At 41.0% G+C, this 144,179-nt stretch overlaps 7 protein-coding genes across 15 annotated transcripts in view; 2 read left to right on the top strand and 5 right to left on the bottom strand.

The window, feature by feature from the left end:
• Positions 1-66,170, bottom strand: part of ece2a (endothelin converting enzyme 2a) — a 74,026-nt gene extending 7,856 nt beyond the window's left edge. Inside the window, exons 1-3 of the mRNA XM_044219364.1 lie at positions 65,888-66,170; positions 64,347-64,509; positions 27,299-27,582 (exon numbers count right to left, since the gene is read on the bottom strand). Coding sequence (XP_044075299.1) covers positions 27,299-27,582; positions 64,347-64,506 — 444 coding nt within the window. The 5' untranslated portion in view covers positions 64,507-64,509; positions 65,888-66,170. The remainder of the gene's footprint in view (positions 1-27,298; positions 27,583-64,346; positions 64,510-65,887) is intronic.
• A 7,483-nt stretch (positions 66,171-73,653) lies between these two features.
• map6d1 (MAP6 domain containing 1) lies at positions 73,654-80,502 on the top strand. The gene is made up of 3 exons (XM_044219143.1): positions 73,654-74,747; positions 75,749-76,037; positions 79,819-80,502. The coding sequence occupies exons 1-3, from the start codon at positions 74,212-74,214 to the stop codon at positions 79,894-79,896; spliced, it is 903 nt and encodes a 300-aa protein (XP_044075078.1). The 5' UTR covers positions 73,654-74,211; the 3' UTR covers positions 79,897-80,502.
• Positions 80,503-81,855: 1,353 nt separating this feature from the next.
• Positions 81,856-106,308, bottom strand: yeats2 (YEATS domain containing 2). 4 transcript variants are annotated; one of them, XM_044219139.1, is made up of 30 exons: positions 106,102-106,307; positions 105,523-105,628; positions 105,303-105,400; positions 105,044-105,136; positions 104,728-104,961; positions 104,483-104,601; positions 102,997-103,158; positions 101,508-101,619; positions 101,183-101,227; positions 100,932-101,100; positions 99,500-99,742; positions 98,287-98,454; positions 97,156-97,247; positions 96,218-96,403; positions 95,850-96,078; positions 95,311-95,469; positions 94,633-94,751; positions 92,039-92,185; positions 91,022-91,216; positions 89,489-89,861; positions 89,220-89,354; positions 88,611-88,733; positions 88,083-88,233; positions 87,637-87,713; positions 87,446-87,525; positions 85,976-86,180; positions 85,155-85,390; positions 84,949-85,023; positions 84,635-84,708; positions 81,856-83,312 (listed from the first exon to the last, which is right to left on the bottom strand). In XM_044219139.1, exons 2-30 carry the CDS (start codon positions 105,620-105,622, stop codon positions 83,204-83,206), a joined length of 4,308 nt encoding a protein of 1,435 aa, XP_044075074.1. In that variant the 5' UTR covers positions 105,623-105,628; positions 106,102-106,307; the 3' UTR covers positions 81,856-83,203. The 4 variants fall into 4 exon arrangements, with proteins under 4 accessions (XP_044075074.1, XP_044075076.1, XP_044075075.1 ...); XM_044219141.1 differs by having other exon boundaries at positions 88,611-88,730; XM_044219140.1 differs by lacking the exon at positions 106,102-106,307 and adding an exon at positions 105,954-106,083.
• A 2,835-nt stretch (positions 106,309-109,143) lies between these two features.
• klhl24a (kelch-like family member 24a) lies at positions 109,144-129,908 on the bottom strand. Of its 4 annotated transcripts, XM_044218669.1 has the most exons (9): positions 128,738-128,754; positions 128,385-128,420; positions 126,648-126,766; positions 125,708-126,552; positions 123,568-123,752; positions 119,743-119,861; positions 114,506-114,694; positions 112,587-112,775; positions 109,144-112,463 (listed from the first exon to the last, which is right to left on the bottom strand). In XM_044218669.1, exons 3-9 carry the CDS (start codon positions 126,720-126,722, stop codon positions 112,263-112,265), a joined length of 1,803 nt encoding a protein of 600 aa, XP_044074604.1. In that variant the 5' UTR covers positions 126,723-126,766; positions 128,385-128,420; positions 128,738-128,754; the 3' UTR covers positions 109,144-112,262. The 4 variants fall into 4 exon arrangements, with proteins under 4 accessions (XP_044074604.1, XP_044074606.1, XP_044074605.1 ...); XM_044218671.1 differs by lacking the exons at positions 128,385-128,420; positions 128,738-128,754 and adding an exon at positions 129,769-129,908; XM_044218670.1 differs by lacking the exons at positions 128,385-128,420; positions 128,738-128,754 and adding an exon at positions 129,683-129,707.
• Positions 129,909-130,133: 225 nt separating this feature from the next.
• On the bottom strand, positions 130,134-133,369 carry LOC122886455 (probable G-protein coupled receptor 148). Its single transcript, XM_044218675.1, has 2 exons — positions 132,811-133,369; positions 130,134-132,044 (listed from the first exon to the last, which is right to left on the bottom strand). The coding sequence occupies exons 1-2, from the start codon at positions 132,847-132,849 to the stop codon at positions 131,010-131,012; spliced, it is 1,074 nt and encodes a 357-aa protein (XP_044074610.1). The 5' UTR covers positions 132,850-133,369; the 3' UTR covers positions 130,134-131,009.
• Positions 133,370-133,521: 152 nt separating this feature from the next.
• mterf4 (mitochondrial transcription termination factor 4) lies at positions 133,522-143,762 on the bottom strand. The gene is made up of 4 exons (XM_044218676.1): positions 143,602-143,762; positions 142,840-143,278; positions 142,505-142,689; positions 133,522-134,029 (listed from the first exon to the last, which is right to left on the bottom strand). Exons 1-4 carry the CDS (start codon positions 143,626-143,628, stop codon positions 133,616-133,618), a joined length of 1,065 nt encoding a protein of 354 aa, XP_044074611.1. The 5' UTR covers positions 143,629-143,762; the 3' UTR covers positions 133,522-133,615.
• On the top strand, positions 137,830-140,269 carry LOC122886453 (mucin-2-like). Of its 3 annotated transcripts, none has more exons than XM_044218674.1 (5): positions 137,830-138,161; positions 138,417-138,557; positions 138,657-138,775; positions 139,213-139,419; positions 139,636-140,269. In XM_044218674.1, the coding sequence occupies exons 1-5, from the start codon at positions 137,879-137,881 to the stop codon at positions 140,038-140,040; spliced, it is 1,155 nt and encodes a 384-aa protein (XP_044074609.1). In that variant the 5' UTR covers positions 137,830-137,878; the 3' UTR covers positions 140,041-140,269. The 3 variants fall into 3 exon arrangements, with proteins under 3 accessions (XP_044074609.1, XP_044074608.1, XP_044074607.1); XM_044218673.1 differs by having other exon boundaries at positions 139,213-139,457; positions 139,653-140,269; XM_044218672.1 differs by having other exon boundaries at positions 139,213-139,545.
• Positions 143,763-144,179: the final 417 nt, after the last annotated feature.

Raw genomic sequence — 144,179 nt, 5'->3', positions numbered from 1 at the left:
GGGAAAATCCAAAACACTATGGCTTGTCTACTAAAAAGTCAGTTATTGTTTTTTCTGAACCAATGATGGAGGCTTTAGTATGTGGGATTAATGAGAGGCGAGCAGAGGTGGATCCTCCATGTACATTTGCGTGTGTGTGCACCCACCACACTGTGGGTGAGGCAGGGCTGATCAGTGGGTAGAGACAACAACAGAGTGCTATCTCCGGTCAGCAGACTTGTACGAACAACAGCCTACTGTCTCCTTTAGAGATACTGTACACCCACCCTCACACACACATGCATGCATGAACGAACACACAGTTAAACTAGGGCGGAGAGAAAAGCAGGGAGGAGGTGTGCTTTTTTATTTAGGTCATATTTCATTTCATATTTTATAAATTCCCTCCCATCTTTTCTGTGGTTGTTTACTGGTCTCATGTAGCTCTGCAGACCCCCTCCCTGTAGCCCCCCGCCCCCCGAAAGAATGTGCATTTGAAATCAACCGCCTCTCTTCCTTTCCATATCACCTCACCCGTAGCCTGCAGCCAGGCATGTGGATGGCAAAAACGTGTAAATTTCTCCTAACAAAGCAGATCTGCTCTTCTGCTCTTCCCTCCAGGGGCGCAACAGCCCACTTGGTTTCCCCTGTTTTATCTTTCCCTTTCTCTTCTTCTTTCTCCAAGCTCCTGCCTTTAGAGCCAAATGTGCTATAAGGCACCATCTGCCCTGAAGAAGCTTGATTTTGTACAAGTATAAATTTGCCTGAGCGAGTGGGCTGCACAAGCAAAGTGTCTTCCTTAGGAACATGTTTCAAAAGGAAAATCTGAAATTGCTCCACATGCACAAGAACAAAATAACACAATAAACATGCATAATTCTGATAACACATTAATTTATTCAGACCCGTATTCCCACTGGAAGACTTACAGTACTTGGCACAGTGATGGATGACAACAATGACAATGAAAACGTGAGTGTTGGATGCCCTCTTCCCACCATCCAACTCCCTGCCTCCTCCATTTTGCCCACCCACCTTTCCTCCCCCAAATTTCCTCTCCACTGCCCTCCTGTCCTCCCCTCTTCTCTCCTCACCCAGCTCACACCCCATGTCCTCCACCCACCCACTGCATGGATAAATTATACATCAGAGACCTTCTCTCCTTTTCTCCTCTCTCCCTCAACATCTATCCACCCTTGCCCTGCTAGAACAAAAAAAATGGCTTGTTTGTGCTTGAGTGAACATATAGAAAAAGCTGTCACTGTTTCAAAATGGAGATTTCTAGCCTCTAAACCTTCTTGAATACCTGTTCTGATGTGAATCTGAGTGGAGGTTGTGTGGGCTTGTGGAGACTCGGGCTACCGTAGGAAGACAACAACAACATCCTGCCTTTCAAGTAGGCGCATCCCTCCCTCACACCTCGCGTTGTCATGGAGACAAGAGTTTAGCGCTGGTCACAGTAATGTATGTAGGTCAGAACGGGACACCTCTCAAAACAAAAACACCAGGCAGCAACAGTGAAACTTATGCCTTCGTTAGACAAGGAGAATGCCAGAAAGTTCGGATAACGAGCAACGCTGATGTGAGAAAACAGCTCAAACAACACAAAACTACACTGAATGTTTACAGTGGAAATAAACATCAACATTTCACTGGGATTTGAGGCTTTTTCTGTCTGCCGACAAGCGTGATTGTGTGTCAGAAAAGTCTTTTTCAGCAGCCTAATTACTGGGTTGACTTTAGGTGAATGCAGTAGTTCAATAAAGACAAGGAAGTACTATTTTTTGACAATAAACGTAGCTCTGAACTGGGTCACTGCTGATGCGTTCACAAAGCGCTTATTCAACATGAAGAAAACTGAAAGCCTTGCCGTGGTCATTTCCCTTAAAATGAGGGAAATTTTCAAAGGCGTGCCGATGCTGTAAGATGTAATGTCAGTGTTAGTGTGTGTGATGTGTGTCAGCGTGAGTGCGTGGACGCCTGTCTAATCGGTCAGCATCTTCGCATTCAGCTGCCACATTCTCCCCTCATGGCAATCCGGCACGCTGAGCTAAAATTAAAACCTCCCTTTCTTCCCTTTTCATCAAAAATAACCGTCTCTGGCTTTTATCTCTCATTTCTTCTTCATCTCTCCCACTGCCTCCTCACCCTTTCTGCCTTCCCTTTCCATTGGGGACCAGAGAGAGGTTTGCTTTAATTACTGAACTACTTTTCACACCGTCGGAGAAAGACAGAAACACACTTCAGACACCCACACCCGCCCACTGTCATGCTCCCAGCATCCTTGCACTGCCTTTCAAGCCTATACTCCCAGCGTGTGTGTGAGAGAGAGAGAGAGAGCATTTGCTTGTGTTTTATTTTGTAAAAACTTGCCTCATCCATGGTCACTACTTTATTGCAGTGACAGATACAAAGCAGCATTTCACTATGGTCAAATATGCTAAACTAATTATGCAATGTTTGCTATTCTTAGTGCAGTATGATGAAAAAAAGAATGCAGACTTTGTGAAAAACTTTGTACTGGATGGGGAAGGCACAGAGTCAGCGAATGTGTAATTAATAAACTCATCTGCCTTTCAGAACAGTTCAAAACATCGTAAAACTCAGAGGAATATGAGCCGCAGAGAAACTGGAGCAAAACGTGAGTGGCTAGTACATTGACATGTTTGGCTTAGAAGCAGGAGGAGTAAAAGGAGGGAGGGTTTTCCCCTCTTTATGGCTCACTCCCTTTTGCTCCCTCTGTTTTCTCAGTCTCTAAATCTGACGCTACCTTTTAAAGCCCAGGACACTTATTACACTTATCAAGTTCTCGCTTGCACTTATATGTAATTATCCATTAAGTTCTTGCGGGTAGACTTGCATCAGCAGTGGGTGGGTAATTAGTTTATTGTAGCCATTCTCTATTTGGCAACACTTGCAGCTCACAACTTACATCGCAGCTAATGCTTTACTACTTTATATGATTTGTTTTTAGCCATAAACTGCGACTGCATATTTAACTGCTTGGACAGAAATAAAAAGGTCAATCAACGAGAGACAGATACTGTGGATGGATCAAGAGCCAAAATAGAAACAACTACTTCAATGGAGTCTTAACATTCAAAATGTCTTTTTCTCCTTTTTAATGATGAGCCAGAGATAAAGAGTTTGGCAGCAGCTGGAGAAGGAGGACACAATGAGAGAAGCAGAGAAGGAGGGAGGCAGAAAGGGAAGTAAAATGGGCCAGTGTGTCTGGCTGCTGAAGGGGTCTCCCTCAGGATGGGAAAAGGGGACAGGACAGCCTGGTGGAGGTTCCAGCAGCACACTAACATAGTCCGGTCCATTCACTAGGCCAGTAGCACGGGGAAGCCACTAAAACTGAAACTAACAAAAATGTTACATGACACAAAATTGGCACCTGAACCACCTCGATACTTCAAAGGCAGCTCTGAGAAATGTATTCTGGATTGTTGGCTCTGTTACTCTCACTTCATTGCTCTCTCTTTTTAAACTACATAACTTGTCAATAAACATTAGAAGACATGTCTGACCCTCATTGTAGTATTGATTACAGTGGCACCCAGCGTTTCCTTTAAAGCTGTCACTTTTTATTTGAAAATTCAAACCGAACGTGGGAAAAAGTAAATATTTGATCTGCAATCATCTCTTTGAATTCCAAATTCTCAGTGTATAAGCCCAACAGGCCGTGCCTTGTACTCCAGCACGGGGCATTCCTTAAATGCAGTTTCTGTCTGTTTGCTGACTTTGTAAAACACAACTACCGTGTAGCGTTAGCTTTAACAGAACATGATCAGACTGGATTTTGCCAGGCAAAATGTACTGCTGTGCTGAGGCAAAAAGCAGGCAGGGCAGGAAAATAGTGTAGCCAGGTTTGTAAGCATAAACTGCGGGAGCTAGCATGGATAGCATTCGACACATTGAACACTGTTTTACTTCAGCTTCTTATCAAACCCTTTACTGTCATTACCATTGGAATTCTACATGAAGGGAATGAGGTAAGGTAAATTTGTGGCCGGCAGTGAATAAGTTGCCAGCACATATTTTAGGATAGACTATGTGGGTTGCGTTCAAATTAAATTCAAACAAATTATGTATTGTTTGAATTTGTACCAACAGACACAGGAACGAGTTCCTGGGCCTCTGGGAAAGTTCTTGGGGTGAAGACGTAAATGATTACTAAGAATCCTTGAGAGTTGCATTAAAATGATGTGTTTCAGTTTCTCATTTCTATTGGCCACTTATGTTCTAGTTGGTAAGAAATAACATGTATCAGCCATTGTTGCTGGCCCAGCACTCAGGCCCAGAAGTCCAAAAAGACTCTTCCACAGGTCTCAACCCACTGGAGACCTCCCAGTGACTCATCCTACAACAAAGCAGAAGTGGGTCTCCTTTGCTTTTCCTCGCTGGCCTTGCTAATAATAAAAAAAAAAATCTTTTGATCCAGCTTGGCATTATGAAGAGGCCCATTTACTCATGAGTGCAGCAAGTTAATTGTCTTTACCTTTCTCGGTTTCACTCTGAGGAGGGGAGAGAGGAGGAGGAAGAGCAAAGGTTCACTCCGACCCAACGAGCCTGCTGAGGGAAACCAATATATTTAAAGGTGGTGCTTGTCGGAGAAACAACAGTAACAGGTCCATTTATCATGTTATCAGGCTAGAGGACACTCATACATTTACTATGTCCTTTACTGGTTCACATACAGTACTGGTTTCTTTTTAAGCTCCACAGAGCACAACATGAATCCTAAAAGAAAATACAATAGAGAGGACGTTCCCTAGTGTTTCTCTGGCGTCAGTTTGTTTGCTGTGTGCAAGTTGTGCTGAAAACAGTAATGCTAATTTAGTGAGTGACTGTAGAGAGAATCAGAGGTAGAAAACACCGCACAGGACCGCTGCAGATGTAGGCAGGCCAGTTTCCATAACAACCTAAAAATAAAAAAAAGATATATAAAAACCCAAACAACTTCAGCTAATTTATTCCTGAAGTTTGGGTGCAAGAAAGCAGATCTGCTCATCTATTTGTGTTATTGCAATACATAACATATAACTGCAGATCTAAGTTGATTGTTCCTAAAGCAAAACTTGATGCTAATTCTTGTCACTTTACCTCCTACATGGTCTCACAGTTACTGTACTTGAATTTGTTGCTGCCACATCAGTGCTGTTTAAGGAAAGAGCCTGTCAACAGTTCCTCCATTCAGAAGTAATGTAACATTAGCTGTATAAACCACTACATTATTTGAGACAATAAAACATGAATCCCCAATGAGGATCAAAGCTAAATTTCCTGTATATAAATTTAAGAATTAGGACCAAGGAGATTTACAAACAAACATTTGCCCACATCACATTTGTTACTGAGGCCAGTTATGCCATCAGGGTAATTTCTTAGTGCTTGAGCCTCGAGGAAAGGCTAGTAACAGTATTTGTCAATGCCGCAATGCAGCAGCTGTGTACTGTATGTTGGTGTAACAAGACAGAAGGAACAATTAGCGTCAAAGGCTGACGACTGCAAGCTTTTCATTGGTCAGCATGGAGTCCCTTCTGGACTTATGGTCACTGACATACTGTATAAATTAAACCACATGACAGGGGTCAGTCACTCTTGCATGGACTACGTGCTAGGGATGACTATTTTTCATAGGTTGACAGATGTTTAAAGGAACAAAGGACTTAAGGAATTAAAAATCGAACGGGGGCACTGCTGGCCTCAAAGTAAGAGAAGAAGGTAGCCGGTTCGATCCCCATATTGGCAGGATAAATCTGGGTGGGGAGGGCAGGAGTGCTTGCCCCTTCCTCTTTACCACCACTGAGGTGCCCTCAAGCAGGGTCCTTAACCCAGGGTCCTTGATTTTAATTCTGCATGCAAATGATTGCCTGGAAGGGGGAGGAAATAGACTCAAAACCTTAACACTATAGTAGCAGTAATATAAAATATACATGGTTTGCATCAAATGAACTAAGACAACCACAGTCACAGATTTGATCTCTCAGTTAAGGAAAAGTGTGCATTAAACTGTTGATATTTCGAGACTTGAAAGAATATGTCCCCGACCTCCTGGCCTGTACAAGAGTCTAGGATAAGGTGTGTTCAAATCCTAGAACTGCCTCCTATCTGGGCAACACTTCAATTATTTTTCAGCTCTGTCCAGATGTGCAATAAGACAGCACATCTTCTTCTTCTTTCCAGTTATACTGCCAAAAGTATAAAGCAGCTCTTGCTCTTCACACAAAACCACGCTGAGACTCATTAAACACTAGATCATAAAACTGCTCTTTAACTGTGCCTCTACTGTCTCATTATACAGCAAGTGTTAGAGCCTTCACAGCCAGGCAGTCAGAGCTGCAGACTCGGGGGAACAAGTGATGGGTTCGAGCCCAGTGTAGTGTGACTGTACTGTATGTGAGGTTGGGAGAGGAGGAACTGGATCCACATTAAAGCAGTGATGGCTACAGAGAGAGAGGGGGGCAGAAAATGGTGGTCGAAGTTGTGAAAGGTAAAGAAGAAAAAAAAGAGGGAGTAGGAGCAGGTGTGGGAGCCTATGCATGTCATTCCTTTTCCCTGATTTTTAAAATTGCTTAAAATAAGAGTTTGACATTTTGGGAAATGCGCTTATTTGCTTTCTTGCCGAGATACCACTCACATATCTGGTGTGTATTTTGTTGGAAATCAGAAACAAGAAACTGCTGAGATGTGACCTAAATTTATATTCTGCTTTCATCGTCACATCTCATTTTAGATTTTAACACTAAAAAAAGCGCTGCTGACTGCTTACTATCACCAGTGTGTTCACTGCAGTTATCGTAGAAAAGGTTTCAGTCATAGTCATCTGGACACTGTTTTCAGAATCAAGACGTATCGGCTCCCATCCGGAGGTCATTCCACAATTGAGAATGACTTCCGGATGGGAGCCGATACGTCTTGATTCTGAAAACAGTGTCCAGATCACTATGACTGAAACCTTTTCTACGATAGAACACTCCTGGACGAATGAGGGACCGTCTTCACTTCAGTTATTTCATCCTCAGTTTTCAATAAAGATCAAGATTCAGTCACAGGTCTGACTCAGGTTCATTTAGGGATACAACAGTGTTGAGGGGAAACCCTGAGCACCCCAGCTTTTGCCCAAGTGGTACTTGAGACTGAAGTTGCATCTGAGGCCTAAATACAGATGTTTGGATTTAGGCAAAAATTCCCACAGCATGGCTTTAACTATGTATCACGGTCATGACTTGTTTATTGTTGCATTATCAAACAATAAATCATTTATTTTCTGTCTTTCACTCCTTTTTCAAATGTGTTACGTGTCTCTCTCCACAGCTATGCTATTGTAACAGCCAGATCAGTATTCTACATTTTGATAACTTATGTAACTTTGCAAACTCTCAGTCCTCTCTTGAGCAAAACAAGAACAAACTGTGATATGCCTCTAGCAATTGGAGACTTTTCTTTCAGTCACTTCTTGACTTCTGAACAGCTGAACAGGGACATCAATATGATCATGATGATGCTAATGTTGACATCCCTGTGTGGCATAATGCTAAAATCCAGGAAATACTCATCAGAGGATGTAAATCTATGCTGCTCAGTATGATGTTATCGCAGAGTAAATGTTTTATCTATCTAAAGCAAGTTTCAAGTCTGTACTGTAAGTTAATTATGGCTTTACTCAAGTGAATGGAAACCATTGGCTGCCTGGAAGGGAGGAAAAACAATAAATAAGTCATGGTTCAGTTTAGGTAATGGTTAGTAGTGATGAACAGTGCATCATTTATAGTTAATAGGCTAAAACAAACATCAGTTTCTTCAGGATGACATCAAATTTAATTTACAATCAGCTGATGTAAGTAGCATGTTGTCAAATATGCCTTTAGTATTGTTGACTACATATTTTCACAGTTGCACGTTATCCTGATTTCTATGGACAGTAATGACAAACAACATCAAGAGTGCTTTTCCCAGAGCTAATCCCAAAGGGGACTGAACAAATCCCTTTGCATCTTGCCACCGGCATCAAAGCTGGAGAGAGTAACACTGCACATCAAAGCCTGAACTAGCCCTAAAAAAAAATAAAAAATCATCATCAGCTGACAAGCTGAGTGCCTAAAAATGCCTCGAAAAATAAAATCCACCTCATTCCTTTTTACTGTTTCTGGCCCAGCCAGTGAATAACCACAACAAACAAACAATCAAATGCTCACTGCTGTGAGCTGCTTTGTCCAACCTTAAAATGTCACATCCAATTCAGCAGACACTCAATAGTGTCCTGACTCATGCAAAGTACTAGTGAACTGTTGCTATTATTTGGGAGCTATTTTTGTGGCAGCAGTCGATCCTGCGGGCAGAATATGCAGCTAGTAGAATGCTACAGCAGCGTCTAATCACGTGCCCCAAACCAGGTCGGCTAGAGCATTAGAGAGTGGGCTGAAGCTTGCCCACTTAGGTCCCGTCACATCCTCCATCCTCTAATATAAAGTACTGCTTTACTGGGAAAGCGAAGATGAAACTTTTCATGCTGTGCAAGCTTTACTGCTATGTCGTTTGCAGGATCTTTGTGCAGTTCAGTCTGAATGAAGGAATATGCAGCTGACTCACTGGTGTGTATAATTTTGCATGATAGTACATTTCAATTGCATTAAATTTGGTAGTAGCAGGATGATACCACCTCAGCAGCAGGCGTAACACGGTCGCTCCATCACTCTGTCGCACCTTCTGTTTGTTTGTGCTCTGCTTATCTGTCACTCTTTTTTTCAGTCCCTCTGTCTGTCTCTCCATCTCTCTCCATCTGATCAAGGACTGGATGAGCGCTTGGATTCAAAAAGCTGTGACTGTTTTGTGAAAATTCAACGTGCCCCCAGGCTGTTGTTTTTCATAATTAAGTACTGGAGCAACAATCTGGCTCCAAACAAAACCCACAACAGACAGGGACGCTCACACTGTTCCAAAATATTCCTCACTTTCATATCCATACTGTACAGGTCAGAACAAACTGACCACATACAGTAGTCCCAAAGAGTTTTAAGCAAGTGGAAATGTTCTGAACATGTAACACAGCAAAACATACCCCTCCCTCCCTCCGTCCCTTTACACGTGAGTAGTTTTGTCTTCTGAATGCTCTGCTGTTATCTTTTTCTTCCCGTCTATTTCTAAATTTGAAGCGACATAAAAGCCGAGTCCATTTTTTGCCGTTTCTGTATAATTGCATCATTTGGAAAGTGGTACAGTTATTTCAAGCTCTCGGATATCTCTCTGTACACAATGCAGAGGCTCAGGGGGACATAAAATTGAGGATTTCTTAGGATGGGGGAAAGAGAGAAGGGGGAGAAAAGGAAAATATCACAGATTATACATGGACACCTATATTCTGCAAGAGGCTCAGCATATAAATTGAGAGATTTGATGTTTCGGACAAAGGTCAGGCAAACAAAACAGACACAGTTTTTATCCTTAAAAACACAGTATTAATCGAGATTTAGGAATCTTCTGATGTGTTCAGCAGCCTGATTTGAAGCTAAAACCTCAACATGTTAAGATTTATTCATCCAAACCCTTTTAATATATGGAGGCTGATAAGATTTGGATGTTTAAAATTTATTTAAATTGCATAAATGTATACATTGCAGGCATGCAATATCAACATATTACACAGACTTTAATTAAAGAATTTCTCAGTGGGTTTAAAATGCACGTTTAAAAGTTAAAATTTAGATTTTGGTGAACAGAAGACGGACAAAACAAACTTTCCCTTTTCGAATACCTCTCGCCTGGCGATGGCAGGATGGGATGCACTGCACTGTCACCTAGTTTCCATGGTAACCTGTTGCTATGGAAACAGGCCCTGGAACAGACTCAGGAGTCGGGCGGTGGCGATTTTGTAGCCGGAGAAGCAGAGGAAGGTGAGGATAGAAGGGAGAGAAGCAAAAAAAAAAAAGAAGAAAAAAATAACGGGGAGAGGAGAAACCATCAAGAGAAGGATAGAAAGAAAAGTGGAGGGGCTCAAATTCGGTACAAGATTACGCCTCAAGTACTATCCAAGCATGAACACAACTCACTTGTCACCACAACTTCAGGGCACAATTCACTCTAAACTACATCATCTGACCAGGGCTGGCTAGTTTATTAGTGTATTAAGTGTGGGATTATTTTGGGAGTGAAGTGTTTGATATTGAACATGATCCCACATTGGAGAAAAGGAGGGAGCCTCCTCATTGACATTCATCTCACACGTCTGTTTGCTATGTACAGCAAACATTACATAACTACTGTGATGGCTGATGTCTGGCACTACAGCCAAACATGGATTTACACTCTCTCTCTGCATGTTCTACTCTTCCTATCTTTGTGAGGACCAATTTGAGTTTTAGACATTCAGAACGAGGACATTTTGCCCTCTTCTCACTTATTTGTGAAGATATACAAGTGACTAGGTGAGATTTAAAATTACTTCAGGTTAAGCGTTCGTAGTGCTTGTAGTGCTGATGATTTGAGGTCAACAGAGGGAATAAAAGCGAGAGTCCTCATAAGAAAAGGACAAGAGTTTGTGTGCATGTGTGTGTGTGCTTGCGTGCATGTTTTGATGTGTGAATCAAGTGTCAATTCACTGTAGCAGGTTATATAAATCCCCTGTTCAAGATAACAGCCAATGGTCATTTAACAAACACACAACACACACTCTCACAAATAATATATAAGAGAAGAGAGGAAAGTGGCAAACAAATGACAAGGAGTCAGCGCTGCTGTGTGTGTAAATCCAAGCCTAACACACTCATTTGCAAATTCTCGCATAAAAGGCAGTTTCCCAGAAATTACAACCCGACCAGCCTTTGGACAACATTTGATTTCCCGTAACGTCTTCTTGCGCACACACCACCCCCTCCTCGTCTCTATCTAACTCTCTAATCTCTCCCTGGCTGAAGCTGGACTGCAGCCTGCTGGGTTAGTCTATTCAACTGCTGTCACATAGAGAGCCTTGGAGCATGTTGTGTACTAGTCAGTGACAGACAATATGGGCAGCAAATGGCAGGGAGCACCATAGGACAGATGGATGCACGCACACACACACACACACACACACATTCAGATGCACACTTATTCACGCAGTCTGAGGCTTATTCATTCAATCGCTCTGACAAACTGCACCAGAGAGTTCAGTCGGACTTTCTACATTGCGGCTGTTACACAAACACGAGTGCGTGGAATATAAACAAAGCTGATAGCAAACATGTGCAAACAGGAAGTGAGTTATTAACTTTATACACATAAACAAAAAGCATGCAACGCCCCCAAAAATGTTTTTGTTGCCTTCATCATGACGTTGTTACGACTCAGGAGACTTTTAATACATTTACAGTTAGAGTACGTACGTCCATGTGTTTGTACCATGAGCATAAATCCACATTCAGGGGTTGGGGTTTGATGGCTGAATCTGAATCCACTATTGAATCTGAATTCCTTTGAATCCCTTGTCTAATCTTTTCAGATTTAATATTTGTAAGTAACTACAGTTATGAAAAGCTAAAATTAAAGGATTGTATTTAGATCCGTTATCACCTAATTGAAGTTTACAACCTGAAGATACAACTTGAGAATCAGACATTAAAGGAAAAGTTTGACGTCTTGGGAAATCTTGGGGGGGGGGGGTTATGTAGTGGACTATTTCTATTTTGGGACCAGTAACTTCCTGGAGTCTCCTCTGGTTGCCAGGCAATGGGTCCCGACCAAAAATGTCAGGCACATAGCCCCCGCTGCTCTTACAGAACCAAACAAGACAAAACATGTTCATCAATGAGCTTTAGAGGTGCTGGTAGGCAGATTTTATTACCTTTGTGGAGAGCCAGGCTAGCTGCCCCCCCTGTTTCCAGTCTTGCTAAGTTAACTGGCTGCTGGCTGTAGCTTCCCATTTACCGTACAGACATGAGGGCAGTATCACTCTACTCAACTATCTGCAAGAAAGCGATTGATTTAGAGCTAATAAAGTTGATAAGCTTAAAATATTAATGTAACATGCATATATGTTTAACTGTGAGATTCTCCTGAATTTATGTGATGCGATTAGTGAGATCGTTTCACTATAAAGACTCAAAACTCGGCTTGCAGAGAGCAAATTAATTACACAACAACTACTAACTTTAATTAGCTACACTAGATATGATATATCGCTGCAGATGATGTTTGTCATTTTAACTGGCAAAAACAACGATCAGCGTGATCATACCTCAACGTTTTCTATATTGTTCTTTGCTGATAGAAAAGAACAAGGAGATAAAAGGTTCGTTAGCATCTTGATTTGTTAGCATCAGTGCTTAGCGAATCCAAGTATTTTGCCAACTGGGAACCAGATCTAAAATGGAAGCGCCTATCGGAACCCAACCCTATCCACAAGTACAAAAATAGGAAACGTCCCATAGATGAACAGTTTATAGTCTGATTAAATTCTGTTCTTATATTTTACAATTACATGTTTCAGTCACACCTTACAATTAAGATGCACGTTTCACCAGACTGGGAATACATGTTTTATATCAAAGCATCCCATGATAACCATTGACAGCAGGAAAGGAACAGAGTTTAAACAGGTAGCAAAAAAAGAAAGATCAGGCCACATCTGATGGACATCTGATGGAGAGGAAGAGAAATGAGGCAAACGGTCCTCTATGAATTGTTACAGTTGCCTCAGGCATTACTATCACTGTGGAAGACTGGACAAAAGGTTTGCAATGACTTCAGTCTCACGATACTGACGGAGGCGATTTAATTAACTGATTTGGAGCATTACACAACTTCACTTCTGTCCAATGAAACAACCCACAACTACCCCTCGAAACTGCATCCAAACTCTTGAGTAATTCTGAACATCTCGGTGATCCGTTTGTAGCAAACTGACATTTATATCTACCTACCTAGCTATTCATATGTAAGCAACAATATGTAGATCTATGTTTGTGATGTGATGACAGTGTGACTTTACATTTTTTATCTACATCTACAGTCATATATAGTGGCAAGTTATTTTTTAAGCAAAAAGTTTTCTTCATAAATTTGTGATACGTCCATAAATGTGATGTCATTTTATGAGGTAGAAACCTAAGTCAATCATCTGTAAGAGGAGACAATCAGAACATGAAGTAACTTTTAGAGTTAATGAGGCCTTGAAATACAATGAAGTAATTTAAAATATGAAATTTAACACTTATTACCCAGGTACATTTAATAGCAAATACAGTTACATCACATTTTATTTGCTAAGATTTGTTTAAATGAAGGCTATTTTGAGTAATGGCAGACATTAGGACATTTCTCGGACTTGATTTACGCATTTCTTCATCGCTTCACTCTGTTGGCTCACAGCAACCAAAATGACATTTTTTTCACATATACAATGTGTGTGTGTGTGCAGTGCAGTGTATGCCAAAAGCTTGTTGACAGCTGCTGGCAGCTTCTGTGTTGCGGATGCATAAGTCACTGTCACAGCATCATGTTTCTTCCAGCATGGGAGGTGTCAGTTAAATAAATGTATAATTATCTGGAGGTTGTCAAGAAGCAGTTTAGTACGATGCTGCGCTGCCTGACTCAAAGAGAACGAGCTTCCCAGATCTCTGTCTTTTCAGTGTAAAAGAATTGCGAGGACACAGAGTTACATCTGTGTCATCTGTGTTCCGAAACACATTTATTTATGTCTGTGTGTCATTGTGCATGATTTATGTGTGTCCTTGCAAGTATGTGTGTGTGTGTATGTGTGTATGTATGTATGTATGTATGTATATATATATATATGTGTGTGTGTGTGTGTATGTATGTATGTATGTATGTATGTCTTTAGCAGTAGCATCCAGCTGTTCAGCAGTGGGATCCCTGCACATCTGGCAGTGTGCTTTGGCCTGAACTTGAGAGGGTTATCTACCATACAGCAATGATACAGCAATGGGGGAAGGGACAAATAGAAGGAAGAAGATGAGATAAGATTAAAGACAAAGGGGAGGTGACAGAAGGCTTGAGAAGATGAAAAGATGATGGATTTAGCCTCATAAAATGAGATGAAAATAAGCAGATATTCAATGAGACACTTTGGGATGAGTTTGAGAGAGACGAGGAAAGAAGGTGAATACACTTCTGCTCCTTTAAAATCAAGCCACTGGTTTCCTGCAGTCTTGTCATTTTCATTTTATTCCAATAGAAAGAGAGAAACAAACTTGATGCGGTGAGGCAAACCATGTGGTGGCCTTAAATGAGTTGACACACTATCATCTTAAAGCTCTTGACACTATTTAGAAGGTCAGGGTTTAGGTCAGATTAGTGAGGCCAGAAGATCAGAAATCACACAACTCTCTGCAAGTTCTGTCTACACATGTACGTGACACAAAAACACAGCAAAAGCTTCCTGTCTGTCTACAGTAGATACAGCAAATGTGAAAATAACATGATCATGTGTGACATTCAGCCTCGTAAAAAAAGGCTTGGAAAAATCCTGTTTGGTGCTGATCAGGTAGCGTACAGTGAGGTTTTAGAGCTTTTTCACTAAAAACAGCTGCCTGCTGTGGCCAAAAACAACATTATGAGGGTGAGCCAGACAGCTAAAGAATGAGCTGAGACTCGCTACAAACTCTGTAAAGCAGAGGGGAGGTGCAGATTCAGGAGATGATTCTTTGTAAGTTCATCACTAGGAGCGACCTTCACATTGTCACATTGTTTTCATGTTGTCGTTTGATACATTGTATAAAAATATCGATTACAGCCGCTTTAAAGGTACATACTGTATATTGTGCTTTAAAGTCCCCTTCCACTCAAAAATGTGTTTTGCTTATTGTTATTTCACCTGGATGTTTGAGCTTCACTGTGCAGAATGATGTATGTGCAGAGTTTGACACTAGAAGGCTGTCTTCACGTTCATCTGCTGAAGGAGGATAGTTTCTGTGCTCACCTTAAATCTGAATTTAACACATGTATGTATGACATCACAACTAGTTTGGAAACCAATCATGGTTCAATATGCAAGTTACACAACTGTGATGTAGAAACTTGAAACCTGAAGTGCACATAAACTGGGCATCTTGGAGACATCTTGTGTCCAGCAGTTAAACTTTTGAAATGAACAATATTTGTATATTCATAGATTCTGGATTTTGCAATGAGGGAGAAAGAATTAATGTGACTAACTTTAAAACATTTTAACAAGGTAATTGAACTTTCTGACACAAATTATTATTGCAAGCAGAGTATTCTTATATGTCTTAATGACTTGGGGAAACACATTTTAAACAGAAAGTCTACGTTACAACTGAGTTTGAAAGATGTAGGCATTTACTAGGCAGGGATGGAAAAGTTGCCATCCTGTTGTACTATGGGAAGTGTAGGATTCAGCTGTTTTGGAGCTTGAATTATATTAGGGATTAAAAGGATATTTTGGCCTCAATTGTGACCATTATTTGTCTTTCTCTATTATCTGTTTCTCTTTTTTTCTTATTCACTTCATGAACATGATATACTAAAATTGTTCCAGTGTTTGTTTAAATATCCAAAAGATCTTCTAGAACACCTAATGAAATCCTGGAACCCTTGAGCAAAATCTGAATCAAAATGAACTCCACCTCCACAACCACACAAAAACCTACAGGAATTTTATCTATGTTGAGAAAAACAACACACTTGTATAACTATAATCTTTACAAAGTCATATAAAAGTAGTGGGACATCTAACAACATAGAGCTCAGATTCTGCAGGAGCTTGAGCCAAGATTCTACTTCAGAAAAAGCGGAGCTTCGTGAGGACTCCACAGCTGACAATTGATGAGTTACATGATCTGTTTGTACCTGCAGGATACAGATCTATTTCTGGCGAGAGGGTCAAGCCTCAAGAGTCCAAATCAGTGCTCTCTCCCTGCTTCATCCAATCCTCTAAGCAGCACATAGCTGTTACCTTAGCTGTCTGCTCTGGTCCATTAGCTCAAAAGAGAAGAGGTCATTTTGGTCACTTGAGATGGAACCAGCATTATTTTGTCTGGACCTCTGCCAGCAGAGAAAAATCTGTTTCTTGTGAGTCTTCTGTGTGTCCACTGTGGGACTGGAGTGCGGGAAGATAGAAGATCACAAGGCTCAGCAACTGATCCCGGGCCAGCTTTTGGTGGACAGTGAAAGGTTCGGGCAGAGGAGAAACAGAAAAATAGAGAATGCAGTAGAGGAGAGAAAGTGACCCAACTGTAGGCTTGATTGATTTGCTGTGTGGAGGAAGGCCGTTTTCACAGTTGGCTGGGTCCTATCTATCCAGAAACACCTCAGATACACACACACGAATGCTTGCTCCTGCAAACACATGCATGAACACATGCCAATTCACTGGCACACAAACAAACAGAGGCTTTCTCTTACATGCACAATGATGCCTCTCACATATCGGATTCCCCAGATATCCAAACACACATAATGTACAGAAAGAAAGAAAAACAGGTCGGTGGTCGACCCTGTTATGTAAGAGCAATGTTTTCCTTCACATTGGATGAGAGTGTTTTCCCTGACCTCCCCTACACGCTGCCTATACCATCCTCTCCAGAGTAATAGCACTCTCATGAACATAAACCTGCATGTTTGCTCGAGTTCTTGATCTTTTAATGTGCATTGCCTACCAGCACCCATAAAGTGTAATTAGAGACAAATGTGATGATGACGGGGGTGTCAACTGGAATGAATGCAAAATGGACTCGACCTCCTAAACTCTCCTCAACTGGAATGATAACTTTCAACAGGAGAACGGACAGACAGAAAAACACAAAGCATTTCAGTCGGGCCCCGTTTTCCTCCCTCTCTCCCTCCTCCTGACTCTGAAAGGCCTTAATAAGAGAAAAGTGTCTGTATCGATTCTCCTGCATTCTAACACTCACTATGATCGAAGAACAAAAGAGAGGAAACATAGGTACAGAGGCAGAAAGGGAGAGGGAGAGTGCATCCTATCGAAGAAGCTTCCAGACACTGCAGCCAACTAAGGAACAGTACACCCTGTATAAATAATACAAAATAACACATTTAAAGGTTTACAGTGTGGGCAGTATTTGTTGAAGTGCTGTAAAATAGAAACAGAAATGTAAATAGAAATGTGTATGGCTTTCTGCGATTGCATAGATACTAATTTGTGCATGTTCACAGTATGTGTGCCACTGTTTTTAATACTTCTTAAACTCAGGAATAATAATGACGAGGAAATACTGTAAAAGGGCCAAAAAAGCAACAAAGATGCAGTACTTTGTAACACTTAAAACAACTGTTTTTACTGTTTTAACACTACAATAATTAGTACATTTGGGAAGCATGTTAAAATTTTTGTTAAAACAAATTTCAACATTTTGGGAAATATGCTTATTTGCATTCTAGGGGAGAGTTAGATGAGAAGATCTATACCACCCTCAAATCTGTCTGTGAATAATAAGGCTAAAGCAAGCAGCCGGTTAGCTTAGCTTAGCACAAAGACTGGACACAGGGGGAAACAGCGAGCCTGGTTCTGTCCAAAGGAAACAAAATCCGACTACCAGCACCTCCAAGGCTCACTGATTAATACGTTCTCGAAGTGTAAAAACGAGGCAAGGCAACTAGTGGAGACTCCAGGAAGTTACTGGTCACTGCCATGTATTCTGATCAAAGAAATTGACAAAGATCGCCAATGAACAAATAGCTGAAACATCCAAGTAGAGGTAGTAAGAACACAAACTTGACCAAAAAGAAAAAAAAGACTAAGCCTTATCATTGACAATACCAGGATGACTATGTCTTATATGAAAAAGTAGGTTGTAACAGTAACTACTTTTATATAATCAATAATGTCAAATAACATCCAGTTTTCACACATTTAGAACATGATGTATGGTGTTGATGAAGGTGTACTTATCTGACAGGGCTGTTGGGGTACGTCCGACAAAAGATGTTGGGAACCACTGTAGTGTACGGACGAACAGTGATAACATATGATAGGCTCAAGATTATAAAAACATCCTTGCACATGCAGTCACACACACACACACACACACACACACACACTCCTGGGAGATTTGTGCAGTCTGCTAACCTTGTTCAAGGGGTGTACTCCACTCCACTTCACTGCGGCCTACATTGATTTTCCACACAACCACTCTAAATATGGATTTCCCCCCTTTTCACTCCCTACCAGGTTGAACTTACCTATGTCACCTGGATAAACAAATGCACAGTCCTATTAACAGCAACAATTAGCAGAAAGATAAACTAAAAATATAAATTGACAGTAAAAACACAACAATACACCTTCGTAATGATTTATTTCCATGTGTATGGGTTTTTCTTTTCAGGTTTTCTGACCACACCTCTGCCGAGCCACAATTTCTCTCCCTCATTATCCTCCCTCCTGTCCCTCGTCTCTAGTCTTCCTCATCCCTCTCTCCTATATTCTCTTATTCCAATTAATGATCTTCCTCCTTTAGGCATCCGTTGTCTCCATAGGAACAGTGCTCTGTAGTCGATACCAGTCGCCTAGGCAACGGTGAGCTGGGCAGGACATTCTGTGTGAGTGAGTGTGTGTGTGTGTGTGTGTGTGTGTGTGTGAATGCTCGTGCACATGTCACATGTTTACATGATTTGGGATTGCCCCGTTGCAGGGGCTCATGTATGTTCTTATGTGCTTTTATGACTTTCTGTCATAAAAACAAAGTTTTAAAGTTTTCTTTACTTCATGTGTGTGTTTAAAATATATTTAATTTCATATTGTAGGGAAATCTTACCTTTAATTTCATTTTCCTCACTTTCCTCTTCAATTCTGCTAGTGTGTATCGTGTTGTTGGTGTCTAATTCTCCTCCCCCTCTCTTCTATTTACACTTACACATATTCTCTCTCTCTTTCTGCTTATTTCTTGCGCACACACACACACACACACACACACACACACACACACCACTAAAGGGCAATCCCTGTCGATTATAATCTCTAATCTCTAATGTTCTGTGTACAGATTTTACTGTACATGCTGTGAAAAGAGGGAAAAAAATCTGGCCGCAAAATTTTTCACAACAGTAACACTGCAATCAGTTGCACAGATGACATGACAAAGAACGACGGGATTGAGACAAATACTGTGTGTGTGTGTGTGTGAATGCATCAAGTGTGTATTAATGCATGAGATGTGTGCATAAAAGCATGCAGTCACATTTATGAGATTTAGCAATGCATCTGCCAACCCATGTCAGGACATGTTATATCCATGTGGACAGTCCTGTAAACTTGAAACTGTCTTTGTGTGTGTGAGGTTGAGTGAGTGAGGGCGAGGGAGAGTATGTGTGTAAAAGGGAACAGAGGTATTGCATCTGGCTCCGGGGGCTTCCTTATTAACAGCTGGGACAAACCTTAATGCTGGATTAACAAAAGTAAGACGGATAAAAAGAGCGAGCATGAGGTGAACAGTGCAGAGAAGACTTGGGATGAAACTGGGACAGAAGATCCTGAAAGCACATGTGCATTTGTGTTTGTCTCAAATCCACTTTCCCTCACTAAATTCATCATTAACAAGAGGAAATTTTCTTTATTCACAAATGCCTTTTAAAAACAGACATCATTTCACACAGGCTGAAAACAAAAAAAGAAGTAGACTGGCTGAAGCTAATGACTTAAATTTTCAGATACCACTGGAGGAACACCAACATACTGTGATATTAAATATCTATACACTAAATGTTGTATAAAATAAATATATTATACAGTGCATGTATGTGTTTTGGTGGTGGTGATGGTGTGTGTGTGTGGGGCAGGTCATCTGCTAGTGTGAGTGGCAAGTGTATGTGTGACTGAGCACGTGCAGAGGATCATGCCTGAGCGGTGTGAAAATCTTTGGAGAGCTGGGAGGCCTCGGCTCAGCAGTCCATCCTCTGACACACAGACACACACATACACATATACAAACTCATACACAAACACACCAAAGCACACGAGAACACATATATACAAATCTGCAGTTTGGGATGCACATGCATATTCATACACCAATACAACAGCATATATTTGCATGTATGTGGGAGGAAAGGGCTCACAAGGCTTGCAGATAAACACAAACACACAAGCAATGACGTAAAATATATACTTCAGCTGCTATAAACATTAATTGGGTTTGAAAGTTTACTGACTCCATCACTTTAGCTGCTGGGACTAACAACGTCTTCCTTCCTAAACATTTATAGACTTACTGAATCCCAAATAAATTTTTATCCACTAAGACAAAAACTGAGAGAGGTGCGGGAGAGCTGAACGGGTGCTCAGAGGGAGAGACATCACATGAGGCAAAGATACTAAATTAGGTGAAAGGCAATTAAAGTAAAAATCGTGTCAAAATTCACACTCCTTCATAACTCAGTGTCTGTACATCCATGGGCAAAATGCAAACAGGAAGTGCTAATAGTTCAGCATACTTTTAATGGTGCCAATTTGCCAAAATGTAAACAAATATAGGCTACAAAATCAGGGCTCAAGTTGCAGCCCACAGCTAACTAACTGACACCATGGCAACATTATACTTTACATCTCCCAAAGCATCATCCTCAAATCGAAGTAAGACAAAGAATAAAAAATTATTTTAGAAACATGTCGCATTATATAGTTGTCCACCAGAGAGCACTGACAAGTTTATTTTTAACTGTTCAAGTTTGTTTTTTATTAGTTTTTATTGTATTAGTCGTAATTCTAACCAAATCCGTAACATTGTTTTTCTAAACGTGTGTTTATGTAAAAAACGCTTATCAGCTGATGTATCCTTAAATGACTTTTTAAACTTTCTTTTTCGTAATGAATTCCCAGTGTCATTGGTTTCAAGTCAATGTGTTGTTCACCTGTGCCTATTTGCTTATTTTGAGGCTCAGCGGTGCCTGCCTTCACCACGATGGCTGAGGTGGTACACGTTGTGGTATGTTTGAACAGAGCTGGTTGCACAGTAAAATTTTGGTATTAAACTAGCTCATTTTGGCGTTGCTACCCATGCCCGTGCCACAAGCCTGCACTTTTGTGGCCACATTTGCAAATAAAGAGACCACAGCTTTTTAAAATTTCTGTTTATGGCAATCAAAAACTGTTGCAAATTATTATCTTTTACATATAACACCCTTTATTTTACTGTTGACAATTTCTGTGACAACGCTTACACTACATAGGTAAGGATCAGAGGACCATTTCAAATATAACAAGGATCAAATCAATGTTTCTAAGAAATTTCAAAACTTTATGTCCATGTTTTATATAGCAAAATAAATACATACAATCATAAAAGTCACACATTAATAGGACTTGGAGCCCAATATTTGCAAGGATGCTAAAATCAGAATTTGGCAGAAACTCCCAAGTCTAGATTGGACTGAGTCTATGTTAAAAATGTCAGAACTTAAGTAGAAGCCTACAAATTGCACTTCATTTTCCAGTCTCTTTTTAAGCTTCACCTTTTACAAGAACAGGGAAAGGGGTGAGACAGAAAAACGAGAGATGGAGAGAGACAATAAAGTGGATTGGTGTAATCCACTTTATCCTGGCACAAAAGGTTCAAATAGCAATGAAAACATGCTGATATCAAGATGCAGACACACACACACACACACACACATATATACACACACACACACACGTGTTCAATGTTATTTTAGCACTACAAGTATATATTTCACAAACTAAGAAATAAGACTAGAGCTTATGTGTGTGTGTGTGTGTGCGTGCGTGCATGACTTGCTATGCCATCTATGTGTGTATGCTGTGTGTGTCCTAAGATGAATGTTCCCCTGGGGCCGTCTTCCCGGCAGGCGCCCAAGCTTCCCAGTAATAGAGCAGGGGAGAACTCTCCACAGCAGGAGCCAGGGACAACCAATCATTGTCAATGAACGTCTCTCATTCTCTGCATTAAACCAGCTCAGGATGATATCATGACATGAGCCTCTCCACCATGATGGGTGCATAATAACAATGGAGCAGCCACTGCTGCAGTTTGGCTGCATGCGGTGGGTAACATAGGTATCCCGTGAATTATGCAACATTACCAAGAAGGAAAAGGAGAGGAGAAGGTCTCCTGCCACACTCAGTATCAGCTATCATAGGGAAACTTACAGAAGGAAAAAGAGGGAGAAGACATGACATAAGCTTAAGTAGAGCCTTGAAGCTCTTCAAATTCACTAAAGGTGGCTATAGACTGTGTGATAACAACAACTTTACAAGTTTGTTGCATGTCAAACTGTGTGAGATGGGCCTAATAAAGTCTCGGTCACAATCTGTGTCAAATGTTTTTAAACAAAAAATAAATAACTGACAAAGTAGTGCAAATTGGATACAAAGGTTTAAAAAGGAAAAAAATAGAGCAATGTATTGATGTAGGTCAATAAAATTGTAAAATGATTTGTATTCAAATGTTAAAATTTATATTTTCAATTTTAAGTCCTAAAATGCCAACTGTTTACTCTCACTGTACTTTTGTTCTTGGTCTTCTAGGGGATTTTTGCATGATGCAAAAACTGTCCCAAAAACTCACACTTTATTTGAAAAGCAGCAGATTTAGGTATGTAGTCCTAGTTAAAGTTACATAAAAATGATGCCGTATTCTGAAAATATGTGAATAGACCTCTCTCACTGGAAGTTTGACATGTCAAACACACGTGTAACTAATAAAAGAAATGGAGCCACCATTAATGTTAGTAGTTAGACCTGTTCTTTTCCTGCAATGACAAGTCAAAATGTTTTGTGGGAGCTTTACCAGCAGCGCATGTTGACACATCATGTAGTCCTGTTATGCTGAAAGTTGTATCCTTTAAGCCAAGAGCAAACTACATGATTTAAAGCCTGACTACAACCCTGAATTGGTCGTGACAAATGATTTTCAAGACCCTGAAGAGTCTGAATTGTAACACAGCAGGTCACCATGAACGTTTACAGAGAAAAATTTACATTTCTGAGAATAAAAAAGTGGTCTGCACAAAACACAGTTTTAAATTCTCAGATTTAAAGTTGTTCATTCATCTGTTGCACACAACAATGACTTGGCTTTAACTTAGATTCTCTCACCGATATACTGACACTATGCAGAATTACCAAACTTGTAAACTTGACTAAAACTCTAGACCTTACATTATCAACAACCTCCACTTCAGTGCCATTGAGCAAAAAAAATAAAAATAAAACCAGACCAACTCCAGGGACACTATTTTTCAGCTGACTGTACTTTGACCGCCCAGTGAAGGAGGAAAACAGAGAGAATCTCCACGTACATCAATAAAGTATCATGTTAAACCACAGATTTATATTTACTGCTTTAAACAGGACTGAAAGGTTAGCAATTACAAGTGTTAGTCTTAGATGATATCCAACGAAAGAGTCTCCATAGCAACAGTAACAGTGGTTCACAGAGCATGTCAAGCTGTGAAATAAATTTCACACCTCAGTGCACCATGGCCTCTACTGTGAGATTTTGTTTGTGTGTGTGTGTCTGTGTGTGCATGTTAACAACAAAAATAAAACTGTATTTGTTGTTACACCTATTGTGCCATGATTCTATGTACAGTGTGTCCTTGATAGAGAACAGCGATGACTGTGTGAAGATGTTTTTGGAGTTCAGATTTTTGCTGCATTTGATCTGTTTGTTCAGTGCAGGTTTGTGCATTTGTACCTTGTTATCTCAACATACTGAATGTAATTGCATGGTTTGTTATCATGCTGGCATGAAATAAGGTCTTTTGATGGAAAGTGGCATTGATACCAGTATATTTCTTAGTTTTTTACCTCAACACAATTGCTTTTGTTAGGAAACACTCTCAAAGCAGATTTTAGATTAAAGTGTGGTCCATTCTTTTCCCTCCACTCCCTGTTTCTCCTTTTCCTTTGCTGCCTTCTTCCCATCAGTCTCACACTGGCGCACTGCTCATTAGCTTTCTGTCAGTCTTGGTTTCTGTCCCCCCCCCCTTTTCTATTTCTCCTGTGCTGTCATGCAATTTCCTCCTTTTCACACTCTCCTCTTTCTCCCCTTCACTTCAATCCCTCCTTCTTCGTGTGTGAATTCAGCAAAAGATTCTTCAGGGATCTCCTCCCTTTTCATCACTCAGGCCATTTTCCTGTTTCTTCAGAGCTCTTTCTTTCTTTCTTTCTTTCTTTCTTTCTTTCCTTCCTTCTCGCGTTTCTTTCTCTCTCTGTCCCCCTTATTCTTTCGTTGTTTTTTGTAAGAAATTAAAGTAGGTTCTAAACCCACCTCCCACATTCCTGCAAAACACAAAGATATATACACGCACATAAACTGGAATCGTGACTGCTGTACCCATACAAGCCACAGTGAGAGAGCAAAAATATACCAGCGCAGAGGACTATTGACTTTTCCGTGATTACACACACACACACCATTATTTTCACACATAAAAATGCACAACACTCAAAATGCAGCAGAAAGACAACATGAACACAATCACACATTACCGTCTCCACACAGCCCTGAGCATAGAGCAGGTGAGAGAAACAAAAGTGGAAATGAGGGGAAAAACAGAGTGAGAGGCAGAAGTGAGAAGAAGAGATGGTGTGAAGAGAAGCAGGTGATGACGAGTGAGATGGAACTCGACTCTCTTACTGTAATGGCTTTTAAACAGGGTCTGCTTCGTGAGTTCAGCTTCACTTCTTTTGAAAGGAAGTCAAATCCTCCCATCTGTCCCCCAAACACACTCGCTGATCCTTCTTTAATACTTCCTTCTGCTACTTTTGTGTGTGTGTATGTGTGTGTGTACTGCTATAGTCAAACGCTGTCCTTAAAAACTTGGCCCATATACAGCACAGTATGTGCATTTGTTTACTTCTTGAGACAAGCTTGTCCCTGGTTAAGCTCATAGCATTACAATCTGAGCTCACTTGGGGTGAAGATTCTTTAAATACTTCAGTCTGATAACATCTTTCAGGCATCATCTTCTCTCAAGGATGACCATTTGTTGGAATGATAAATGCATCATGCAAATGTATTTTACCCAGTGACTGCACAAAGCTGTATCAATTAGGGCTATCATTTTCTCAAAAAATCAAGTTCAGACTAATTCGAACTAGCACGTAATTCGGGCTGCAACTGAGCACAAATCGAAAAGCTCTGGAATGTCCGGCCACTTTAAGGGGTGGAATTGACCTCTCATTCAGTTAATACTAAAACTTTATAGCTATAAATATAGTACTGATTGTGTTATTTCGCCATGCAGTAATACAAACTAACAGCAAAGAAAGAAGGACACAGCTTGGCTGCAGTGAGTGCAAGCACATAAGGGAGTGGAATGACAATAATGTTCGACAAATAAAGTACGTTTACACATAAGTGGAGTTATGTTTACATTCAGCATTTCTCAAGAAAACTGATGAACGTGACATTTGCAAAGCTGATTCTTTAAACATTTTTAATCATGCATTGTTTGCTTGCTTAAAGTCTTCTTCCTTGCCTTTGTGTGCACATTACTACGTTTATTTCCACGTTACCACCACCAACTGGCCATCAGAGTGAAAGCAGCAGCAGGATGTAAATGCTGTGAATGCTCACGCACGTGCTTATCTAAATTGTCATAATTTTCTATCAATCAGATAATTGACTAATCTTTTCAGCACTAATTCACTACACTACTTAATGCCAAATTATAAGCATAAACACTATGCTGGTAGCCTACTGACTGCAACATTTTCAGTGGAATATTCAACTGAAAAGCACCATAATATTTTCATTTATGTAAAATTTTAAAATATCTGGTTAAAAGCATTAAACAGTTTTCAGTTTAAATTTGCATTAATATTAGTTGCACTTAGTCCTTACCACCTGCTTCCATTAAAATGATTCACACAATCTGACCTTTTCCACTCTTGCATTTACTGTAATTATATATTCAGTCTGTGTATTGAGCCTAAACTATACCTGTAATTACATACTAAACTTTGAATTATAACTGATTTAGCAGTGCTCCAAATGTGACAGTGAGTACATCATGAATAATTCTTCTCCATTCAGAGCTCGGAAGTCACCTCCTTCAGTTGATAGTAGTGTTCTCTCGTCTTAGTGTGTCAAGGTTAAGCATGGCTAATGGCCAAAACACTGTTATTGACACAGTGGTGGTTAGTGCTGCAGCCAGCAGCTGAAGGGCACTCGACGTCATGTAAGTCAACTGATGTGCTGTGGAAATGGAGTGGAAATGTAAAGTGCCACTATTACCGATTTCACTGTCAGAGAGAAGTAATTTACAGATAAACTCAGAGCATTCAAATCATCATACAGTAGGCGTATAAGGACTCTCGTGGCTTGTACAACACTGACAGGTAGAGGACAGATCAGAACAACTGGACCAGTCTACAGTATATATTTCAACTAGGCTTTTTGTTTTGTCTGTCATGCAAGAAAATAACAATCTTTTCCAGAAGAAAAACATCTTCCAACTCCTGTAGTATATAAGTGAATCATGTTATGGAAGCTGCTGAATCTTACTTGTTAGGAGTTAAACGTTTAGTTTTTAAGCAGAGATTGTCCCAAATTCTGTTTAGAATAAACTACTCTATGTCTGGAGGATATGGTAACAGATATGAACAGGTTTGAAACATATTGGAGGCAGTGCTTTAGCAAATAAAAGGTGTTTTAACTACTTATTCTCAACTATAGACATTGGAACCTGAACAAAATTGTGTCAAATTAACTGCAGGTTCTTTAGGAATTGGGTCTTCTTTTCTTAGGGTCCGAACTGGCTCAGACCCATCCATCTAAACCAAATCACAGACCTGAGTCTGAGAGCTAATGGGCTTGTGTGGGATATTCACAGGCCATGAGATCAGTACCAGGTGCAGTGGCAGCAAAGAAAAATGAGTCACATGGAGCCATTTTGGCCTGTTGTTTCAGTGGTTTGAGGCTCGGTATCATTGCTCTTGAATGTTTAGTTAAAATTTTTGTGCTTTCTAATGCACATCTGAATGCCGCTCTGTACTCGGCTTGGGGGAGGGGGGGAGAAAGCCTGCATGTCTGACTGGGCCACTTGTAGGCCACAGTGTTCATTTACAGATTTTGTACTCTGCTTTGTTCACACTGATTCTAAAATTCTGCGACACAGCTGAGCTGTAAGGTGCCATTTTTAGCATTGAAAGTTGATCTACTTACATTACCGTAATAATGGTATTTGAAGGTTGAACAGTTGAGGTTTGGCATCTTTGTTTCAGTACGCAAACACACAGACGCACAACAAACCGGAGACACAAGTGTGCTTATGCAAAAAGATCCCGGTGTCTGGAGCAAGTATTTCCAATTAAACTCAAGATCTCAATTCAAGAAATATTCCACCCTTGTGAGGATTCATAGATTTTTAACAATACCTCTGTGAGTGCCTTGTGAATGAAACAGGCGGTCTGAGGGGACACCTCCCACGGTGTCTTCTCTTCCACCATGATGGAGTCCAGCGTGGCCTTCTCTAGGATGACATCGAAGGACGCATCAGGGAAGGAGAGCTGGCTCACGTCCATCTGATGCCAGGTCATACTCGGACAGTCGCTGTACCTGGCACTCATTGAACTGATGCACACTGAGGAGTAGTCTATGTTGGTGATGGAGTGGTACCCGGCACTGTACATGTCGCCACTCATACTGCTGTTTCCACAACCTGAAGAAAAATAGAGGAGAGAGAAAGAACCTGAGACATGTTGGGAGAGGAAAGAAGGTTGTGAAAGGAGGAGGGGGGAGATGAGGAAATAGGAGTGGAAGAACTGAGAGGGGGAGACTGAAACCAATATGTCTCTGATGACTCAAATCCCCAATACGTTTTTCAGTATGAGTAAACAATGGTGTAATCAATATAGCAACAACAGCAAGTTCCTATCATGACAACAAGGCTGCTATGACTGGGACCACCTCTCCTGTGATTGATGAGACACACACACACACACACACACACACACACACACACACACACACACTCACAGTCTCTATTTGATCAAGCTGCTGTTTTGAGCAGCGAGCAGAGATGGAAACCTCCCACTTCAGAGGACCATATGGGGCATATATAAAGTGTGTTCAGGGGAGCAGCCTATTCTGACATGACCTCAGACTGCACAAAATCCATCACAAACAACAAGGCTTCAACTTGTATCTCGTCAACGGGTGACAGATGGATGAAAGCCAAGGAGGGAAATAAAAAGAGGACAAAAGAAAAGTTAAGCCTCTCGTGTGGCAAGACAAGATGAAAATAACATACTGAATGCAGCATCTCACCTTTTGGATCAGATGACTCATAGATCATGTAGATGGAGGAGGGGGAGTGGGTGGAGGAGACAGGCAAAAGAAAAAAGGGGAGGGAAGCAGTAGGAGGAGGGCATGGGGGAGATATATACACTATCTTCATGCACATATTCTGTTTCAGCAAAAGGTGACGTTCATGTGTGTTAACCCCTGGAAACGATTATATTAACGTGTACTTATTAATCTACACAATCTGTTTGTGTGTACGTGTACATCTGTGTTTAAGGGTATCTGCCTGGGAAGGAGGGAGAGTGTGTGATAGGTGGGGCTGTGTCTTCCGGGCAGCACGTTGGCATTGACACCTCTGTTGCAAACGTGTGGCTGGCGCTTGTTATCGCCTTACTGCTTTTACTAATTACCAGCCTCCGAAAAGTGCCATGTGTGTGTGCGAGCGCTTAAGACTGATTCAGCTAGCAGCCTCACACACTAAACAACACATTTGTAACCTATTTAGGTGTGTGTGTGTGTGTGTGTGTGTGTGTGTGTGTGTGTGTGTGTGTGTAGTACATGTAGAAACCTTATGTTGTACACTCATAGCATTCATTCACACATATGGACATACATGGACAACTGAAAGGCAGCAGATGCGAGAAGTGACAAGGAGAGAAGCAGCATACATTAAAACATTGTACAGCAGGAGAACCCTGTGCCAAATACACTCCACCAGTGATAGTGTGTTAGCTGCTTATGCAGGCAAATGTTTGTGTGTGTGTGTGTGTGTGTGTGTGTGTGTGTGTGTTCTGACAGACATCAGAGCGCTGGAACCGTGCCGTCCCCTGATGGCTCTCCCTGTGACTTTGGCTTCAAAACAAGGGAGGAAATATGTCAGCGCTGCTTGTCACACTCAAATAGTTGAACGCTTTCTTTATGGATGGCTGGAATATGAGAGAATATGTCAGGGTTGAATTACATGGGCTCAACAGGTTATTTTAGATAACTTTAATCTTACTTTACTTGTGCCAAAAGCAAGCAACAGCTTTGGAAAATACATGTTGCATGGAGGAGATGCAACCTGACAAACAAGATATGACTTGACTAGTCAAGATCCTAGTCAAGTCCTAGTCAAGATATGACTAGGACACTGAAGATTCTTTCCATTGCGAAACAGGTCAGAAAAACCATAAAAAATGGTGGTATCATCCTTTATGGAAACAAGTACGAGCATTTCATCTACTATTCAGTTTATGGTGAAAATGAGGGTCTGTGGCCTCGTTTCATGCCCAGATTTGGCGCTCTCAGAGCGGGTTAAATCACTCCTGCACTCCCCTTTCAAATCCCCAAGCATGCCAGACATTGTTTCCAAAGGGTTCCCCCCGCTGACAAAGCTATGTGTGTGTGTGTGTGTGTGTGTGTATGTGTTATCTTTTTCCATGCACTCAGCCCTGAGGAAGGGGTGTCACATGACAGCTCATTCCTGGGGGTTGTCACGACAATTATAGTTGCCAGGCTGTCATCAAGGACACTACTCTCATTTTTGGTCTGTGACATCAGCCAGACACACACACACACACACACACACACACACACACACACACACACACACACACACACGCGCTCACTAACTTACCTGCACACACACACACACACACTGTCAAAGACGAGATCTGACAGGGTGTACTGCAGTCTGTGTGCGTGTGTGGGGAGATCCTAGAGTGTATGTATCATGTGTATTTATGTGACAAAGGTTTATTCAGGATACCAGGCCAGACCAGGCCAGTCTGGAGCCTGGAGTCTGTTTTTCCTCCAGCTGGAAGCAAGGAAGCTTAAAACCTCCTGATAGCCAGAGAGCACATCCTAACTGGATTATCCAGAGCAGCAGAGGGGGAGACTAAAGTTAGAGGTGTCATATCACCTTGTTCTGCTGGCTGTGTGTGTTCATGTGTGTGTGATGGAAAATTTGAGTCCTGGTCTTAAAAGGTATCATACCCCACTTAACAAATCGGCAAAAACAAACTGTGTCGAACACCCGTTATCCGCTTGTGATATGTGCAAACTGTGAGTTCAAGCGTTTGTTAGTCATGTTTGCCTCTCTGTGTCCATTTATGCAGGGAATTCTGCACAAACAAGCCTTTTTAAAATAGGAGAAGAATTAAACCAGCTGCTAGCGCAGAGAGGAATGTTGGTCAAACATGTAGGCGGTTCCTTCCTGCATGCTCAAAGATGCTCAGTCCAACAATGGTATTAGGTTGCATGACTGACCTGACAAACACTTTGATATTCAAGAAAAAGCTTGACATGTGACTCACAGCTGTGGAGATACACCACAGGAAAGGAAACCTCTGAAGTAATCCACTGGAATAATGTGGCATTCCTCTGCTGCTTGCACACGGTTGGTTTACCAAAGACCAGAAAAAGGGCCACACAACAGGATGCGTAAATAGTAAGTATTTTCCTTAATGACACTGTTAAAATACAATTTTATATACCAAACTGAAGGGTTAAGCTAGTTCATCATTCAATCCAGAAAGTCCATGTCTTAAAAAGATGAAAAAAGAAACTGAGGATACTGCCAATAGCAGAACTCCTACAACAAAATCTGAGTTTTAAAAGTGTAATTGACACCTGCTGATATTTCTGTGATTTTCCACTAGGAAAAACCCCATTCAACACTTGGCTAAATGATCAAGCTGGCTGTCTACATGGGTGCTAACCTCATTTATAGCACTGCGTACAGGATAGTGTTACAGGAGAGTGTGCATTAGTAAATCTAAACTCAGAACTGTACTTTAATGATTACATAAATGTTTGTAAAAGCTTGTTTTCCATCTAGAAAGTGCTGCTCCATCAGAATATCGGCTTTTACATTAATACTTCAAAAATGTGCCCAACATTACGCAATTTCATTAGTTTACAGTCAAGCTCCTTGACTCTTACTCAACATGAACTGTTAGCGATTTGACCTTTCGGCTATCAGATGACCTCCCTCCACATAAACAGCGACTCTCCAGAGTCCATATATGGTAAGGAGGGGTGGTGGGTGGGGAACCCCTGCGAGTGAGCCAGCGGTGTGAAATATCAAAGCTGCTATCTCTGCGGTGAGACGAGCGCAGCAGTGGAAACTCCATGATGTCAGGGGCATGCAGGCTATTCATTTGCATCCCAGATTGGTTTAGACGCATTAAGGATGGGGAATGTGGCCAGTGCTGATGAAAGGTGATGTGCACATGTGCTGTAGCAACAACACTGAGCCCCACCACGCCTGCACACCCTGCAGGGTCTGGGCTAGCCCGAGGTAAACTGATGCCATGGTGACGCTTTGCAAAGTTCAGCTGCAAATACTGTAAATGTCAACATATGAAAAGCATCCAAGTGGAGTGTTTTTGTGTGATTGTGTGTGTGCATGCACATTAATCACGTGGCTGCATGTAAGTGTATTCTTAGTGCCTGGGCTTGAATTGGTGAATGTGTGGACATGATGTGTACATCTGTCAAAAAGAAAATCAGGAATTAAACCTTTGGCAAGATAATCTTTATTAAACTGCTTTAAATAAAAATGGGAGAAGAATTTTCCATTATGTACGCAGATGTGAAGCTAATGTTGGTGCAGTTTTGTGCACAATGTGTGATTAAGTTTGACTGTAACCAATCATGTCAGGTCGAAAGAAGCCTGCACACGTGTCTGTGTTTGTGTGTGTGCACAAACACAGTGTTGACAATGATGATAGCAGACAGTGTCACACTGGGCCTTGTTTAAACCAATTATTTCTTGTTATCTTCCCTCTAAGTTAGGGTCCACTGTTATCTGATTAATTAAGCATTGCCGTTTATATGACAAGCATTTGTTGACATTTACACGCAATCACAGACACACAAATGCACACAGACATGTCTTTAATTTACTTGATCTATATGGACTCTTAAGGCTGGGGTATGCTTAAAACCAAGTAGTTCGAACAACATGTTATCCGACCACCAGGCAAAAGTATACAAGTATATAAAGTTCCAAACGGCCACACTTGAAGGCAGGGTTTTATAGAGAGAGGTGACATGCGATCAACTGTAGAAGTGGAGATAACTTTCTGACAGTCTCACCGTGAAGGCATTCATGGTGTTGCACTCCTTTGCATAAATGAACAGTGAGAGAAGAATGAAAAAAGAGCTTGAGAAGTGAGCGTGCATGTTTTCGAAGCATACTGACCCCATTATTGATTTGTCTTGAAAATTTCAGCTGAGTTTCGTATTAAAAATGCACAATTGTGAAGAGTTGTGCTGACTGAAACAGCCTCACAGCTTGTTCGGCCTCACACTGAGACCGAGAAGTGAGAGTGGAGAAGATTCAGGCAGGAAGGAGGGGAGAGGTAGAGGTGGAAAGAATGGAGGAAGATAAGACACCAGAGAAGAGCGGGGACACAAAGGGTAATAAGCAAAGCAAAAGAGGTCAAAATAATATGGAGAGAAAAAGAAAGAAAGAATCTTTTCTGTCATTTAAAAAGCATGACAGAAAAAAGAATGAAAGGTCGACAAACTACTAAAGCAAGACAAGGGCGAAAAATGGGGAGATGGGAGAGAAAAGGAGAGGAAGCAAAAGATCCGACTGGATGAACTACCCAGCCTCGTCGCCATGGAGCTGAGAATCTCTCACTCGATATACACCAAATCCTTTCTCCTCATCCCAGCGTCTTTATCACATTGTATACTTGCACATATATCACCGGCTAGCATCCATTTATGGTGATGAGGGGATATTTAAATACACAAATGGCTGTGTGTGTGTGTGTGTGTGTGTGTGCGTGTTTGGTATGCACAAGCTGATCTGAACGCAGCCTCATCTTTGCATCTACACCAGATATAGATATTCTTTTATTTCCATGTTTTTCAAGCAGTTTCAGATGCTCCAGAGAAGTTGCATCAGCAGCGAGGCCAGATGAAATTCTCTCAAAAGCTTGGCTCTTCCGGCGAGTTCTCCTTGCAAGTCTCCTCTTCCCTCCACTCACAAAAGCAACCTCAGTTACGCAACCGGGTATACGAGATAATTAGTGACTGAATAATTAAGCGTGTGCCCGTGACAGTGTGACTGTTTGATGGAGTGTGAGCCTGTGTGTGAACCTGTGTGTGTGTGTGTGTGTGTGTGTGTGTGTGTATGAGTGATGGTGTTTTTTGGAAGGACTCCATTGTATGAATCTGCCTCTCTGCTGTGGCATGGAGCCTAAAGCTTCTCTCAGATCCAAAACACCAACAGGCACCAGGAACGGGGGCTTAGTAAATGGCAACGAGAGGAGAGAGCCATCTTTTCTCTCTTTTTAGCCAGAACTAACAGTTATTGAAAGCCACCCACCTCCCTCTTTATATTACTATTTATGCCTTGTTACCTTCCCTGCCAGAATTCATACAATACCACAAGTCAAGCATTTGCTGCACATACAATTTTTGAAAACTGGAAGCCTGAGTGCTTTTACACTTCACTCTCTGCTCAAAGAAAAACCCTCAACTGTGGAAGCTGCAGCACTACTGCATTTAAAGCCCTCTCTGTCCTTAGTGGGGTCAAACAACAGCCGAAAAACCCGACTGTGCTGTAGTGAAAGTCTGGAGATCAAGAACGATGGATAGAGCACTAACATGAAGGGTGGGCAGCTGTCAGACAAAGTGGGCGAGATGAGAGCAACAGGGGTGAGTAAGAGTGGGAGTCAGAGAGAGAGAGAGAGAGAGAGAGAGAGAGAGAGAGAGAGAGAGAGAGAGAGAGAGAGAGAGAGAGAGAGAGAGAGAGAGAGAGAGAGAGAGAGAGAGAGAGAGAGAGAGAGACGGACAGACATTGAGAGTGTATGGTAGAGAGCCCAAATGATGCAATTTGATCTGTCCTTGCTGTGTAACTGAAGAGCTAGTGGGGGCACACACACACACACACAGCATGAGTCAGGTGTGTCACTGCAGGTCAGGTCCTTGTAAAGGATAATGTTGTGGCCTGTTATACTTCTAGAAACAACAACAACAAATGATCCTCCCTTAAAATAATAAATAACGGTACAATGAAGCAAGTAGATCGGTAACTACGAAGACAACTAACTACGTCTAGTAGCTATTGTGTCCATCTCTCTCTCCCTCCCAGTTTCCATCCCACTGAATTGTCTCCACAAAACTCTCATTAGATCCATCAACACCCCACGCAGCATATCAAAGTACAATCACCACCACATCATGACATCCTTTGTCACAAATACAGATGGGTGATAATTAAAATCTCTGGATCTCTACTGGAGGGATGAACACCATTCTTCCAAAAGATATTCCCTTGTTTGGTGTTTTGATGATGGTGATGGATGATGGACGCTCCCATAGGTGTTCAATAGAGTGATGACGGCAAATACCATAGCATATGATTCACATCATTTTCAAACTCATTAAACATTTCAGTCACCCCTTACAGAGTTGCGAAGTGGAAGGAGACATTCATGCTCCCCTCAGGATGAATTAGAATGACTCATGTCATTAATACTGATGACATTCCCATCGGCCTCAGCTGTACTTTGTGTTTAGCGCTAATTAGCAAATGTTAGCATGCTAACGCACTAAACTTTATATAACCATTATACCTGCTAAACATCAGCATGTTAGCATTGTCATTGTGAGCATGTTAGCATGCTGGTGTTAGCATTTAGCTCAAGCACCACTGTGCTTAAGTAGAGCCTCACAGAGCTGCTAGCATGGCTGTAGACTCTTAGCTTTGTTCTTTTAATATCCTGAGTGTTCCTCATCATAGGAACACAGGGCACTCTCAGATAATGTAATGATAAGTTTACATTACGGGCATTAGTTTTAATTATTTTGGTTTTGCTTCTGAGGAATCATGTTTTTTTCCCATCAGTCTGGCATGGAAGATGGCACCCAGATGTAACAAATACAAAATGCTTCATTGTTGCAGTTAGGAACAAAACAATGTTTCATGGTTACCAAATTCATCCAAAATGGACCCAGAATCTGAAAGTGAATTCATTTAAGATAGAGAAGTGTAATCTTTAGTTTCTGCTTGCATTAGTGGCAGACGTAACAGAATTTGAAGCTAACTGACTGGATATTTCTCACCAAAAAACACCTTGGGAGTTGTACATAAGTTCTTGACTTGTTTTTAAGTACACAAGCATGTAACTTTGACCTTTTAACAAATGCTCATCGTTTGTACTAATGATTCAACCAGGAGAGTTTCATGCCACTCCACGCCTTGAAAATACTGCAGCTACCAGTCACTTGACATTGTCTATGCTGAAAATGAATGGGACACTTTGCAACTCTATGGCCTGTATGGAAGCATCTGCATTTAATACCCTTCTACATCTATTTATTCAAGTTTTTCCTTTCATTTTGTCTCCCATCTGTATGTCTGTAGCTTAATTACAGTCTCTTACTACAGTTTGGCTGAACACCAAACCTCCAACACATTACCAAGGTAACTGACACCTTTCACCGCGCCACACCTGTCATATTGAAAATCACCAGCACTGTGCTCACACATTACAGGCTCTGATCACAGCTGCTCACAATAGGCTAGTATCCCAACTGTATGATACATTTGGCACATGGAATTAACACATTATGAAAATAAACCGGTATTTCACCCCAAACGTGATACCAGTGCTCAATTAGTTTCAATAACCAGAGTGTGCTGTCTTATCACTGCAGTGGAAATATCCATATCATCACAGCCTTTGTCAGGTCATACTACCTACATGAGTTACAGTGAACTGGGGAAGCTTGTCCACGTCTGTTTGTTTGCACAGTTGTGTTAACAGCTGTGTCTGTTAACCGCTTTCCCCTCTCACTCCCCTTGATATTCATTATAGCCACGCTGAGTCAGATGCAGAGGTACCAATATTTATTTTTCCATCAGGCTATTCTAGCAAGAAAGTATGTGCTTTTGTGTGTGTGTGTGTGTGTGTGTGTGTCTTTGTGTAACCACAAACTGTACTGTTTGTTCTCTTTGACTGGCAGTGCTTTAATCTGTCAGTCAGTCAGTCAGCGGAGAGGAAGGTCATGATTCAGCAAGAAACTGCGAGTGTGTAAATGTGTGTGTGCGTGCAATCGAGTTCACAGGAATAATTTCTCTGCTCCCTTTAATCTGCAATTAATCCACCTCACCTGTACCGTGACCTGTACACACACATATAGTAGACAGAAATTACTACATTTATCTACTGTATGTAGATAAAGCTAGAAAAAGTAGCTCTTTTTCCACTCCGCTAACATCCCCCACTAACATACTGTAGAAGCTATAAGATGCAAGATGTACCGAGACATCACTGTTACTGTCAGGCTCTTCCTTGTAACTACATGCAATGAAGATTCAGTGCAGACTGCCTCAGCAGGAAAACACAGCACAGTATGACAGTACAGATTAGGCAAAGTCATACAGAGACAAGCTGACAAAGATCATTCAGAAGATTTCACGACAATTAGCACAAGAATGATGTTACAATGACATTTTACTGCCCGAAAAACTGTAGGTTTCAGCCGTTTCTTTTAAATTTGTGTGTGAGGTAAGATTTAAATGAGGCCAAAACTAATATCTCAGTGTCCCAGTGAGTGTAATGTTGGTGGATAGTCTGGCACATGCTGTGAACAAGAACATAAATACACAAATAAACACACACACACACAGACGCACACACATCATTGTGTAGAGGGGGAAGAGAAGGTAACAGCAGTACAGGCATTTTCAATTAACCACCTACCAAGACCACGTCTGTGACAAAATGAAATGGCCGAAACAGCACAGGTATTCTCGAGTTTTAAGACACACAGTTTTAAAATCCATACCTTTATACCACAAAAACACACACAAAAAAATCACTTAGCACACACATGCACACAGAGGCTCAAACTTGACTGGTTCATTTTCTGCCTGGTTGGCAGGTGAGTTTGTCAGTTCAAGGTGCCTGCGTCTATATGTAAATGGCTCCATTGCTTGACCTTGGTGTGATGCAGTATGTATATGCAGTATGGATCAGGTTTTACAGACGAGGGCCGGCCCAGTGTTTGGAGCTTTATGGCTGACCAAGCATATTGATCCCTGCAGGAGGAAATGGCATGTCCCTCTGCAGTATCATTGTGTCAGTCTAATCTGCTAGAAATTTGGAAACACTCTGAGCCCCCTAAATCATTCAGTATTATTTATTTTAGTTTGCATAGGCTTTAACTTGTTATAGCACCACTGCAGCTAAATATGTATGTGCTGCATATTTTCATTAAATAGCTTAGCTAGCTGATCACAAAATACAGGTTTGTTTATCTGCTAAAAAGGAGATGACTGCAGTTTGGTTAGGATTTTTCTGACCAATATTGAAATTATTCTTACTTTATTTTATAATCTATTATTTAAATTTATAACAATGCAATTATTATTTTTATTAATTAAACTCCAGACATTTGTACCAAGCGTAATCACACACTTTTCTTCACATAAAAAGAAAGCCTTACCTCTCTGTTGCTCTTTTTGAACAGCAAAACACACAACCCTCTATCATTTTCAACGTCAAAATGATGAGGTTACTTTCTCGACCAACTGTCTTTGGTCTAGTGTAAAAAGTGTAGACACTAACAAGCCAAGAGTTTGATTTTGTAGTTTGGCCAGTCATACAACTTACTTTAAGGAGCTGAAAGAATTTGTCAGGTGATAGTTGTCATCAAAGCTGCCAAAATTGATGGTCGTCCAATAATTCCTTTAGTTTTTTAAGGTCGCTAACACATTGTAGTAAGATATTAATTAAATGAATTAATTAAAAAAAAATTATTCATTAAATCTTGCGATTTGAAAATTGCACTCTTTGAAATTGTTTTTGGTCTAGAACAATTAATCGTTAAGCCAAGTCGTTGTGTAGTTACAGCATGGCCAGAATAATGTTAACGTTCTACACTTTGTGACAGAGAGCAAATATTGTAGCAAGGAAAAGGAAGTCCCTCTTCAGCTTCACCAAGGCTCACCCATGTTTACCTGAAGTTGGGATTTTGTGGCTCAAATAAGTGCCAAAAAGGAGGCGAGCCATTAACCAAATCCAAACTTCTAAATGTACTTTCAGACATGGGTCACACACTGCATTCATGCATTCCCACAATCTGGAGGTATGAAGGTGCTGGGCTCTTGGTCAACCTACAGGTGAATACCGAACTTTAATAGGCAGACCAGTCAGTTTCCTTTAATAAGCACATTAACATTTAGCTGCGGAAAACATTTTATGCAAAAATTTAAACTCCCAACACCACCTTTCTTGTTTATATAGTGTGGCAGTGCATAAACTAAGTTGTTAAATGACCTTTTATTGCTAGACTATTAACATCTGTTCCAGCTACGTAAATGGCTAAACCTGCTGTCTGCTTCTGTGTTAAAATGGTGCAGGTGTTGACAATTTATGATACAACATAAAAACATTTCTAGTGTTTATCATAATGATTGCCTGTATACACCGGGTGGAACAAGCACATCAGAACACAATGGTAGCCTTGTGCAGATTCCACATTGCCCTAAATCTAATATAAAAAAAGGTGGAGTTGCATCAGTCCTTTCAATATTGTAGACTTTTTGGCTGTGCTTCCAACAGGTGCTCCAAAATAGTTACTGTAGTTTGTACTGACATGATAGTGTGGTTTGCAGTCTGCTTTCGGGCCACCAGTGAGCAGCTTACAGCAGTGAAATTGCTAATGAAGAGTGAGTCAGCTTCTGAGACAGGCTGGTGGATGAAGATGGTGATTAATGCTGCATGCTTCATCCCCTCCTCTGGTCTGCTGCTACATGTTATATGTTGATGCCTCATCGCTACTCTCCATTGCTCTCTCACAGACACACACACTTTGATTCATCCAGTCTTCCAGCTGCTTGTCTGATACGTCATAAGGAAACTTTGATTCAGTTCTGACTTCATTTCTTTCAATCATCTACGTAAGCCATTGCATCCTAGAGGACAGGTAACGGAAGGTCGTGCTGCTGCACTAGTGACTGAGACTGAGAACTGGACCTGACTGGACTGTGCAACATGAGATACACAAAGCGAAACACACACGATAGTCTGTTCTCACTGAATCATGACCACTTCCTGTTTGGCAGGAACTGGGTGTTCTTCGTCTGTGAGAAAAGCAAGAACGAAGAAGTGGAGGAGGTGGGAAAGTGGACATGAGGAGACTCTGTGTGCGTGACACAGAAGTTTTGTGGTCAGTATCTCCCAACAGGCTCCCTTTAAAAACCATCCAATCCCCACCTTTTGGAAAGAAAAATGCCTGTGACCTTTCACTGGTGCTTCCTGCAAATGCTCAAGTCAGACCAACACTGTGATGTCACTCAGCCAAGAGGAAGTACTTGTATGGTCATGGGAACAGGAACTGCAAGAGATGCTGTGAATGTCACTGTAGTGATATCTGTGTTGCTCGGAGGCTACCTGCAGTGTGAGGAGGGCTGCTGAGACTCTCAACAGCTCTTCTTTCCAGGCTGCAGGGGATTGAGAGAGAGGTATGAATGACATTCAATTTGGTGGAAACGGGGGAGCGAGGGATGTTAATGGCTGGGGCTATGAATGAGGATACAAGTGCAGGAATTTAGTGGGTGGGGTAGAGAGTGAAAGGAAAGAGATGCGGAAGAAGAGCAGGCTGAGATAGACGAGTGTGAAAAGCAGTAATTGGCAAGTGCGACGATAAAGAGGAGAGAAGTGGAAGCTGGAAGTGAGCGGGTGGTATGACGTATTCAGAGTCTTTCTCTAACTCTCTCTTCTCTCTCCTGCTTTCTCTATTAGGCATCTCTGCTGCAGCGTCGACTCCAACTGCATACTTGATGAGAGAGCTAGCACAGGTCCCATGTCTCAACACACACTCTGTTTGATAAGGCAGCTCTCTCTCTCTCGTTAGGGGTTCCCACTGTTCCACTGTTTTCCGACTATGAAATATTTGCTTATTGTCTGAAAAGTAGACACACCACACCACTAAACAAAAAAAAAATCTGACTGTCTATTTCGTGCATATATATATATATATAGTGTGTATATATATATATAAGTGATTCAACAGCAAACATATAAACACACACATATTAAAGCATACAAATATATAGTATGTAGCTGGCCTGATGCAGACAATATCGTTCAGTTGCAGAGCCACAGCGTCAGCAGTTTCAGACCTGCAGTTCTGAAGGTAATAGCAGCAGTTCTAGTTCTCAAGATGTAGATCTACAGCATTTTTAGCTGTTAATTATGTTATATCATTAAAAACTATGAAAATACTATAACTTGCTTAACTATGCTTAATAAAAAGAAATTATTGTGCCACATCTATGAATTATAAGTGTTATGCATTATTATGTATTAACACATTTTTATAAACAATGTTGAAATTGTTTAAATCTTTTACACCAATGGATGCTATTTTCTAATTTGGTGAATATTTCTGCAATTCTAACATATTCCATTGTTGGCCCAGCTGCATGAACGAAATGCTCATGTCTGCGCTTAAACAAGCACACACACTTTTTTCTCACACACTTAGCAAACATTACTGACACATAAGCTAACTTTAACTGGTACTTTGCCACCAAGCAGCAACCTCCTGGGCTGAAAAATGAATCCAACGTGGAAGTGCCAAAAACTGCAGTTCCTCAAATGGCAACTTGAAGTTGGCTCCAAAATACCCAACTTTACAGCAGAAATAAACATGTTTACAGCCTGGAACAAAAAATGTTTTTGGTCTCTATAGCTAATTTCCCAGTTCATGACAAATGTACAGGGGGTATATTTTTATATCTCACCCGTTTAGATTATATTAAGGCTTAAAGTTATGCATGAATAAAGGAGTGGCTGCTTTGAGCGACAGGTGGGTGCCGTCACAGGTGGCTAGCCGCAGCAACCAGGCTTCATTCGGCCCGCCTCAGCTCCACCCACGCACCACCTCTTTGCCCATTTTTGGATTAGCCGGGAGTTAGGCAGAGTCAGGTACTGCCAAGATGCCGATTGCCAGAGCCACCACACTGAGCTTCACACTGAGCTTCACAAAAATGTCAACCTGCTGGTGGTTCTAGATGAAAAGTCAGGGGATCACCAAAGTCAGTAGGCTTCATCCTTGGACCATGGATCTCTGTACAAAATTTCATGGCAATTGATTCAAATAGTTGAGATATTTCAGTCTGCACTAAAGTGAATTAATTACAAATATGAGTACTCAGATTGGCCCTGAAAAATACACAAAAAATTCCAGCAGGATTTCTGATATTAGAGGCAAAAATAAAGGAAGTCTCTGACCGTTACCACACACAGAGAGGAGTGAGTCTGTAGATTAAAACAGCTTTACTTTATAATAACCAGTCCTCTTCAAAACAGAGCATAGCAGCAGCTCCTCCCCTCCTGGCCCACCCTCCCCTCGACAAACGGTAATACAAACATTACACACACGCACACACACAACATACGCAAGAGCAAACACACACAAAAAATATAATACTGGACGCAGATTAAAATCAGTGTTCATGGATGAAGAGCTGAACAGCCTTGACATGAAATTTTCTCTCTGCAGTCAAACACACATTCATGAATATGTGTGCAAAGACTGTGAGTTGCCAAGGCCAAGGGGTGTCTAGCAGTCAATGCCAATCAGATTCAAAGCTAAATAGTAAACTGAGCCAGGATGTGTGATCAGATGATGATGTCATGCCGCTGTGTCCCTGTGAGGAGGTTAACACGCCGAGAGTCCTCTGATGTTATGGGACCTCATTTCCTGACCCAGAAGGCTGATCTACAACAAAGCTCACACCTCCCCAGGGACGGTCTCAGGTTTAGGTTTAGACTTCTGGGGGGTGGAATTACAATGACAACAGGGAGTGTGTCCTCAGAGGAATGTTAGCTTCTTTATGTGATGAAGAAGTCAATGAAAAGCTGAGAAAATTATAAACTCAGTGTAATATATAGAGATCCAAAATGAAGGTTTAACATTGACGTGAACCAAAGCAGTTTTCCAGAGTACAATATGTGCACCTTATACCTGTTCCCTTTGGGATAAATGGTGTCACTGTCAAGTATTAATACAACACTTTGTACATCATGTATAATTCATGCTTCATTAAGGGGTGACATTGGAGAACAAATTTTAAGGTTAGCGCATAATACAACTCTGATTTTATGGCACTTTTCATATCAGTGAGAGTGTATACTGTCTCTGATGTGACTTAATCTATCAATCTTACATTGATCTTTACATTGATCCTCATAGTCTCCCTTGCGTCATAATCTGTCTGCCATTACTTCCTGTGTGATTCTGGCTAGTCAAGTAAAATGGAACATCTATACAGGACTGGATGATAAAAACAGAATCAAATAATATTTTCGACCCAATACACAAAAATTACAGATAATGTGATATTTGTTGGATGACTGCTTGTGCTTCAGAGGATATTTACACACAGGAGGATTTTTAAAAAGTAGACATATTCACTGTTAATTTCACTCAGCTAAAACAGTATAAATTTAGACAATTGTATCACTTTAAGCTATAGTATATCTCAATATTATCATAACCAAAATCTCAGACAAAAATATAAATATTTTAATACGGGTACATCTCCCAGCTTCCAAGACACCTCATACGCGTTAAAAATATTTTTAGTAATTATACAGAACATGTCCTTTGACAAAAAGACGCTACAAGTGTAAGTCTAGTAAGTATGCCCTGTTACTTCATAGTTGGCCTCAGTTGGGGTTCTTTAAATACCAAATTACAGAGTGTTTGGATTCAAGTTTATTTTTCATGTTGGGTGACTGTCTTCCTCTAAACCCCACCTACGAGGACTAAGTGACAGAAATATGCGAGCGGGTGGGAGGATAACAAGTGAGACGACAGGCCCCAAAAACACTAGCACTTAAGTTTACTCATGTTATCAAAGAGAGAACATAGAAGCCTGTTTAGCCTGTTTTACTCTAGCCAGTCAATAGCGAGTGATCTATCTGTCCCGCCAATTTTCAGTCGCAACAGAAGCTGCGGTAGCGGTTGCCAGAAGCAGCTAACTTTACATTTTTAACACTGATCATAGAATTGTGTTGATTTAAGAACTTTTATTTCTGTAAGTCAACTTACAACAAACGGTACAGCTGTGTTGATGTCATCCACGCTTGTTGACATTTTTCTGTCACTATTTTCATGAATGTAGCTAGGTAGCTAGCTGGCTATGTAGAGAATGATGTCCCCATTATTAAGCCCACCTACTAAGCTGTGATTGGTCAGTTGTTTCTCTAACCGGGGGAAACACAAGACTTATTTGAAACGCTCAACAAATCTGAGATATGGGCTGCAACTCAGAGGTCTGGAACCGGCTAGGAACATATAACAAGCTGACTCAAAAATGCTCTGATATATCACTTAGAAGATGGTGTCTGGACACAATGCTGGAGGCCGCTAAGTGCCATTAGCCATCATGCTTTTAATTATTACTTAACAGGAGCAACAGAGCTTCTCCCCTCTGTTTTTTAAGTCCTTATAGTCATACAACTGGAGCACCAAATCATCTGGGAACATTCCCAAATTCTTTCTTCCCATCAATCTCTTTCACCCCACCCCTCACCCTTGTTGTGCTATTGCTGGGAAATGTATTAGGAACAAGATTAAGACCTTAAAAAAATAGCCCAAAAGGGGAGAGTGGGAGGCAGATACCGAGAGGGGGCAGTTCTCAGAAAGATGGGAGAATATAATGTTTGGCGAGGGTAAAGTCAGCTGCTAAAAAGTAGTTACATCATCACAGGTCAGCGAGGCAAAGTGTAATCATGACAGAGATGAGATGATGAGGGGATGAGAGAGGGAGGAGGAAAATGAGGGAGGAGAGGACGGGCAGACCAGATGTCCGCTCCTGAAGATGAAAATGAGCTGAACATCCTAGGTAAGAAAATTAAATAAAAGTAAGTAAATGCAGTGCACATACCCACAAAATCTGCACTTACACACAAACAACAGATCAGCTTAGGCCAAAAAAGAAAGACCCAGACTGTGTCGTGTCAAGCATCAATGGCTCAGAGAGATGAGAACATTAGGTTTCTCAGTAGAGCAGCAGGGTACCTTCTTCCCCTCCTCCATCCCCTCTTCCTTACTTCCACCTTTCCTTCCCTCCACCTCTCTCTAATGTATATTATGTAACCTGAGCTACAGATTCCAGAGGAGAGGATGTTGCCAGGGATAAAAGGCAAAAAGACTGCGTGCCAAGGGTAGAGACAGAAAGACAGATACATGTAGACAGGCATAGAAACAGGCCAGAACACAGAAAATGCACAGTGAGTCGTGAGGAGCCTCAAAAGAAGGCAATAGTAGAGAGTGAAAAGCAGAAGGAAAGAGTCAAAAAGCAGTTTAAGGAAAAGAACCAGGAGTAAGCAGGAATCGGAGACAGCAGATATTTTACTAATACTTTAGAAAAGAAAGGAAGAGAGACATATCTGGATGGGAGAAGAAATGGGAGGAGGGCAAAGAATTAAGAGAAAAATAAGGAAAACAAAACATTTTAAAGAAGAGATGATGTGTTGGATCTGTCAATGTTTTAAAATGTATCTGTACAGTACAAAAACCAGAGAAACTCTCAAATTCTCTCATCATCAAATCAGTCATGGACCGAGCACTCATCAGCTGTCATGCAGCTTCATAAGCAGCATACTGTGACAGGAACTGCATTTATCATCCAAGCATAATGCACAGCACAGCAGGCAAATGGGACTTGTGCTCATCAGCCGGGACACAAGTATGGACACACAGCCAACACACAGAAAGAGAGTGTGACAGCATGCGTCGTAACACACAGCACTCTTAGCCTGGTTTGGGTTTATGTGTGATGTGTGGCAAAGTTTAAATATGTGTATTCTGTGTGTGTGTGTGTGCTGGATTTAATCTGCATCGGAACATGAGGTCTGGAAAGACTCCCAACAGTGGGATTTGTGAAAATCTGCAGCTCAACTCTGTTTTCTCCCAGTCTTTCTTCCTTCCTTCCTGTCTTTCTTTTTACTCTTTTTCATGAACCCAATAACGGGTACATTGACCCTCCCCCCAGCCAGTGATTGTCCAATCACAGCTTAGTATCCGTAACTAGACATGGCAGGCCTGTCAAGTTTTGGATTTCTCCACATGTTGAAGCGGTGTGATGGGACTGTAAGAGTAATAGACTGCATATAAAAAGTCTGGAGGGTCAGGTCTTTTTTTAGCCTTTCCAAAAAGAAAAACACGAGAGCAAAAGTGTAAGGAATAGATTAAACAATGTGTTGCTAGCAGTTACAGCTCTAACGTAAGCTGGAAACGTTAGCATGTACGGCTAACTAGCTAGCTAAAAAAAAAAAGCTCGGTTGACAATACCATATCCAACGTGTGGTATTTCCCCATTGTGTTGAAGCCGATCCTGGATGCTATCAGAGTTTAGGACAATTTTAGCATCTCTGTCCTGCTCTTAAGTAAGGTTAGGTAAGTGTACACTCCAGCAACGATACCTAAGAAAGTGTTGTGTTTTGCCAACACACCAGTTAGTTATGTTAAAATGAAATACCGGTCTAATCTTTCATTTTTCCTCATCATATTCATAATGCTAGGACTAACTAGCTTTACACTGTAATGCAAGAATAATGCAACTTTATTTAGCGTTATGTCTTCCACAAGGATCATTCACTGGGTGAGGATGTAGACTTTAAGCCCGGGACATGCAGCTTTAGCCTCAGTCTTTTAGCATGATAACATGAATGTAGCCATTGACATTTCAAAGACCCCTTCTGCAAGATTCTTGTTTCAAAACTCATAACTCTAACGCTTGCTTAATAAGCTAGCTAGCTAGAGCAAATAAAATCTGCCAGTGACAGTTGTCATTTCAGCCGGCAAAATTGACCCATTGTTTCAGAAATTACCACAAATTTCGAGTAGTAAATCTGCCACCATTATCATTGTAAACTGCATATGTGCCATGTCGGAAGGGAAAGCATGACATAGCAACAGTAACTAAAGTGGGCGGGGCTTAGCATACAGTCAATTGAATGCCATGCTTTATAAAGTCCTTCATCTCCCAGTGGTAACAATACAATGCTCACACAGCATACAGCATATGACATAGCTGTGGTCCACAGTGGCTTTCCCACTCATTAAGCTCACACACAGAAACAAGAACACCACCTTCTTATTACAGCCCAACAGTAAAATAAAATGTTCTTATTACAGCCCAACAGTAAAATAAAATGTGTTTTTAAATAAATATTGTCTTAGGGAGTAGGTAGCCATGGCAACAGGCAGAGGAACTGACTCTGCGATGGTGATTTGGGTTTGTCTCTTGGTGCTCTCACAGACTCCAACATGATTTAATACTGTAGGAATGGGAGGGATTGTCTTGATTAAGTGTGCTGCATTAAACAGAATGCTGGACTCAAACCTCATGGGTCTGTTGCTCTCTGTCTCAGTTGACTACCAAAACTGTCTTACCCTCTTCCTTTCTTTCTCTTTCTTTAGTGTGTGTGTGCGTGTGTGTGTGTGTGTTTAGGGGATGGCAGGGGGTATGCAAGGCCCCCATTCTCAGGTTAAGTGAACAGAGCATTACAAACCATGGCAGACCATCTGCTCTCTGATTCCCTGTACAGGCTAATATAGGCTATGCATACACACAGTTGTTTGTTATGCTCTAATGGCACTAGTTAATCCTAGCACCACTGGACAAAATAATCCTCCATCCAAACATGAGACTCCACCTCAAAATACCTTTTCACTCATTTCTGCATCACTATCCGTTAGCTCTACCTGCTTAACCTCAGCCACAGTAAACCATGTGACTTTAAAAGGTTGTCAGTAGAGAGCACAGCAGCCATGCAGTGCTGAAATTCCTCTTCTTGCTTCTTTTCGCAGTTAATACTATTGCGAAAGGTAAGAGGAACACACATTAAATGGCACATAAAAGAAAAGGTTCAATGCAATTTGATCATGACAAGCAGTGGAGCCCGTGGGCATCATTCCCCAACACCTTCGATTATAATGTTCCACTCTAACAGGGAAATGTCAATACGTCTAGCTCCAGTTACTAACTTTTGTTTATGTGTTGTCTGTCTCTCTCTGACATCGAATTATAGGAGGTGAGCCATAAAAAAAATCTTCTGTATGTAATATATATGCAATTTTACATTACATAGGAGTCTGACTAATGATTATCCTTACCCTGGATTAATTGGACTAATTGCTTTATTTAATTAACTGATGAATCATTTGGTCAACAAAATGTTTTCCCAAAGCCTAAGTTTTTAACAGCTTGTTTTGTCCGACCAACAGTCTTAAACCCAAAGGTGGTAGGAGGTAATGGACTATTCATTTAGGCTCTAATATCACATTCAGCATGTATATTGTGGTATAGCACATGTTCTGGAAAATAAATTGAGAAACTGTTTATAGATAAACTTACAGAATAGGAATTAGCACTGCGTGTATTGTCAAATTCAAATAATGTGATACTGGTGAAACAAATACCAAAGACGATATTGCATGTTTTCAGCTAAACAATACTTGTATAGTACAGTAATGGCACACAGCAAGGCCAGCAGCAAAGCGAGCAGAAGATGTTCAGGCCAGTCGAAGTCTGTGATGTGCAGTGGTGGAAGTGAGGGGACAGGTGGCTTTCCACCATTAATCAATTCAATCTCTCTCTCACACACATACTTCATTTTGCCGTCCCTGTATTCTTTAACTTGTCTCACTGAACAGCCTCATTTGCTTTCTGGTCAGTTCATCCAAGCACCAATACCCACAGTAATATATACAGACAATACAGAGAAGAGGCGCTGAGAGCAATTGTCCTCAAAGGAAAGCATCAGAGGAATCTATATTAGTTTAATTTCTATTTGTACGTGAATTGTTATACAGCATGGCATGAGTCACAGGTCAGTGCATAGCTGCATTTACATGGAGCCTTTTACTCCGCTAATAATTTGAGCTCAATCATTAGAACATTTTGTTATTTATTTAGAGCGTTTTACACACCACACAAAATAAAACCCCTCCCTCTCACCTCCCAAACAAATTTCAGACACAGCGGTGGAATTTTGGCAAATGCTAGTAAAAATCCTAAGCTAACATCAACCAACACAGTGAAAAGAAGCCCAGTTATCTCCAACAACAACTTATCCAACTAGCTAATTAATTACTTAAGATGTCAATGAAGTTGTCGATGCCTCACTTAGAAGTTTCAACTTCTTCAGCACTGGCTGCAGGCGTGCAAACGTTAGCTGCGGCTGCTGCGGGGGATTTCAGGCAAACACGGCACACTCTTCAGCTTTTAGATATATTTTGTGTTTGACCAGGTTTTTTCAGGACGTGTTGCCCTGGCCAGCTTTGCATTTCACATTACAAATATTGCAACAAGTGTTGTCTGTGTTCTAGTTTTGAAAGGTGTAACCACAGCAGCGACCGCTTTTGGCTCACCATTGCCCTGACTCGTTGTGACTTGAACAAGCTGCAGGGGTGACGCAGTTTTGCTCGCTCTCTTTCTCGCTATACTATAAGTTGCTCTCTCACCCAGATGCGCTCTCAGGTACCGAAATTTGGCACCGATTGATTTAACGTGAAGTAATTTGGTCGGTACACTTAAAAGTATGAGTCCAGTACCCAACCCTAGTACATAATGTCTCATGTAAAATTATTAACTGGCACATTTTGAAGGAAATTAATTAATTAATACTGGGTAAAAAAGAAATCATTTCAATCATTTATACTAAACGTTTCTTCTGATTACCTCCTATTTTTTATCTAACAAAATTTGGCTGATGTAATCACAAACCAAGTCTGGTCTATGATGTCAGTTTGACCTTTGTCATTTCCAACAAGAATTCATGGTGAAATTGAATATATTCATTAGATTATGTCGACTCATTAGACGCTGCCAGGCATGCGTCAGCATTGACGTAATACGTAATAGGCATTTGCAGACTCACTTTTGCACACAACATAGCCTACACATACATACAGAACTTGTTCAAGGAGTGGATGTGTTTGATTCAGCAGGTCTCATTTCTCTCTAACTCTCTCCATATCACTATGCTGACGGTAGGATGAATGTTCAAATATGTTTCTACTGTATTTATATATTAGGGCTGCAAGACAACTCATATCAAAATGGTAATACTGATTCCTGACATAATGCAATCTCATCCTGCAGTATCTGAATAAGCAGTTAGATCTGTTCCAAGTAATCTAACTTTCCTGACTTACGTCAACAAATGACAAATGCGCGTTGCACCATATGATGGACTGTGCACAGGCAGAAATGAAAACAAATCTAACTAAGAGTAACACAGAGAAAATATCCTGAGGAACAACAAAATCAGGAACAAAATGAGTCAAGAAAACCCTGCTATTGATGGTGAAGAATTGTGGCAACAATGCACAACAACACCACAATTAGTCAGTAAACAATCAGCTGAAGAGTCACCACAGAGTACTATATGAAGAGCTGTGAAGGCCACAAAAACTTAGCCAGAAAATCTGTACTGCCAATCCACACAAACATCAGAGAAATAGGAGCATTAAACAGTGCATCACAACATCCGACAAGCTCTCCTAGATACACAGAGATTACAAAAGCAGTGCGTTTATTAAAAACTGTTTTCCCTAAAAATTGAGAGGAAACTGTAATCTTAATTGTAAGTGGATAAAACTGTGATTCTCTTTTTATTCAGAATCGGACATCTCTTGTGTATGTGTCTTTCAGACTAGGCAGAGTTACATAAGAACATCACGACTGAGCCAAACTAACTCTGTTATGCATGCTATATCAGAAGTGAGAGATAGAGAGAAAAGATGTACGGACAGCCAGAAAATAAAGCAAGGATTGAAGACTGGCATGGAGTTGGGTCCAAAAACAGAGCAATGAGACAGACAGAGAATTAGAAACAGACAAACAGAGACTCAAGGAGCAAATCTGTCTGTTAAAAAGTCACAAAGAGAGACACACAAAAATGTTAGTAGTTAGTATGTTGATAGATATTTAGGCACATAACACAGACTAGGAGGTAGCATGACAAACAGTGGCTGAGAGAGATATGTAGACTGACAAACAAGCAGAGATGGAAGTGAAGGTCTGTGCCTGCAGCATTACAAGCAGTATTATGGAAGAGTGCTGGGGACTGCCTCGCACAAAGCCAGCACTCTCCTAAAACTCCTATTGGATACACACACACACAAAAAATGTTGGTGTATTTAACAACTTAGCTGCAGTAATGGTCTTACAGGGAAGGATGACGAGGGGATTTGGAGACATATGTGGAAGATACGGCAATGCAGGTTCTGGTGAAAGATAACAGGCTGACGAGGTAGAAGGAAAGAGACAGAGGCCAAGGTGGTGTCATTCTATAGCTACAATGAATGTGGTAATTGAGACTTGTAATCTATGTCCCATACTACATACAGTACAACTTCTGAGGGGGTTTGACTACGCATGTTGGTATGTATATCTCACTTGATTTCTGAGAGTACTGTTGATGGGTACCCTTCTCACAGCAGACATTTTAACTTGTAACACCCGGAAAGGTGTAATCAATAACATTAATGATGGCTCCATCCCATATTAGTGTCTTTGTAAGCCATGTCAGTGAGCGAGTATATACATTACCAAGAGGGCCTTGGAACTGGTAAACATAGTTAGAATGCGACCATAATTAATGTTATGGACAACATCTATGGATTTCCTGCTATGACATGTCAAAATGCTGTGAATGCAAATGCAACTGCACTATGGGATATCAAGGAGCAACTCACAGCTGGAAAAATTTAAAAACAAATAATGCAGTGGTCGAATGGCTCCAGAAACACATTGAAAAACTAAAATTTGCATATTAAACAAGCATTAAGTGTTTGCCCCACTTGGGGCAGCAGAAACAAGCTGTAAACAAGACACTGACATATTATCACCTTTTAAGTTGATATGCTGAACAGTTGCTCATTTGCAAATCCAGCAGATACGGAATTCTCTCACTCTTGTTTTAGCTTAGTTTTAGTCTCCACCAACTCCTGATGGAAATACCTGGCTTTTTAGCTGCTAAATGTTCCAATATGACCACCAGCTAGTCACTAACTTCATCTGTCTGCCATTTGGTCTTGGGTAGGTAGCATAGAGTGGGGTTTTTAGAGCTTTTTATCTGAAATCAGCTGCATGCAGTGGTTATACAAGGCATACAAGGTTGATGAGAGCGTATAACCAAAACAAAGAGCTGAAAGATGCTAAAAAGCTGTGTAGAGCTGAGGGGAACGGCAGTGTTGGGTGATAATTCCCTGTGGGTTTTTTACTACAAGCAACATCTTTCACATGCACAAAGTCATGTGATTCACTGTTATTATAAATATAGCGACTATAGCAGCATAAAATATTTTCTTTCTCCTTGTGGAGATTAATAGTAGAATCATTCCAACGTCCCAACATGATTGATGTCCTTTGGTGCATGTTGTCATTTCCAGTTAGTAAATAAGAAAGTAACCAACAGTATAATTTTGTATTAGCTGCAAAAATATATTAGCTTGTAGTACATACCGTAGAGAATTTGTATATAGAATAAGGACACAGTTGTAGCGTTTGTTGTTTACTACATCATCACACAGGGCTGCAGAGTATATATAACTATATATAGAAGTCTTCAAGTTTCTGTGTCTCTGATAGTGGATTGAAAGCATTGGTGCCTACAGTACACTCTACAGTAGACTCTTAACATCTCAGTGAAATGTCTGTTAATTAAGAGACACAAGCAACACTTCCTGCTGCTGTAGATCCTCACTCTATTGAAGATTCCCAAAATATACACAGCCCCACACCCATTCACAGGTGAAGTGTATAACTCTACATTACCACAGCAGGTTAGCAGCAACAGCGCAACACTGCATAGAGCTAAATGCATCGGCACATCAATGACACACAAACAATGCCATTACCTAGCTGACAGGGCTTTCCCTGCTCAGAGCTATGTGATGACAGGTTAATGACACCATTGAGACTCAGACCACAGTGCCTAGCTCTCTCTCTGACAAGCAACTCTATCAAATGCTCTGAAATTATTTTTCTTTCACAAGCCTTTAGATAATAGTACTCTATCTGTAAAGTTTTACAACCTTTTAGCGAACAGCATAATTAAATGCATGGGTGTGAGCATGTTTGGTCATTTGTGTGTGTGTGTTCATGGGTATGCAATCTGTACACATACTTTTGTGCCTTTATGACGTCCAGCTTCCAAACGGTCTAGCTAACTGCAACATAGTAAGTGATGCTGACACTGCAGTGGCTGTCTGGTGCCTCGCCTTTGGAGTACACACTTCAAAACAGTGAGACTGAGTTGTTGGACACAGGATAAAAAAAAAAAAATCCAAACATGAATATTACTTGTTGTTTTATACCTGAGGCATCACTGTTTGAAGGAGATCATTTTGATCCCGTTCAAACATAACAGAAGTATTTAAAGCTACGTCACTCTTAGCTTAATAGCAGGGCCATATGTGCTTCAATGTCACTGCGTTATGCACATCTGCATTGTTCACTTTGTCATTTGTTAAGCCCTCTATGAGCACAATGGAATCGGGTAATACTCTCAGAGCTTCATCAGTCTTAGACCGAGCCTGTCCCTGGAATCGCAGATTTAAGTGTACAAGGTCAAAGAGAAGTGACTTTTTGTGCTGCGACATACAGCGGTTGTCACAGCAAGGGATGCTTGTCTCATGACAAAAGAACAGTGCAACTCTGAATACACTTAGATGACCCTTCTTTGAGGTCGACATAATGTCTTTGTGAGAAATGCACAGTGAGCTCCAAGATGACAGTTCAGCTCTTGAGAGGCGACTTTGGCTGCAGATGCACCTCTTAGCAGCTACTCTTCCTTCCTACTCCTCCTCATCCTCTCTGTCGGGGGAAGGGTAGCACAGAGGGGACAGGGAGGAAGAGAAGAGAAGAGGTGAGAGAGAGGGGAGGGAGGGAGCAAGGGTAATGTGATGCAGAAGTGTGCAGTGAAGACAGGAGGCTGTGTGAATGCCAATCACCAATAAATTCCCCAGCCTCAACAGACACACCCACAGTTGTGTTAGAACATTGGGCTTGTAACATAAAACCAATGAATTTCCAAGAGACTATTTCCTCATGGTTTCATGAAAGCCTACATTAAGATAATTCATTCACAAATACTGTACAGATGCAATTTAAAATGATTTAATGTGCCAGTTTTACAAGTGTATTATATTTGGTCGCTGACATTAGAAGGTGGACTCCATGTTTCTGTTCATACACACACACACACACACACACACCGACAGCCCACAGCAACACCCTCTGACACTTCAACAAACACATCTGCAGGCACTCAAGCTGGGCTGCAACTGAAATGTGACTATTGTATGTGGGCGGAAAGGATGCTGTGCACAGTACTGTGTACTGGGGCTTTAAAATAGTCAAACTGAAACCACTTAAAAAGGTTCAGTTGACCTAAATTGCAAAAAACGCATTTTATTTTATCTTACTTACCCCTAGTGTCAGGGGTGTCTCCAATATGTGAAACCCCCGGAGTCCCGATCCATCTCTGAGTATGTCCCTTACTTCTCTAAATGCTTCTCGCTTTACCCCCTTCACTATCCTCACATATTTTACATATTTGTTCTCCACCCTCATCCAACCCATTTTATGTTATCCCACACGCTAGCTTACCCTCACAACAACAGCACTTGAAAAAATTTACTTGCATGTAGCACGCATTTAATCAAATCAAGTGGCCAGTCGGACTCGCAGGCTAGCTGTATAATTTGCACTCTGTGTGAGGGTGAGTAACAGCCGCACAGCCTCTCCCCTTCCAATGGCTATATTATTACTGTAAGTGAATGAGTCAGGAGAGTGTGTGTGGTCACCCCCATAGTCCGCCTGCAAAAGCCCTCTCACCAAGGGCGTTCAGTGTCATTGAAGAAGAAAAAAACCCTCCACATCCACACACAAACAGCAAACACACCTCTACTGCCTCTAACAAACACACACACACATGCATGCATCCTGTGAGCCTGTGTCTCTGTGTGCAATCTACGTACCCACACACACACACACATAATAACAGGTCAGAAGAGATTCGATAATAACATATCGTCTAATTGTCCCGAAAACAAAGAAACTCCCACTTCGACATCAGAAACCCTGTGACACACAGACACACACACACAAGCACATGTGTGCCTCTATGCTCTGTTTATCAGGTCCAGGCCCATCGATCATCCTAGCCTGGTTGCCTGGGTAACCCCCATTATTATTCAAAGCACGGAGCACCAGCTTGCAGATAAAGCTGTGTATATGTGTGTATGCGCACGCGCGTGTGTGTGTTAGTTAGGTAGTGGAGATTCCCATTGGCTCATAGGCAAAGCAGCCACCGGTCCAGGCATCCTCCTTCCCAGCATCCTCCCTGAGCTGCATACCTATGAGGGTGGACATAGGATGACAGCTCTAAAAAGGGACACAGCAATTGGAGCGCGGCTATCTCTCCAATAAAATTTCACATTCTCTCCTTATTTCTGTCGCCCACCACCACCACCTCCCCCGCTTCCCTCTTCCGCTGCATCCCACCCTTGTGATTTTCATTCAGCATCCTTCCTCCATTTTTCTTCCCTGCTTTGCTGCATTTCATTCAGCCTGCACCCCTATCTGCTCGCTCCCACTCTTCTTTTCATTCACATTCTGCGGCTCTGAGGCTCATTCATAAACAGCACCACTCCTTACAGCGGCAAAAAGTAGGGAGGAAGGGAGGGGAAAGGGGGAGAGCGTGGGATGGAGGAAGGGTTGCCCCTACTGACTTACTGACTGTTGCATGGTGAGGGCTCCCTGAAAACTGAAAGCAGCCAATCCGGATGCTGAGAAGAGGGGGAGGGTAGGGAGGAGAGAGAGAAACATGGAGAGAGGATGGGGGGTAAGAGTCAATCCACCACAAACTATACTCTCCTCCACCTCTGTTCCTCTCTCTTTCTTTCATTCATTTATTCAACCCTACAGGCATTCATTCATTCAACCCAACCCACATTCACAAAGCACACCTCATCTGTTGCAGATGTTTCAGCACTCATAGGTAAAGACAGACAGTGCGGTGATGTACAGAATTTTGTGTGTATGGACAGTGTACAACGCAGACTAAACAACCTCTACTGCCTTTGTTTGTTGAGCAGCTCCATTTATCACTGCATTACCATGTTCCTGATAAACTGTTTAATTCAAATGCAATACAAACACAATATCACTACTACTACAGGGTTCAACATTAAGGGCAAGTGGGTCAGAAATCTTCTTGCCCAAAGTAAATTTTTATACAAATATTTTTATTTATTAGCGGTTATCAAATAACATAGATGCAAAGCAACAAACATTATTGCATATCAAAATTGTATGACAATTCCAACTCCTTCTATCTAGAGATGGACTCCTTAACTGTGAGTGATAAATTATTATAAACTTTGTCTTTACCTGCTGCCATTTTCTCATGAATAGAGATGGGTATCATTAGGATTTTATTGATACTACTATTCTTATCGATTCTTTTATCGGTTCAGTTCTTTATCAATAATCTTGTTGGTTCTTTTTCATGATTAAATAATTGCTTTTTAAAAAATATATTATTAAAAAAAATAAATATTTAAATAATAAATTCAGAAAAGAATTAGAATTGAATATTTTAAATATAACTAAATGTTGTTTCTAGAGCAGCAACAGTAATGTTTACAACAGCAAAGTCACTATATAAACTCAATAATATCTCACTGAAAACAAATCTAAAATGTCAGTAAAATAAATCAAATTCCTGACATCAAAATACTGAGTGCTGTCTGTGTTCTTCATTCTTTCTAAACTTCAGTCAGTATCAGTCCTTCCTCCTGTCCTCTGTCCTCCTCCCTCTGCTGTTGATGTGATTCACTGCCTGCAGGTAAGTTACCGCTGGTAGAGAGAGGAGGGGCTGGTTTGTCTCAGCCAGCAGCAAAGTTTACAAGAATTTGCCAAATTTTAAGATTTGTGGCAAACTAACCTAGACAGTTAGACAGTTATTACCGGAGTTAGGTCACTGTGCTTGTATAAAACATATGAGAGACTGCAGACAGAGCAGATTAAAATATCGCTTTCTACGTGATCGCTTTTATTCTTATTGAACCGGTGTATTGATAAAGTACTGCTTTTTACTCACGGAGGTTGTATTGCACTTACTTACAGTAACGAGCGTAGTTGTTGTCAACTCGAGTAATCTCCACCGTGGCCTGTCTGATCTGCTGACCGATGACTGCGCTCTGTGTGTGGGTGTGTTTGTGTGGAGGAGCTCAGCCCCGACACAGACAGCAGGAGAGGCTGCAGCAAGCGTGATAATAACACAGTCTTTAATGATTTAGCCCCGGGGCCCATTTAATACCGGGTTTCAGTACCCATCCCTACTCGCGAGTGCCTGATCGGTATGTTCAACTCATAACAGAGATGAGAAGGAAGTGAGAGGGCTCACTCCTTAGCTACTTCATAAGCTCCAGAAAAATATGTGTTTAATTATTTTTTATTACTTGCCCGATCAGGCAAGTGAGTTGCTAGATTTACATGCACGACGTGGCATTTTACTTGCCCCGGGCAATCGGGCAATCCTTATTGTGGAGCACTGTACTATCATTTTCTGCTCATTATTACCTTACAAGACATGCAAATCCTTCTGTACCATCAATGCAAGACCATGACATCAGTCTGATTAACATATAAACTTTTCAGAGACATGCAGTCACTTCTGAATTAGGCCACTTTCAAATACATAAAACCAATATATTCCTTGAATGCCACCGTGAATAAGTTGGATGGCAACTGCCTGCACAAACTAGGGCAGGAACAGGGGAGGACAGAGCTAATACAAGCCTATCTGATCATACGTGCTCCGCCTCCAGCCACCAAAGGAAGGGCTGGAATCAATAAAAGGAAGGGCAAGCGTGAAATGGCCAAGGCCTGTCTCTTGGTTCTATTATTCCTCTGAAAGCTGCCCGTTCCTCACAGCCTCGCTGCTGTTGTTATTCCAAGTGAGGGGAGGAGCTGTGTGCATGCACATGCTTGTCTGTGTGGAGAGTGAGAGACATGAGAGAAGGAAGAGACGGGAGGATAAGCGAAAAAGATGAAATGGATGGAGGAGTATGGATATGAGGGAGGAGCGGAGTGGAAAGGAAAGAAAATAAAAAATGGGAGAGATACCAACAAGGAAAAAAGGGGAGAGAAAGGTTACATGGAAAAATGTAGAAACTCAGGTTTAGAAATGAGGGCTGAACTTCCCATGAGCAACAGCATATCTGATATCAGCTGGATGTTCTGACAGCTGCTAAGACATAACTCCTGACTTAAAACCTCTCTCACTCTCCCCCCATGCTCTCTGTGTTGCCAGTGACTTTCCATCCTATCAGCATTTTGTGTCAGTGTGTGTGTGTGTATGCGCAAGTGTGTGCTTTTCGAACACTGCGGAAAAAAAGGGATGTGAGAAGACTGTCACCTGTTAACACTGAAATGAAATCCTCCTGCTCAGCCTACATGTTCCTCCAGTTAGACAAGTACAGTTTCCAAACAACCAGTACATTCTTAGCTTCCTCCCAGTGTACAGAGTGATAAGGACACACAAGCACAGAAACATAAAACTGTTTGGCTGACCTGCAGAATCTTCCAGCATGGGGTAGGAGGATTTTACTCAGCTGTCGAAATCTACAATAATAATTCTGTGTATTACATACGAAACACATTGAATACTGGAATAAAATACTACAGAATAAAACAAAGACCAAAGAAACCGTAGAAATGTGCATATCTCTAGTGGGATGCCAATTTCTGAATGAGCTGTAGCTTAACATAATTTCCCCACCAACAGTGAGGTGGACTCTCCTGAGAAAGTGCAGCTCCCACAGCCCTCACAACACGGTTGTAAACACCTCTGCTCCAGCTATATATAGCCGGACTGGCTCCAGGCACACAGGTGGACATCTTTGATACCAAATACTGACAAGTAGGTAAAGGGGAGAACAGGGGAGGTGTAAGTAAGGCTATGATCAACAAGGAAAAAGAAAGGTGAGACAGTGAGGAGGAAATGGAGGAGGGAGCATTAGGGGGTGATAGAAGGACGCGATGGAGGGGGAGAGAAGGAGATGGGTGTGAGGAATAAATGGGCAATGTGGGGTGTGCAGGAGGCAGAAAGGGTGATGGAGGGAAGACTTTACATTGTTGCTAGCATGTAGTAATGTTCTTTATAGAAGGTATAATGTCACTGTAGTCAAGGCACTGAGCCATACATAGTTACGCAACAGCTGACTGAACTCATGGTCTTTCATTATTCCTTTGCCAATAAACACCGCTTACATCACCTTCAGGAGCTGAAGGAACCCAGAAAGTGACAAGACAGTGACGTTAGTAGGTGAGCTAAAAAGAGGGAGCAAAGCAGGACATTTCGGGAGGGTAAAACATACCCTGTAAGTCTATTACGTGTACAATGGGGTTGCATTCAAAATTATTTTCATTATCAATTAATCTGCCAATTATACTCATGTTTGGCCTTTTTGCTTGACTTAGGGCGGGTTCACACATAAAGGTCAGGTCCCTGAATCAAACCAATGCGAGGATGACACATTGTTTCAATTTTCAAACTGGTCTGGGTTGTTCACAAAGGCAAAACTCAAACGGTCTAGAAATTGTAAACAAAAGCCATGTGGCGGAAATGTCTTTCGATTATTGGTCATACAGTCTGCGGGTAAAAGACAACAAACCCAGTACATAGTACATCATGGAGTACCATCAGGTTCCGTTCATGCTGATGTTGATCTGGAGCGCATATCAGCAGACTTTACAGGATCGCGCATATGAACGTCTCTTAAGACAGCGGGTATTAAATAATTCAATAATGAAGGCATTTGGAGGAAGACGCTTTGCCATCAGATGGTCTTCATCACAGAAGACGGCTGGTTCTGATGAAATCCTACCACAACTTGTTTGCATTTGCCATGCAAAGTGGACCAGTGAGGTAAGTGGGCCACAACTGCAAACATGTGAAAATCACAAAGTTTTGTAATTTTGATTAGTTTACCAGTCACCAAAACAGAAAGAAAAAATGTTTTTTAACCAATAAAATGACACATATAATGGTAAGCTTCCTGTGATTGGTTCGAATGGTGTTCACACCAGAAATGAACCGCTCCAGAGTTCACTTGACAGCGGTCCGAGACCACCTCTTCGAGGCGGACCAGAGAGCGGCTGTTTGGTCTGCACTAGAATCTCAGTCCGGCGTTCACACCTACCCAAACAAACTGCACCAAGGGGATAAACGCTCCAGGGTCCGGTTCAACCGGTCTAAACACAACTGGTGTGAACCCGCCCTTGAATGAATAATCAATTATCAAAATTGCTGCAGATACATTTTCTGACAACATCATCAACTAAATGTTTCAGCTCTAATGTGCAGCGTAAAATATAAACACATACTTGCACACACACATAAAAAGGCTACCAAGCAACAAAACAAAACCAGCAGCCAGCCTTTAAACAGCCATCAATACACAGGCTATACAGGTAAGTCTAGCCAATGCAGCTTTACCAAACCTACACATATGGCCTACTGTATGTAACCCAGCACTTCAGATAACAATTATTCTAATGTTGAAATGTTAGCACTGATGTTAAAGCACACCTACACACATGTTTAAGTAGCCCTGTGGTCCATGAAAGGTAGGTGTTCTTGGTCTGACTGGAGATTTTGCACATCTCAGACTCACTCACTGCTGGAGAACAGAGCCATTACATCATCACCCCTCGCCTTGGGAAACAAGGCATGAGCGTTGACCACTGGGAGACGTGGGGTCATTACATCACTGGCAGCAGCCCGGAGCAAGCCATAAAAGAAGGAGCTGTGGCTGTGTGGCAGGCGGGAACTGGACCATGTGCGAGTGGATCATCGCTAATGCTCGATAATGTTGCTAACACACATACAGGTCAGGTGGAGGGTCAGGGACTGCTTGACGCAATGCTGTGACACACACCACTCCAGGCCTTCAGCTTACCATGCAGCCGGCCCACTCAGTAATGAGCATAGTTATGTCACATTATGAGGCCATATGAGACACACACGGTGCTTTAAAAATAATATAGCATTTTTAGGAAGGTTGGAGTTTATGTTCCATTTCAAAACTGGAATGTGCGAGCAGTATTTTTCTTTCACACCGTCCTGTTTCATAACTGTAGGCCTGTTCATAAGCCATCACACTCCAAAATGTATTTTCATTTCCAATACAACTGCATTTTGCGATCTGGTTCTCCATATCAAGAAATGTTACTGCACTCTAAATGAGCAACTTCAACTTTCTGCATCATTTTAAAGCAGAAACAATGCTGACCTAATGTCATTGTGGTTGAAGTGGGAGTTGAGTGGGCAGCGCAGCTTCTAAACAGGATATGCTATTATGAATGATTTTACTCCCTTGTTAATCATGAGGGAGTGGAAGATCAATACTGGATCTACTTTTGAGAATCCCTCCACAGGAACTATGCAAGATAGAGTGAACATGGCTACAGTGCTGCTTTGTTATTTGAACAAAAATAGGATTTTAAATAGATTTCTGTCCACATTTGCCACTTTTCAGAGAAAACACCACATAAAACTCTCTTTTTATGTTCACAAGAACACTTCTTAAAGTATTTCTTGAAAGGAAATGCTGGAGATATTTTTGTTATTATCAACAAATCCCATGGATAGCAAAACCACTGATGTGTTGGTCCGTCTCTCAATAGTTTCTAATTTTCCTAACCTGTCTGTGGTTATCAGGCCCAAACTATTGGTTTCACACTAAAGACGAAAATCTTTAAAAACAGATCACAAATATATACTTTCATTTTTAGTTTTAAAAAGTGAAATAGCTGAAACTTCAGCTGGGCACTGTGGTTTTTAGCAAACATAACTCAAACAGCAGTAAATTAGGTATCTATTGGGGACTATTTTCCACTGCAGTTTTGATGCACTAGTGAGTATTTACAGCAGCAGTATGGTGTATGTGGGACTGGCTCAAAATAAACTACAATGCCCAAGTTTATCATAATGAAGTGTTGGTGCATTTGGATATCAAAGGAAATTTGTGGCACAGAGGAATAAGCTACATCAGGCTTTGGCTACACAAACAACACTTGTTAGTTGGATCAATTGATTTGTTGGTTTTCATCTTTGGGATTTGTTGACAATAAGAAAAATGTAGAATATCACAAAGAAGAGTGGAGGCAATTTCCTGGATATAGAATATCACCAGACTTATCTTTTAAAGATGGAACTATTATGATCCTACTGCCACTATAAAGTTGGTAAGTGATCAAAAATAATTCAGTAGCATCACACACTAATGTTTTATCTTGCGTGCTTACATTATCTAGTTTTATTTCAGATTATGGCAAATCCATTGATATACAGAGACAGGATTGTGTGTGGTTATAGTCTAGACATGAGGACTGATACTGCTGAGTAGCAGTTCATGACAATGAAAAGAATAATACCGAAAGGCAGAAGTCGGTTACTATGGGAAGCAAAAATGGTGTGATGGGGAAGCCAGTCTCTCCAGATATTAGAAAAACAAGCGTAAAGAAGTGGGGTTGGGAGGAACCAGGTACACGGAGGCTGAGAGTGTGTCAGCAAAATGCTTGTATGAAACTGTACAGATAAGCAGAGGACAAAGACTGAAACAAAGTAAAAAAAAAAATACATGAACATACTGAAGAAGGAGAAAGACATTAAAATTGTAATAAGCATGCAGCAAAGCCTTCTAGTTCTCCTCATCTATGCATCCCTCCCTCTTTCTCTCTGTGCTGTACAGATTATCTTAATGGAAATGACCTCCATCTGAGACAGTTGAGTGGCCCAAACCTGATTAGTTATTTACCTCCCTTCCATCTCCCTTTTCTTTTATCCACTCATCAAACACACAAACAGCACTGTGGCGCCTCAAGTCTTTCTTTCGTTACGTCTTCCCTTCTCTCTGCCAAGTTATGCCTTGTGACGGTAATGTATTGTGTCATTTTATACGAGCCAATAGTCTCTCTGGCTTTACAGACTTGACAAGTGAGGGTAGCCGGGAGATGTGTGCAACCGTGGCAGGCATTTGTCCAAGCGTGGCGATATTTAAGTGCTTTTAAGAGCTCTTCATGTCTATATAACACATGAGGGTTCAACCATCTTTACAGTAGGCTTCTCTATATAGCTCCTTATCTGTGCACGTGTGTTGTTGAAGAAGACATCAACACGTGGTGGTGACAGAAACATGTGAGTCCATGATATGTCAAGAGTACAGAGGTAGAGAGAGATGTCCCCCGAGATGAGAGCTCTGAAGCGATATAATCGCTCTCCTTTGGGTTTAAATCAGCGTGCAGAAAGTGGTCTGCCCTGGTGTTGCCTGCTGCAGTGTAATGCAGGAGAGAGAAGATATTTTATATATCAGACTCCAGAGCCCACTCACGCCTCTGCTGTAGGTGTGCCTATGACGCACACTGAAAAAGTGAGGCTGCATACTATCTGTGTCTGTCAATGTTCTTTCAAAATACAGTTTTTAACCAGCACCAGATCATAGTCATCCAAATTCGTCATCCAAAGATCTCCAGGTATAATAAAGTTGTCTGTATACTGGCATTGTAGTCTTGCAGGAGTTAGACAACAGCGAGAGGTTTATGTCGAGAAAAGAATACCCAACTTCTGACAACCTCATCAGTCCCCCTCCCCTCTGCCCACACAAACACACACGGAGACACACACACACACACACACAGCAGAGGCCCCTGTCACTCCCTGACACAAATCTAACACACACGCAAACGCCACCGAGCATGCATAAACAAGGCTCGCATCAGAAAGAAAAGAGACCACCATAGCCCTCTATGCTTCTGTGGAGGTATAACAGTCTAACAACAAAAGACTTTAAAGCTGGCATTTCAGCGTACTGTCATCTGCCTCATCCTAATGCTAAACAACGACTTATTAAAACAATCTTTTAATTGTCCAGAATCTGTCTTTTCAAAGATGCTGTATCCTATCAAAAGTGAGTACATCAAAGTGTACAGCTTCACCTTGGAGAAAAAAAATGCTTGTTTTCATCACGATTAAAATCGATAAAGCAATCAAATTAAGAACCACTGTGATGCACAGGTCCATAGCTGCACACTCTCTAACAGCATTAGTAGGGAAATAACAATGTAATATGCAAATGATGGACAGATAAATTCTTACTCTGGCTTAAAATAAATATTAAACCAAGAGGGTGCCACTGAAGAATTTGAGCTAATAGTGACAACGCCTGCTATAGGCTCTCAGGCCAATTGCTTCATATTTTGCACAGCTTCAATTCACATCCGGGCCTACTCTATGTTCAGCAACCAAAATACTGTGTTCATGCTTTATGCAAATGTTTTTGCAGCATGTTTTACAGAGCTGTAGGGCCATTTGAAAACTGGTACTGCAGAAAGTGCTGAGTGCAAGAGAACTGGCTATATTTTTTAGGTAACAGTGACATCTTGTGGACATTGGCGGAAATTTCACTCCAAAGGTCCAGGTATTCAACTTGTCCTTATGTGTTTTGTACAAAAACATGTTTTCATTTCACAGGCAAGGTATCCAACAAAAAACAGATTGCTTTGATAGTGGTACCAAAAGTCAAGTATTGTATTGGCAACAGTATTGAACATTTTCAGACAATACCCAGCTCTACTTAAGAGTGAATTTAACAACCTGTTACTCAGCAGACGTCTGCACATCCAGGTGTCAAATCTATTAATACTTTTTTTATATAAAAGTACTTCAGCCACTTCTACCAAACTAACTACAAGGACAATTCTATACAAGTAGTTACCTAGGAGGATTTAACAGCAGTATAAGTGATGCTAATGACAGCAATGACAATCATGATGATGGTATCTGACACTCATAATGACAAATGGTGACAGGCGGACAGGAAGAGGGGATAGAGAGAGGAGGGCTGATTTCCAACAAGAGTCCCTGGCTGGACTCGAACTGAGAGACCCCTAATTTACGAGGATGCCCCCAAATGGTGACAATATGTTGCTGAATAATTGACTTTGTGTCTCTCTCTCTTTTTTTTTTTTTTTTTTAATAAGGCATTGTGGGGTCAGAAGACGAAGAGAAGAGGCTTCCAACAAAAATGCAGATGTCAGAATCAGAATAACATAAAACTACTAACCAAGAATCAGAATAGAGTCTTCTTTCTTGACGTAGTTTTCCAGAAGGTGCTGGAATTTGGAGAAGCAGCCCAACCAGTCATAACACTGCTCTGTCTTGTATCTTTCATCCCAGTAGTCAACGTCTTTATACCTGGAGTTGTGATCCGGCAGGTAATCCATATTCTCACCGACATGTAAATGAGACAATAAACATTAAATATTATCTGTTTCAGGATATACTAATTCTAATATAGTTCTGCTGACAAAACCCATCTATTCAGACATCCATTAATTCCATTAATTTACCCAAGCCATGTAAAATCCAAGATGGTTCATATTTTTATTTCAGTTCAAATAACTTTTTGGCATGATTGTCGATGATATATTATTGTCAAAGCTAAATTACATTTTAATGGATAGCCATGTTTGTCTGTGTGCACCCGTTTCAGTGCCAGGCTGTGGTCACTGACTGTACGTCCTCAGGGTTTTCTTTAGCTCAGCTTTTATCAGGTACAGTGGGAAGATACAGTGCTATCATAGGCCTACAGGTGCATTTTAGGGTCAAATAACAATTGAGTTTGTGTTGTGTTCTGGTGATTTCCATCCAATGTGTTAGGTACTTTACTCTTTGGTTGTGTATAATTTGGTTAGGAACGTTGTTTTGTGCAAATTTGATGTTCCTGATGCTCATTTAGAGTCTTTTTTCTTCTTGGCTTTTTAACACTAGGGGTTAAAGTGACTTGTTTTTAGGTGTTGCCAGAATTTGAGAGTTCTTTTCTCAGTGAAAATATTTACAGAAAACGGACTTAACCCTCTGTACTGAATATTTTGTAGAAATCGGCAAAAATAACTCTTGATGGCCTGAAAGCTATTTCACAGCCAATTAAAACTTTTCCATTAAAGTTCCTAAATACTGAAGTCTGATATTTCTTCGCCGTTGACGTCACTGCGTTCAGTGCTGCCACTAACGGTCGGAAGCGGTATTGCTACAACTGTAGCTAACTAGCTTGTACTCCGACAGCCCTTACTCCGTTGAGATAGCAGCATTTAATCATATTTTAGATTATTTACAACCGCCTGACGTTGTTTTTGCCTTCTGCCCTGCGGCTTCGTATCCTTTTACTTTCAATCCTTAACGAACTGGTTACCAAACCACTGGCTAACCGTTAACAGTTACTGTAGCTACATTTCTGAAGTTGGTGACATGGCTCCTAATGCAATGCCATGGCGCTAACGGGAGTGTAACTTAGTGGTAGTGGAAGCTGGCACAATCGTTAGCCATTTAGACATTCGTGTTGTGAATTCAATACAGAATTAACTGAATTTTTAGGGTTGTGCGGTGCTCTTGAACCTCACTCGCCGTGCATATGCATACAGTCTATGATAGGCAATGAAGGAGGGCACGGCGCATGCGGGGAGGAGTAAGTTAACTATAACTCGGAGCTGAATACTGCCGAGCCAGTTAAATCCAGTTCAATTCGATTCATTTGCTTGATTTCAGACTATAACACACCTTACACAGAATAGCTTTGAATTGCATCATCTTCATTTAGGTACTTACGATTTCCTCGTTAACGCCAGTGGCTCTGTAATCAATAATAACGCCGGTTTGTAACTGGATACATCCACGTGTTGTTGTTTTACGGCATTGAAGCTACAGTGCCGCAGGCGGCATGGGTACGCTTCGGTACTGCAGACGCATCTACAACAGAAGAACTCTTGATGAGAAACTAAAGTGAGCCCTGATTTAAAGTCCTTTGAGGATTTATTAGTTTGGAAAGAGACATATTTCCTTGGTGTCCTCTCTCTGGGTCTTAGTGGATGTTTATGAGAAGGCGGAGCAATACGATTTAACACTTTAGTACCAAACACATTTGTGCTGTTTTCAAGCGACCTTTTAGTGAAATATGATTGCTGTAACAAAATCAGTTTCTCGTGGCTTTTATTTTACAAATAAAAAAACAGTCAATTTCAAAGAATAAAGGAACGCTACTTTATTGTTTTTAAAATGTTAGATGGCATGGTGTACTTCATCATCAACTTATATTAGCCTACTACTTTTTATACAGCACATTTGCCACTAAATGAAGAGGAGGAAATGTGCACAAGGCATATTTTAGTGCTGAAGCAATGAGCTGATTAATTGAGTCGATGGAGAGAAAATTTTGATGGACAAATCGATTTTAAGACCTCAAGTTGGGCACTTCACAATGAGACCTGGAGATTTATAGCACATGGAAAGAAAGAAATTGCTTTGTGGAATCTTAAAAAAAAGAAAATAGTCCAAAATTAGAGTTGGACACAGCCTATTTTCAACAAAGTACTTTGTCTGCTATGTCACAAAATGATGTAGCACCTTATGCTACTACACAGCTGCGAGACAGCCAGCTGTCAGTATAGTATCAGTCATTTGAGCAGGTTGAGAAGCATTTCGCTGGCGAGTATCCCTGCTGCAAGGATGAGTGCCATGAACTGCAGAGTCGGCTGTCTCATCACGGACCAGACCGAGCACCTGTAGGTCTGAGTCCCACTCCTCACAGCTCTGATCGTCAGATGAAATGATGTTGCCCTGGGACTCACTCCGAGCTGTAAGGGCATGTTCTAATCAGGGAGGGGAGAGGGGTTTGTTGTGTATACTCTGCACAGTAGGCATGTTCCTGGAGGGCATGCAGTGAAAAAGTGAAGCGAGCATTTATTTACCCTTCTTTTCCATTGCCAGCACTTTCTTTTCTGTGACCTGGACTCCTGCTCTCACCATTTCCTTCTCATACACAATTAAGACAGCTGTTTGAAATCCATATCAAAAGCAAATACATGTTGTTCATCTACAGGGACATAGACTATTATACTGAAATGACTGCAGTTGCTTTTTAAGTTACAATTACAGGATCATGTGATTGATTTAAGACTTTAGTCTGTTCAGTGTCATTTCCTACTTGTGACTGTAGAGGGCAGAAAAGACCAGGGAGTGTGTACAAGGTTACTCACACTGGTGATTTTGCAGGTTTTGGCCTCTTAACTACAAATTGTTCTTACTTTATATAACTGGCTACATAAGTGGCAAACCACTTCCAAAGCATAACTCGTCCAGTTTGCACTCTTGTTATTAAAAAAAAACCTACAAATTTTGTAAACACACCACAACAGAAATTTTTCACGATTCACAATTGCATCAGAGGTTGAGATGTCCTGACTTTTCGTCCAGCATATCGCTCAACTCAATAGCGTGCTTCATTAGAAGCCCAAGCCGAGATAAGACAAGACCCTGATGACATAATCAAGCTTATTTTCTCAGGCTTTAAAAAACAGCTCCCTGCAGAGCCTCAGGAAACATTATACAACTGTTTTCACAGGTTGAATACTACTCCACACTGCGTGACAAAAAAACTGAACTTAGTGTGAAAAATTGGTTGAGTTTTGCTTTGATAAATGTAGTTTAGTTCTACTTAAAACTTTTCTGGTCACCTCCGTGATGTATTGTCCTACTAAATTTGAGTCTAAGATAAAGAAAAGCTAAATTGTGCAGGGTACAGTACATTATTCTTCTAAAATTTGTGTCTTTTAAAGTGAAGTTAGGTTCTAAACCTAGCTCCAAATTGTTCTTTATGTTGCACTAAAATGGTAGTAAAACACTGAAATTGTCATTTTTCATGCAATTTCAAAGTGTGGTCACTCACCTCTTCAATGGCCTTTCTCCAATTTAGTTTACACAAGACAACGAAAAAGAATGTGGACTGTAGAGTGACACAAACGACAAGCCCCAACCATTTGCATTTCACAGTTTAGCACATTCTGTAAAGGCTTTGTATTTTTTTCTTTTTTCAAAGGGTTTCTTGGGGACTCTTAACACTGAAAACAACAATCAACACTGACACAATTACACAGGCCCGATCCCCAGTCAGGCTGGGTGGAGTGCAGACTTTGAAAATACTTTTTTACTTTTTATAAGCACAAGACTGCAACTGGATTGAATATTGGAAGAACACAGATGCCAGCTATAAACAAATCTGGACAATGTTTTTAGAAATGGTTTAAAAAGTATATCTGTCAAAGGGAAAACAGAGTCCTTTATGCATATTTATAGACTTAACATTTAAAGGGACATTTAGTATTTACGTCTGCAAAGTTATGGTATTCACAAGAGACAGATTAAATGAAGAATGGTCAAAATTGAAGCATCAGAGGCCAAGAGACCCTCACATTTAGAATGATTCAAGCTCCAAAAACACCGGATCCTACACTTCCCACAATGCAACTCAGTAGCGTCTTTTTTTCAGACTCCCTACAGCGCCACAGAACATGTGATACGACTATTTTCACAGCTCAGTAGTACTCCTCATGACGAGTTAACTGAACTTCATGTGTAAAATTAGTGAGTGTCCCTTTAATAGACGTACATACTCGCTACCCCGAATCCCATAGGGAAGTGTGGTGTAGAAACAGATTCAATATTATGTCATTTTAAAAAGGTGCAAAACTTTATCAGAGGCTTTCTGCACACATTTTAATAGCAATTCTTCAGCTATCATTGTGTTTCTGTAGCTGTGCACCGTACCTGGATCTGTAGATACCTCCCCTGCAGCTGGTACATGAAAGCAGCCTGCAGACAGTCAACAGGGTTAAATAGCACTTACAAATACAAACAAATTGGAAAAGGACAGGGATACTGTGTCTTAGTGCTGACTGAACTCACTGGCAGAGCAGTACAGCTGGGAGAGTCTGTGTACAGCATGCAGGTTATTTTTATTTAAGCCATGAGTTTATTTAATAAGTTATTGCTGGTCATCATCATTCAAGGCTGGATTACCAACTGGGCAAATCAGGCAACTACCCCGGCACCCCGGACCCATAGGGAGCCTGAAGGCACCAGGTTCACTGTGTGGCAGTGAAGTTATAATGGCCTTAAAGCGAGGCTATAAAACTTTTAAAATAATAAACAACACATTCTTCCTCTTAAAAATATAAAGTATTTCGTAAGCAATAAAACACACCCTTGATCAATTCAATACACTCAGAGGTTTTGCATTTACAATCGTACTTGGTCGGGTAGCTTATGGTGGCTCATTTTAGCTAACTGACATTATTGAGTCAGTTTGCTGACTTTATGACTCTTCTCTACTTGTGCTACCTTTACATTATGTTTATCATTATCTGGTAATCGCTACTGTGGCTGCTGTTCAGCAAAAGTTACAAAGTCTCACTTTAAGGTACTCTCAAACAGCAAGTGGTTGCCACTGCCAGTCTTGAGAGCGTGTGTTGCTATTTGCCACTGACATGTTGATGAAGGTTGAACTTTTTTTCAACTTGCCACATGACCATGGTTGCCATGCCACTAAAACCACATTGAGGATGATGACGATGCAGAAGCTAATTTTACTAGTATATGAGCTCCCTGAATTTCACCTCTTCACCAGCAGTGAAACCCCATATCAATTAACAAAAACCATCGTGGAGCAACTTCAACTTCAGAGTTTGATTACCTGGTCTGGGCCAATAAACAATGTTTATAATGTTAGCTAAACTTCCTATAATAATCATGTCATATGCTAACCATTTCCTTTATTTCAAAGCTGTACTAATCAATATTTTCATATGAACAGTGGTTTAAATGACTTGACCAGTGTCGCTCATAGTGACAAACACACAGAATTATCCCCCTACTCTGCATTTCCCCTCAGCTCTATGGAGCATTTTAGCTTCTGTCAGCTTGCAACTTTTCTTTTTTTGGCCAGTCTCACTGCTCTTATCAACATGGTTTCAAGCAGGCAGTTGTTTCAGCAAAAATGCTCTCATAAACCAACCAAACAGCAGACAGAGGAAGGTAGCGACTAGCTGTTGAACCTTGAGGAGAATTTTGCAGCTAATGAGCCAGATATTTCCCTCAGGAGTTGGTGGAGACTAAAACAGAGCTAAAAGGAGAGTGAATATTGAACTTTCATTCATCACGTGACCAGAAACATGACTTCAAATGAGTGATAATGTTGCTCTGTAATTGCTGGATGTGTAAAGAGGGCTTGTTCTGTTGCCCCCAGGGGCAAAAAAATGACGCAGGCTCAAAATACAGATACTTGTGCTTTACTTGAGTATTTTAATTGTATGCCACTTTATACTTTTACTCCACTACATTTCAGAGGGAATTATTGTACTTTTTACTCCACTACATTTATTAAGTACCGACTTTGATGAAGATTTTAAAAACCTGAATACATATACAAGCTGCCAATGCAAACATTTGGAAAGCTGTGTTTTCTCACCGCTATTGCTAACACCACACCTGTAAGCTGAGTTTCCCCCAGGTGCCCACAGAACACTGTGCTGACAAAATTGATGAGAAAGATCAGCAATTGTGAAATGAACTGAAATACATGAAAAGGCAAATTTCCTTAAATCCCAAAGAAATTAGGTTCGTGTTAGTAAACTATTTGCTTAATTGAGGATAAACTGCCACACAAGCAAAACCTTGCTAAAAAAACTATTATCTATTCTATCTATTTCTTAGCTGATGATTGTTCAGGCAACTTCTCCAAATAGTTTTCATTCCAAACCTGGATGTCATAGTTTCAGTTGTCATCATAACTAGTTAGGACGTCCATTGATTGCACAGTAAATAGAGACTGGAAAAACTGTCTTAAGAATCATCTACAAATGAAACATGCTGCATAGTATTCTGATGGGTCCACCATTGACTATTGAGTCCACTTACTGTGGATCAAGGAAAAAGAGGTGGTCTCAGTTTTGTTAGCACATGCATAATACAATATGAGAAAATGTGAAATTAAATGTTTAACAAATGTTTTGCCATTTTGGAAGGTAAACCAAACTAACAAAAACACGTGGAAAAAACCTCAATTTCTACTTTTTTTTCAGGACCACAACTCCATAACACAACAAAAGAAGAAATAAAGCACACATTTTTCATGTGGTGTGTCCAGTCCCATACTTACCACAGGTCCTGCTAGTTTGAAAAGTTGAATTATTTCATTTTTGTAGTCTACCGGGAGCCAGTCCTTGATGCATTTCAGACACTTTATATAGTAAGTATCTAAAGTAATGAAATATAACAATAAAATTTTGAAAAGGGAGACCTATGGAGATTATGTGGTTATGGGAAGCCCATAATATTAGTTCTGTCTTTTATTGAGTCAGTATTCTATGCATTTTAATATAATGTACCTCTGTGTATTTCAGCTCTACATGTTTGTAAAAGAAGTCAGTTCCCATTCATCTGTTGCATCATCTACAATTTTATGGAAATATACTTTACCTATAATTAATACTCACACTGCAAGACTAGAAGACTTGCCCAGTTTGCAAGGCTACTCTGGTCTGAAAAGCAAATTTTGTGTGTACGTTTTTGCACATATCAACACTAAGTTCTTTTTTTCATTTCAAATGGAAATTTTGAACTTTTTACCCCATTACAATTACACTTTTCAGTGTAAAACATATGATAAGCTTATAAAATACAACGCATTGTTAAAGATTAAACCAGTGGTTTCCATTCTTTTTGGCTTGTGACCACTTAAAGAAAAGCAGTGTCTGAAGCGAGCCCCCCTGTCACGTTTTAGATGTCTGAGTCGTTAGCAGTTCCAACAAAGAGTGATTTCCTGCATAATTAGTACTTTTACATTTTAAACTTTAAGTGCATTTTTAAGTGCAATACTTCTGTACTTCTAGTTAAGCAAGGTTTTGAATGAAGGACTTTTACTTGTAATGGAGTATTTTTAGTGTTGTATTGGTACTTAAGTGAAGGATCTGAATACTTCTTCCATTGCTGGCTTTTTGGATAAGAAAAAGAAATACATAAACCCACAGTATATTTACATTCAAAATATACTGCGTTCACTGTGCAGGAGAGTAATGTTATATTTTCCCCTGCAGATGGTAGTATCACACTGTTATTTTCAGAGGATTTGACTTCCTGGGTAATGTTCATTAACCACTATCAGAAATTCACTGACAACCATAACAATGGTGATCCCATTCCATTATCTGTCGCTGAAAAATCGTCTGCAGTGAATGTTTTTGGCTCACATTGGCAATCAAAAAAACCTACAAAACCCGTGCCATCTATCGCTGAAAGTACAGTGGTGTTAACAAGAGCAGAGAGATCCTGAACTTACAGTTGAACTTCTGGTTAAGATGATTTATGTGCTGCAAGTGCCTGTTCATCTTTATCAAGTGCCACCTACTGTAAGTGGTTCTTAGATTGTTGTGCTGCCTCCCTCTGAGAGGCTCATCTCGCCTCCTCCTCTGTGAACAGCTCACAGAGGGAAGTTCTTATGCCTTCGGTGCATCAAGAGCCACTCTGTCAACTTAATGCATATTAATGCCCTCCATTTCACATCCACTGAACTGTAATCAACTGTAATTCTCTACATAAACTTGGCCAGTCTCTCTTTTGTCCACCATTGTGGACAAATAACAAGTTATCTCAGAAGAACCAGAGCACTTCAGAGTACCCTCAGACATTTCTAATACCACTTGAAAGGCAGACTATGTTTCAAAAAGATTGGCATAATGTTGAGGATGATTTGGTGGCTCAGTAAGATACAATGTGCTCAGTGTCAAGCTTTGGAGTCCATTATTCTTTTGTTTTTTACTTTTTTCCCTGTCTGGTTGATATTGATAAATCCTAGAAAGTGCTGACACATAGAGTGCCCAGAAGGAGTAATTGGGGCCCAACTATTGGCTATCAGCAGAGAATTTACTTGGAGCCATAAGGGAAAATTAACAAGTCGTCATTCCTAAACAGCAAAATAGGACATGTGTCCATGCCTTGTGTAATTATGATTAGTTGCCCCTGTTTATTTACTTTTAGGCAACTCTCTGGAGTCATTTCTTGTGGTACAAGAAAGTTACACTACTTCCTGCTTCAACACTAAAAATAAACATTGTTTCAATCTGTTTCAACAAAACACCAGAGGACAGACTTTTTAAAAAAATAAATAAATAAACTTGGTCTGTAAAGTCTATGGTCTGGCCTAAGCTGAGCAGCAACCTGCATGAGGAAGCTGGGAGCCCCAGAAAACCCACATGGGCTAACCTGCACTGGGCAATGAGGGGATGTCACGATGATGGGCACCACAAGCAGCAAATCCACACAGAACCCACATGGGATTAATGAGAGCTTGTCACAGCTGACATTTTGACTTGTCACAGTAGGAAAAGCACAGACACTATGTTTTCTCTGAACCTCATGATCTAAATGGAAATGAAGCAGGTTGATGCAACATATGGCAAAGAGGAACCTGAGAAATCTTGTGAGCCATTTGAAAAATATCCACCACGCATTCTCCAGCTGGGCTCAGGCTTTGATGAGTGTGTTTAAATTGAACCTAACCCAGTCTACCAACCCATATATGTATACTGTACATTTGACGCTGCATCATAATTATGTAACCCTCAGCATTACTGGCAACAGTTAAGGTGCAATAATATCAGTGATGGCAAGTGGAGAAGCCATAAAACATCTCCGGGTCAAGCTTTTAATTGCACGTGTGGCTGGGTGTAAAGGAGATAAATAACGTTTCTTTGATTTTGAATCCGATGCGGACACTCGGGATCCGGCTGGAGATGCGGAGAATAATTTGCCACAGATTCCTCTGCATGGTGGAGGCACTATCACAGACCACGTGAGAGGAATATTCAACGACGGACCCCGACAGACCGGTTCATCTCTGCTGGCACTCCTCTGCTGCTGACATGGACTCCTGGACACTGTATTTTCTCAGCTTCCCACAAACGGACGCGGAGGGAGGGCGATGCTCTGTCTGAATGTAACCTTTGATCTTTTGTCGTTTTCTGTTCTTTTTCTGTTCTTTTTGTTTGATTCTTCTTCTTCTACTTTCCTCCACAAGTCAAACAGTTAGGGGGAGGGGGGGTATGGCTTGGCCGTGCATCAGCAGAGTGTGCTGCCTGGCTCGCTTCTGGAACCAGTTCGACAAATCGGACCTCTCCGTCCCGCTCACCATCCAGAACTACTCGGACATCGCCGAGCAGGAGGTGCGGTCCGTCACCAAACAGGTCTCCGTCTCGGAGCGCGCACCCGGGAATAACTACTCAATCCCGGACCCGCGTGCCGTCGGCTCCCCTCAGGTGGCCACAGATGGCCCGGGGACCCGAGGATCTTTCAGGGCACGGAAGGAGCCCAGTTACAAGCCCCGGGAGGACTACCACCCGCCCGGAGTGCCTTTCCCCAGTGTTACCCAGTACAAGCAGGATTTCAAACCCTGGCCCATTCCCAGGAAGGAGAACTTCCCTTGGATTAGTAACGGGGGCAGCAGGGCAGACAGTGCTTCGGACAGCCCGGTGAACAGTTACCACAGCCAGGCACAGCCGGGGGAGAGAGAGGAGCGGGGCAGGGGGCAGAGGTGGGGGGAGCAGCAGGGGATGGAGGAGAGAAAAACCAGCTCCTACAGGTAGGTCATGTCACCCTCTTTGACTTGTTTCAGCACCTGTCCCTGTCCATTCTGACTTTTGGACCAGACAGGAAAACTGGGTGCTGGTGTTATGCTGATGCCTGCTTTGACGCTTCATTAGATGCGTTTTTATTAATAGTTCATTGACTTCCAGGGTCGACCCAGAAAGCCTGCATGGGTCATCAATAATTCTCTTACACATCTCATATTCATATATGAGATAGCTCAAGTATGAATATTTGATTTTCATTTATGCATTTTATTTTAGGTATGTGGGCAGGAAGTGTGTGGTTCTCAACCTTTTTGGCTCGTGAGCCTGAAAAAGAAGAAATGTTGACTAACAATCAATCCCCTGTCATATAGATTACAAGCAGTGCAACCAAAGAGATAGATACTTCTTTCTCAGATTGATTCATTTGGATAGATTTTAGAGGCCTGAAGAACTTAAACTGTCCAGTGTTTCTTAATAAAAGAGCAAAAAATAGAGACAAATAAAAGATGAATATAATTTGTGCATTCAAAATATAGTTTTTGACCCTCTGGGTGGTCCAGACCTCCAGATAGAGTTATTATAATAATCTCTGGTAATTAAAGGGGTATTCTAGTGATTTACTGTATATTCAGAAAGTTGCGAGAGACCGAAAAACCCCCCGGTCAAAAACGATGTAGAAGAGGCTGAGATATCTGGACTTTTAGTCTCGAGTCAAGCTCCAAAAACACTGGATCCTACACTGTGTCTCAAGGCCAATCCAAAATAACCCTGATGACATCATCAGGCTGAATGCCGTTTTTGCTTAAGTCAGTTTTTGCTGATGCTGTATACATGGATGTAGTCAACAACTAGTCAACACCATTATTATAACCATGTTAACATAAGTGCTAGGTCACCATCCACACTGGCCCAAGGCATCCCTTCAAAAACAAGGCTGATACAAACTTTTAGCCTGTACTGAACATAATCCGCATGGCGTCTGTCAGCCTACTGATCTCTCTTCCTCCAGGCAAGAGTACAGGCCGTGGACGGGGGCGAGACCGGCCAAAAGTGCGAGGAGAAATCCCCCAGCTCAATACTCCAGCCCAGGGACAGAGGCCACCCAGGTCCCGCGTGAGACCAGCTACCAGGCTGCCTACAGTGCGGAGGGCCACAGGTCCATAGGGCTGCATCAGTCTGCCAGCACCAATATACAACCTGCTGCTGTTCCCCAGCCCATCCCCACTGCCCTGCAGGCTGGCAGCTCACAGAGCGTCCCGCCAGAGAGGACTGAGCTCAGTGGACCGACCAAGGGAGAGGTAAGCACCGCCAGCTATGTCGTTTGCAATGTGTCAAGCATTCAGCTGGAGGAGCCATGTAATGTACATTACCGAAACAGCTGTAGGTTCGAAGAGTTCAGTGGAAGAGCTACAGGTTTAAATTGCAACATGCTCCTCCTGAAAGTCATCTTCATTCATCTCCCTGGTGGCCTGTTGCTGTTGGGGCGTCTCAGAAAAGTGATACGGCATTCTGTCCCTAAGCAGCTCAAAGTGACCCAGCTGTTTAAAACAGGCCATGTGCTGTGTTATGTAACACTCTGCTGGTGCTACACTCTTTACTTTGACCTGAATAGAGCAGGCTTGATGAGAACAAAAGAGTAAATGGGTAATTCTTCCAACTATGAATTGTATTTCTGGCAATGTGTAGAAACGATGAAAACCATGTATCTCCAAATTAGGTGTTCCTCTCTGAGCAAATTCTCCTACTTCATAGCCTAAATAAACACATTTAAAAACCCATTGCATCATCTGAAAAATGCATTGTCCCAAGGCTTAAAACATGGCTGTTTTTCTTAGCTCATGAGAAGTTGACATTTTGGAGATACATGGATAGTGAAATTCATGTTGGGAAATAAAATTTACAGACTGAAATAACTGAAATTAAAGGAATAAATTATATGTAATAATTTTAAAGAATGAGACTTTAATTTTGGTGTCGTCAAATTTTTCAAGGTTATTTTTTGGGATTTATGACCTCAGTATTTCTAAAATCCTTGCTACGGCCCTTTGTGTTGGTCCTCAGTCCTGCAACTTCAGATGTTTGGGAAAGAAACCTAACCTTCTGGTTATTTGCATAATTGTCTGAGTAATGACTGCTCTATTAAGCCGTTATGTCCCTCAGTATTGTGTGTGATGGTGATGGAGGTCGAAGCGAGAGATGTCAATGGCGGGACACAGACTCTATTAATATAACTGGCCCAGTTGGAGTAAGAGTTCATGGCACATTAAGGAGGGATGTGCTGCTGGCAGTATGTTTGGCTGTGGGACTCAACACTGCAGTCAATATTACACACACATACATGTTCATAGTGCAGTTTTTCAGTTATACCACAATCTCCCAGTGCGATGTAAACCAGCCTGGCAGCAAATCAAGTTGATCTTAGATAATCCACCCCGGTCACCGACGGCCCACTCACTGCCAACTCATTATTGACTCACCAGCCCCCTGCAGAGGTGTCTGACCAAGCATTACACATCCCACTCCAGTATGCATTACACTGGGTCATGGCGCTCTGCTGGTATTTTTTCTTTGAGGGCATTCTCACTTTGTGATGCCATTCTGTAAAATACATGACTACACCATGTTATCACCAGCAGATGAAGCGTCCTCATTCAGTGTGGAGCAGAACAGACCGACTCTATCTATTCATTAACAGATTTAATGGTTAAGTCCCAAATAAGCTGCTGAAATCAAAATCAATCTGCTCTTGATGATAAAGGAGTTGGGCAGCCATGAAATTCTCATTATTGCTCAAATTAATCTGTCAAATTGTGTGCTCCCCCACCTATATGTCTCTAATTTTATGACACTCTGCAGACAACTGACCGATTAGATCACACTGATGCTTTTCATGACGAGAGAGACGTGTTTTCTTGAACTCACTGAACTCACAAATCCAATTTAAAACATCCCAGCAAGAGGTTGTTTCGTGAGCTGTCAGATGAGAGACTGAATCTCTGTTAAACCTGAAACCCGGCTTGTCCCGCTTAAATGAGTGCAGCCCTGAACTCTCAGTACAGTGTGTGTGTGTGTGTGTGTGTGTGTGTGTTAAGAATCAGGCCTGGCAAACCGCATCACAAGGCAAACAGATTTGCGAGGATGGGTTTGTATAATCCGAAGTGTGGGTCAGGGATGAGCAAGACAAAACCGCTGAATGGGGAACACATTTAGCATGCAGAGTGGAAACCTCAGCAGGAAACTCTTGTTATGACAAATTCTTGGTTGTTTATAGTCAGCTTACAGGCAGCAGCCCCCCCCCGCGAGATTTGGGATTGTGTTCTCGGAGATCACGGGCAAGCCTGCTTAACTTCTGAATACAATGTATAACAGTGCTGTGTTTTGGTATGGTAGATGCACGGTAGAGGGATGGAAATGCTGCTCACAATGGCTTTAAACTGCACGAAGAGGATAGAAAGCCGGCAGGGACAATGCAGCCTAAAATTCACTTTTCTGTTACTTCCTTTGTCACTCTTCTCTCTCTCCATTTACCCAGGGGCGGGGCCAGAGGGGTGCCCCTTCTACCAGAGCCAGAAGGTGATAGGTAGTTGACTTATTAGAATTATGGATGGATTACTTAACAGGGCTAGTGCTTGCAGGCCCAGCGCCTCTAGACCAGAGCCTCTGAATGAACTAACTGTTAACATTTCTTGTTGGAAAGTCAATCAAACAACCACAGAGATGCAAAACCACTAAAAAGAGCCACAAAACAACCACAAAGACACGCAAAACAACAAAAAATAGCCGCATAACGACTACAAAGAGAATCGCAGGCGCGTTTGTAGTCGTTTTGCGTCTTGCTCCTAAATATATGTCAGACGGGTGGGGGCCCTTTGTCCAAGGGCCGATTGTCTCATAAACTGTCCATGGCTGTAGACTATTTGAAGCTACAAATAGCAGCTGTTTATTGATATTTCATATTAGAACACTGAATAAATAACAGAACCATTAATAATTTCTCAACACATTTTTACTCATTTTACAGAAAGTAAATGTGCTTCTTTAAAAGTGTGCCCCAGTCTTACCCCCATCATTCTTTCAACCATTGTTTTTCCTCTATCTCCCTCTTTCTTCTACATCCCCTGAGCCAGGCTTTCTCCCTGTTTTTCTCTCCCCTTTTCTTTCACTTGGACCTCTTCCCTTTTCCCACGCTTCCCAGGACTACAGAGGGAAAGTCCTGTGCCAAGTTGGCAGGGAGGGGAGGAGAGGACTGTATTCAGAGCAGAGGAAAGGCAAAAGAAGGTTGAGGGAAAAGAGATAGGGAAAGATAGGGAAAAAAGATGAGGAGAGGGGAATGAGATGCAGTGTGTGATAGAGAGGGAGAGAAAAGTGGGGGAGGGGTTAGTGAGCGTTGCTTGATGGATTATCTGTTAAAGTACGATGTTGCACTGGGTTGCAGTCTTCTTTGGCACCAATCTAATTTAGGAGAGAGGCAGACCTGGCTGCTACACAGAGCACAAAAGCCGGTGTGTGTGTGTGGGAGGGGGGAGGAGGTGAATACACTCACACACCAAATCTGACTTGCTGAACAACATGTACTGCCTGCCACCCACAGCGCTGTACAGCCACATTCAAAGTGCTGCTGGGACAGCAAGCCGTCAATCTCCCCGAAGACTTGTGCTATCTGATGAAAGCTGCCTCACTCCACAGCTATGCAAGTAAATTGAAATAGCCTAGCCCATTTTCATGGACGGACCCAATAATTGCAGGAAAGAATAGAATATGGGCGACTTCTCAGTGTTACAGGCCTTTATTTAATCGCCACAGCCCAGATACATTCTGGTCAGGCTTTGAGAACAGCTGCCCTCAGCAGAACAGAGCAGCGCTAAGCAGGAAATAACAATACAGTCCAGGCTGCTAGCACTCTGACAGCAGACCTGATGCTTTTTGACGGCACAGCCCAACCGGTCTCCTCTCATTTCATGGGTCCAGTGTGAGCAGCACCACAGTTGCTGCCCTCTCTGGTTTCATCTCTGTGATCACCTTCAGAGCTGCTGTTACAATCGTCTCTCTCTCTCTCTCTCTCTTTCTCCCTTGTCTCAGGAACACCTGGTGAGGACCAAGCTTCCTCCGAACCCTTCTGCGGTCTTTCAAAGTGGATCGAGGGTCTTCAACATCTGACTCCGATTTCCAACCAATCCACTTTGATCGGTTTCAGTTTTAAGGGATCAACAGGGGAATGATTTCAGTCCATTCCTCAACACAAGAATCTATGCAAGAGAACGTATTGTTGTGAAGCCTGTGGAGCTGTGGTGTCAGTATCCAAAGTGGAGACAGATAGATAGACAGACGCCCCCCCTTTACACTCCTTCCTGCCCCTGTTGCTATGGGAATGAATATGCATGGAACAAAATAGTTTTAAAACAAGCTTCCCCCTCCCCCCCGTTTTTGCAGTTATAGATGCACAAGGAACTGGCTGCGTATTTGTGTGGGTCCGTGTGTGTGCACCTGCTGATTTGTCCTCTTATTGTATATAATGCTGAGTCCGCTCCAATAATGAACGACATGGTCGGTCATTAAGTGTGTATGCTTAAGAGTACAATGTTGCCCTTTGGTGTTGCTAGAAATCTGCTTGAAATAAGTTATTTCCTCAGTATTTAATTAGTTTGCTCTTTTGAGAAAGTATTGTTCGGTCTATGATTTTGTAAATCTATTGTTAAAGAAACAGAGCAAATATATAATGTAAGTGAAATTACAATAAAAGAATATTAGGTTCTTAGCACTTTCTATCAGAGGTCACTTGGCTCTTTTTCTCAGCAGTATTTTTTCACACAGTTCTGGGTGTTATTAGTAATTTAGAGGATTGTATGAATAGAGTATTAATTACAATCAACCGCTATTATACCAAAGGTCAGGTAATGTGAAGGTGTTTTACAGTTTGAGTTAAAACCAACTAGACAAGTATAATTAGGGCAATAACAGAATACTTATGTTCTCTTTATATTCAGTGCTCAAATGTCAGTACACTCAAATCACAACCCCCCCCCAAACATATTTAGTCACTTACCACTTGTGGTGGCTAGCTATGCAGATAGTTTTGGTATTAACTTGGTCAGGTTTGAGATTTCTGCCTTTTGTTTGTGGTGCTCACAGCACTGAAATTTTATTCAAAGGAGAAGTTTAAATTAGTAATTTTGGTAAATATGCTTATTTGCCTTCTTTCTGAGTTGATTAGATCAATATATCACTCTCATCTCTGTGCATTAAGTATAGAGCAAAAGCCACAAGGTGGTTAGCTTAGCTTAGCATAAAGTTAAAAAATCTACCTACCGACACCTCACTAATTAACATGTTGCATCTCATATGTTTATTCCATAAACAGTCATGTAAAAACTAGTTTGTGGTTGCCTCTTAGCTCCAGCTGCATGAGAGACATGACAGACATGAGTGGCATCAATGTTCTCATCTAACTCTCGCCAAAGAAGCATATTTCCCAAAATGTCAAACTATTCCTTATGAATAGTAGAATTCATCTGCATCATCTGACTGAAACAACAGTCTCCACCTCAATAGTAATAGGGTGTCGGCAGAAATCTTAGAGACAGACAGATATTTTAAAACCTGGTCAAATTAAACCAAAACTGTCAGCTAGGGTGGATACCACTAGAGGTTAAAGGTCCAGTGTGTAGGATTTAGTGGCATCTAGCGGTGAAATTGCAGTTTGCAACCATTTGAATACTGCTCGCCTCACCCTCCCATTTCAAGCGTGTAGGAGAAACTACGGTGGCCGTGAAACTTGCGAAAAATGCTAAAGGCCCAATGTAGAGCCATGGCAGTGCAACATGGCAGCCACCGTGGAAAGGGACCCGCTCCCTATGTAGATATAAACAGGCTTATTCTAAGGTAATGAAAACACACTTAAAAATATTACATTCCATTTCTGCCAATAACTCCTCCTAAATGTTACATACTGGACCTTTAAGTGTGTTAATGTGTGTTTATGTAATTAGGGTGAACTGGCCATATTGAGTATAACAGGTACCTACATCACTATCCCTGGTTAGCTAAGAAATACTCCAGTTCATTGTCCACAATCTATCCTGTTTACAAAAAAACCCCAAATCAAACAAGTTCCACGAGTCATGTTTGCAAGAAATAATTCAAGCAGTTTTCTTTGTTTATTACAAGAATATTGATTATATTTTTGGTTTGCACTGATAGATGAAAATACAATGTTTGGGTATCTTGTACACTAATTTGGTTGAACAGGCATCACAACCACTCATGCCAAACACTCGTCCAATCATCTATACATTAACATAATGCAAAGCTCCACATTAAGCAGAATTACCAACACTACATCAGCCGACAAAACACACACGAACACTCACTTCTCATCAAATTCATTAACTTCTGTGATGACTACATCCACTATCCACACACACACACACACACACTACTGTTCAAAGTTATTGTTATTAGATAAAAAAATAAAACAGGATCTGAAAACACCATCTATTTCATATTGGTCATATACACTGTATACATTACATGATTGACACATTATGGTTGTTAAACAGAACGCTTAAAAGCACTTTCAACTTGCTATCAAACCTGGTTCGCAAAGGAGAGAAGATAAATAGTGAGAGTGATGTCTTAAATTCATAATGACAGTATGACTAACTTGTCAGCCATGTGGTTTCTCAACAATCTCAACTTAAAAATAAGAAACATGAATCAGTTACCTCTCCTGAAGAGCCTTAGAAAACAGCAGTATTGCAAGAGCCATAATTACCTCTGCCAGGTAACACTGAAATACATCAAAGGATGTTCGTATTGACGATCATTAGTTGCCACGGCAATGACACTTTTGGAAGAATCTCTCCGTTTGCTTTGCCCAAAGTTCCCACCAGACATTACTATCGACGTGAATGATAGAGAATTTGAATACTCAGATGTTCAGTAGTGTTTCCAACTTGCTGTAAATCTGTGGTTCACCAATGCTGGTAAACTGAATCTTGTTCCCAATTCAGGGGACGTGACAGCAGGATGAAGAAAGAAAGAGGGGGACAGCTGTCTGATGTTATTATTTAGCCCTGTAAGTCACACTGGCTTCATTTCCCTGATGACTAGCTGGCTGTCTGGCAGGAAACACTTCATCATTAAAATCTTGTTATGAGGTAAGCGAGAGCACAACCGCCTCTCAAGATCAAATAATACGAGTCCCACAGTGCCGCTTCTTTCCATACATTAGGACTAAAATGTTACAATATACCCAGAGTATTAGAAACATTTGTTATTCCGCTGCTGTGAGAAGCAAGCTGAGCCCTTCTATGATCAAGTTAATGAATACAGTACATTAGTTATTACTGTGCAACGTGAGGCAGCAGGACTACATCCAGGTGTGAATCTTCTTCACACAGTAGAGCTGTCAGACAGTCCTCACGTCTGTATGTCAGTTACCAGTCAATGTCATTCTTGTTATGCCTCAGTTGTCCTTAGATAGATAACCCATGTGTGTGTTGGTGAGGAAGTCACAGGTGGGGATGCTACCAACCGCCTGGTGGATGTTCATGGCTGTGATCTCTCTAGGAGCCCTGCAAACACCAATGTTACAAAGTTAGGATTTTGAGCAACACACAGGAAATGTGTTTCAGTCTGCCTGGGACATCACTGGTTGGCTTCTGAATATTCTGGTTGACTGTCATTAACTGCTTTGTTGAATGTTCAGCTCTGAATCAATGCATTCTGAGGTCTGTTGTATCAGTTCAGTGCCCCGCTGTGTTACACCATGCAAACGGCACAAAATACTCTGCAGGCAAGGACAGTAGAATTTACTGATGTTTAACCAAAGCATATAATGACTGGTTAAAAAAAAAAAAAAAACTAAACAAATATTCAACTCCTTGGTTTCGGCATGCAAATGCTTAGGTAAGCTGGTCCTAAAGATGGCAGATGTTACCGGTATTTGCAGATTTATTACAGAGCACAAAACACACTATTACTGCCAATAATAGAAATCATTACTGAATTGATCATCAAAGTAATCAGGCTGGCATTGTTCTATATTTTTTTCTTATTGTCAACAACTCCCACGAAAAAAACAAAACCAACAAGGTCTGTCTCTCAATACTTTCAGATACTTTCCCTACTCTGCCGTACCTCAGTCCTGAGCCCATTTGTTTCTACTGAAGATGTAAATCTTAAAAAAAAAAAAAAAGCACACAAATATATTGTTTCATATTACATAAAGGTTAAAAAATTTCCTAAAACAGCTGGGCACTGTAGTTTTTTTTACCAAACTCAAAAGAGGAGTAAATGGTGTATTCGTATGGTGTACTAATACACATTTGGCGCTCTAGCAAGTATTAACAGCAGCGGGACTGTGTATGTGGCATTGACTGAAAATAAACTACAGTGCCCATGTTCTCTATAATGATAATGTCACCCAGTGCAATAGTATAACTCATCAATGTGTTTTAATAGTTTGTGGACACAAATGGAGCTCGACAGCACAGAGGAATAAGATTTAGATACACAGAAAATACTTGGTCAAAGTTGGTTTTGGTATTTGTTGACAGAAAAAGAAAAATATGAAATATCGCCAGGCTTACCTTTTAACGTTTGTTTTCAGAACTTGTTAAAACCAACAAACATGCTAAACATATAGCCCATATTGTGTATCTACAGTATTCTACAAAGTAAAATATTATTCTTTCATTATTGAAACAATTTAAGTTCTGTAGTTCAATAATGCCAATTATGGAATATTCATTCAGTATAATTTATTGATTGTTCTTCAAGTTAATAATAATAATAATAATAATAATAATCAGAGTAGAAAACTGGTAGTCCTAGTGAAAAATTGAAGACTAAGCAGACTGCATTTTAGAGAGAAGAAACAAACAAACAGGCTGACCTGTTCTGAGGGGATTTGGCGAAGGCCCCAGCCAGAGCTTCTCTCAGGATGTCACTGGCAAACTGTTCAGTAGCCTGCAATGCACGCACACACACACACACACACACACACACACACACACAAACACATTGCACAATCATTAGTCACAAAGAAACCCCCTCTTTCGTACAGTACAAGGTGAAACATGCAATACTGTGCGGGTGTACATCTCATACATACTGTATATTCATCATTCTAGTCAAGGGTATGTTGAGGTAATGAGTTACTGTAAACGGCCAACTTTTTTTCCTGTTCTGGCCTGTATTGAGACCGACCTTCAGAATCATGGCTTCGAGTACAGGAGCGAACACATTCTTCTCCACCTCGACTGGCTGGAAGGTTACCCCGATCTGAGAGAGACAGAGGAGTCATCATATAAAAAGTCAGTTACTAGAAGCAGCACAATACCAGTATGTTATTGGTTAAATTGATCAACTCTCTCTGCATTGTTCACTTCCAAAACCTCAGAGAGGTTCCTGACCTGCTGAGCTGTTTCACTGACAAACTGGGCGGACACGCAGGGGCCCAGGAAGAACTTAGGTTCTTCGTCAGCCTCTTGCTCTTCCTCTTTAACCTTTAGTTTCTGGCAAGGCGGAGTCACGGTGATGATGTCGACTATTTTGTCGTCTGCCTCCTCTGGTTCAGTCTTCAGCAGAGCTTGCATCTGCTCCAGCCGCAGCACCAGCTCCTCGCAGCTACTCAGGGTCGTCGGGCACTCTGCAGACAGATTCACATGTACACTTAACACACCATTTCACAAGCGGCGGCATCCTAGTTAAGCAGAAACAACACCTGCATCAGTATTTCACACTTGTGTTTAAAGGAAAGGTGAGAAAATGTCAGAGAGATTGCTTTTGTGAAATATTGGCTCATTTTACTAGTTCAACAATGTGACAATAATAAATAAAGATATTTGTGCAAGGCGGCGAGACAAAGAGAAAACAAACTCAGATTATCATATTGTCTCAGGAGTGTGTGACTCACTGAGCTAAGCTTATCTCTCACCCTTGAGACAAAAGACAGAGTTAATGAGAACTCCCTGTGAATAAAACAACACAGCTGAACAAAAAAAACTGAGGCTGCACACTGGCCGCCCTCACACACCACTGGACTGCAAAAATATTACTGGACCAGCTGGTAACTGCAGAAGCACTACACCCACACATGCAACACTGAAGGGAAAATATTGATCCACTTTGCGCTGCTGAAAACAGAAAAGAGTAGACTTTGAAATCGCAAAAACAAGCCAAAGTAAATAATCCCCGTGTAGAAGCTATGCACCAAAAACACACCCAAACTCACCAGGCTCGTTATCTATCTGCGTGAGGATATCCTCGATGGACTCGTCATCATTCTTACGCTGGGGCTCGAGGTCAGGTGGCGTGTAGCCCCTCTGCCGGCACCACTGCACCACCTCTCTGGTCTTTGGGGGGGTGAGGGCCTGCAGACGGGGCGAGCGGTCCAACACATCCTGGACAACCCGCTTTACTGCCACTGCTCGCTGAAGCTATACAGAGACATGCCAATATCTATTGATATCTATTAAAACTGTACATTAGGCCTAAAAGCCCTAAAATCCACAGCTAGACATAAATTAACATTTTGTGACTGCCAAGACGGGACGTGCATACATTTGGGCATGTACAATCTCTCCAGTCCAGTATAGGTTACTTTGCAGCCCATCTTCCCCTGTCCTCGTACAGTCTAATGGTGTGCTTTGAGTCCCCTGTCCCCTAAGTAAATTAGGGACCTGTAGATATAAATATCCATGTCTGGGCTCGTCTGAGAGCCTTTCATAGTGGTAGAGAAAGAGAACAGACAGCTAAGACATGGGCTGGTCTGTATGAGCTATTGATGAACCCATTAGGAAGAGATGAAAGGAGACAACCCAGCAGAGATACACATCTGGCCAGATACATAGGGAGACAGGGAGACATGAGGTAAGCAGAAAGCTCGCTGAGTCAGGGGCCCAGCACTGAGCACCAAGACACATTACACAGACAACAAAACTGCAAACAATGCAAATTATCACATTAGAGATGTCCTCACCCTGGAACCTGGAGAGTAACTGCTGGTAAGTGGGTGCTGTCACTCTGAGATATTAATGGGGTTAAATTAAATCTGTATTGAAGGAAATTGCTCTGCATGCAGAGCAGTTAAGTGTGTTCAACATAACACTTAATCCTGAGAAAACAAGTGATCCTGCTTCTTCTTTTTGAAGCACAGCAAAGACAGCCAATAATGTTTAACAAAGGTGGTAAGCGCATCACAATATTTGCACTGAGGCTGCAACTAACGATTATTATTATTATCGATTAATATGCTGAATATTTCTCCAGTTAGTCGGTTAATTATTCAGTCTACACATGTTTTGTTTTGTTTCCCAGCCCCCCAAAACCCAAAAATAGAGTTTACTATCACATAAAAGAAAACCAGCAAATCCTCACAATTGATGATGGACTCAGAGGATTTTTGGCATTTTGCTGGAAACATTTAAAACGATGAATTTATTTGAAAATATTTGATTATTTTTCTGTCAACTAATCGTTGCATCTCTAATTTGCATGATTTCATGAAACACGGTATGATGATTTTACATTTCTGTTTTTTTGCCACCAAAATAATCTTCATAGCTAATGTATATCTCCACTGTCCTATCAGCAGTTTTAGTGATTATAAAGCCTCAGTGGATTCAAAAGCACAGATAATGTACAGCATTTATTATCATGTGCACACACACACACACACACTCACACAAAACAACAAAGTCACCTCTGATGCTCTGCGCTTGCCAATATTCCAGGAATAATACTGTTCTGTTGAAGAGGCACAGAATGGATGGGAGTCTTCAGCTAAACAAACAAACAAAATTACAAAACAGCTTGACAAAACCCAGTGTATTTGCTTTTTCAATATATGGAGTTGGTTTTTAAGCATACAAAATGGAAGTCAACCTCACTCACTCTTATCTGGCACAATCAGAGGGAACTTCTTCACCACAGCTGTCAGCAGCTGCATCATGGTCTCTATGTGCTCAGTGCTGAGAATGGAATCACAAGTGTCAGGTGTACTACCAGAAAATACTCACTGAAATGGCTGCCAGGAAGAGAAAGTGTTCCTAAACCCCTCCATTAATATGCTGGTAGCTGTGTGATAGCTTTAATAAATGAAGCTACACTTTTCTTAACTGAGTTCAGCAAGTTAAAAATGGAGATGTAAACACTTAAGTGGTAAAATAAATATATAAAAAACACTGTTGCACTCTGATGACTCAGCGTCTGTTTCAGCAAAAAAATCTGTTTCTGCATTTGCACCTTTCCTCTTAACAGCCAATAAATTATCTATCCTTCTAAGAATCAGTTAATGCGCTGTAAGTTAAAGTAGCATCGTGACTTGTTATCGCACTCACTTGATGAGGTCGTGTGCAGAGTTCTCTGCCCCTTGCTCTTGCTTGACTGTGGTAGCCGCAGAGGCAACATGGACAGAAGTGAGGACAGGAGCAGTCACCGGGGGTGATGGACCAGCTGTGACAGCTGTGCCAGCACCTGGCTCTGTCTTCACTGTGGCAGCAGAGAGTGACAGCAGAAAAGCAAGTATGAGTGAAAGATTCATTTCAATAAATCCACACTATTCGTTTAAGCCTGAAGTTCTTATTTGTTGTTTGTATTAAACACTGACGCATTTGAGTAGAGTAACATAGTAACTTAGTTTTACTTTGTAAAACTACGTTTTTTTGTATAAAAATGTGTTAATTCAGTAAATTAAGGCATCAAGTAACTTTCCTTTTGGTATCAGTGCCAAAACAAAGTATTGTATTGTTTTTTTATGCCACTAGTATCAAAAACTTATGACAGAATGGAAGAAAATAGAGGTTGGAAATAAAAGAGGGAAAAAATGAGAGAGGAGAGTGGGCGGAGTGGGGATGGACCCCTCTCACCTTGTGCCAGAGGCAGGGCAAGGGAGGGGGATGCCTGGCTGGCAGGACTTGGGGAGGCTCCAGCAGTTCCAGGGGTGGTGGAAGAGGAGGAAGGAGTACTGGAGACTGGGCCTTTAGACACTACTATACACAGAAGAAAACACACACACACACACACACAGGATGGATCAGTGGCCCATTAGGTAAATAGGCTTAACAGCTAGATGAAAAATGAGAGGAGAGGAAGATGGTTTACTACAGAGAGGAGAATCTATAGCATGTTTGAGTGTCTGTCTCAAATAAATCACACCATGTAGTCACATGTATTGGCAAAATAAACTCAGAAAAGACCAGAAAGAAAAACTGAATAAAGCTGCTTTTAGCTACTAAAGTCTTACTCAACGTGCTATATTTCAACATTCGTTCCTCAGACACTTGTTGTAAAAGATGTGGCACACCAACAAAGCAGTCAATGTCAATGTCAATGCTGCTTCATGTTTTATTCAAATGCCATTGCTACTGCTTTTTATCTATTTTGGTAATAAAAGATACTTCATATGAACTAGTGATGAGGCCGATTTTTTGGCAGGCTAAATATATGTTTCAAAGTGCTATCTCAGACATGCTTACCTTTTCCAACAGGCATGATTATGGTCTGCAGCCCTCCAGACCCAGTGCCAACCCCCAGCTGCTTGAGCTGGTTGGCAGGGATGGTTAAGACTGTCTGCTGGGAGCTGGAACCTCCAGAGTGGATCTTCAGCATACCTGGAAAAAACACAATACACTCCAGATGAAGAGCAATTTGTGGCTGGACCTGTACTATATTTGTTCAAATAATTGAACTTGTACACACATTCAAACCAAGTGATAAATGCAGTGTGAGGTTTCTCTCTGCATACCTGAGAGAGTAGCACCTGTCTTCCCTCCTCCTGCTGCCACTCCGCTGACTAATGAGGCTGCAGTGACCAATGACGTGCCGCTGCTTTTGGGCACACCCACCACAGTCCCCACTCCTGTACCCTTGGACATGCTGATGACAGGCATGTTGGTAATGCCTTTGGCAACTGTTACTACAGCTCCAGTTGAACCCACAGCACTCTTTGTCATTGCGGCAGAGTTGCCAACACCCTTGACCAAGGTGGCCACAGCCGTCTTCGACAGGCTGCCTCCAGCAGCAGCACTGGCGCTCTTAGCTGCACTGATTACTGCTGCTTGGTTGGCTGCCACCAGGAGCGAGTGGTGCTGAGAGGCAGACCTCCCACCATCGGTAGCCTGCACAGAACGCACAGAAACACAGCTGTCAACCAGCAAATAAACAGAAACACTGCCATTTTGCACTCTTTCAATGTGTATATCAGTCAACTAAGCACTGAAGACTGAAAGATGCCCATGGAGTCTTAACAGAGTTGTAACGTATTAATATTGTTCTGATGACAAATACTATAGTGTGTATAACATATTTCCATGTAACAACATAGGGAAATAACAGTGATCTACAACAACAAAATTTATTTGGGTGACAACTTTCACTTACAAAACTTTTTAAAAAGGCAAGGTGTAAAAACACACATCTCACCTCTTCTGCAGTTACATGACAGCATATGACAATTATTTATGTGATCAATCCATTTAAAAATACACATAAGTGTTTAGAAGGGAGAGAGGGAGCGCTAGGAAATTAAATTCACTGTGGCAGGACTTAAGAGTTAGTGTTAACTGTTTTTTCTTTGCTCTGGTCAAATTTGTTTTCCAGTGCCGTGCAACTCCCGGAGTGAGATGTGCCGATCAGGTCACTGGTTTTATGGAATTCTCAAAGACAAAACAGTCAATTTCTCTCACGTAGAGTCCTCATAATTCAATTAACAGTACTGAAAGGGCTGTTTTTCCAAAACAGGAATAGCAGTGATGTGTTCTTTTGTGTTGAGCAGTGAGTGTTTTTCTGTTACATAGTGTATACATATTTGTTTTTGCGTGTTGGAGCCTCTAGGAAGTCTGTGTGTTTCCATTTCTCAAGTTAATGAGGCCTGGCCAACGACTCTGAAGCTGTAATCACCCAAACCCATATTATTGCTGATGGACTGCTTAGGGCTCTTCACACACCATCTAAACTCTCTGATAAATACATTGACCTTGCTACTGCACTCACACTGGATCACTCCTGTTTTCCATGTATTCATACTGCAGTGGCAAATCACTAGAACATTTATCAGACTTGTACAAAAGTGTAAAAGTGAAAATTCATCAACTGGGATTATTCCTTATGCAAAAGTGTCTAACTTCACAATGAAAATAACACAAATCACAAAAACCCATTCAAACCAATTATTTTTGTAATTGGGAAATAAAACCATAAAAGGAATACTTCAAGCACATTTTAATGAAACAGCTGTGAGGCAGAATAAAGCAGAAAAATATGAAGACTTGGAACTAGCCTGCTGTTGGCTGGCTGCTGCTGCTGCTGCGGCACTGGCAGAGCTGGGGGTGGAGCTAGCAGCAGTGATGACTCCGCCTGTCATCCTCAATGTGGTCGTCCCCGGCTTGGACAAGTGGCCTGCTGTTGCCGCTGTTACCGTCTTCACAGAGCCATCAGACAACTTCACCTGTGCACCCTGGGGGCCGCCAACCACCTGTCAATCATTGAAATCAGCTGAATTTAGGATCTGAAACTAAGAGCAACCATTCACTTACAATCCACAACAACAGTCTACATGAACATACTTAAAACTGGCAAGGAAGTGACAGAAGATTAATTAGTACAGTAAATCAATACAAAATCCAAAGTGAACTTTTTTCCAGACTTTGACAAACCCACACAGTTCAATCCTTTTTCTATAGCAGACACTCCAAGAATGTGAATACTACTTGTAATACCAATTTTGTAACCAGCCGCAGCATATTTTCAGGAGTGCAAAGTGGTTACGTTGTTATGTAAAGTCAAACAGCATGAGAGGAACTGTCCACCTCCAGCCCAGCAGCACATGGGTGAGTCAGGTCTACACCAGCTGATGCCTGGACGAGTCACATATACTCACATACTGGAAAAACTGACTATACTCAAATGTTTGAACAATTATGTTTTCAAACTAAATAGTAACCATTTCAGTCTGGCACAACAACCCAGAAAAAAAACATTGTTATGCGTGTGAATGGTCATGACCACTGCTCAGCTTTGTGGTGTTTGGGTGAAAACATGGTGGTCTTCACGTGTGTCTCTAAACTGTACCGGGAGATTGTCCTGGGAGATTCTCAGTGATTTATACCCCAAAGACAATATCAGATAGTCAGACAGTGCTTGTAGCTCTTAACTGTATCAAAACTGGGCTGTTAGTCCTTGTGAAACAGTAAAGGGACACACACATAACAGTTGTAACTATAGCAGCTTCCATTAGTATCAGACACTGTAGAGGATACAGCAAAGTCCTGCCCTCAGTCTTGCTACCCATACTGACCTGAGCCAGGATGGCCGCCTTCTGTCCAGCTGTCACCCGGATGGCCTGCTGGGTAACAGTTGCCGGAGATGATGCTGTATGACCTGCTGAAGTGGAACCTCCCTGCTTTCCTGAACCCTGTGCTGGCTGGCCAACCAGAAACGTGCCCTGGGTAAAATAGACAAGCATAATAAAATATTACTTTGATTAAATTCAAAGTCAATGGAATTGTCATGGTCTAATTTCAGACCACACAACATATTTTCATAATGTGCAAGGTATGACGATTCTGATGTAAAACACATCTATTACATCAACTATTTCATCTTTCATATATTCTAATAGCTTACAGCTATAGCTTATAGCTTTAGCAATAGCTTAATTCTATTAGCCTTTGAAATCAATTCATCATTCTTTTAGTTCTTAACTAGAGCTTGTGTTTATGTGTGTGTGCGCCCACGCACTTGCTCTTTAGCTGTTTAGGGAGATATACACAATATATTTAAGAACATTAGTAAAACTCACACTTAGAAAACACACTTAACCTTGAAGATTAATCATTATGAAGAAACACAGCCCAAATGTTACTTTTACCTTACTTTAAATGTAGGTGGAAACCTCTGAACAACTTCACTATATGCTGATGGCTAAATGCACAGACAGCACTGTTCTAAAGCTGACTGCAGGATCAATGCTGCTATAATGAATGTGTCTAATTAAGAACACATCAGGCTCAACCTCTCTACTAGAATACAAAAATCTGAGATTTACGAAGGAAAGAAACCCCATTTGCAGACCATGCACGCAAGTCCTGTCATGCAAGGGAATAAAATCTGCTTTTTGTAACTGTGGTGAAGAGTGTTAAATGGATAACGTGAAAGCACCTTCAGTTTCCTACAGACTTTGATGAAACACTTAAAACTCAAAATATGCCATCAAATAAATACTAATGCTCTAATAAACAAAAATAAGAATCCACAATGACACAAAAGACATCAAAGAAAAAAATGTTATCCAGTGCATCCGGAAAGTATTCACAGCGCTTCACTTTTCCCACATTTTATTATGTTACAGCCTTATTCCAAAATGGATTAAATTTATTATTTTCTTCAAATTCTACAAACAATACCCCATAATGACAACGTGAAAGAAATTTGTTTGAAATCTTTGCAAATTTTTTACAAATAAAAAACGAGAAAAAAAAAACACAAAAAAAAAAACACGTACATAAGTATTCACAGCCTTTGCCATGACACTCAAAATTGAGCTCAGGTGCATCCTGTTTCTGCTGATCATACTTGAGATGTTCCTACAACTTGATTGGAGTCGACCTGTAGTAAATTCAGTTGATTGGACATGATTTGGAAAGGCACACACCTGTCTATATAAAAGGTCCCACTGTTAAGAATGCTTGTCAGAGCACAAACCAAGACATGAAGTCCAAGGAATTGTCTGGAAGCACAGAAAAATTTCTGCAGCATTGAAGGTCCCAATGAGCACAGTGGCCTTCATCATCTGTAAATGGAAGAAGTTTGGAACCACCAGGACTCTTCCTAGAGCTGGCCGACCGGCCAAACTGAGCGATCGGGGGAGAAGGGCCTTAGTCAGGGAGGTGACCAAGGACCTGATGGTCACTCTGACATAGCTCCAGCGTTTCTCTGTGGAGAGGAGAACCTTCCAGAAGAACAACCATCTCTGCAGCACTTCACCAATCAGGCCTGTGAGGTAGAGAGGTCAGACGGAAGCCACTCCTCAGTAAAAGGCAGATGACAGCCCACCTGGAGTTTTCCAAAAGGCACCTGAAGGACTCTCAGACCATGAGAAACAATTCTCTGGTCTAATGAAACAAAGATTGAACTCTTTAGCCTGAATGGCAAGTGTCATGTCTGGAGGACACCAGGCTCATCACCTGGCCAATACCATCCCTACAGTGAAGCATAGTGGTTGCAGCATCATGCTGTGGGGATGTTTTTCAGCAGCAGGAACTGGGAGACTAGTCAAGATCGAGGAAAAGATGAATGCAGCAATGTACAGAGACATCTTTGATGAAAACCTGCTCCAGAGCGCTCTGGACCTCAGACTGGGGCGAAGGTTCATCTTCCTAAGCACACAGCCAAGATAACAAAGGAGTGGCTATGGGACAACTCTGAATGTCTTCGAGTGGCCCTGCCGGAGCCCAGACTTGAACCCGATTGAATATCTCTGGAGAGATGTGAAAATGGCTGTGCACCGACACTCGCCATCCAACCTGATGGCATTTGAGGTCCTGTAAAGAAGAATTGGAGAAACTGCCCAAAAATAGGTGTGCCAAGCTTCTACCATCATACTCAAAGTACTGAGCAAGGCTATGAATACTTATGTACATGTGAGATGAGTATTTTTTTTTTTCCTCAGTTTATTTGTAATAAATTTGCAAAGATTTCATGCAAACTTCTTTCAAGTTGTCATTATTGGGTATCATTTGTAGAATTTTGAGGAAAATAATGAATTGAATCTATTTTGGAATTAATAATAAAAGTGGAAAAAGTGAAGCGCTGTGAATACTTTCCAGATGCACTGTACTAGAGTATGCATGTCTAAGGTTTGTACTATAGCGTAAATGCGTTTCTACCCACCTGTGGGGTCTGTTTAAGGATATAGGACGTGTAGGAGAGGTTGGAAGGCAGACTGCTGGAAGAGGAGGAGGTCTGAGAGCCCCCAGCGCCTGCCGACGAGCTGCTCTGGGACTGCTGACCTAAATTACAGACAGCCACGTACACATCAGTCTCAAATCTGATCAACAATCCTGTTCTTTATCCCAAATTACAGCTCAGCTTCTATTCATTCATTTGAGTGATTTCAAAGCATAATTTACTTAGACAAATGATTCTGAAGCAGAGATGTACAGAGTAATTTTGGTTTGCTACTGTGAAATTTGTAATTTAGATATATTATGGGATGCTCCTAAATTTCTTTTATCTCACTGCAATTTAACAGGAAGTGTGCTGTGTGAGGGATTCTAGCACGCAGTGCACATTAAATACACTGCAGACAGAAATAGATGGCTATGGCTGACTCACTGTCCAGAAGGTAGTGTAGCAGCCATAATCTGTAAGTCACTTGAGAAGTGGGTTTCCCAAAGTAGGAAAACAACCCAGAACTTCCAAGAGCTTGACAGGAGTGTGTCAAGTACGTGACTGAAAATCAGAATGAAAAAGTGAGGGCGGCATGCCTAAATGACTATTAACCAATACGGAGTTCTTTTGCCAAGGTCTGCATTTAAAAAGATTAATATAGGATGTAGCATGTCTCACTTGCACTGGAGGCTCGGAGGATAGCTCCCTGTGGGATGAGAAGCAGCTTGCCCTTCCCCGAGGGGTTCTTACTGTTGGTGGTCAGGTAGAGCTTGGTGCCTGGAGGCAAATTGGCCAGATTGGCCAGGTTGTTGGCTGGCAGCTGAAGAGTAGCCATCACTAAGGACATACACAGAAATAAAAAAATAATTATTCACCCACCTCTGAAATTGTACTGCATATTTTGGAAAAGGAAATTGATCTTAATATACAGTATAAATTAATTTTCCTTGGCTAATTATGTTTTAAGTAACACTTTGCCCCAAGTGCAAGCTTATGTAGATGACAGGCTCTATTATATGCTTTTGAGTCAGAAAATAATTTTTCCTAATAATTAGTTACATAACAGTTACTAAATATACAACTTTCTAAAATGTGCATATCATGTTTAATTTGATGAGTTCTAAATTGTTAATGTAATAATTGTACGATTAATTATGTTGCCTTAGCGTCACATGAACTCGTGCATCATGTGCACTTGTATGGGTGTGAACTCTGACCTCCACTCTTGCCACTTGAACCACCAGCTGCCTTGGCAGCAGCCTGCTGACCAGAGATGCCACTGGTTCCACTGACGATTGCTTTAGCGACTCCCTGAGCCAAAACCTGCTTCCCACCCATCACCTTGGAGACAGAAGGGTTGCCCTTGGCAACCAGAATCTGTCCACTGCTGATAGCCACCTGTTTGACTGCAGACTGAAGCGTTGAGCTAACAGGAATTCCTAACATCTAGAAATGAGAGCAAAGTGCCAAATGTAGTTTCTGAATGACTGTAACTTTTGACAACACATATATATCACTATTAACATGTAATATCAGTGATGTGCTTCTGTGTAAGGGCGTGTGGGCAAATGCAAGAGAGACTGACCTTGCTAGTTGTGGCCCCTGTGGCCCCTCCTGCCTGCTTCTGGGCCGACATGGAGATCATGTGACCTCCCTTTACTGCGACAAACTGGTGTGCTGCTGTAGCGGCAGGTTGCTGGTGGCTGGTTACGGTGTTAACCATCTGCTGCTGCTGTGTTGAAACTTCCCCTGGCTCCTGCTTGATAATAACCTGCACAAGAAGTCAGTGCACATGGGGAGATGGATTGTAACAGGAAGGCCACACTGCCTTGAAACCACAATAGATTGTACATTTTACAACTGTTGTAAGTGGTGTAAATTCTACTCTCTAATTAAAAACACAAATACTTTTGTGATAAAAATGATACATTTTGACCGTAAAATTAAGTTCCCCTTATTCTTTTTCAACAGGCTACAGATAGCAGAGCAGTGAGAAGAAATTTGTTGCATAAAACTTATTTCTCAAAATCAGCATCATCATTTATTCATCAAGGAGATGTTTTTATATTCCCCATCTGTCCCCATCTGCCATGGCCTTTAGTATTACAGCAGATGCCAGCAGCCTTCAACAGAGACAACTGTAGAATCTGAGCCAACTGTGAAGAAACAGAAATTTTAAGTGAAATCGTATTTCATTCTTTGCGGATGGTGATGGGATGATGAGCATGTGGGAGTGGGAGGATTTTACAGTGGGGTATTGACACTGAGTGAAACAGAACCATGCAATGCTCCCTGCACCCTCTCCTATCTTCAGAGTGATGTCCCATTTAAATGGCTTGCCAATGCACTCACATCTGATGTAGATAGCACCCTGGGCTACTATTAATACCATCCTGCTTTGTTAAAGACACAGATACTACAGGGACAGACAATCTTCACATTGGTGGAAATAGTAAAAAGAGATGTTTTAGCTCATAAGAATTCATGTTAAAGGGTGACACCATTAAGACTCTACCAACTCACCTTCACCCCTGAGGAGAGGAAGGTGCCAGTGTGAACTTTAGGGGCTGGAGAGCGAGTTCCTTGAGCAGCAGACTGTTTGGCTGAGGGGCTTCCTATGGAGTAATTTACACAAAAACACACACAATAAGTCATGGAGGAGATGACTGTACTGGTGATGGCTCACTGCAGTTCTTGCTATCTTTTCAGAAGACTTCAAGGCCAAGGTGACATTTTCCTGCCAGGGTTGCTCCACGTGGGTGTTGAAGCTGAGCTTTGGCAGCTGCATTTACTCACAGAGCCAAGTACTGCTAAAGTTTTGTTTGTTACCTACTGCATTAAAATGTGTTTTAGGATTGGTGAATCAGCCACAACACCTACATCAACCTCATCCAGCTTGATAAAACATCACTTAATAGCACTCCAGTCCTGCTGCCAGATCTGGTTGAGCTGTGCATTTGTGGAGGAAGTGTGGGAGTGGCTGAGAGAGTGAGCAATCTAGAGGAAAGAGCTCCTAAGTGGAATAGGAACTGACGCTGCGGATGTGATGAAGTGAATGCAACAGCCTTCGTGATGAAAGATGACTCTGCTGCATGATGGGTTGATGCACACATTAAGTGCACAATTGCTTCATCTGAGAGTTAACAAGCATCTTTCCAGATAATTGCACACCTTGTTTATGGGGAACTACACACACAAACACATAAAACTTGATATGTGTGTGGGGTCTCATCCTCCTAATCTGGCCATGAAACACAGCAGCTCAGTCACCATGGTAACCTCTCTTCCAGCAGCAATCCTGCTGGCTCACTAGATGTCATATTTTATGAGTGCAAAACAGGGACAAAAGAGAGACACAGGGACAGAGAGAGACATAGCAAAATCCCCCCACAAAAAACAGAAGGGAGGGAGTACAAAGAGCTAGATAAGAAAGTACAAGGGGGTAAAAGAGGACAAGCAAGAAAAAAGTACCAAAATAGAGAGAAAGAAAGAGAAAGAGTCTAGAGGGTATTGTTCATCATCTGTTCCGCTATAGAGTACATTCCTCACAGCCATTTTTATATTCTATGTGGGCAGCTCAGACACTGCTTCTTGATTTCGCTGCAGGTCCACTTCCGATTTCAAGCGGCACTTTGACACCGAGTAGATGTGTACCTGTGGAGGCGGCGGATGAGGAAGCCATGCCGATCACCTGACCTGGCTTGTCAACAATGATATAAGGGTTGTTGAGCACTGACGAAGAGCTCTGCTTGCTGTGGACAGGGGTGGAGGTGGTGGGTGTGCGGGGCAGCGGGGAGTGGCTCGGGGTGGAGATGGGAGACCCTGTTGGGGAGAAAGTGCACAGGCTACTGGATGAATAATTCTCTTTAAGGAGGTTAATAAGTACATGAATGCTTTGGAGTTTGTTGTGATTTTGCCCATATCACAAAAAAACGTTTTCAAGGGCAAATTATGAGGGTTGAGTGAATATTATTTTAACTCTGTGAAACACCATGCTAAATCAGATTTTTGATTGAACCTTTGTCGAGAGAATGAGTGAAACAATGTGTACAAGCACATAAAATCACAGACTTTCAGAAGTTTTTATAAGCCTTTATGCAACATTGAAACTAATATGCTTGCTTTGCTAGGGGTTCCCAGACTTCATACACGTGCTTTGAAATCTGAATATATGAAAAATGCTATGTCATATATGAACCTGTAAATTATGTCTATTCTTTCCCCTCTTGGTTGCCTTTGTGCGACCAGCCTACCAGTGATGTCACTCGCATCACTGCTTGTCAAGTAGACATTAATTGAATTTGGACCAAATAAAACTATCCATGATGCAGATTTAGCGAAGTCAGATGAGGTAGAAACATTTTTTAATTTTCTGCAGAAACCATTTATACAATTTTTGCCTACAACAGCAAATGTGTGCCTGGAGGAACTCATGAGAAGTCTTGTTCCCTCCTGAGCAGTACAGCATATTCCTAACGATGACTGCATTTTAAATAATAACACCAAGTAAAGAAAGAGCATCAGTGCCAGGGAACAAAGTGTGCAAAATACATGAGACGGAACAATAGTGTGAATATTGGAACTCTGACAAAGTTTAATATCAACACTGTAGTCAACAAGTGTCGGCTGTCAGCATTTCTTAGTGGTATTCGTATTTTACCTGCATAAAGCTGAAATAAGAGTTTTAAAAAGTAGGTAAGTAGTAAGTTTTTGAAACTAGGCTGTTTAACAGAATTATCAGATGAAAGGGTGTTGTGTAACTTAAAATTCTGACACTGGAGTGACAAAATCCAATTTCGCAAAATGTCTTATTTATGAAAAATTATTTAGAAACACAGAGAAATGGCCACTGGGTGGAGACATTTACCTGAAACTATTTTACAGCTCATGGTGATTGGTTGGAACGATTTCCCGGGAGACTCAGCAGGGCTGGGTGGCTGTCCTTGTGGGACAATCTTACAGCTCGCTGTGATAGGCTGGAAGGCAGAGTTGCCATGGGAACCCAGAGTGATCCTGTCACCAACTTTGGGTCGGGTTGGGGTGCGTTCACCAGCAGTGAGGCTGGAGCTATGGCCACCTGCAGACCTCCCCATCTCTGCTTTGATGAAACCTAGAAGGAAATGGGAGCGTATAATATAATAATATACTCAGTATAATAATAAAATCTGAGTTAGGGCTGCACCTAACAATTTTTTTAAGCGATGAATCTAACGATTATTTCTTCGATTCGTTGATTCTATCTAACAACTAATTTATAGATTATTCTAAAGAATATATTTTTATTACTTGATTAATATAATTAATTTACACAAAATGAATATCAAAAACTTAACATTTCAATATTTTATTCAATAATTTTCTCTTTAAAACAAACAAATGTAACAAGAAAAGTATGTACTGCAGGGCATTATTCTGCAACAAAAAATATATTATTCTATTGAAAATATTTGAATATATGAAAGAATAAATTAATATATTACCCTATTTCTAGTAGGTTATATCTTATGTTACCATTTTAATTCTAGTTAATTCACCACCTTATTTTAGTGTTTACTCAGACTACTTTAATGTGCTCACCTTGTTTTTCCCTTCAGTTCCCTTTCCCCCCCCACACACACAGTCTTGCCTGCCTCTTTCTGTTTCTCTCTCCCCACATGTGTCTGCACTGTTGACTTTCTTTGTCAGCACTATCATTTATAAAGTTGCTCAAAAATTTTGGATTTTTTCAACAACGATTCCGTTTTCACAACAGCAGGTGAGCCGCGTGTGGAGGAGGCTTGTTAATGAATTCGCCTATGAAAACGATTGAAACCAACGTGGCACTGAATGACACCGGCTCCAACAGGTGCACTTACAAGCTTTTACAAAACAACGGCATAAGTAGGCCTACAGAAACAGGAGACTCTCTCTCTGTGTTTCGCTGCAGAGCATGTGCGACTGTCAGTAGACCGCACGGGAGGGGTAGAGCGAGGGGAGATTGTGGGCGAGGTTTTAATGCTGCAGTTTCTCCGGGGGAATCCATGCTTTGACCGGGTGCAGCCATACTTCACTGTGACGAGTCGACGCACAATATGCAAATCGACGTATATCGTAGATGTAGATGAATAGTCCCAGCCCTACTCAAGACTTAAGATACGCATTCTGTGACAGAGTTACAGATGTAAAAATGCAATGTATCCAGCACAAGGCTTTTAATTCAAGACAGACCATGACATCACGCAAACCTGGTCCAATCTGGTTTGGGGGAAGAAAATACTAAAAGTTTTAACTACTAAAATGTAAATATACTTTGTGTGTACCTTTGTCTATACTGGGATCATGTGAGATGGGAGAACTGGAGCGTCCATAACTTTGGGCCAAGGAGGTGGCCAACGTGGGGCTAGCCTCTCTGTGAGTCACCTTGGAGGAAGAGGGCTGAGGGATGTAGTCCTCCCCAAGAGAGTTCCTATGGAGCTCCACATCAACCACCTGGAAGAAATATAGCTCGTCGTCAGAGTAAAGCTGAGAAAAAAAGTCACTGCAGGAAACAGAGTGAACATTTATAACTTACAGTCTCTGCCCCAAGTGTCTGCAGCCCAGTGTATGTTCTGTCCAGCTGTAGGAAAATAAAAGAAAATAACGACTTTTATGGAGTTTAGGCTACAAAGTAGAGGTAGTGAACTGATTATTGAATTATAATCACAATTCATAGTTGTAAAGTCCACGAAATTATAGATGCCTGCACATAATGACTAAATCAAATTACTTTAAAAGGAGGAGGACATCAAAGACAAATCGGAAAGTCTATAAGAGGCTCAGTTAAAACTGTATGTGGAAAAACACTGTTGAAGAGGAAAACAAGCTAAGTGATGATGTGGTCTATGATCTGGTCTGACCTTTAGCTGGTGGATGATGTCAATACGTTTGTTGCGAGGGTCATTGAAGTGGATCTGGATCCTGACAGGAAATTCACCCCAACCGCGACGTGTTAAATGAAAGGGAGGCTCACTGAGAACAGACACATTCAAAATGCCTTAGGTATCATCATCAAAATACAAATCTGGAGGAAAGTAAATCTATAGACTGAGTTAATAATCTTTTAAAATCAATGACTTGAAGGCCCCTTTGAAGCTTGAGGTTTTCATCCTCACATAACAGAAACTGATCTGATTGCCTGCATTTACAAGGGCATGTGTATGTGCAAGTGTCTATTCAAGTATACCCTATGAATGATGCATTTTTGTTTTTTCTTACTTTCATTCATCCCTTCATCTACATTCAGGCTGTGTCGAGAATCAGCAGAGAGCATTGGGCCTGTGTGGAGTTCACTGGGAATGAAGACTTGAGTCAGTCAGAGAGCTGCTGCTACGGCAACGTGAGCGCCTTGTCAGCTGAAACAGCCAAGAGCCTACAGCTCAGGATAAGAATTGCTGACTGATGAAAGAGATCATTTATTCAGAAGCCATGGGCAAACTAAATCCTTTGCCACTTTTAGAGGATAAATCCTATCCATCTATCTATCTCAACCACAGAACTCAAGGCCAAAAGTTTTGTTTTGTTCCTTCTAAGTGATTCCTAAATGAACTGTGCGACGCCAATCTACACACCTCAGTGCTTTGGGCTAAGGCAAACACTTAAACATGCATGTTTTTCTGACTGTCTACACCACGTGTATGATTTAGGTGTGCCTACTATTAGTCATGTTGATATTGACTTCTAGTCTGACTCATTATGTGCTAAATGACGTCACAGACCCCACCTAATGATGTGTGTGTACAACCCGGATAATGAATATGTTTTTTCTTAGTTTGCATAAATACTAACCACCGGCCAAAAGCCACACTGTTTTTTATTTTCTGCTGTGATTGATGGGGACTACACTTGATAATCACCATCATCAAATAGCCACAAGGGGGCACTGTAATTTAAAGGATTTTCACAATGGTCTGTTTACTGCTGAGTTTGTGTAACACAATGTGAACATCAGCAGACTGTTTTTGCACTTAAAGGCCTATCTGAAAAATGCCCTGAATTAAACGTCAGCTGATGGTGAAGACGGTCTTTTATGCATACAGATGCTATTATCCAAAATTGTTACCTTAGTTCCTTCAGTTTGGTAAGTGGTGTGTGGAAAGAGGTGGGGCAAACTACTGACCAAGAACAATAATATAGGTTATAAATACACATTGTGTTGTTGGAACAAGTTTGTCCCTGTCTCTGTGACTGCTATTGTTGCCAGAGGTAATCACATAAAACAGCACACAAGTGCTAATTTTTACAACAAGAGAGGAGCCTTGCCTGTATCAGAAAATGTGTGGATGACTGAGGAGTGCTTACACATACTTTGTCTGCCTCAGATATGTAGAAAAACAGACTGGCACAAACCTGACTTCCACTAGGTCATTGGGTTTATAGCTGGGATGCAAGAAGAACCACACTTTCTTTACAAAGTGGTCGATGCTGGGTTCCCTCCTGGAGCCCCTGACGTACACCATCCACTTATGTGTAGACTGGTCATTTTCTTCCCGCTTATCAGGGGGAATGTACCTGAGGGTGAGACAAAGAGGAAAAACAACCAGATGGAGTAAAGAATTAGCATGTATAGTGATTAAGTGGTTTAAGACAGTTAAAAAAAGAGGAGTTAAATACTATACAAGTAGCCAAACAAGGACATTTGTGTGATAGGCAGTGGGCAGGTAAGACTGTAGAGGAACTGGTACTTTTTCCTGTGTTTTTCACTAGAACCTACTTCAAGGGAAAAGAGGTCAGAACAGAGGATTAAGGGAAGACAGGCTAAAAATCCAAGCATGAACATTTAGCACAAACACTTCAACACAGCTTCACATAACCTGTCAGAGAACGAAATGCATTAAATGATACATTGCTTGACAATCTAGGTCATCCTAAACTCATCTAATCCCATTTTTCTTTTATTAACTGACTATGACTGTTATGTTAGGTTTAAGCCTTCTTATTATGTACAACTATGAACCATTTTTAGTGTGCATGAGATATGTGGGCCTTGTCAATCAAGCTTCCTAGAGTTAAAATGTGCTTCATATTACACTGAACCAAGCAGTCTTGAGGAATTGTTATCTATAAAAAGGCATTTTCAAACTGCATCAAGACAGGGCTTGTAGCAAAACTTAATTATGGCTCAGCTCTTCAGTGCACAGTCATGCAAAAACAAGGCAAATTCAACTAAGAGCCTGGGCTTTAAAACACAGAAACACACAAGTGCAAAACTATTGAGGGAGAGACATACCTATTTTAGAGCAATAGCTTAAATCAAAACAAGAACCCCTCTAGTGCATAGTTTATCGAACGTTTATTAAACCTTTCACATATCAACAAAGTTTTTCCTTGTAGTCTGGTCAACTTCAGCCAAAAAATCCTACCACCATTTTGAGTTATTTTTTGTGCCATGCCTGTATTTCAAAAGATTTTTGATACTTCAAATCAAACAAAACATCTGGCTTCTCTGTACTTTTAGTATCTATGACTAACACCTCATTGTTTTTAACAAAAGGTATATTTGGAATACAGACATATTTGCCAAACACAATGTCTAAGGTTTTCAGAGAGATTGATAAAAATACAAACTTTGATGTTATGATTGCATGGTTGTGGTTCTCAAATATTCTGACTTGTGATCCATTAAAATAAAGGAATGTCTATTTGTGATCTGAAACCTATTCAACAGTTCATATAAAAAGAAGCAGAAATTGAAGTAGAAGAAAAATAGACAAAATGTTTTCTTCTGTAATATAAACAGTCTCATTACTTCCTAAAAGAAAGACCTGCTTTACAACATACTAAGTCAGAAAGATGGCAAAAAAAACTCCCGCTTTTGCTTATTTTGGTTACGTACTTGGACACATTCCCCACTACGATTGTCTTCTTTGCATAGAGTCTAGAGGCCTCGTTTCCAGTAGTGTGGTAGGTCACCCTCTGCTCTGCTCCAATGGACAATGGCACACCAAATGTGTCCTATGACAAATAACGGAATACATAACAGGCTTAATGAAAGATAAAAAGATGCAAGATTAATGTTGATACCCGCTTTGCATTCATCAAATAATCACTGACCCTGGCATCTTTGACAGTTTAACTCACTTTGCCTGTATTGCGCCCTGGTCTGCGCTCCAGCCTGCTGCTGTCCTCTCTCCATGCTCCCTCTCGATCCCTCTCAGCTCCCTCTCCTTGCTGTGATAGGGTCTCGGACTCTGAGTGGACCAGAGAAGGAGTCTCTGAGCCCTGGTTGAGAGGGGAAGAGGAACGGGATGGGGACTCCAGGAACCGGCGGATAGCTGGATGGTTCAGCACGGCAGGGTCACTCTTAGAAGCATGCTAGGACACAGAGGAAATGGTGGTTGCTGCTACTGTACTATACCACTGACAGATGTCGGAGTATGAATATATGAGAATTTACCTCTGGGAGCCTTGTCACTCCAGCACTGGCATAGTAATTGGCCACTATGCATGCCCTTAGCTTGTCCATCATCCTCCTGGCTTCATTGAGTCGCTGCAAAATATTGGAAAAACAATGAACAACAATAACTTCTGTAAGTTACTTTCAGTATCAATGCAATCTTTTCTGCATTATTGATACAAAACATGTGAAATATAGTGAAATAAAAAGTGATATAATGAAAAGAAGAAAAGTCACTTTTCCAGTATCATCCAGATACCTGACTTATCACATCTATCTCATGTTCTTTGTTCTTCATCTCCAAAGAAAACTGCTCTCTGATGATGGTTTCAATCTTCTGTACTGCTGCTTCTCGGGCTGACAAAGCAGGAGACACATATATTACAGACCCGGGATAACCCGTTATCCAACAGTTACTTGTTAGCTGTCACAACATGTAAAGTAGGTGTACTGTCTCAGGGTTCAGAGCATGAACTTACCATTATGTTCAGCCGCTTTGTTTCTCTTACTATTTTGGACCAACGAAATATCCTCATAGTCCGGATCATTGCCTTCTATTTTCCTTTTAATTCCTGACATGGCTGCCTGTAAAGAAGAATATATGAGGGGAAACGCATATCAAAACAGCTAACATTAGCTAGTCAAATCCATGCTCCCATAGCCAATTGTGATGGTACTTAGCATCGAATTTGCCTGCTAGCAAGAAGCTGCCAGATAACGTTACAGCTAATGCCCACAGCTAACTTTAGCTCTGGCTAGCTTGCTAGTTATGCTAATGTGGGTTAGCAGACTGTCAACCCCTACCACTGTTTCAAACTGTTGGGCCATTATTTGAGAAAACCATAGCCTTCAATGAAGCTAATTTAAACAAAGACATTCAACGTTACACCACCGGACTGTGTCTCAAGACCTGTGTTAGAGAAATCCGTGCCTGTCGTTCGTTCAGCCGGCAGCACTGTAACGTTAGCAACCGCTATCCTTGTTTGCTTATATAGCTAACGTTAACGTTAGCACACATTTGTAGACACCGATTTAATCTGTTTGAAATGCAAACTTACTGGAGTGCCCTGTGCTGCGGAGCAACGTTTCTTTGTGAGGCGTGTGATTTAATTCAGTGAGAGCATATCCTTTGCGTTATGCTATATTAATTTTACACACTTGTGTTTAGTAAATTGCTGAATCTCGAGGTGAACAAGTAAGCTAAATAGTGGATCGTTAACCTTGCACTTCAGCAAAACAGCCACCAGGCACCACTATTCTACAAAATAGACGATGGTACTCAGGAGCATTCGGTGGATTTTAAGCATTATCATCCTTCTGTAGTTAGGTTCGTTGGAAAAGGATGTGTGATAAGATGAACAAAATCATAACGTGTCTTGCATGCATTTAGCGTTAACTGCCCAGACAGGTCATCCATAAACAAGAATAGAGATGGTATGCCACGCTGTCTTACCCCTTTACATAACTGAAACGATAATTAAATACAACAACACCTGCATAGTCTGATGCTACGACAGTAAACAGTAAAACTCCTCAGGTATTTTATTCCTCTGTTATCAATTCATGAGGAGTTTTTTTTATGACTGATTCAATGGAAATCCTTAGAGCCATCACATGAGTATGGCAGAATTGAGACAACAAACTGGCAGTGAATTATTTAAAGACAACAATGCACATTGTGCTAGCTTTCAGGCCAGGGTAGTAGCTATGGCTATAGACCTTTAAGCATTACTGCTATTAATCTTACATGCAGTGGTGGAATGTAACTATGTACATTTACTCAAGTGCTGTACTTAAGTACAAATTTGAGGTACTTGTATTTTACTTGAGTAATTCCATTTAATGCAGCTTTGTCCTTCTACTCCACTACATTTCAGAGGCAAATATTGTACTTTTTACTCCACTACACTGTCTGACAGCTGTAGTTACTAGTTACTTTTCAGATTACAATTTTTCGTACCCTTCCTGCCAGGTGAAAACCCTGTATCTTCAAATGTGGTGATTTTGAATGTAAATGTTTCTGATTAACTGAATGGTGAAGTGTTCCTTTATGGATTGAGAAAATTCTCCTACTTCTTAAGCAAAATTTAAAAAAACCCTTGGATTAGTTTGAAAATGCATCGTCACAAAGCTGAAAACAGGGCTGTTTTTCTGAGCTCATGAAAAGTTGACTTTTTTGAGAAAGGTGGTTCTCACAGGACAGCGAAGCTACAAACATATGATGATCTTAATGACCATGTTACATTGCTGTAGCTTAAACAACCCAACAGTATATAAAGTAGCTATAATTAGCTCAACCTTAAACATCTACAACAGTAAAATGCAACATACACATTAATGCAGCAGTAAAACACTGACAGGGAACGTTTTACTGCAGAATGAGTACTTTTGATACTTTAAGTACATTTTGCTGATAATACTTACATACTTTTACTTAAGTAAGGTTTTGAATGCAGGACTTTTATTTATAGTTGAGTATGGTGGGTGGTATTGCTACTTTTACTTAAGTAATGGATCTGAATACTTCTTCCACCACTGCTTACATGTTTAAGCTTGACAGCACTGTCAGGTAGCATGCTATGAGCACATTTTAGATCATCAGGAATGGGATCAGTTCCACATATCTTACCATCATCTAGCTTTCTTACAGAGCCTCCCGCGTCATCAGGCCTCACTATCCTTGCCTCAATGACGTCCACATTATCTATAGTAAACTCTTTGTTATGCACAAAGTTAAACACACTATTTCATTTGAGCCACACAAAAACATCAACATTAGATGGTAAAAAAGGGTCTTATAGTTTTTTTTTTGTTTGTTTTGTCTTTGGTTCTTGGCTTTTTTTTAGAGCCCATGCCAAACTTTTCGGACCTAAAAGTAAAAAGACCTCTCTTGCAGCAGTGTGGAGTTTGGCCACATTTATAAAAATGGCTCATTTGCCAAGAGACACATTACAGGCACCACATAGTTTCCTTGCCTGTTGTACATCAATGTATGTTTTCAAAAGTAAGACATGTAAGTTTGACATGTTTAGTAAAACCTATCCTTTTTATTAAGGCCATAACAATTAAGCCTACCACATTACCACAGTGGGTTATTAATTCATTCCTGCCTGTGGCCTGTGTGGGTGTGAGGTGACAGTATGCCAAATGCCTTATAAACAAGATTAATGTATGCTCTGACATGAAATTTGATACAGTGTTTTCCTGTCTGTGAGTGTGTGTAAATAGCGTGTACGTGATGAGCTCTAAATTCTTTTTTACATTGTTTAGTGTGAATGCAGAGCCATTGTTCCCATAAGAATCTGTGAGAAGAATGCTTGTGGTTTTGATTAAGCCAAACCACAATATGGAGTTTATAAATTACAACATAAAGGGGCCTTATCAGTGTTTACTGCAGCACGAGTTGCTCAATCCTAGCTTGAAAAAGCGTGGCTGGTTTTATATACTGTTTTCTTGTATAACACAATGGCTCATTAAAACATCACCAACATGATTGATACATCGCTTGAAGAAATAAAATATTCAACAGCCATATGGAGCAGATTGCAGAAAGTTTAATAAGACCTCATATTGTATTTGTTGTTGTTGATAAAAATCTGTGGTGTGGTTGGTGTTGACAATAGCTGTGGGTTCAGTCATTTAGTATAATTGCTTCTGTTCTATCTTCCACATTTTTATGGTGCGAAGACCAGTGTACTAACTGAAATGAGAATACCCAGTAATGGTTGGGTCAGCTTCATCTATCACATCCAGTATAACAGCTGCCTGGTTTAAAAAAGAATATATAATTAGGACATCTCTCTCAGAGGAGTTTAATATCAAAAGCTGGCATGAAGATGATGCACACCACCATTTTCACATCATAAACTGACCATGCAGTGAAATACATTACTGTCAATTAAAGAAATATATATATTTGGAAATATACTATACAGAACAGTCATAATTAAAATTTCATGTACAATTAAAAGTGAGATACATTCCAATATGCAATTTTAAAAACTTTATTGCCTCTAAACTCTGTTAACCTAATACCTATAAATCTTTTTTTCTCCATTATTTCATTCTTAAACCTTTTTTTTTATGAGACAGGACACAAGTGTTGGTACAGAAAAACTTTATTGATGTTTCTCTTCCACAAGTCAACCGTTACATTTCAACATACTGCAGTTTACAAAAATCCAAAGCTTTCTCGCAGTTAGACAAAGAGAAGGAGAAAGTGGTGTTAAAGTATCGCATCATACATACAATAATAAAAGTAAAATCAGAAGATTTAATTCCCCACTCGTTCCCCACACTCAACAAAGTCACCTTTGGGATTGAATGAAATCCACTTTGGCTTACATTGCATTCATATTAAAATCCATCAATCCCCTTTTAACGCTCAGCTCTTCAGTTTAATTTTTGCATTTGGGAGTCAAAATATCTCGCCAACAAACAGTCCCACAACTCCCCACAACAAGCTAAAAAAAAAAAAAAATCAACAGTCTCATCAAAGTAAACAATGTATGAAAGCATCTATATAACTAATAATGAAAATCAATAAATCAACAAAAGTCAATGTTTTGAGTAAATACTCAGTGAAATCACAGACGCACACACACTCAAACTCTGTCTCTCTCTCTTTTTCTCACTGTTGATCTAACTCCCACTCTTTTGCTTTACCACTTTCTTGCCTCTCAGTCTCCTCTTGTTGGCCTCATGAATGACCCTAAGTATGTTACTCCGCAAAGGAGTGTGGAAGTGTGGGTGGGGCTGAGGATGTTTTTGTTTCAGCCTGTACTACTGTTGAAGACCTGACGCTGAACTCATCCTTCTATGAAAACGCCTGGAGGATGGTTTAAAATACCTCGAAATACCCCCACCTGCTTTTGACTGACAGACGAAAAAACAATCTCTGCTGTTCTTATGTTGCTTACTACAAAGTTACACATTGCTAGACAGTAACAAACATACAAACTCACTGATCACAAAACTTTTCACCCTAAAATGAAAAGTCGAAAACTCACTCTTGACTTTGCTCTCTTGCAGCAGTTTTTGTTGTTTTTGTTGGAATATCAGAGTCATAGCAGGTAGCGGCCAACAGGAGGAGCTGACAGACCCTTTTACTGTCTCTTCCATACGTCACATGAAAGCAAAGAACATTTACTGATACAGTAAAAAAAAAAAAAAGAAATCATGGTCATATAATTCTGCATTTAACAAGATTCTGTCAAAGTGCACAATTGGGGCTCTCGGTTACAGAAAAACACAATATGCAACCTAGAAAGAGATACATTTAAATACAAGTTAAACAAAGAAAACAAAAATGTATTAAAGTCACATTCACAGCAATATCTCTAGTCTATCAACACCTATTGTAGTAAAAGGGAACTTTTACTGACCATGAGCCACATCATCCAAAATCCTTGTCATTCAGAACTCTTAACTGTGTGAGGTATAGCACTGCTACACCTAAGGTGATCAGCAAACACACATACACACATACACACCTGGAGGTATCTATGGTAACCCCGAGTTACATCTTTACATGTAAGTGCACAGGTGAGAGGTGCCACCATCAGTGTGAAAAGTTCTGTTGACAGAAGTTAGCAGTCGTGCAACACTTACACTGGAACTCTTTGATAAACCTCCTTGGCTCAAACACACCCAGACCAAGTCGTAAAAGTCACATACCTACATACCTACATACATACATACATAGCAAACATGCACACCACTTTTTCAGAGCAGACTTCGAGTTTGATCTACAAAAGGATTCTCACATCTACAAAAACACCCACAAGCCCAGTACACCAATGAACTAACATTTATATAGACACACTAAAGCTACATATAATACAATAAACATCCAATTATAAAAAAAGACAAACAAGTATAACTTAAAAAAATAAAATGTCAGTAATGAGTGTAATAATTATTATTATTATGAGCAAAATAAAGCTTAAAAAGGGGCTATAAATGTAGATCAGAAAATGTGAGGTGATGACACACGTGGAGCAGGAAAAAGGGAAACGCACATGGGAAGTGGAACTAGGTGATAAGTGGAGGGATGTGAGGAAAACGTTAACAAGAACGCAGAGCTATCAGTGGCTATGTTCCAGTATTTTGGTACAGCCTCCGCTCTTTATCTCTTCCCTTAACCCCGCTCTGGGTCAACGGGCAAGAGCAACTTGTATTTATGACCACTGATACTGTGGGAGAGCAGCTGGCTGACTGTTGACCACATTTTTATCTGGTCGTTTTTAATATCAAGGAAAAGAGTTAAAAAATGGAGGACAGTACTTTTTTATGTTCTTTATCAGTAATGGGCCGTACTGTTCTGTATGTACGTATGCATGGAGTAAAGTGGGTACAAGGTAGGAAATCTGACCTGGCTGCTCATCTGTCAGTCAAAAATAAATTCATATCAATATTCTTCTGCTGGCAGATCATTCTTGGCTCATTCTTGTATTTTTCAGTTTTTGCCTTAAGGCATTGTTTTTGTTAATCAGCACTATCTGTGATCATTTCAGATCAGTTCAGCTCATCAGTGACCTAGATCTCAGGGTGAGGTTACTTTGCACAGTAATAAAAGCACTATGTTGGGAAGTTCAATATCAAACTGATTACCTGCTTGTAATTAGTATCATTATAAAAACAATTACGAAAACTCAATAATGTTATCCAGATTAGTATGAAAATGTTGTGTATTAAATCCATAAAATGTGCAGTTAGGTAAACAAACCTTCTCATTGTCATTTAGAAACTTCAGTGTTCAAGTTTCTTTGAAAATGTGATGCAATCTGATTGATGACCATAATCATCATCAGTTTTCTTTAATTCTCTGGTATATGATCCATTACTTCCCAACCTTGTACAGTTACTACTAATGCAAGGCATATCTGCCATGTTGATCTGAATCCACTGTGGCTCAGGTTACAGACAAGTCATTAGCATTATCAACCACTGAGCATTTCCGAAGGGGAGACTATAACTATGGTACAGAACAGCAAAATATTCAGAGCACCACGAGTGTTGCTACTTGATGCTGTAAAAAATGAATTAGCTCAACGGTACTGTGGACTGAACTACTTAATGGGGCTGTTCTAAAAAACTGTGTGATTGTGTGTGTATGTGTGTGTGCTGTGCATGGGGTGAACATGAAGAGCTTAAGTTTCAAAGAGGTTAAGTTCTTGAGTGTGTGCTCTCATGTGAGAGTGTGTGTGTTTGTTTATGGTCAGGGCCTTTGGTACTTGTCGTTGTAGCGGTGGATGGTTACACACCCGTGGTAGGAGATCGGCCGCGGCATGGCTGCCACTCCTGTGATGATGCCTGTTGACGGGTCGTAACACAGGATGGTGTCTGTTGCTTCGCCATTTTCCCCTCTGCCACCAAGGATGAAGATCTTACCGTTGCACACCGACATGCCACAGCTCTCCTGGAGGGAGAGAGGGATGGAAATTAGAGGTTGCACCTTCAGAGGATACAAACCCAAGATTCTTGCAGCTGAAGTCAAACAGTTTGTTCGTCGAGTGCTCCGTGTCTGCATTTAATCTATTACCTGTTTGTTAAAGGTTTGAACCACGTGTATCCAGTAGTCCTCTGCGGGGTCGTAGCAGAATATGGACTTGGTGAGACCACCGCACACATAGATCAGGTTGTTGAGGGACACTGCTGTGATACAACGCTTGGCGATGGGGATGTTGGCCCGTAGTAACCAAGAGTCTGTCTCTGGATCATAGCACTGAACCTGTGACATACAGATACATGTAGTTATTTGTGTTTTATTCTATACTCCCTATATTTCTTTAATATATACTATGTGGTGGGAAAATAGTTGTTGAATAGACACACTGAAATATATGGAGCTCATTCTGTGGTTTTACAGACTGCTCTGTGGGAGTTAAGCCTGACTCTATGTGGTTTTGCATACAATCCAAGCATTCTCTCACTCACTTCTTTTTAAAATAGCCAGCTTCCAAACATTGTTGTCTCTAACTACAGCTAACGTGCACAACACAGGATCTCACTCTAACAGACAAAAACCTTTGGGATCAACGTGAATGGCCTTATTAGGAGACTCCAGAGATAAGTAGTTCAAAGGAACTGGAGCCAGCATGAACTCCAGTCGCTTCAGGCCACGTAGAGCCAGGGTACACATAGTCTGCCATGCAGTTAGAGAAACTCTCATCAGATTGCCTCTCTGTCTGTGGATGTGTGTTTTCTAGCCTACACAGACATAAACAAACATACCAGCTATTCCATGAAGGAAAAAAAATGCTTCCACTGAAGTTTGGGCTCCTGTAAATGCCATTGTCTTCCTGTTTACTACCAACATCCCAGCTGTCAGTCAAAACATAATGAGACTATTCCAGGGTAGCCTATCAAGTCCTGATCTCTGGGGTTATCTAAACACAGTGTTAAACAGTGGCACCGCTGGCATATTTTAGCGTGACAGATGACTAATGATGTAATCCTTAAATTCTTTATAATTATTGTTACCCAACATTCCCTCCAACAAAATCTTAACCTTGGCACATTTCACAGTGAGTGTATTTCTTTCAGTTTAAAAAACTGCTTGATCTGCCTTATCCTGCTATGTTTTCTTCCTCTACCATTCCCTAATTCCATCAACATGTCACAGCACATCGCTGTCATCTCATTAAGTAAATGCTTTTCTATCAATGACTCACTGATGTTCAGTTAAAAAATTGGTTTGGAGATAATGATCAGGATTCTATTAATGCAGTAAAACTAGCTTAATCAGGATCAACCAGAATGACCAGGATATGGCTGTTATCACATCAGGTGCCAATCAGTGATGTTCAACAGGAAAAGAAGCAGTTTCTGTTTTTGTACAGTAACTCATATCTCACCAGCCTCCTTTCAGAGTCTAATCATGTTTAGTAATTAATTCTTGGTAACTCAGGAAGCTTTATTTAATTAGGGATAGGCCACAACAATTGTCTAGGCTTACTTTTTTCTTCACTTGCCAGCAGAAAAGTGTGCCCTATTAATTTTTGATCATTCATCTAAAATACATGATCATGCAGAGTCTGTGAACTAGATCAAGTCGGCACATACTGTATGCGTTAGCTATTTCCAGAAGCATATTTTACATTTTACGTTGCACTTCTTTTTTTTTTATTATGAAGAAACTGTTAAGAATTCTGCCTCAAAAAATGCACAGTTCATGCTGTTTTATTACTAATGCAAACAAGACACTTTAGCTTGTAATTTATAAGCCTATTTATAGCACAGCCTAATTTCAATACATAGCTCTCTGGATACCAACAAGTCGATTTATTGTTCAGACAACACACTGAAAAGTGTACTTTGAAAAAAATGTGCTTTGGAGCACCCCTTCTATCTTTAAGGTATAATCACTGGAGACGGGTTATCTGGGACAAAAAAAGCACCTCAGCTGTCATCACTATGTGCATAAGTGTGCAGTTGGGGGAGTACACATCCGTTTCCTACCTTGTCTGAACAAGTGTCATCGTCAGGCCCTCCTCCTATGACAAAGAGCTTGCCAGCACAGCTGGCCACGGCCGGAGAGCTGACAGCCTCTTTCATGGGTGCCACCTCTGTCCAGCGGTTAGAGAAGGAGTCGTAACACTCCACACTGCTCAGGCGGCTCTGCCCATCATAGCCACCTACAGCATAGACCTGAGGGCAGACACACAAACATATCTGGATTGAGGAGGAGTAGAGATTAGGGAAATTATGAGTTGTGTTTATGTGTGATATATACTTTTCCACATACACTATGTACATAGAAAAACACATACACACACACATTCGCTATAAGAGAGATGTTTGTATTCACGCTTGAGTATGAACAATAGTTTCTACATCAGCACTTAAAGAACCAGTCTATCAGGCGCAGAAGAAAGATGATGTACTGCTTCTGAACAACCACCATTATCCCTGTCCTTGTTGTCCCTTGTAGCTGTAAACACTGCCGTGGATCCCTGCAGGTACCATAGCATTTGCTAACCCTGAACTCAAACATAACTTCCAACTATACATACATTACAGTAACAATACCTTCAGCCACAGCAGCAGTTTGTGAATCTGGGTTGTCATGTGGTGTCATCATAATGTGTTGTTAATTCCCATTATATTTTACGTTCAAAATAATATTGTCAGTCAGTAGCCACATTTTATTTTTTAGTTTGTAGCAGCTTTCATTTCCAAGATGGTTGATAAAATGCTGTCCCGTGACATTTTTTTGGATAATCAAATCTGAACCACTAACAACATACAAACATAAACCTTATTGGAAGCTAGAGCATTACAAGCTGGAGAATTGTGTTGAGAAAAAGAAATGAGAAAAAATTGGGAACGTGAGGCATGAAGAATGTAAAAAAAAAAATGTTATAAAAGGGAAAAAGAGAAAAAAAAGAAAGGTAGAGATTTATGGTAAATTTTTATTTCCTCAATAACATTCTCTGAAAGGAGATCACGTGTCAAGAATACACATTGAGCAGCATTACTGCTTTTGAGCAGTAGTGCTGCTCATCAACAGGCGGGTCTTTTGCAAGAGAAACCCTTCAGGCTGTTCCTGTCTTTCCACAAAATCTGATGCACTAACGAGGTCAGAGGGGAGAGAGAGAGAGAGAGAGAGAGAGAGAGAGAGAGAGAGAGAGGAACAAAGATACAAAGAAAGATGGAGGGAAAAAGGGGAAACAAAAAGACGGAAGTGCATGGAGCACATAGATATTTGCATTCAACACCTGGCCTGATTGAACTACCGCCTTTTTTAACTGAAAAGTTGATCCAGAGAAAAACAAAACAAAACCTTTTATTAACTTGTTCACTCCTTCTCTAACATCTCAGGTGGTGGTTCTGAAGTACAGTTGTCTCTGTGTGGCTACATTCATGTGTTTTTTAATCATAACAACACGACAGTCCAGCCTGCATTTGTTGGAGGGCAGCTGCCACACTGTAATTAAGACTATGGGCACGTAGACTGAAATGTGTTTATTTTAATACTCCATGTTGATACATCTGATAACATATGGTAAATGCGGGTTGTTTGTTGCCACAAATGAAAGAGATGCAAGAGAAACAAAAGAGCGATAAGAGTATGTGGCACAGAGATAAAGTTAATCAAGTGCAAAGAGAACATGTTTAGAGAGGTTTCTTTTTCTACTGGCCTTCGAGGGTTCGAGGGGGGGTGCACTATATCACTCTTTTTTTTTCGCCCTCACCACTCTGCACTCACTCAGTAAAACACCCCACATGGTTTCGATACACTGTGAAAGGGTAAGTATATCAATAAAGGCACATTCCACATTAGCTTGATGATGGTAGCACACACTCTATACCGACCTGAGGTATGTGGCTATCACATAAACACTAAGCCAAACATGATTCACAACTCTCTGTGGACACACTTGCTAACCACTGAACGAGCACATTCACAGCTTATTTTTATGACCATGTTCAAACACTTACAATGGCTAAATGATTAACTGTTTCCTTAACATGCAGAGAAGGGAGAAGTAGTGACATGGGAGAATAGAGAGACAAAGATAGAGAGAGAGAGAAAGAGGGAGAGCGCGAGTGAAACGTTATGATAGATGAGAACAGCCGTCACCAAGTGCAGCCATAACAGGGAGAGGAAAACAACTGGTGACCTATTTTTGATTATACTCTATGGAAACAAGACCAGTCCAACAGGACATCACAGAATGCAGGACACTGAGAAGTGTGTGTGTTCTTGTACTTATATCCCTGTAAGAACCAGCTTTAAAAGTTTAGACTTAAGCTTGTGGCAAGGAATAAGTGAATGGATGTAGTAAATGGAAGAAAAAAATGTTTGATTTGTCAATTGAATATGCAAATTGTTTGAATAGTGAGTTAGTGGAAGTCAGCGTTGTGCATCAGCATGCACGCATACATGCTCATTATACAGGCTTGTTTACAACACTCCTCACGCCTTGTTTCTCCATACTTGCAACTGGAGCATCAGTGCTGCACATCAAAAGGTGAAATTACAGACTGAATGAGGAAATGGCTGCGTACAAACTCAGGAGGATTGGGAACTGAATTCTGAGGAAAAACGACAACACAGAGATACACCCTAAAAAGGCAGATAATGTACGTTTTTGAGATAACAGGACAGAAGTAATCTGGAATGAAAACATAACAAAAAGCCTTTTTTGGAAAGGTCCTTCCTGACCAATCTGTTGGTCAGGAATATGAGATATGAGGAAGTGAAATGGAATGAATACCAGTGAGTTCTGAGGAAAAATGATAAAACAAATTAACACCAGCCATAAGAAGATAACACAAAACAAGGCAATTTACAACAACAACAACAAATAATTCTCTCAAATAGACAATGTCATTTATCTTCCGTCAGTAGAATGGGTAGTAACTAACTAAAGGCAAGCGTCTGTAGTGTCTGTAAAATAAACAGAAAGACAGAGAGAAGAAAATATGAGAAAAGGGAGGACAAAAGAGAAGACAAAACCACATGTGTGTGACAGATACAGGAAGTAGTTGGAGACAAGAGCCTCTCCTGGGATTAAAGAAGGAAGGAAGGAACAAGGAACGTGTCTCTTGAGATAAGGTAAAAAAGTGTGTGTTTAGGCTTATATACTGTGTAGCACTATATATGTATCACTGCCTCTTACTCTGTGTGTTGCCTGGCCAGTGTAACTCTTAAGTTGCAGGCCTTGGACTTAAGTATAGAAATACAGTGGTAATGGTACGACTGAACAAAACTTCTACTATTCCATCTTATTTTAGCAACAAATAATCATGAGAGTGTTCATTCAGCTGCAGATCAGTAAGTTTAAACGTGGTTTCCTTTAATGTTCTATAACTGTGCATTACAGTCAAAATAAATGGCAGCCATACCTGGATACATGACTCACTTTGGAGTTAATTACTGACTTTTATGACCCTCCAGCTGATTACCTCATTGTTGTGGAGGGCCAGTGTGTATTTTGTTGTTTCTGTGGCAAGGCAACTAAGCGTTTTGGGTGTTGTTTGGAAGTCATAGCAAATTCAATACAGATTGTCCACAAGCAGAACTCCAAAAAAAATTTAAAAAGTATGTTTGCACAATTGCTGCAGATGACAAGAACCTCTCCTAAGTCATGCCCTTTCTGACAAAGTAAATAAAGCGCTGTTTTAGCCCAAAGCTTTCCAAGAATACTTGTACATGTGCCCATGTTCTTCATGTGTGTATACAAGCGTGTGTACTTGTACACACGATGACTAAAGCACACGCATGACTGTTGTGTGTCAGCCTGAGTCATCTCTGTTTATGCTCTGCCTCCTTCAACTAAGACAATCAGTGGCTGTTCTTTCTTTACGCAACACAGCTAATTACAGTTCAGAAACTTTTCAATACACATGCCATTGTCTTACAAGTGGTCAACATTTGTTTGGCATTACAATTGTCTTTACAACCAGAAACGCTACAAATGTAAATGCCATGCAATGAAGACAGACCTGACTTTCTAGTTTAAGGACATTTCCAAAACGCAACATGTGGTTACAAACATTTTAAAGGTTACATATGTATGTTATTTAATCTAATGATAGAGTATCCTGTCTTGTAAAGAGAATGCAGCAAGCCATAAGAACATAAACAGCCTTGTCCTGTATATATTTACACAGTGAGTGTGCTAAATTATGCCTAAGTATGCCAAATCAGTGCATGTTAACAGGCTTATCTGGGGTTCTTGCAGCCATGTGTGGCCACTCCAGGCGTATGTGGTTGAGCAGAGACACATGGAACATGATATGGGCAAGTGGACTAAGCTAGTTCTTAACTTGGAAGTGTGAGGTGCTGGCACACGTCCATTAAACTCCCATTGCCCTCAAACAAGAATGTCCACCTAGCCTTGTACTAAAGACTGTAAATAGTAACAGCTCAAGAGTAGAAGCAGGGATCGAGGATTAATGATCTGCTCATGTGTAGAAATTAACTTTACTCAAATATCATAACTAATCTGATGTCAGATCTATGTTTTTAATCTGACACTTGACATATAGTACAGTACTGTATATGTAGGGGGCTAGGGTGAAATGCATCTGACATATAATAGAAAAGGATATGAAAATGTTTACAATTTCTACGAGAGATATAAAATAAGAAAAAAAGTTTGAAGGAATAACTACAAGTGACGATTTTTCATGTTTGGGGTAATGAACTGCGCTTTTCCAGTAGCTGAGGCACTTGTTTATATGCCGGTTTCAAATAAAGGCAAACTTCCTTCTCTCTGTTGAATCTGCTCTATGTATCGAGGTTGTGTGAGATGAGCTGGCACCAGTCGTTTGCACACCCTTGGGCAACAAACGGATGCGTCACACATAAAAATAATATAATATTGCTCCTTGTCACAAGGTGCCCTCATAGATCAATAATCATAAGCAGAATGCAGGCTATAGTCAAATGTAAGTGGAATTCCTTAGTGTGGACTCTTTTCTGCCCCCGATGAGTGACTCAGATCTAAGTTAAGACTACTTACTTATTGTCAATCACTAAGTGTGCAAATCCTTTGGTATGTGTAACAGAGACCTATGATTGCGAAAGGTATGAACCGAAAGGAGTCAAAAATTTGCTGTCTAGTGTTACGACTAAAATCTGACACTGAACTATAAATCAGTTCCTACATCAGAGACATCCACGGTGGGGTAACCATTCACCCTGATGCAGATGCAAAACAACCTGCATGAGGCTCCCTCCCTACCTTGCCCAGTAGGACGCCCATCTTGTGTCTCCAGCGGCCTTTGTTAAGAGAAGCCACTCTGATCCACAGGTTGAGCTGGGAGTTATACATCCACACGTCCCTGCTGTTGATGCGACCACCTAAAAACACCAAGTGACAAACATGCCGGACAACAGTTAATATTCAAGACAATAGTTAAGACAATTTTGTGTTCAGTTTGAGTAGAAGAGCCAAAAGGTAAATTCAGCACTCGACAACTCAGATTGTTATCATTTTTAAACCTAATATAAATGAGAAGTTAAAAATTAAACCCGAGCTGCTCTTGGTGAACAGCCAGCTTACTGTGTGTTTGTAATGTTCTCTATAAGTAATGTTTTATCTCCTAACTGGGGCAGAGTTGTAAGTGTCTTATCTGACTTTGACCTGAGCACACAGTCAAACATACAGCAAGTTGGCTATTTAAAGATATACATCCACGCACATGTTTCATTATGTATGCACAGGTGTTGAATAACCATCCGTTTTTAAATTATCTATAAAGTAAACACACCATAATCAGGATATCTTGCGGCAAACAGAGCTACTACAGTAAGACTGAGTATCTCATCTGTTGTCTCTGGACAAACATACACTTTAAGAAGATTTAGAGAATGATAACAGTCACCTGACCAGTTTAAAGTGTGACCCAGACATATTTTTTAAACCTGTGCCCTCGCTCTCTCAAGAACCCCACCACCAAACACACACACACACACACACACCTGTCTGTTGATTCTCCACAGACTGAGGAAAGAACCAATTCATCTTTTAAAGATACAATGGGTAGCACAAGCTAACTTTTTAGCATGGAGGACAGACAGAGACATGATGAAATGTAGGTTAACCAATCAAAACCTGAGAAGTTGAAGACGAAACGTGATGTTATCTAAAAGTAATTTGAGCGACTACGTGAATTCTGTGACCACTGCACTGCCATTTGATCCTGCAGTTATCTGCTGGTTTTTATCCAACAATAAGTTCAGAAGAAGTATATCTTGGAGCGTGGGTGCAGCATGGATGACAAGACTCGAGCACATAAACAGATCAGTGACAATCTGCGTTATTTCACACCAGGACTTAAATTGATCACATGGTGGTGATATCAGTTAATAAAATACAATAAACATACAATTATGAAAATTAATAACATCTCCTGAAACTAAAATCAAACATGTCTCAATCCATTACATTTTGTTGTGACAGAGTTTGCAATTTGCTGTTGGGTGTTGGTCTTTCTACAGAACACATATGGGTGGTTATATGGAGCAATCATAAAGGCATAAAGAAAACCTGCCAGTGTAATCAAAGGTGTCTAGACCTCTTCTGTATTCACATGCAAACAAAGAGGAGCTTTTCTGTACTGTTAACTAGATGACAGACAGACTAAACAGGTGGGTATAGATATTAGGCATGTGTTTCAAAAAAAAAAACATTATACTGTAGCACACAGACAAAAGGAGACATGGAAAGGAAGTTAGTTGCAGAGTGTGTCTGCTGGATAGTGACAGAGCCAGACAGTCTGCTGCCCTTGAGGCTTCTGCTTTTAAAAGATTTACATGAAGGAAACACGTTGACGGAGGACGCACCACTTACACTGCAAACCTAGAAGGCTAGTTAAAAGAACTACTACCTTCAAAGGGGGGTGTTTTCTCGCCAACAACTTCAGTTGGTTACCAGCTCAGATGGGGAGGTCCACTGCTGCTCACTGTTCTTAAGGAACAAGAGGCAGTGACTTTGGAAGGTACCAATGTGATTTGTGGGACAGCTTTCTGAGAGTTACACATGTCTTACAGTTACATGCAGTTTTATTGTTAATGCTAATGTGACTATGACATGCAACCCTCTGGAATGTGTAAGTCAAGCACATGTGTTTTGCTGCTCATTAGCTGATAAGAAATTATCCAAATATGTTTCATTTCCTACAGTGGAGTCAGATAGCAAAGAGACATGTATTTCATGTTGCCACATTAAGCCAAACATTATTTATCAGATCATAATTGAGATCATGCTGACTGTAATCTTAAGAATGTCCGTGCTAATCCGGCATGCTCACTCTGGATCTGACAAAGAGGGTGATTACAATGCTATGGTTGTAAGAAAGTCAGCGGTGGCCAGAGTCCCTGTCTCGGTACAAAACCTAAGAGGTTTTGTAATTGAGCCACATCTTATTTAAGACCACAGCTAACTGCAGCTGTGCTAGAGACTGGAGGCTCTCCAAGGAATTTGCACCAGTTCCCAGTGTGAGGACGGGGGCAGACAGAATGGAGGTATGTGTGGGAATGTAAATGAAAGAGCGCAAGATAAAAATAAAGTTGAAAAAGGGGATTAAATGTATCAAGGCAGATGGGGAAACAAACAAAATAAATGGGGCAATGAAGATCATAATATGCTATAAAGTATAGTCGTGCGTATGTATGTGTGTGAGACAGAGAGACGGGGGGGGGGGGGCATGTTGACTTTTCCAGGCAGCGCTTGAGGGTGGATTGATAGCGAACACGTGAGGACTTGGCACAGTGAGAGCATAAAAAAGAATAAACACAGCACACTCTTTGCTGAAGGGGAGAACATTCTTTTTCCCCCTCTATATTGCTCCCCTCTTCTTAATTTTTTTTCTCTTCTCTATATCTTTCAACAGCTGTTTTTGTCCAGTGGTGTTTTGCAGCTCATATAAAGCATGTTTGAGCATGAGCAGTCCTAGCAGGCACATTAGAACTCCTGTCAATGCATATTCTTGGAAACAACTTCACAAATAAAGACAGAAAAACCCTCAGCCTCCATGCCCTCAATCTAACAACCATACAGAACTGTATTTTGCACACAGCACATGTTTATCAGTGTTTAGCAACTACTTTCACCCTGACCTCACCAGTTAAGATTAACAATGTAATACTAATGTCTTATTTAATCAAGATCTTTTTTTCACTAAAGGAGGCTTACGCAACACTTGGCCCATGCTAAGTTCCAAAAATGCAGCAGCCTTGCCAGGAGGCAATGAGAGCTATAATATCTCAGATTTAGGTTTATTTAAAGCAAATCATCACAACCTGTTGGTGAGGTCCAAAAACAAAAAGGGATGTTAGATTGTTGCATAAAGGAATAAAGGAGATCCTAGAAAGCTGCTGAACCGTTGTAAAAGGTGGTGACCCTAATGATTGGCTAAGAGAGAAAGACTGAGCTGGCCACTGAAGGCCTCTGTCAGCACTGAGCCTGGAGTGTGCATCCAGATGTTGCTCTCACATTTTCCTTCAACTCCAACAGGCTGTGGCTGTAAAAATAACAGAGTCCTTTCCTGCCACTCCACTGGGGGATTAGATGGCAAGCCAAGCACAGAGAGACACTGACCATGTTCCTTGACTAGTGAATTTATCTTTTTGGGTATGACACAATCTTACAAAATTTTGTAACAACCAAGACCATACAGAGTCTAACCACAGAAAAAGCCAGTATAATAGTACTGGTACCAAGGCTTGAGGCTGACATTTGGATCACTAGCTTATATGGCTAATAAATTTAAAGTTACCATGCTATTGCCATTCTGAATTTCCAATAGCCATAATAGTTTTCTTGAAATTAGCTGTTGATCCATTTCTAAATAGTAAAAATATAAGAAAACATGCTGGGAAATTTTTGTTGATGATTTTGGAAAGATGTATCAGTATTTTGAATTTAATTCAGCATCTGTAACTTGACAACATCATCTGCCACAGTTACTAGATACCTGTACATTGCAGTTTGGCTGGTGTTTATTTCAAGTCTTGATGGGACCATGCTATTGAGTTGTTTGTAACAAATGTAGCGGGGTCTTACCTGACACCAGAATGTCATTTCGGAGGGCGCAGACAGCATACTCTGACTTGGTGAACTCAGGTAGTTTGGCCAGTGATTTCCACTCTCCTGTGACTGGATCATAGCATTCAGTGTAGGGCAGGTTGAAGCCCCCCACTCTCTCACAACCTCCCACCACCACAATCACCTCAGAGTAGCCAGTCGACCTGTGCGGAAGGGAGCAGGCAAGGTAAGGCAGAGGGAAAGACGTGGAAAATTTAGAGATGGAGGGGGAATAACACAGATGAAGCTATTATAAAAACACAAATACCAGAAGAACATGTTTAACTTAAAAGGCTCCTTACAGGAATGCACAGATTATAGACATCGTATATAATTAAAATACTGTATATTTGTAGGCCTATACAAAGGGTATGAAGACATATAAACATACACGTGTCAACACCTGGAGGGATTTCTAATTACAGAAGGCAGAAATTTGTGCCTGGGTAGGAACAGAGTGGTGGTTTCCACAGGAATAGCTTCACTTATCTTCAAGGCAAAATTCAGTTTACAATGAAGGTCAATCTAGGGTAACACAAAAACACACTTTGGGCTAGACTTAAGCTGAATTTCCATGATCACAAAGCTTTCCTATTTGGCTGTCCAACATATGACCGCATTTCCTACGTAGGAGCTAATTAACAACAGCTTCTTTTCTTACTCTACCATTCGAAAATACTGATGCATACTAGACTAGTGGTTTATCTGTATAAAAATTCTAGTACAATTTTGATATCACTGTCAGTACAAATGTGGCACAAAAAGTATGTTTCTTTGCACTTCCCCCCACATTTTTCTGTATGTTTACTCAGTATATGATAGAGTGTAGGTCTGATGCAGGTAGGAGATTCGGGTGGTTTCACATGCTTGCATACATCCTAAGAGACAGTGTAGCCCGGGTGTGGTTTAGCTTTATGTGTGTGTGTGCATGTGATTAATTAGATTCTAGAGGCTTCCAAAGTGACAAGAAGCCCCGCTGTAGAGACAGAAAGGTGAGAACCAGGCATCTGTTTTGAGCAGGAGCGGATTTGACCCTCAGGGCAAATGAAACCGACAGTGCGGGGACTAACTGCCTGATTGGCTGGCTCGCTGATCTGAACAGATCTGCCTGGATACTGACACAATACACCTGAAATACGAATCACACAGCGTTAATAACTGACAACTGTTCACCGACACCGTTCCCAGTTTAACCCTTAAAACAGGACTAACACACAAAGGCATCTGTACTGTTGTTTGTTGTACAACAGGCTACCACATGGTCTGTTTTGTAAGTCAGCGCCAACCTTTGTCTTTTATAAAACACTACATTGTAACATCCAACTGGACACTCTTCAAACAAACCCCCCCCAGAAATAAGAGACCATTTGGTAAATAGGTATAAAGTGAACAGAACCCAAACACATCAGCAAGGTAAATTACATTGCTGGTATGATAACAAGACTCATCAATTCGTGATTGCCGTTTCTTGCATCACATCATTTTTTGTCTTTCCAGCCAACCAGTCTGTGTACGAACATGCCCTGCCTCCTTCATTATCATTTCAAAATAGGGTTACAAAACAAAGCACAGTCAACGACATACTTGTCTGTTCAGCACAATAACAAACCCTGTCTCTCTCTCTCTCTTTCTTTCTCTCTCTCTCCCTCTCTCACACACACACACACACACACACACACACACACACACACACACACTCAGACAACAACATCAGTGCCAGGAGCATCAAGTTCGAGTTTGTAACCTCTAGCTTTATGTGGGATAAAAGCTTGACTAACTGCTTTAAAAGACATGTTTTCTTATCTCGCTCTGACCTCTGTCATCACAGTGTAATAGGTGTTTTAACCCAACAAGACAAAAAGGCTGTCAGAAAAGATCAAATAAAATCAGTTTTCTTGAAACTGCACAACAAAGCAGAGTGTAATAAACAGTAATTCATCACCCATGTGACTGCAGAACAGCATTTAATCAAACTAACAAGCCATACTACTTCCACAAGCCAAAAATGTTGTGACAGGATAAACTGATTGATGAACTTGCGTTCCTTTCCTTTTGTAGATAACATCTAGGTTAGATTATCCATCATCTTCTGCATAACTAGTAAGTCAATTTAAGTTACCTGCGAGGACGAGTTCTGGGTGACATCATTTCATTTCCAAGCACGTGGTAACGTCTGGCCTCGTGGAGAAGCTGGTAGCACTCTGGAGCATTCTGGATGAGCTGGTCTCCCTCCACTGTCTGGACAAAGTAGTTGGGGTGCAGAAGGGGCAGGCGCACATGGTGCAGCAGGGCCTTCAGCATGGGCTTTCTGTGCTCCACATTGCTGTACACCCATCGCATCACCGCCTCAAACACCATCTCCTCCTTACCGACGGACAGCTCATCACTGCCAGTGTACTCTTCCAGCTCTTCTATGCGTAGGTCGAGGAACTCCTCATGCTGAGCCACCTCTGAGAAGTTGGCCAGGGCGTAACTGCGGCAGCGGCTGGCTAGCTGCTTCAGGGCATGGGCATCTGCGAAGCGCTGGATGCCCAGGCAGTTGCACGGGTCCAGCTGGTCCTCCAGGAACTTGGCACAGGCATCACGCAGTGTGGTGATCTGGAAGAGGCTGGAGGTCTCAAAGAGGAACTGGACATTCTCGGTGGTGATCTTGGAACGGCCGGTGTAAACATAGGTGAGGAAGGAGTCCATCGCCTCAGCCAGGATGCCGTTGATCTCGACCAGCATCTCGCGGCTCTCACGGTGATCGTTGCAGAACATGGCTCTGAAGTAGGAAGAGCAGGCAGAGAGCACAGCGCGATGGCAGGGGAACTCACGTCCCTGCACGCTGATGACAACATCAGTGAACAGGCGACAGTCGCGAAACTCATTGAATACCTGCAGGATGCCCTCCGAGTGGGATGAGCCAGAACAGAAGTCCAGGACGTCCTGGGTGGCTAAATTTTTGGAGTCAACCTCAAACACCTTAGGAGACAACAACATGCATAAAGATTTATAAAAATTCTGACTTTAATCAGTTGAGACAAAAGCTGCAAGATAGATAGTTTGTTTGACAGCACCTTGCGTTTGACAGCTGGTGAGTCTCTGATCCCAGAGTCCTCCCTGTTCATCCTTCTGCCCAGAATCAACACCATGGCTGCCACCTTCAACGTAGACCTTCTCTAAACTTGAGGATGACCTGTGGATGGAGAGCAGTCAGTACGGTACTATTACAAAAAAAACCAAACATGTTTGTATATCACTATATGCTATTATCATGGCATCCTATCAGATTTGGTAAGAAGGGACAACCAGGAAAAGGACATAAATTCATAAATAGCAACATAATTGGATCACTGTAGTACAAATTGAGAACATTCACCACAGGCAAACAAGCCACAAAGCATGTGTACAGAAGTAGCAGAAAACATATGACTCCCACAGACAATTTCCTCAAGCCCATGGGGTAATGCTAAAATGTCTTACATCACCCTGTGCTGCAGGGCACAACTGTTTGACTGTGTGGAGGATGACAAAAGAGAAACAGACGGGAGAGAGGTTGAGCAACGGTTGGAAGGCCAACCTACATGTCAGTCAGGTTTGTTTTGAAAGAGAGTGGGGGTGCTATCAGGCACAATGCTATCAGTCGTTGTTTGATCAACTGGTGCAAAGTCAGTGCTACTGATAGCCTTGAGTTATGTTTTCTGTTTTAGTTAAACCTGTAGTCTTAACACACTTAACAAGACATTTTAGATGATTAGATTAGATTCAACTTTATTGTCATTACACATGTACAAGTACAAGGCAACTAAATGCAGTTTAGGTCTAACCAGAAGTGCAATAAGCAAGTGCAGGATAGAGCAACATTATGAAAATATTTTAGTAGTACTATGGACATTATATACAGATGGAAATTTGTCTCTTTCAGAAAAAGTACTTATAGCAAGCAACCAGGTCCCCCATGAATTATGCTTTGTTCTCATCCACAAAGATTGCGTGTATATTTAGGACAGCCAATACTCAAGTTCTTGAACAAACTCTCTTATCTATGGCCATAAGGCCCCTGTTAAAGCTGGCAGCAGCTCGGGTCTTTGCTCCTGTGAGTTATTTATCTCAGGTTATTTTTAAACTTTGGCCTCAGCCTCGGCAGACTCAACCTATTCACGTGCGTTATTCACCACCTCCTTGGCGTTCATGTAGACTAGAGGACAGGTTTAACCAGAGGTATCTGACGCATGAAAGATTGACTTTGTGATCCACTGAGGAGGAATAATATAAATAAAATGAATAACATAAAATGAAATAAAGCAGATTTTATTGTGTTACCTTTGTTTTTTATTATTGTTTACTGCTATCCAGGTGAAATAAAGTACCACTGAAATTGACAGAGGCTTATGACAAAATAATACATCCATATAAGTATTATTTATTTACCCATATATTCGTATTATTTATATATCCATATAAATAAACCATCATTTATTGTTTTATGATATTTAAAAAATATATTCAAGTGTTGAAACGTGTCATTATATCTCATTTTTAAGTATTTATTACAGACAGTCAAGTAAAATGTATTTATGTAGCGTTATATGGCCAAGTATCTAAATAGGCAGAAAACACTATGTGCTTCGGTTTACGAAGACTTGCCTCGCGCCGACAGTTAGCCCCTGACAACATACTTCAATAAGCCCACAGTGGCTGAGCCGTTGCTTTACTCAATATTGTGACAAATTCAAACGGAAAGCGAGAAATAATTCTAAATTCAGAACTCACAACCGTTAACAACATGCTTTGTTTTAGATAAAAGTTGTTACCTTATGCAGAAGTTTCCAGATGACGCTTCCTCTTCACTTACAAGTGGATAAACAAAACAAAACAAAAAAAATTGAGAAAAATAAATCTGTATCCTGAAAAAGTTTATCAGTATTTTTGTACAATATGTGCCTTCGTATAGTTATGTAAAACAAAATAGGCTGTTATAAAGCCGGGACATTTTGATTTTGTGGTGATGACAAAAACAAAGAGCTCTAACTAGCTAACAGTAAACACACAACCCATATATACTTGTCAGGCGGAAAAAAAAACAATCCAGCCTACTGCACCCACTCAGCTGGTTCTCCCGGTGCATCACGGGTACTTGAGTTCACATGAACGTTTTGTCTCTTACTTTTTGCTCAATGAGAAACAACACTTCCCAAGCGCCTCGAGTTCTCCACGTGGCTGTCCTTTGTTTGCAAACAAACTTAACTTTTAGTGGAGAAAAAGTTCATAACCTGAAGTGACTGCGGTTGATGCAATACACGATTAATAATACCAGTTTCATGGCGTAACTTGTATGAATGCGTAGAGGACAGTTAGCAAGACAGTATGTAAATGGTATAGGCAAACGTCATAAAATATATTTTACAAGCTGTATAAAATACTTTCCTTATGAACGTGCATTTACATATTTGTTGTATAGACATACAATGGCAAACAAAAACATACAAAGGCGTACGTGCCTAACAAAACAATATAACTGTAATACGATACTGTGGACACGTGAAAACAAGATGAAACGCAGCATGCTTTTTTTCAGGTGAGGAGGGAGGAGGAGTTAGTTGGAACAAAGGATGTCATAACTTCCTCACTGTGTTGCAAAATATTTTTGAGAGCTCCCAGCCGGGTTCCCTGAAAGAGTCCACGAGGTTATCAATGACCCAACACTTTTTTGAACCATGTGTGTGGTATTGGGGAGAATTGTACCCTTTACACATCGTACTTCTGTCAGTGAAAGTTACAGCCTGTGTACACTTGAGACACTGGACAACGCACCAGCAACTCAATGTCCAACTTCAGGAAAAGGGCACAGGTCAGGAATAGGTGATAATACTACACAAGCGCACAAGTAAGGTTGTTTTGGCCTCCAGCCACCTGCTGTAGAGTTCACCAGAACAAAACCATGTAATCAGAGAACACTATAAGGACAATTACCAGGATATGCATCACTGCCAACAGCAACCACTTCCATGGAAAACAGGTCAATCAATACAGAAATGAATCAGACATTAGAGGAAATTAATACAAAAATGGAAAACAGTAGTAAATGTGATTTTGTGTGTATCTGATCGACCTGCAGATGTAGAAAGTCAGGCAGTGAGCACCAGGAGCATGTGGAAAGGGAGCAAGTCCCGGTGGCTTGATACCAAGCAAACACACCTACACTTGCTGCAGGAAAGAGCAGGACAGACGAATGTGTCCCTCTGCTGTTGAGTTGTTGTACCAGTTACAGATGGCACATATCAAAGACAGGAAAAAAAAAGTCCCTGCAGGCAGGATGTCTGACTCATCACGATCCACCACACCTTCCTAAATGAGGGAAGGAGCTCTTTTCTCTCCTCTAGCACCTTAAATTGCCAACTCACTTAGCTACTTGTTAATGAACTTCCTGGACATCCAGTCTTAGACAAACACGGCTTTGAAGGCAAATGGAGTTAAGTGCTTTGTTACTATGGTCATAAAACTGAGGCCGAGTGTCAGGTTCTACATGGCTTTTACATTACATAATGATGATAAAATACATATTTGGGTTGTACAATTTATTTTTTAAAAAATGTATGGGATTAAAGATGCCTCAACACTGAGACATTAACTTGAAAAACAGGGGAGTTCATTCTCATATGGATACACACAGCAGTAAAAGAGCTTTTTTGGCCTAGTCAGTTAGAAAAGTCACATTCGCAAGCATCTACAAAACATGCTTAGCACCAACTAAGACAATGAAGTGCTTTAAACACACAAAACACACACAAGAGCAAAGAATACAGTTGGCAGGGATGTTGAATTACCAGTTTACATTTAACTGTGTTATATAACCATATATAACGTATTATTTCGAACAAGAATTATGAAGAAGGGGTGTCTGAGGCGAAGCAAGCACCATATGATGTAAAACATGGACAGGGCAGCAACCAGGGCAGTAGCAACCATTGAGAACACAGACGACATTGTCCTCAGTATTGTTTCTGGGAATTTGGGGGTTTTAACGAGCTGAGGAGGAGTTTATGTTCTATATTTACACACAAATTACACATGGTGTTTTAGAGTCACTATTCTTAAATGTAACTGCTGAAGGCCAAAAAACTAAGATAAAATAAAGGCATTTTCGTGTTTCTCTCGTTCTTGGCGTTGTGGAGAGTGTTTTGATACAGCATTTAGAAAATATACACAAACGAACAATACATTTTAAATTCATATAGAAAATGTGGAAAAAAAACAGACCCTTTTTGGTGGCTAGTCAAAAATTCTTAAGTGGGGCTATTAGGAATCATGTCCTCAGTATTTCTGAAAATCCTGGCTACTGCCCTTGCCCAACTGAGAAAATGTAAAATATGTATATCACAAGTTATTCCATTGAAGAAATTGAATAAGTATGAATAATGGACAGTTCATAAGTGTCTTTATGAAACTGTGATATGGCTGAGTCTCCTGTGCTGGTGCAGCAGCTGCATTAGAGTATCAGAGATCTCCCTGTACCTCAGCCCATACAAGTATGGAGCAAACGCCCTGGGCAGCAACATGAAAACACACATATTGACTGTGCTGATCCACACACGAACATCTTGACTTATGTCTTCCCTCTGGAACAGGAAGAGCTCCAGGGTGACAACAAAACCGGGGGCAAAGTAGAGCAGGAGCAGAACCCCGTGAGCCAGCAATGTGACCCGGGCCCTGGAGAAGCGGCTCTGCCAGATGCCCTGGGTCCTTGTCACCATGTAGAGCCGAATGTAGCAGTAAAAAATGAGTATAGCACAGATGAGTGCGGCTACAAAGAAGTAGATGTGGATCCCCATGATGTTCTGGACCTGAATGAAGCCGAGAGAGACGAGGACCAGACACATGGCCACCTTTTCATGGGGGTTTACCCTCTCCACCTCCATCACGATCACCAGGGTGAAAGGGTACATGGCTGCCAGCACCCACACCCCCACCAGTATGCGGTGGGTGCGAGCAGGTGGAAGAATGTCATGGTAATGGAGAGGCCAGCGAACCGCAGCATAGGTGTCGACGACCATGAGGGTGACAGTGAGGATGGCACAGCAGTAGGCGGTGACAGTGACGACTGTGACCAACTCACAAACCAGCCAAGGTATTTGAGCTCTCACAGAGTTACAGATCACTGTGGCCAGGTTGAGGACGAGGAAGAGCATGTCTGCCATCAGGGTGTTGGCCACCAGCAGGTAACGTGTCTCCTGACGCAAGGCGCGGGACAGATAAATGCATGTCAGGAGAACAGGGTTGGCTAGCAAGGTGGCCAGAGTGACGAGTGTGGAAGGGATGAAGAAATATTCTAGATGCCACCTCTGCAGAATCTCCATCCATTCCTGTGTGAGATTTGAAATAGGTACTGACGGCGTCATTTTGTCTTTCCAGTTATGGAGACGCAGATGCTCTGACTGATGTGTTTTATGGTGACTACTTCCTCCAGCAGCTTCCTGTGAATGAAAACATCATAAATTAATATCAACAATCAGAGTGGACTACTTTCAAAATACAAGCATGCAAATGCACACAACTATGCAGTCTAGTGTATGAGTAGACTATTTTACATAATTTTTTCATATAATTGCTAAAATGCATTGTGATCTAGTTAACAGCTATGAGCAAACATGGGTCTCCACGTGAAGGAGTGTAAAAAAAAAAGCAGTAATTCTGAATTATGAACTATGGTCTTAAAAACAATCTCTAAGTGTTCACATATCCATCATCTTGATGTATTGCAGGCGGGGCAAACCTGTAATATATACATTTTTCATGCACTGCTTTGGCTGACTCAGTCTTGATCAAAATTCCATTTATATAACTTTTGTAATGCTCCTCTTACAATAATTTATAGTCCAGAATAAGTTAGTTCAGTCCAGATCATTATTAAAATGAGAAGCCAGCCCTTTGCCAAAATTCAAATATGAACAGCATATAGTAATGGACTGTGACCCTTCTGTGTTATGTTGCTAACGAAAAACAAATGCAAATGAAGAAGTTACATTAAAAAAAAAAACAGACTGACTTCAGTTGCAGTTTGAAACAATCTTCTGTGAATGTTAATATACATAAGTATGCCTACACTTTCGGGTGGGGGTTCAGTATTTAATAAATAAGTGTTTAGGGGAATAATACAAACATAATTATGCTGCCATTGAGCTAAAGACTCAGACTTTGTGCTGACATACTTATTGATTGACCAAAGGTAAGTTTTCTTACCTGATGTCCAGAATAGAAAAACGTCTCTGTGTTGCACATCCATTAGGCGTAACGCTTCTATAAATCAATGTGTGTTTTGTAGGACTCGTCTCACCCGCTGGCCTTATCTGATGTACTCTTTGTTGACTCGTACAGATAATATAGGGGAAGAGAAAGCTACAGCCACTTGGCCGCCACATGGTAACAGGGTGGAGCTTTTATCCTCTTAACTGCTCCACATACTGTTGCTTTTTCAATGTTTTCTACCCAAGATGTTTTACGTTTGATTTGGTTCTCAGAGCTCATTTGAAAACCGTCTAGATTAAATTGATTGGATTCACATTTCCCTGTTAATTTCACTGCACCAAGCATCAAGGCAGCTAAACCTCTGAAATGGCTTTAACTTATGGGGTCACTTAAGGAAAGTCAAAAACTTTTCTGACAGTGGAAAGAATGTATGGGAGAAAATGTTCATAATGTTAATAATAATAATAACTCATCCATATAGAGTCCTCATCTATCAGCCTAACCTCACACTGACGTCATTGCATCTTACGTCCTAATGCGGCCACTTACATAAACACAGAAATCCACTTCAAACCAGAGGGCTCACTCAGTCCAATCTGTTGCTATCACCGGTACATTCAAAAGAGAACAACCTAGGTAACAAGAACCACATTGTTTCCATGTGTGTTTTAGATAAGAATTTTCTATAGCACTTAATGACGAACCTGAGTTCAACAAACATTTTATTGGTTCATTTGTCCCCATCAGACATGTAATTTCCTCTTTAAACTATTTTAAGTTCGCAGTCCCTCCCCCACTGTCATTTCTTTCTCCTCTTCCTGTATCCACTTTTTCCTCCAGTCTTCTCATCCTCATCATCTTCTTCCTCCTCCTCCTCCTCCTCCTCCTCCTCATCATCATCATCACTGTCAGCTTCAATGCTGCCCTGCTGCTGCTCCTGTTCCTGCCATTCTCTTGCCATCAGTCTCTTAAATACATCATATTCCTCTGCTGATGCCAAGGCAACATGTGTGAGGAAGGTGTCCTGGTCAATGTTAAGGATGCTGTCCAGTTTGGGGTTGATGATGATCGTCTGTCCTTTCTTGTCTGGGGTTTGATACAGGCCCCTGCGCTCCAGAAAAGAGTGTCGATGGCGCACTTCGTCCAGAGTGAAACGGAACAACCTGGACTTCACCATCTCTGCCTGTTTGACACCCATTCGGAAGTAGACATACTGTGGAGAGATGGTTTAATACATGCTGTTACAAACAATTATCAGTTTGCAATAACAAAAATCACCAAAAGATAACCTCAAATAATGACTTATAATACTAGCTGTTATACAAATTGAATGTACTTACAGCAAGAGAGTAACAAGTAACTCTTATTAGTTAAATTATATAGCTATACGGCACATATCAAGCCTATTAATCAACCCTAAACCTAAGCTAAATTATAACACATTCGAAAGCCTTGTTCTTAGTCTTTCACACCCAACCTGGAAAACACAACAGCCAATTCTATTTGTTATAGTGTACCGCGCTCCTGGTCCTTATTCTGAATTTTTATCTGAATTCTCAGTTTTTCTCAGTTTCTCAGATAAAGTAATTATTGTAGATGATTTCAATATTCATGTGGACGTTGAAAATTATAGCCTTAGTACTGCATTTATCTCATTATTAGATTTGATTGGCTTTTGTCAGAGTGTACATGAAGCCACTCACTGTTTTAACCACACCCTCAATCTTGTTCTGGTATATGGCATTGAAATTGAACATTTAATAGTCTTTCCACAAAATCCTTCTTTATCGGACCATTATTTAATAACTTTTGAACTGCTATTACTGGACTACACGCCATTAGGCAAAAACTCCTACTCTAAATGTCTATCTGATATTGCTGTGGCTAGATTCAAGGAAGCGATCCAATCTGCATTTAATTCAATTTATATTTCAATACAACAGAGGACTCCTATGCTAATTTCAGCCCCTCCCAAATTGACCATCTAGTTGATAGAGCTGCAGGCTCACTGCGAATGACACTCGATTCTATCGCTCCTCTAAAAAAGAAGATAATAAAACAAAGAAGGACAGCTCCGTGGTATAACCCCCCAAACCCGTAAATTAAAACAAACATCACGAAAACCTTAAAGGAAATGGTGTTCCAACAACTGGGAAGAATCTCGTTTAGTCTGGCAAGATAGTCTTAAAACATATAAGAAAGCCCTCCGTAATGCCAGAGCAGCTTACAGCATTGTTAATAGAGGAAAATAAAAACAATCCCAGGTTTCTTTTCAGCACTGTAGCCAGGCTGACATTGAGCCATGTATTCCTATAGCCCTCAGTAGTAATGACTTCATGAACTTCTTTAATGATACAATTTTAACTATTAGAGAAAAAAATTCATCAAGTCCTGCTTCATCCGGTACTGATTTATCTTCAAACACAGGAACCTTGGACACAGCTGTAGAGCCTAATGTGTGTTTTGGCTGCTTTGCTCCTGTCAACCTTCTTCAGCTGACTTCAACGATTAATTCATCTAAGCCATCAACCTGTGTCTTAGACCCCATTCCAACTAGGCTGCTTAAAGACGTTTTACCTTAGTTTTACTTAGTTAGCATCTCTTTACTGGATATGATCAATCTGTCTTTATTAACAAGCTGTGTACCACAGTCCTTTAAAGTAGCTGTAATTAAACCTCTTCTTAAAAAGCCCACTCTTGATCCAGGGGTTTTAGCCAACTATAGACCTATATCTAACCTTCCCTTTCTCTCTAAGATCCTTGAGAAAGCAGTCGCCAATCAGTTGTGTGACTTTCTAAATAACAATAGTTCATTTGAGAATTTTCAGTCAGGATTTAGAGGGCATCATAGCACAGAGACAGCACTGGTGAAAATTACAAATGACCTTTGATTTGCATCAGACAATGGACTTGTCTCTATACTTGTCTTGTTAGATCTTAGTGCTGCATTCGACACCATTGACCATCACATCCTGTTACAGAGACTGGAACATTCAATCGGCATTAACGGAACCGCACTAAGCTGGTTTAAAGCCTATCTATCAGATCGATCTCAGTTTGTACACGTAAGTTAGTCCCAGAGTTCCACAAGGTTCTGTGCTTGGACTGATTCTATTCACCTTATATACGCTTCCTTTAGGCAATATTATTAGGAAACGCGCTATAAACTTTCATTGTTATGCGGATGATATCCAGTTATATCTATCGATCAAGCCAGATGAAACTAACCAGTTAGATAAACTTCAAGCATGCCTTAAGGACATAAAAACCTGGATGACCTGTAATCTTCTGATGTTAAACTCTCACAAAACTGAAGTTATTGTACTTGGCCCCAAACACCTCCGAGACACATTATCTAAAGATATAGTTACTCTAGATGGCATTGCCCTGGCCTCCAGCACCACCGTAAGGAACCTCTGAGTTATCTTTGATCAGGATTTATCCTTTAACTCCCACGTGAAACAAACTTCAAGGACAGCCTTCTTTCCCCTACGTAGCATTGCAAAAATCTGCAATGCACATCCTGTCTCAAAATGGTGCCGAAAAGCTACTCCATGCATTCGTTACTTCTAGGCTGGACTATTGCAATTCCTTATTATCAGGCTGCCCGAATAAGTCCCTTAAGACTCTCCAGTTGATCCAGAATGCTGCGGCACGTGTACTGACAAGAACTAGGAAAAGAGATCATATTTCTCCAATATTAGCTCCTCTACACTGGCTCCCTATAAAATCCAGAATAGAATTTAAAATCCTTCTCCTCACCTACAAAGCTCTTAATGGTCGGGCACCATCGTATCTTAAAGAGCTCATAGTACCTTATTACCCCACTAGAACACAGTTGTTGTTATTGGCCTTGTTACTATTCTTGTCATTATTATTCCTAGGGGTATCAATCCTATTATTATGACTTTATTAATATTAATATTACCACTACCATTACATTATTACTGCTTTAAAATTCTAGGAGGAATTTGCATTGTGCTTCCCTCTCCCCACCCCCCTTCTCTCTCTCTCTCTCTCTCTCTCTCTCTCTCTCTCAACCTCAACGCAGCGCAGCAGCGCGGATGGCCGCCCACCATTGAGTCTGGTTCTGCCCGAGGTTTCTGCCTCTTAAATGAGGTTTTTCCTTGCCACTGTCGCCAAGTGCTTGCTCACGGTGGGATTTGTTGGGTCTCTGTAAATAATATTATAAAGAGTACCGTCTAGACCTGCTCTATAGGAAAAGTGCAATGAGATAACTTCTGTTATAAATTGGTGCTATGTAAATAAAATTGAATTGAATTAATATTCTTTTTTTCAAAATGATTTTTATATTTGCTGGTTACACAGGATCATTACAGTTTCATCTACTGTATTATTAGTAATCATTAAGGAAAAAGCTCATAATATAAAGATTATGGATTTGTGTGTAGTGTGTTACAAAAAACTGAAATGTAAGTGGAATTATTGTTACTCCTATTAAATGTTTCACCATCAACAGTTATTTCAGCTATGGCCATACAAAAACTGCTGTCTCGTGTTAGGTCTGTATCATTCTTGTGTCTGCCTATTCACTACCTGGGATGGCTATGAAACTAAAGGGCAACAATGGCAGGCACTGAAGAAACAATGTTGTGCTGCACACATTCCTGCAACACTACACATAAAATAGAGGAGGAATACAGTAAAAAGATACAAATAAATCCAACAAACTCCCTCAAACATTTCACTAAACACATTGGACAAGGGACTTCACTCCAAATTTCAAAAGTCAGATCTAAACAACACACACGTAAATATTAATTTAACCCGACTGCAAACGCAACTACAAAACAAATGACATCTCCTATTTCATGTCATATGAGCTGAGTTTATTCACCCGAGACAACAAATTAGACATCAAATCCTTCTAACGAGCTCACCTGTTGCCAGCTAAATGAACACAGGTGCAAGCTGTAGCTGAAGTTGCATCTGACTGGTTGATTACCTGGTGCCAATATGTGCCCAGTATTAAAAGCTGTGATTCACTTATTCTGCTTCATAGTAAAGTGCTCTCCGTCTGTTCTGGGCGGTCATCTTCAGTATGGCAGGTGAAAATGGAAGGGGACACCGGTCACGTCAAAATGTGGCAGTCCTATTGGTCCTGTGCGCTTTGGCCCCGAGTTTAACTTGCTTTAGCTTGCGAGGGCTGAGCAAAAGAGTTAAGCAGGGCAAGGTAGTTGATGAGGCTACAGTGACGGACATAAGGACAGGAAGCATTCTCTTCAATGGAAAAGAGCTTAATTCCCGGTCAGGGTCCGCCTCTGCAGCTACCACAGGAAAGGATGAATTGCTGCATGTTGAGTCGGATCAATCAGATGGCACAGGTAAGTAGGTATCTACTGATTTGATATACTACATGCAAAAACAGCATGCTACTCAAAAACCAAGAGATATGGCCAGTGGTAACTTTCTTTAATATCTGAACTTTTACTCCTAAAGGGGCGTTAGGGCAGACACTGAATTGCAGGGGTTCAGTTAAATTTCTATTTAACTAAATATAAAAAATATTATGAGTCATGTTATATTAAACTAATTACAATGCGCTGTAATTAGTACTTATTTTTAATGTTCCCTGTCAGGTTGGTCAAGTGGACGAAGGCAAGATATGGATTCTAGGGAAGCATCATGGAGGCGCATGGCATCTTCTCTGCAGTGTGGTGGGGACCATTTGAAATTCAGAGCAGTGGGACCGGGAGCTTCACAATTTGTAGTGGAACAAGGTACTTTTAAATAAAGTTGGCTCACTATACTATACTCAACGAATGTAGGTATTCCCACCAAGGATTGCAGTCACATGAATTGATTTGCCCCCCCCACAGGAAATGCACCTCCAATGCCTCTGTCCCAGGTCCCTTCCACCTGTGGCTACAACATACAGAGAAACTCCCTTGCACTTGTTATGTTGGTTCCCTATGATGGCTGCAACATGGTTCAAGAGGTACAGTTTACTGAAGTGCAAGATGCTGCTGCTCCATAATAGTGGGAAGAGTTGACAATTGGTGGATAATCCTGGCAAATAAAAAAATTCCTGTGGTGAAACAAAGAGCTAAAACTTGTAGAAATCAGCAGGTAACTTGATAACTGACTTAATGATTAAGTTAATCAAGCAAATGTTAAATACCCTATTAGAGGTTCCAGTTTCTCAAATATGAGGATTTTCTACTTAATTTATAGTATACTATATAAATTGGGTTTTTGGATTGGACAAAAAACAGGCATTTAGATATGTTTAATGGAAATTAGTACTTCACAATATTCTGATATTCAGGCAAATCTGTAGATTAAAAAAATTTAGTTGCTATCTCAGTGCAACCTTTAGTTTGTAACTCCTTGTTCTGAATTTCAATCTTTATATATATCTTTTTTTCTCCCAAGGGTGGAAGTTATGTGCTCCCAATGCGTTGGCAGGGAGTTCCAGTGTTACTCAGGTGTCCCAAAACCACAACTGCTGCGCCAACCACAACTACTGTGCCAGTCAGAACTACTGCGCCAACAACAAAGACCCCTGAAATGCCTCACTTTCCGCAATACCCCTTTTTCCCCCCTTTTTATCCTTACTTTACTCCCCCTGCTCCAACCACGACTGCTGCTGCTCCAACCACGACTGCTGCTGCTCCAACCACAAAGACACCTGAAATGCCTCACTTTCCGCAATACCCCTTTTTCCCCCCTTATTATCCTTACTTTACTCCCCCTGCTCCAACCACGACTGCTGCTGCTCCAACCACGACTGCTGCTGCTCCAACCACAAAGACACCTGCTGCCTCACTTTCCATACGACTGCTGCTGCTCCAACCAACTGCTGCTGCTCCAACCACGACTGCTGCTGCTCCAACCACGACTGCTGCTGCTCCAACCACGACTGCTGCTGCATCAACCACAAAGACACCTGAAATGCCTCACTTTCCGCAATACCCCCTTTTCCCCCCTTTTTATCCTTACTTTACTCCCCCTCCTGCAACCACAGCTGCTACTGCTGCATCAACCACAAAGACACCTAAAATGCCTCACTTTCCGCAATACCCCCTTTTCCCCCCTTTTTATCCTTACTTTCCTCCCCCTCCGCCAACCACAACTGCTGCTGCGCCAACCACAACTGCTGCACCGACTACCACTGCAAAGCCAGCAGCCACAGCTCTTCCTCAGTTTCCTTTTCCTCTATACCCACCTTACTTCACTAAATTTCCTTGGCACTTCCGATAGCCTCTACCAGCAACTGCTGTTTCCACCACGTGCCTTTCTCTCATATCCTCTTTCCCTCACTAGTCCCAATATCCAACCCCCTAAGCCAGAAACGCCAACTACCTCAACTAAGTAAACAGACCTCCCACTGACTCAATCACTGCCGGACCATTACCCTTGACCTTCCATTTATGCCCCTCCCCCTTATTCTAGCCTGCTGAACCTGTTTGAATAAATGGTTTGAAAAACATAAGTGGCCCTGTCGGTTCTTTGTACTTTAAAACCTGCCAACTGCCCTGGAGAATTTCAACAATGTCCAAGTTGGCACTCTTGATTCCAGACTTATCAATAAGTGGTATTAGGGGTGTGTGGACATGGTGAACAGTCCATATGGAAAAAGGACTTGCCTCTTGACATAACAAGACGCTCTTCAGGTGTCAAATGAAATATTCACATTCAACATTTTCTGACTGAAATGCTCACGTTTTCCAACACTGCTTCATATGAAGCAAGTTGCTCGTGTCCTTTAGCATCTGAAACGCCTCAGGCGTAAGTCTTTCAATATGGACCACTTCTGGTAAGCCTGGAATCAAAGGTTTTACTTATGCTTTTAAAGTCAAAAGCATAAAATGATCATCTAAAAGGGGACAGAGGGAAAGTAGCTTTTCAGTCATGTGGAGAAGTAATTACACTTTCACATTTAGCTATGAAATGGATCATCTTTTGTCTTCTGAAAAGCTTCTAGTCTTGTCAGTGAGGCTGTTGGAGACTGTCCACATGGCAGCACTGTGGTGAGTCTCAAATGTAAAATTGACACATTTTGTTCTCTTCATTTTGGTTCAGTCACAGGATCCCAAAGGAGTCAGCATGACCAAATATTACACTTGGTCCTAAGTGTTCAAGCTGCATTAAGCTGACGGTGTGGTCTTTAAGTATGGTTACCTGTAGAAGTAGCTACTACGCATTCTTGAAACTACGGAGAATTTTAACAAGTGTCGTCCTAAATCCTTAAAGGAAAAGAGAACCTCAGCAGTACACAAACCAAGAAATGTAATATCCTAAAGGAAATTCAAACTAAATTATAACTCATTTGAAAGCTTTGTTTTTAGTCGTTCACACCCAACCTGGAAAACAACCTGGTTGTGGGCCACTTGCTGCCCCGTGTGCCTGCTCGACAACTACTACAGTTGTTATTGGCTCTGTTACTAATACTGTCATATTCCTATTATTAATTTATTAGTATTAATACTATTACAATTCTACTATTAAAGAAAAATTCTAGGTGGTATTTGCATTGTGCCCCCCCCCCACACACACACACCAACCCCCCCCTTCCCTAAAACCTCTCTTTCTCTCAACCCAACACAGCAGCAGTGGATGGCCGCCCACGATTGAGTCTGGTTCTGTCCAAGGTTTCTGCCTCTGAAAGGAAGTTTCTTCTTGCCACTGTCGCCAAGTGCTTGCTCATGGTGGGATTTATTGGGTCCTTGTAAATATTATAGAGAGTACAGTCTAGACCTGCTCTATAGGAAACGTGCAATGAGAATTTGTTATGAATTGGCGCAATATAAATAAAATTGAATTGAATATCAGATTATTAGTGATCACTTCCCATGTTAAAAGCAGCACCAAACCTGAAATGAACCAGGTAGAGACAGCCAAGTCATACACCACTTAATAACACAGTGACCCATTCACAATAACTGTTGCCCAAGGGATGTGAAGTTCAATTATGGCCACCAGAGGGAGTACTATATCAGAATCACTTTATTTAAAGTGATTCTGCTCAGCTCAAGTCTGCTCAAAAAAGTCACTATGCATTCTAAAAATGCTTGGTTGTGAGTGTGCTGTTGATGGATACTATTGTCCCAGAATGCAAGGAAATGGATGAGCTGCTCACAGCTGGATTTTTTAAAAATCAAATTGTGGATGCTGGTGGAAGAGCTGGAGGAACACGTCAGGAAAACTATTTCAAAAACAAAATCTTTGAAAAAAAAATTGCTGTCTGTTAAGTTTAAATGAGTCTTGTATCATTTCCTGTTAGTGCAAAACGATAAAATGTTGATTTCTCATATACTAAGTGGAAAATGAGTAAGTAGTACATACTGTATGCAGTTCGTGTCGTGTTTTAATTGGGACACAGCCTATGTAAACAGGAAGAAGTCGTCTTTTACAGCAACTGTGGCCTTTGATATGATGTTTGGTCAAGTTTTGCGGAAGTCAGTAACTCCGCAGTCTACAATGAGAACAGCACTTTACCATGGGAACTGTTGCCTGTCTCTAGATGGCAAGTTTTATTAAACTGTATAGAACTTCCATATATTTCAAGTAGGCCTGCAACTAATGATTATTTCTAATTCGATTTTGATTTATCAATTAATCATCCGTTCTATAAAATGTCTGAAAATAGAAAAATCATCATCACAATTTTCCAGAGCCCAAGGTTATGGCTCTCATTCCTTTCTTGTTTGGTTTACATGCTGACCTGAAACTTGTACTCCAGCTGACCCATGTTTTCCAGTACTATGGCCGGACTATCTCTGAGGATGTCTGTCACCTGCTGGACAGTAAACAGGCACTTCTCTCTGAGGAACACCACTGCATTTTTTATTGTCTTCACAGGCACAGTCAGGATCTGAGGGTAGTGGGCCACCACTCTCTGAAGACTGCCTAAAAAGGGATATAAGGAAAAACACTGGTTTGATCATCATACAGAGCAGCCCATTAATATTGCGGACTGTGAGCATGGATTACTTCCATCTAAAGTAATGCTTTAACAATGTTATGATAAACCATGGTGCACAAAGATCATGGCCTCACCTTCAACTAAACCTAGTTTCCGCAGGTTGCCTACGCGCTGCTGAAGCTGCGATTCCTTGACAGTGTAAAGTTCAGGACATTTCTCCAGCAGTTTCAGCACACTGGAAGGATTGAGGCCCAGGACAAACAGCACCGTGAGAGATGACAAAGCATGTTTGGCAGCACTTCCTCCTCTGACTTTGGACACGGCATCATATATCTGCTCTGCCTGGGTGTCTGTGAATCCCATATCAACTAAAGAGTGTAGGGACAGCTCTGTGACTGGCTTCCTGGATAGAGGACTGAGTTCATGGTTGTGTTGCATTGACTGCAGAGTACTCTGGCTGGTGGAGGAACGGAACAATCTACACCCGATGCATAGAGGCTGGAGGTGGCATCTCCCAAACTGAAGTGGACTGAATATAGAGGACGTGACATGTCTCACAGTCCACCGAAAAACCTGTGTAAAAAAAAACAAACAATGGATATAAAACACTGACAGCAGATATGTCCCTGTTTTAATTCCTGTTATTGAAATATGCTGAACAGTCAGCTGGTATAGCTGTAGAGCAATTATAGAACAGAAGTTAGCTAATAAACCAGCTGTGATATCATTAGCCTTAGTTAGCAAACATGAAGGTTATAGCGAAAGTTTGTGGACTGTCAGTCGTTTCTACATTTCTGAAGTATGTGGCTCATTAAACTAACGTTTTGCAACGTATTCATTTCGTGTTACGTTGAAGAAATATCTAAATTGTCATGTTTTGCAGCATTGTGATTCACCTGACGCGCAGCAACTCGGGTACCCATGCTTGTCCGTCGTACATATACTTCCGTCTGTCAGCTTCAACGCAGGGTGTAGAGGACAGAGGTTCCGCTATGTTCCACTTGCTTGACGAAAAGTGCATGCACTGGGAGGGCGCACATCATACATTTGAATGATTTCTGATAGATAAAACTGATGGGTTTATCAAAGAGGAGACGAGACGTTTTATTGTCGTTTAATACCAATGTGTTTTCAAACATAGGATTCCCACTGTGTATGTTCTAAAAAGCAGACCACTGTAGGCCTGACAGCTGTGTTGGTCCAGTTTTGTGATTTGTGAGCAAACTGACTAGAATGAACAAAGAACAGATTCAGATGGTATACTGATGTGAGGTGTAGTATTTGAGTGTTTTTTTTCAACAGATAATTCTATTCAAGATAATTCTGCTTCTTGTTGCTTTCTTTTAAACATAAACCCATATTGTTATGATGAGCTGAGGAAAAATCCTTATTCTACACCTGTAAATCAATTTCCTCATATGTATGTGAATATTCCTGCAATTCATATGGAGTATTTTAACTTAAGGTGATTTGC

The sequence above is a fragment of the Siniperca chuatsi genome, linkage group LG13 (genome assembly GCF_020085105.1).
Source record: "Siniperca chuatsi isolate FFG_IHB_CAS linkage group LG13, ASM2008510v1, whole genome shotgun sequence".
NCBI classification, from domain to species: Eukaryota; Metazoa; Chordata; class Actinopteri; order Centrarchiformes; family Sinipercidae; genus Siniperca; species Siniperca chuatsi.
Note: the sequence above shows the minus strand (reverse complement) of the source record. Positions and strands in the feature narration are given on the sequence as shown.

Excerpts from the sequence above, each read along its gene's own strand:
- mterf4 (XM_044218676.1), bottom strand. The coding sequence starts at position 143,628 with ATGGGTACCCGAGTTGCTGCGCGTCAG. Across the intron at positions 143,279-143,601 it reads CCCGAGTTGCTGCGCGTCAG|GTTTTTCGGTGGACTGTGAG; the intron begins GTGAATCACAAT and ends TTTTTTACACAG. Across the intron at positions 134,030-142,504 it reads AGCTGGAGTACAAGTTTCAG|TATGTCTACTTCCGAATGGG; the intron begins GTCAGCATGTAA and ends ATCTCTCCACAG.
- LOC122886455 (XM_044218675.1), bottom strand. The coding sequence starts at position 132,849 with ATGTGCAACACAGAGACGTTTTTCTATTCTGGACATCAG. Across the intron at positions 132,045-132,810 it reads TTTTCTATTCTGGACATCAG|GAAGCTGCTGGAGGAAGTAG; the intron begins GTAAGAAAACTT and ends TTTCATTCACAG.
- klhl24a (XM_044218671.1), bottom strand. The coding sequence starts at position 126,722 with ATGGTGTTGATTCTGGGCAGAAGGATGAACAGGGAGGACTCTGGGATC. Across the intron at positions 112,776-114,505 it reads ATGACACTTGTTCAGACAAG|GTTCAGTGCTATGATCCAGA; the intron begins GTAGGAAACGGA and ends TGTATGTCACAG. Across the intron at positions 112,464-112,586 it reads TTCAAACCTTTAACAAACAG|GAGAGCTGTGGCATGTCGGT; the intron begins GTAATAGATTAA and ends CTCTCCCTCCAG.
- map6d1 (XM_044219143.1), top strand. The coding sequence starts at position 74,212 with ATGGCTTGGCCGTGCATCAGCAGAGTGTGCTGCCTGGCTCGCTTCTGG. Across the intron at positions 74,748-75,748 it reads AGAAAAACCAGCTCCTACAG|GCAAGAGTACAGGCCGTGGA; the intron begins GTAGGTCATGTC and ends CTCTTCCTCCAG. Across the intron at positions 76,038-79,818 it reads GTGGACCGACCAAGGGAGAG|GAACACCTGGTGAGGACCAA; the intron begins GTAAGCACCGCC and ends CCCTTGTCTCAG.
- yeats2 (XM_044219139.1), bottom strand. The coding sequence starts at position 105,622 with ATGTCAGGAATTAAAAGGAAAATAGAAGGCAATGATCCGGACTATGAG. Across the intron at positions 88,234-88,610 it reads TGCCCTGCCTCTGGCACAAG|TGAAGACAGAGCCAGGTGCT; the intron begins GTGAGAGGGGTC and ends CTGCTGCCACAG. Across the intron at positions 87,714-88,082 it reads TCTGCACACGACCTCATCAA|CACTGAGCACATAGAGACCA; the intron begins GTGAGTGCGATA and ends TTCCATTCTCAG.
- LOC122886453 (XM_044218672.1), top strand. The coding sequence starts at position 137,879 with ATGGCAGGTGAAAATGGAAGGGGACACCGGTCACGTCAAAATGTGGCA. Across the intron at positions 138,162-138,416 it reads GGATCAATCAGATGGCACAG|GTTGGTCAAGTGGACGAAGG; the intron begins GTAAGTAGGTAT and ends GTTCCCTGTCAG. Across the intron at positions 139,546-139,635 it reads CTCCCCCTGCTCCAACCACG|ACTGCTGCTGCTCCAACCAC; the intron begins ACTGCTGCTGCT and ends CTGCTCCAACCA.